Here is a 139,297-nt window from a genome sequence, read left to right as displayed (position 1 = left end):
GATGGTACACTTCGTATATATCCTTGAAGTCTAGCCACAGCACTTTCTCGCCTTCGCCGTGAAAATCTATCGGTTTTACCTTCAGGCCGAGCATCTCCCTCGAGTCGGCGGATGCCATCATGTACCATTGACGGAATGCGTACATCTTTGTTGATAGCTTCCGTACCAATGAAGGCTTTACTAGAGGTTTGCCTAGCTCATAAGGCCATCTCGGCTCAGGGGGCGGTGCAATTGGCGTCTCAACTTGCCCTAGGCATTCATCAAGTCCCAAACCTGTTTCTTGCATGAACTTCAATACTTCTGCTTGTTGATGCAAGGTCATTGCTTTTACCCGTTGAGCGTCTTTTTTTGATAAATGGCTGAGGTCGGGGATAGCACCGCTGGAAGATGACTTTCCTTTCCTTTTATCCTTTTCATCAGCCTTTACTAAAGCCCGTTCATAGTTTGATAAGAGTGGTATCCTTTTCTTGGCTCCTTCTTCCATCCTGATAAAAAAGTTTAAATCTCTTCGATTTACTGGCAGTGGCTCCATCTCCCTTGCTTTTTTTTCTTCGGCTTGTTTCTTGAACCACTCACTGGCCTCTCGTTGGATTTCTACCCACTGTTCCGCATGAGACATTGCCTCCCAACGTTCCTTACGAGTCACTTCAAGCTCCTTTATTTTCTTCTTTCTCTGTCTTTGCTTGGGAGGCAGTGCTCGTGACTTCTTTAGTGGTGGTGCAGGTTTCTTCATGGGGGCCGCTCTTGGTGCCGGCGACGGTGATCGGGGAGGGGTGTTGTTATTGTCGTTGTCGCTCCTACCACTAGGATGTGGTGGAGATGGAGACCTTGATATAGATGGAAGGGACGGTCCTGGAGCAGGTTGTGCAGGAGATGACGGTCTCGAGGTATGAGGAGAAGGTCACTGCTGGGGATCTACGGGGAGCGGTCTTGAGCTCTGAGGAGATGGCTCCATGCCGGGAATAATGATGTAGCGTTTTCGCCATAGAATGATCCCATGAAGCGCATCTGCCAGTGTCTTTTCCCCGTCGCCTCCCGAAAGGTCGAGCTCTAGACCTTCATATTGGCTAACAACTATTTGCTCTACGCGGACGTTGGCGTAGCCAGGTGGAATCTCCATGCCATGACTGCTCTACCCCGCCAGGGTTGCTAACGCACTCCCATATGCTACCTGTACATATAGCAGAAGTAAACAAGTTGAACTCCGATCTCGAGGCGTGGATCAATTGACAAGATTGCATAAATATTATGTATAAGTATACCTTAATAGTGAGGTTGCCGACCGGCGCATGCAGCTCACATGAGGTGCGTTGTGTGATGGCATCCACGGGAAACTGTTGCTCCTCCACGGGTAACCTGGGCGTCTGCACATCGGGGACCCCTGTAGAAGCACAACTGCTCAAGAGACATTGAGAAGGGCTGGCGTTGTTAGGATTCGGCAATGCTCCAGATTGGACCAACTCCGCAACTGCGTGGGCCACTCGACGATTGATTTCCTCCATCATTTTTTGTTCTTGTGCCTGCACTTTGGATTCTAGCATCTGCCGCCAGCTCTCCTCGATCTGTTCCTTTCTTCGCTTCTGGCTTCTGTACGAGGTGCTGTCGCCTCGGAAAGCAAACTTCCACGGAATGACCACGAACCCTCGGCAACGTCCTGGGTGCTCCGGATTACCGAGGGCCAATGTGAGCTCATCATTTTCTCGGTCCACCTTCAACCTCCCAGCCTTAGAATCTTCAATGTTCTTCACAAGATGTTCGGCCTTCTCACGTATTGTGTCATTGAAAATCAACGTCCCATCCTCTTGGCTTAGGGAGCCTCCATGAGTGTAGTACCAATTTTTTTGATCATTCGGGCCATTCAATAGTTGCAGGTACGATTCCCCGTTCGATCAGATCTTGTTCCATCTTCCTCCACTTGGGAATTGTTGAGCCATACCCACCTCGCCCCAGATGATGATGGTAGCCCTTCTGACTAGCATTTGTTGTGTTGGTCATTATCTTTTTCACACCGTCTTCACTCCTCTTATATTCAACAAATGCATCCCAGTGGTCCCTCAACTTTGGCCACGCGTTGAAGTCTGGAGTTCGGCCCTTCTTAATGTAGGGGTATCCACCATCTTCTTGAATGTCTGGAATTGTGTAGCCATCTTCTTAAGCGTCCACGCTTTCACATCCTTCTCAATATATCCTTCAGGGAATGTGAAATGTCTCTTGACGTCTTCCCACAGCATATTCTTTTCTGTCTCCGGGAGGGCGTATGAATTAGTGCTTCTGCCCTTCCATTCTCTGATGCTGATAGGCACGTTGTCCCGGACGATTGCGCCGATCTAACTCACGTACTTCTTTGCTACTTTCTCGGGAGCAACCGGCCTACCGTCTTCTGTCACTTCCGTGATGACAAGCCTCCCTTCCATCACCTTTGTACGACCTCGGGTCTTCTGCTCTTGCGTCGATCCAGAGGGCTAACAGTTCAAGATTCATTAATTAGTACATAGTAGTAACGGTGGCGTGAAACAATATAAGAATCGTTATATATATATCTCGCCGGAACCTTCCGCCACGGCAAGGTGTTGCTGGGGCTCTTGCTCTGCATTCCCATCGGTGGACATGTTGAGGAACATGTCCGCCTGGGTGCCCTCTTCATCCGTGTACGATAGTGGAAGGTTGTCGCCACTACCATCACCAGCGATTATCTGCTCCATGATATACCTTGCGGTCTCATCGTCTGCCATTTCAACTATTGATTGAAACATATATGGAATCATACATGACAGTCATAGAAATCGCCTTAGTTATATGTACATAAGGGTATATACATGAAATCATAAAATAACATGAATCCCACAAAGTCCGGAATATTTATACAAATTTCTACAAATTAGTAGTACTTTGTGACGAATTTCTAGCAATAACATGAATTTTTACGATTTTCTAGCAATAACATGAATTTTTACGATTTTCTAACAATAACTTGAATTTTGTACGAGTTTCTAGCAATAACATGAATTTGTACGAATTTCTAGCAATAACATGAATTTTGTACGAATTTCTAGCAATTACATGAATTTTTATGATTTTCTAGCAATAACATGAATCTGCGGAGGCCGGGACGGCGGAACGGCGGAGGCGGGGACGGAGTGAGGTGGCCACAGCAACGATTAATTTCTACCAAATTTCTACTAATTTGTCCATATTTATTGGAATTTCTAGCAATAACATGAATTTGCGATGGAGGCTGAAGGGCGGAGGCGGGGACGGAACCATGGACGGTGCCTAGGTTGGGACGGCAGCGGTCAGGGCGGCGGGACGGCGGAGGCGGGGACGGAACCACGACAAAACACGATTCATTTCTAACCTAGGCGGAGCGACGAACCTTATTACTAGTAATTACAACTAATTTACACTAATTTGATTTTCTAACACATATACAAAAATCTATTGAATTTCTACCTAATTACTACTCCTTTCTATTTATTTTCTAACTTAAAAAAAGGCCCTTGCTGACGCAAGCCGGTGGGCTTGCGTCATCAAGGCGGTACTCCCGGCGCTAGTGCCGACCGGCACAGCGGACCTCTCGCGCGTGGTCGACGGTGGCCGGGGCGACGAGGTGGCTAGGGTGGCGGGATGGCGGCGGCCGGGGCGGCGGGACGGCGGAGGTGACGACGGAGCAAAGGCGCACGGGATGGCGGAGGCGGGACGGCGACGAGGCGGCGACGAGGGGCAACGAGGCGGCGACCCGGGGTGATGAGGCGGCGACGAGGGACGACGAGGCAGCAACGAGGATGGAGGCGGCGACAAGGCCCGTGATGGAGCTGGTGGCCGGCGGCGACGAGGTAGGGGCCGGGCGCGACGGAGGAGGATCGAGGCGGGCCGGCCGGGGCGATGGAGGAGGAAGATGTCTGGGCGCGGTCGGCGGCGGGATGACGACAGCCGGGGCAATGGGGGATGACGGCTGCGACGGCCGGTGAGGGAGGCGGACGGGCGGCGACAGAGCAGAGCGCGCGCGGGACTTGGTGAAAATTTTGCTAAGTGTAACTGGCATGGGGGTAAAAGGGGCTACAATGCCTTTTAACCCCCCCTTTATCCCGATTCGTAATGGCACCCCGGGACTAAAGGGCCTTTTGTCCCGGGTCCCACCACCAACCGGGATAAAAGCTCCCCCTTTTATCCCGGTTGGTGATGGGACCCGGGACAAAAGGGTGCGTCCGCCAGGTGGGGCTAGGAGCCTACCATTTTATCCCGGGTGCCACCACCAACCGGGATAAAAGGGGGGGCTTTTATCCCGGTTACAGTTGGCAACCGGGATAAAAGGGTACGTCCAGGCGGGAGACGAAAAGTACCCTTTTATCCCAGTTGCAGTTTGCAGCCGGGATAAAAGGGGGGCCTTTTGTCCCGGTTGCTGTTGGCACCCGGGACAAAAGGTCTTTTTCCTAGTTTTCTTCTCCCGCGTGTTTTTTGGAAATGGATTTTATTTCAGGATGAAAAATAAAAACCTTCACATATTTTGTATATGCAAAAATATATATAATTAGCGAGTAAATTGACAATAAGTATGATTTAGTCATTAATTCTATACCAGTTCATTTAGCCTCTAAAATATTTATTTTACTGCATCGCTGAATCAAGAAATTATTCAATTAAATAATTTCAATGCGCAGAAAAATCCATGTATGTATGTGGTTAACATTGTTCATGTTTATCTAAAAAATCTTCACCTAACAAATTTAAGAACACATGAAATCATACACAGGGTAAATTAAAAATTGTATCAATTAATACACAAAGGTCATGTAAATTTAGCGCATTACAATACAACGTTGTAAAATTTCTTCTTCACGAAAGTTCCTTGATCATGATCGCGGTGTAAGTACGGAGCCTCTTCTTTGGATAGCAGGATGCTTGGATCAACTTTAACGGCGAATGGAGGCATGCCATCAAACTGATCATAATCATCTGATTGGTCTGTTTTATCCTCGACTCCCACGATTTTTCTTTTACCTGGAAGAACTATGTGGCACTTTGGCTCCCATGTCTCTTCTGGATTTCTCTTGGGTTTGCTACACATGTCCTTCACATAGAACACCTGATGCACATCATTGGCAAGTACGAATGGGTCATCACTGTATCCAGTCTTGCTTAGATCTACTATTGTCATTCCGTACTGATCTTTGGTTTTGGCAGTTAGCTTCACCCAATTGCAAAGAAATAGAGGGATGTATAGCGGTCCGTATTCGAGTCCCCATATCTCCTGTATGAAACCATAATACGACTCCTTGCTATTATTTCTGTCCATGGTATCTATGCGGATACCACTATTCTGGTTCGTGCTTTTCTGGTCCTGGGCTCTCGTGTAAAATGTATAACCATTTATCTCATAGCCTTGGAATTTGACGATTGTGCTAGCAGGTCCCCTGGCTAACCAGGCAAGCTGTGGGTGAATCTCAGAGTTACCCATAACTTGTTGGCACAACCAGGAGGGAAAAGTTTCCATGTGATGACGGGTAAGCCAAGCATCGGATTTGGTCGGGGTTTTGGAAACTACCATCTGCCTGTGCTGCTCGATATACGAAGACACAAAGGATGACTGTTGTGGAACAGTATAATGTGCCTTATCGAACAAATCAGTATCATTGCTAAAACTTGATTTCCTTCCAAGGGTGCCCATTCCTCGGAGCCTCCCCTCGTGGCGTGAAGTTGGAACCCCAATCGAGTCAATTGAATCAATAAAATCAACACAAAACTTGATCACCTCCTCTGTTCCATATCCCTTGGCGATGCTTCCTTCTGGACGGGCACGATTAAGAACATAGTTTTTTAGGACTGCCATGAACCTCTCGAAAGGCCACATATTGTGCAGGTATATAGGTCCGAGAATACCAATCTCTTTTACTAGGTGAACCAGTAAGTGCTTCATAATATTGAAGAAGGATGGTGGAAATAACAACTCAAAACTGACAAGACATTGCACCACATCGTTCTGTAGCTTTAATAGCTTGGATGGATCGATTGCCTTCTGCGAAATCGCATTGAGAAACGCGCATAGCTTTACGAGCGGCAACCGGACATTTTCTAGTAGAACACCCCTCAGTGCAACCGGAAGCAACTGGGTCATCAACATGTGGCAGTCATGAGCCTTGAGATTTGTAAACTTCTTTTTGTTTCATATTTACTATTCCCTTTATATTCAAGGAGTACCCAAACGGGACCTTCATACTATTCAAGCATTCAAACATGCTATCCTTCTCTTCCTTGCTGAGAGTGTAACTGGCAGGACGTAAGTAGTGCTGTCCATTATCTCTCTTTTCCGGATGTAGGTCATCTCGTTACCCCATGGCTTTCAGGTCCTGTCGTGCTTTCAATGTATCTTTTGAGGTCCCATAAACACCCATGAAGCCTAGCACATTCACGCAAAGATTCTTCGTCAGGTGCATCACGTCTATTGTGTTGTGAACCTCTAGGATTTCCCAATAAGGTAGCTTCCAAAATATTGACTTTTTCTTCCACATGGGTGCATGTCTGTTATCGTCGTTCGGAACAGGTTGGCTACCAAGACCCTTCCAAAGACTACATTTACATCCTTGATCATCTTGAAGACACGCTTTCCATTATGGTGTGCAGGTTTTTTACGATGGTCTGGCGCCCCTTTGAAATGCATCCCGCTCTTTCTCAGCTGGTGGTGAGCAGGGAGAAATCGATGATGACCCATATAGACGACCTTCTTACAATGCTTCAAATACATGCTGTCTGTGTCGTTTAAACAGTGGGTGCATGCCCGATATCCCTTATTTGTCTATCCTGAAAGGTTACTCCATGCAGGCCAATCATTGATGGTTACAAACAACAATGCTCGTAGATTAAAGATCTCTTGCCTATTCTCATCCCACACACGTACACCTTCTTCCTTCTAGATCTGTAAAAGGTCATCAACCAACGGTCTTAGGTACACGTCAATGTCGTTGCCGGGTTGTTTTAGGCCTTGGATAAGCGCCGGCATCATAATGAACTTCCGCTTCATGCACAACCAAGGAGGAAGGTTGAACATACAAAGGGTCATAGGCCAAGTACTATGGCCACTACTCAACTCACCGAATGGATTGAATCCATCAGTACTTAAACCAAACTTTATGTTCCTTGCTTCACTTTCAAAATCTGGGAATGCTCTATCAATGGATCTCCACTGTGCCCCATCTGCGGGGTGTCTCAGCATCTCATCTTCCTTACGGTCTTCTTTGTGCCATCGCATCAACTTAGCATTCGCCTTGTTCCTGAACAAGCGCTTCAAGCGTGGTATTATAGGGAAATACCACATCACCTTCGCGGGAACTCTCTTCTTGGGAGACTGCCCCTCGACATCACCAGGATCATCTTGCCTGATCTTATACCGCAGGGCTTCGCAGACGGGACAAGTATCCAATTTCTCGTATTCATCACCACGATAGAGGATACAGTCATTAGGGCATGCGTGTATCTTCTGAACATCCAATCCGAGAGGGCAAATAATCCGTTTAGCTTCATATGTTGTGGACGGTAATTCATTATTCTTGGGGAGAATCTTCTTGACAATGTTCAACATCCCCTGAAATGCCTTGTCGGACACACCATTTTTTGCCTTCCATTGCACAAATTCTAGTGTCGTACCTAGTTTTTTATGGCCCTGCTGGCAACCTGGGTACAACAATTTTTGGTGATCATCTATCATGCGCTGCAACTTTGCTGCTTCCTTCTCAGTTTCGCAATCTCTGTATGCATCTCGTATCACCTGACCAAGGTCATCAGTAGGGCTATTTTCTGCAAACTCATCTTCATCAGCTTCGCCCATTGTAGTACCTGCAAAAGCTTGGCCTGCAACCCAGTCCGGAATGGTGTCATCTTCCTCCTCCTCCTCGCCATCTTCCATTACAACCCCTAGTTCACCGTGCTTGGTCCAAACCAAATAGTTAGGCATGAAACCGTATTTAAACAAGTGGCTGTGAATAGTCCCCCAGGAATCCTTTGAATACTCCTTCTTGTTATTGCATTGGAAGCATGGACAACATACGAACCCATTCTCTGGCTTGTTCGCTTTGGCCACTTCGAGAAAATAATGCAAGCCATCAATAAACACCTTGCTCCGTCTGTTTGCATTATACATCCATTGCCGATCCATCTGCATCGTAGTACGCATAAAAATGGATTACACTTGACAATGGATTACGCGTGAAAATTGATTAAAGATCCAAACAACATGGTACAATACAACAACATGAAGATCCAAATACACATATTTAAATTAAAGATGCAAACAACATGATACAATACAACAAGCCATCCACTGTTTATTATCTAGGAGGACTTTAAGCATCCTTGGACGGTGAAGACGAAGGTTCCGCTGAACCAGCCTCATCCTTAGGTTTATTTGTGGCGCCTGAAACGGTAGTACTAAGTGGACGTGAAACACCCGGGACTGAGGGTGGAGCATAACGACCACCAAAAGGAGGTTCCTGACCCGCGGCAACAACTTCTTCATGACGTTGCTGCAAATAATGAAGCATTGCTTTTTCCAGCGCGCTCTTTTTCTTCGGCTTATGCTGAGGGCCAACTATGATTTTCCCCTTGCCGAAATAGGAACCACGATCGCCCCCACCATCGCCACTTCCTCCAGTAGTAGAAGCCATCTATGTACAAAAATTATTACCTTAACACTGCATAAGTTGTTGAACTTGAAGACCGTGATCATCTCGCGAGCATGTCCTCAATTGGGCGGCACCGCACTTTGTCATGAAAGAGGTTCAATTCTACGGAAAAGGGGACACGGTCACGATGTCTGTATCCGCTCTTTCTCGTAGAATCGAACCTACTTCTTGACATACGTTGCTGCTCGGCGGAGAACATCCTCGGAGAGATGAACATGGTATGCAAGTTCAACAAGTATGGATTTGAAAAACCTTATTGAATTTGATAAGTTCAACAAGTAGCAGAAGTCATCTATGTACAAAAATTCTTTCCTTACCACTGCAGAAGTTGTTGAACTTGAAGACCGTGATCATCTCACGAGCATGTTCTCAACTGGGCGGCATCGCACTTCGTCATGAAAGAGGTTAGATACTACAGAAAAGGGGATACGGTCACGATGTCCGTATCCACTCTTTCTCGTAGAATCGAACCTCCTTCTTGACATACGTTGCTGCTCGGCGGAGAACATCATCGCAGAGATGAACACGGTATGCAAGTTCAACAAGTATGGATTTGAAAAACCATATTGAATTTGATAAGATAAACCGTCTAGACAAGGTAGCATCATTGTTAAACCACTGCAAGAATGCATACTATATATGACACATCAATCTCCCTCACATTCTAGCTCAAAATACCTCTCCATTTTCTACTTCATCACATTCTAGCAAATAATCTTTCCATCTCCAAAGCATAAATCAAAGCATAACACAAGGATGAAGTAGCAAACCTTCACAACACTTGTGTTGGCTGAGTGAAATTTCCACGAAAATGAGGGAAAAAAACTTCGGGCAGCACCTCCCTTGCTTCGGCACCACCGGAGAGTAGGTAAAGCTCAGCTCTGTCTGTCAATGTGCTGGACTGGCTCGGGCTGGAGGAGGAAGAAAGTCCTCTTTCTTGGTATATAATGGGGATGAGTTTTTATCCCGGTTAAAAACTCCAACCGAGACAAAAAGGAACACCTTTTGTCCCGGTTGAAGGTTTAGTCCCGGTTGGAAGCTCCAACCGGGACAAAAGGGACACCCTTTTATCCCGGTTGGAAGCTCCAACCGGGACTAAACTTTTTATCCCGGTTGGAACCTCCAACGGGGATAAAAGGGTTCACCTTTTATCCCGGTTGGAGCCTCCAACCGGGATAAAATGGTGCCGCCACCGACAGCCCGCGACTAGCCATTGCAACCGGGACTAACTCTCCTCTCCATTTTTGCCTACCGTGGCGCACCCCCTTTTATCCCGGGCCAACTTTAAACTGGGACAAAAGGGGGGTGCATCGAAAGCCAATTCTCTACTAGTGGACGCTGCCAGGACCTCGCGTGAGGTGGCCGCCATATTCAGTGAAGATTGGCACTCTCGCATCATCACGTTCCTTGAAGAGCAGTACACCCCCGATGACCATACGGAGATGCACTGTCTGCAACAATGGTGCCACAACTACCAGCTCGTGGACAGAACCCTCTACAAGGCTAGTGCGTGCGCTCCCCTTCTACGATGCATCCCAAGGGAGGAGGGGTGACAGATGCTAGAAGAAATGCACGGCGGCCCTTTCGGAGGGCTTTCGGCGTCTAGGGCCCTTGTCGAGAAGCTCTTTTGGCAAGGATTCTACTAGCCCACTGCGCTTCAGGACACCCAAGAAATAGTCAGACATTGTGACTGTAACAACCCTAGGTTAATTAAACCTGGATTAAGCCTAAATAAAGCAATTAGCAGCTAATTAAACAAGTCAAAGGTCAACTTTTGCCCCTAAGGAGCTTAAAAGGGTGATTAGTCCATAATTTAAATTTTATTTAAGAACATGAAATTTTTTCCAACTAAGAGTTGTTAAAATCATCATTTCTAACAACTTTTATTATAAGCATTTTGTTTGAAATTGAGCAGAAGAGATTCAAAAACTCAGATTTAAAATCAGTGGCTTTTCAAATCACTCAAAATTCTAAGTGCCGAAAGGCGTGAAAATCCCCAACTTTGAAGCCCTGTTCTCACAATTTCTAATATGAACACAAGTCAAGCCTTACATAAAGGTTTTAGTGCTACAAGCCCTTAACAACTTTGCTTATTGGAGTTAGGTCAAAATCTGCACAAAAGGCTTTCAAAAATGAGGTCAAACATAGCCAGTTTGGTCAATGCGAGCAGCTCGGCTGAAATGTTTCTAAGTCTGAAAACTTCAGTTTTTGATGAACTTTGATGTGATTTATCTCTAAATTCGTTTGAAATCTGGGCAAAAATCTTTAGTAAAGTTTGAACACAGTTGTTAGGATAACAATTTTTGTAAAGGGAGCCAACGTGGTTTAGTTCAAAAATCGCGCGCAATATGGCCCCAAAGTCTAGCCCTGCAACTGTCCCACGAATCCCGCACGCCAGAGCATACGTGCCAGCCTGCCGCACGCCACTCCATGGCCACCCACTGGACCTCCTCTCGTCGCCAATCTGTGGCCCGGTGCTGCGTTGACCTTAGCCTCGATGCTGTGGCATCCTTATCTCCTCGCCCGGCCACAAACGACCCCTCCCCAAGCCTTCTGCTCCCCCAAACCGAAGTTCTCCCCATTGTTTCTCTCCCAAACTCTTCATGTTCTCCGGCAAAATCCAGCCACCTCCCTCCGTCCCCCTTCGATTCCTCGCAGCCACGACCCCCTCGAGCCATCCCGCATCCGTTTTGCCACTTCCGGGCCGCTCTCCTACGCCGGAAAGGCACCCCACCGGCGAGCATCTGACCGCCCCCAACTGTTGCCGTGAAAACTCCTGGAAGACCTTGCTACGCCCCCTCCTTGCCACCTAGATCAATGGTAAGCCTCCTGACCTTGCTGCACCACCCCTCTCCTCTCCCCCAAGCCATGCCTTGCCTTTCCCCCGCTGGCCCCTAGGGCCATGGACGGCAAGTTTGAACCGTGTGCCTGTTTCTGTGCTTTTGTGTGTGGGAGATCTGTGTGGGGGAAGAAGAAGGAAGTGTAGGGGGTTATGGGTGAAATCCAGGGACTTTTGCACAATTAACCCGTAGATCCAGGGGCTAAATTGCAAGTTTGCCTCGGTTTTCTTTATTTCCTAGATTAAAAAAGGCTGAAACTTTGGAAATTCGTAGTAAATCGTAGAAAAATCGTAAAATAGAAAATGAAGATGTTTTGGAATCCTTGTGAGTATAATTATGCATTAGAGTCATAATATGATATGTGTTAGTAAAAAGTTTCTGATGTTTTTATTTATTCTTTCAAAGTACTTGTAGAAATCCTTTTAAGTTGGTTAGATGTATATTTTGAGTTATAGAAGTCCAAAGATTGTGATTCCAGTTGTGTTAATCTTGTAATGACACTCTATAGCTAAGAAAAATATTGAACATGTTAGTTGTGTACTGTTTTTATCATGTTTTTGATTTAATAAGCAATTTTGGCTTGTTTTGCTTGTTATTTTCATATCTAAAGTTGTGGTGCTCCAATTTCTATGAAATTTTTATGGTAGTCTATAAATGATGCTCTTATGCTGTGGTAAAAATTGCATATTTATTGGTGCATGTATGACTTAGTTATTAATTTAACTTTTTTAATGCTTGTTATATGATTTATGAATATTAGAAGTGTCTAAAAATAGAAATATGGTTCCACTAACTTTGTATGATGTTGCTATACCATAATAAAATATTATATGGCTATATTTTTATAAGAAAAAATGATCTTTAGAATTATCTTTCTTTTACATGCTTTCTTGCAAGAGCAATTTATCTTTTTCATAGCAATCAAATTATAAAATCCGAGCATGTGAAATTTGTACAGTAGACATATTTTGATAGAATCTACCACTAATAAAAATATCAGCCCCAAACTAGTTGTTCTCATATAGCACTAAAAATAATATATATACATGTCATTCTATGGAAGTTAATGAAAGTTAATAACAAATAGGCATATTCCTAAGCCATGAGATGCTACTTTAATTAAACCAACCTTGTGGAATATAGTTGAGCTATATGAATGTTTGTTTGATCCCTTGAATGATATGTATGAAATCTCTGTTGGGAGAAACACGTGAAAACCAACAATATGCTACCTTTTGAAATTTGGCTGCATGTGTACTTTTGTGGTGCAAATATGTTTGTGATGCAAATGATATTTTCTGTAAATGTGGTAAATACAAAAGTTGTAGGTAACTTCATAATATATCTTGTGTTAAATTTTCATGACCATAAGCCTGACGGTTTAAAATCTATAGATTTTACAAGTTCATTGTCAGGTTTTGCGTGCTCTCTGTACAGGTCTGAATGATTGTATTGTTTGACTTAGCTAAGCTTTGAATTATATCTTGGAGATAATGGAAGAAGTGTAGTGATTTTCAGGAGCTTTTAGAATTGTTAAATATCACACCTTTTGGTAGCCTAAATCTCCAGTTATGACCTTGTGAAGTGGAATGGCAGAATATGTCCTAATCTGGACAAAGATATCTTCTTTGTGATGTTTCACGTGGTTAACTTTTGCTATTAGCTTGTGGTGTTTATAACAGAGTTATGCATGGTTTGCTAATCTTTCTAAAAAGTCTAGAACCACCTTGTTGCAAAAGCAAGACCTCAACTTATGGCTGTCTAAAGTTTAATGTCAGAATCTATCTAAGTTTGGATAGATTTGCTTCTTTGTATTATATAGTCTTGTTAACTATTGAATCATCTTGAGATGAAAATAGTAAAGTTATAGATAACTTAATAAGGTTTCTACCAAGTTAAGAATTATGGTTGGTGGATGTCTAGAACTTCATATATGCATCTCTGAAGTTCATGACAGTTTTCTATCCTTGTTTGTACAGATCTGCTCATTGGTGTGTTTCCACCTTGTTAATTGTTGAATTAGCTTTTGGTGTGACTAACAAAATTTTAGATAATTTCCTTAACTTTACAGAAAGTCTAGGTTCACCCTTGTTGGATGCTTATATCAGATCTGCTCATTGGTGTGTTTCCACCTTGTTAATTGTTGAATTAGCTTTGGTGTGACTAACAAAGTTTTAGATAATTTCCTTAACTTTACAGAAAGTCTAGGTTCACCCTTGTTGGATGCTTATATCTCTAGTTATGGTTAAAACAAGTGACTACTGTGCTGCTGTCCAGATACGGTGTATGTGCTTAAGTTATTAGCTTTAACTTGATGTTGCCTTGTGTGTTTGTTAGTTAGCTTATAACACTATTAGAGTTAACTTGATCTACCTGAGGATCTTATAAATGTGTTATATAATGGTTATCAAGCACTTAACTAATAATGATCATGTATACATGTTGCTACAAAATAACCTTGCTGCATAGTTTACTATAACCTTAGTGATGTTGGTGTGTGACTTTCTTGTGTATGAGTGGTTTAAAAACAAATGTAACATACTTTGATCACCTTCAACTTGCTGGTTATGTGATGCACTTATGTATGCCATGTTGATAAGCACCATCACCCTAGTTCTTGTATGATGCTATGCTTAATTAGCTCTTGACTATTAAATGCTTGCAATAGGTTGACTTGAGTTAACTAGTGTGCCATGCTTGTTATTCTTGCTATCTCTATGGAGACTTGAGTGATAGTTAGTTAAATAACTTGCTCTCTAAGTACTTATGTCTTGTGGTGTAACCTTGTGCTTGTCCTGAATACTTTTATGTAATGCATCTCATGTTACCATTCTTCATATTCATGCACTTGCATCTCATCTAGATATGCTAGATAAACCACATGAAGGACGTGATGATGGAACCGAACCCGAAGACGGTGTATGGTGGACCTATCCCGAAGATAGAACGGCTAAGCAAGTGCCAAGATGGGAGCTCGAGATGCTCGCCAAGCGAGTGTCGTCTAACAAACACTAACCTAGTGTTGGATTGGAGGCAAGCCTCGGAGCATGATTTCTTATCTTTAAATACTTGCAATACAATTGATTGCTTTGATTGCGCATTTACGTTCTAGGAGTTGATTGAAACCATAGATGCATGAATACTTCTCCAAGTGGGTGGAGGCAGAGCCTTTCACTGCAATGAAGTCCACCAACATCGTCAAATTCTTCTGGAAGAACATCGTCTGCCGACTCAGGGTACCATAGGAGGTCACGGTGGATAATGGAAAGCAGTTCGATTTTGAACGGTTTCGGAGCTACTGTTAAGACCTGGGCACGAAGGTCTGCTTTGCCTTGGTGTATCAGCCACAGTCCAGTAGGGCTTGCGAGTGCGACGACAACATCATCTTTGCAGCGATGAGCAAGCGCATCCTCGGTGAACCCAAAGGCGTGTAGGTTGATGAACTCCCGAACATCTAGTGGCCTCATCACACCTCCACCTCATGTCCTACCGGTTTCACACCATTCTAGCTTCTGTTTGAGGAAGAGGCCATGACTTTGGAGGAAGCATCACGCGGCTCCCTTCGGGTCCTGCAACAAGCCAAGGAGGGAGAGGAGGCGGCCGCAAAGGAACTACTAGAGGAAACACGTATCCAGGCCGTGGCCAACCTCGAGAAGTACCAGGTGGAGACGAGGACGTGGCATGACAAGAAGATACGAAACCGCATGTTTGCCAAAGAGAACTTGGTCCTACGTCGTCGGAGAAATTCTGACACCTTGGGCATGTTTGAAAGCAAGTAGGAAGGACCTTTTATCATCACTACAAGCAACCGCCCGAGAAGTTACTGCCTGACTTCCCCGGATGGAGAAGAGGACCCCCACTCATGGAATGCGGACCTCCTCATCCAGTACTACCCCTGAGCCCGACTAGAACAGGCAGGGTCTGTGCACGGCCTATCATCAGCCGGGGGGGGGGGGCAAGCGCCACCGCAAGTTTTTTGTTTTCTCCTTCTTAGCCGTAATTTGTTTTCGCTTGTTTTTTCCCCCATGTTCTCCTCATCCGCTAGCCGCATGAATAGCACGATGAGTCTCCCATCGTCCAGCTATCAACGACATCTTCTGGCCAGAGTAGGGAGGTCCCGGCAGGACACTGGTGTGTTGTAAGGACTACCTTCGCGATTGTGGCACCAATGAAGTGATTTCATCTCAACAGCGACACACCCTCTCCTTTCTGGAAGCGATGCTTTCCGACGAGTCGCACTGGGCAGCTAAGGGCTGAGGCCCTCGAGCACCGGCATAGCACCACAGGCCCGCTCCTTTCCAGAAGCGATGCTTTCCGATCAGTCACACTAGGCGGCTAAGGGCTAAGGCCCTCGAGCGCCGGCGTAGCACCGCACACCTGCTCCTTTCCGGAAGCGATGTTTTCGACGAGTCCTACTAGGTGGGTAAGGGATGAGGCCCCTGAGTGCCGGCGTAGCACCACATGTCCACTCCTTTCTAGAAGCGATGCTTTCTGACAAGTCACACTAGGTGGCTAAGTGCAGAGGCCCTCGAGCGCTGGTGTAGCACCACATGCTCGCTCCTTTCCGAAAGTGAAGCTTTCTGACGAGTCGCACTTGGTGGCCAAGGGCTGAGGCCCTCGAGCGTCGACGTAGCACCGCACACCCACTCCTTTCCAGAAGCAATGCTTTCCAACGAGTCACACTGGGCGGCTAAGGGTTGAGGCCTTCAAGCACTAAAGTAGCACCGCACGTCTACACCTTTCTGGAATTGATGCTTTCTGACGAGTTGCACTGGGCGGCTAAGGGCTAAGGCCCTCGAGCACCAGCGTAGTACCGCGCGCCCGCTCCTTTCCAAAAGTGATGCTTCCTGACAAGTCCTACTGGGTGGCTAAGGGCAGAGGCCCCTGAGCACCGGCGTAGCACCACACGCCCGCTCCTTTCCGGAAGCGATGCTTTCTGACGAGTCACACTGGGCGGCTAAGTGCAGAGGCCCTCGAGCACCGGTGTAGAACTGCACACCCGCTTCTTTTTAGAAGCGATGCTTTCCGACGAGTCGCACTAGCCAGCTGAGGGCTGAGGCCCTCGAGCGCCAGCGTAGCACCGCACGCCTGCTCCTTTCTAGAAGCAATGCCTTACAGCAAGGACCATGGGCCGCTCCGGGGCCGTAGCCCCCGAGCTGTATTTTCACCTGCCTCTATGCTACTGGATGTCTGTTGCAACCAAAAGCAATGCCTTTCGATATAACGAGACTCCTGTTCAACCGGAGGCGTTGCCCTCCCGGGAACAGTCGACACAGCAAATGGAAACAGGCCACAAAAACATATCGGTGCCATTTCGGGATCATTCTTTACAAACAATACCAAGCGAGACTAACAGTTTTGGAGCCACATCACGCGAGACAATCACTAGCCTAGGTCACCACGATTAAGGTAGTCTAAGAAACTATGGCGGATGCGACTACGTGCACGCAATGGACCGGGGCATAGATCGCCCTCCGAAAGCCTGACAACGCAAAGGGCAACACACCGGTCGTGATGAGGACGCCCCAGTAGCAACGCGTGGTCTGAGGTCCACTGAGAAAGCCTCCCGAGCAGCTCGTTGGGATGCCACCGCATCAACGATGTTGGAAGGAGCTCCGCTCCCAAAAACTTCCTCCGCTGCCAAGCACCTAGCAAGGGCAGTGTCCAGCTCTACTTGTGGGTCCACCTCGCAAGCAACGTGCTCTGACCAGCCCCTAGATGATGATGACATGACAGGCGACTCGACAGTTGCTTGTTTCCCCTTCTCTGCACCTGAGAAGCATCCAGGGCGAGGACTCTTGGAGGCAACAGGATCACGTGCCTCCTTGGTAAATACATGGTCAACAATTATTGTAAGCTAGAAAATCCTCCAGGCTCCCTACCAATTCTAAGGAAGGGGGAACGGGGACTGCTCCCCACCTCTTGGCTCCCCGCCATGGTGCAGCATAGTCTTGAAAGCAACCTAGGAGGATTTCTGGGTAGAGAGACAAAAAAAAGAAGAAAAACACAAACATAGATTTTTATTTAAACTTGGGAAAAATTGTTACACCTCCAAATCGGAAGGATGGCTGATGGAAGAACTCCCTCCTTTATGAAGGGGGACAAAGATGCACTCTCAACTTCCCTAGGAGTAGGGATGTTCTGGGTGTTGCCCCCCCAGATGGAGAAGCTGCAAGAGAAGCTGAAGAATCTAAGCCCCCTGAAGGGGGGAGGGGTAGCTCAGGTAGCCAATTGGGCTTCAGTCGATCAGACAGGCAGCCGCGCTCCTCAATGAAGTTGAAAAAGTCCCTCTCGGGATGCCTCTGGTAGCCAAACACATGGCCTTGCCTCTCCAACCAGTCCAACTAATCATGAAGAAAGGAGCCTTAGGCCAAGATCCCGCTGAAGAGAAGGGCTTCCAGAAAGACTTCCGGAAGGGGTGCGACACTAATCCCAGAGCGGCCAGGAAACCCCCATTTGGAATGGGGCGCCTTGGTGGGTGGGGGGGGAGGGGGCAGGCCTCTCATAGTGGGAGCCTTCCAATCTTGTCTCACAGGTTGAAAAGGGAAAAGGGGGAACCCCCGGTAACTGATAATGAGATCCCGAACAGACCCAAACATCATTTCCATTAATCAAAAGGTTTCCATTACATCACAAAAGTTTTCTCTACAAGCGAAAGGGCTCGCGGAGCAAAAGAAACTAGCAAAAGATGGGCCCAGGGCACCTAAGCCTCGAGGCGCAGGCTAGGGAAGAGTTCAAACCTGGGGATCGCTTTGAAGGCTCTCGTTCCTCGCCGTGCCCTCAGCTCTACTGGGGCTCTCCCTCGCATTGTCCATCGAAACAGCGCAAGCTTTGGTCACCGCCAGGGTGCGAGCTAGGACAGGACCACGGTCCAGCCAGTAACCTAGAAGGTTGTGGACGTGGACTTTACGGCCCGGATCTATTCCACGAACACCGCTACATTGCTGGGGATGTCCCGTATCTTCTTGTGCGCTCGAAGGTGGTCGCACCCGGCCAGGTGGAGCACCAGGAAGGCCCCCCTCTAGGAGGTCTGGGCGCACACGTTGGTGAAGCCCTCAGCAGTTGGGGCAATAGCCCTGATCCCTCGATGAAGCCAGCCCACGCTCTCCGAGAGATCTTCACGGGGATGGGTTGGGGGATCGACGTCGATGCCCTGCACGGGGAGGTGTTGGTGTAGGACGGCCCCGGAATGGACTCCAACGCAACCGTTCGTGAGTTATCCTTCAACAGGGGCGAGGCTTCCCCTGACAAAGTGCCTTTAGCGAGTGTCTCCCGTAATTTCCTTTCTACGAACTGAAAATAAAAACAAGCTACCAAAGATAAATGTGAAATAATAAATGCAAGTAACATTCATTGACTTCAGACCATCCGTCCCGTCAGTTATAGTGGCACTTCTATTTATAGGGAGATCAACCGCCACAAAGTACAAATACAAAATACCATTACCCAATGGCTAGATTCGAGAAATATTCTAGGGTACAATGGGGAATACGGCCTTTGTACAGACTCTTCCAGCTGGCTCCTCGTAGGGCTCCTTCATCCCACGTGGCAGCCACCGTGGTCTTCCGACGCATGCCTAGCTTCTTCGAAGGTAGAAGGGCCCTTCGTCGGGTCACTCCTATAATTCCTTTCGGGGATAAGCCAAGACATTGACAAAGCACACAAACCCCTCATGGATTCATGAAGGTAAGCCCTCCATCATCGTGTTCCGAAGGACTCCTGGTACGCCTAAGAGACCTTGATCCACGCATTCTTCTTTATTGCACCCAAAATTCACCACAAAGCAAAACGAGACATCAACATTAATTCCTGAGGGACTTCTCCCTTCGAAGTGGGTTCTGAAGGTGGTTTCCCCAATAGTAGCCCCTCGTGAGATAGGGCCATATCTTTCCTTGATGGGCCGAAATTGCTATCTTAAAAATCATCGTGCAACCATCCTTTGGAACTCCTCAAGGTCAGCCCAAGCGGGATTTTACTTGATTGCCCTTTTTTATTTATTCTTTCAAATATTTGAAAGAGTTCATTAATATTTTGTTCAATTGTTTTTACATCCTTTTGTCCCTGTTACTGTTTCTCTTCCGGTTAGCCTATAAATACCCCTTGCGGGCCCCCAACTTTTTACTTTATTGCTATCGCTTTCATTGCTGGAGGTTCGAAGCCCCCTTCATCCGTTGTACTGGTAATTTACATAGATCTTAGTTCAGTATTTCCTCGAGGCTTCATGTATTGCCTCTTATGGCTCCAAAACGAAAGCGTCCGTCAGGTGTTGAAGAGGAAGACAATGCAACACCTAAGACCATCATCTTCAGTGGAGCCAATATAAACTTGAAAGCATTGTTCTGTTAAAGACAAGAGGATGGTCATCTCAGCCAGGGCTCCTGGTTCCGAGGTTATTCCTCAACCTGAGGACAACAAGGTTGTCATTTTCTGGGACCTTCTTGTTGCTGGGACCTGAGGACAACCTCTGGTTTCTGCCAAAGGGTTTGCTGCTGCCCACAAGGTCCACCACCAACCCAAGTATCTTTTAGAGGATGAAGGTGGTGTTGTTATTGAAAAAGAGGCTCAATTTGGATGTCTCAACTTTGTTTATCGCACTGGTCTAGTGTCCCCTGTAGCTGCCTATCGTAACAAGTGACCTAATGATTGGCTCCAACATCATGAAGTGGAGGCACAAGATAATGGCGAGCCTCATCATCTTGTTACCAAGACAATTCCTGCCCTGCACAAAGAGTACAAGGTTGATCTTACTCTGTGCTCTAAAGGGGACAAATTTATCTCTATGCTTCGTCTGTTTGCTCACAAGTATAGCACTCACGACATTGTTGAAGAGTATCGTATGGTTAGTGTGTGGCCCATCTGAGGCGGTTGGGAGATCCCTAAGTCTGATTGGGCCAAAGTCGATGGCCCTATGCTTGGTCCTGATCGGACCAAGTTCTTCAGATTCACCCAAGAAAGTGAGTTTTGCCATTTACACTCCGGCTTTAATTCCCTTTGGTGATGCTTTGTTGCTTATCTATTCCTTCCTCATTTTTTTTTCAGAGATAAATGCCGTCAAGGCTGAGGAATAAGGTGATTTCATTTTTGGGTGGAGTCACCTTCGGAATGCAAGGAAGTGTAGGAAAAGCTTGGTGGATCTTGGAGGAACCATATTTTTTCCTTCTTTAAGATTGATGCTCCTGTCTGCGAGGCGACGAAGAAGAATATTTTGTATTTTGAGTAGAAAGCTCAGAAGCAGGCAGCTAAGCTTGCGGTAGGTAAAGGTGGAGAGGCTTTGAAGCCTATCCCATCCGTGGTCCAAGAGAAACCCGAGACTACGAAGCACCTTGAGCTTACGAAGAAAGGTTGCAGCCCTAGCTCGAAAGCATCTCGTGTGCCCAGGAATGCTCGTACTGATGAGCCCATGCTCAAGGGGAGTGATGGTGAAGAAGCTGGGCGTTCAAGTCTTTCTCGTCCTGGCGATGCTGCTATTCTCGCCCAGCCTCTTCATCAAGTTCATCCTCCTACTCCGCCAGCTGGTGCTAGGGCATCCTCTCCTATAGAGTCTCTCCTCGTTCTGCTAAGCCCCCTCCAACCAGAGAGCGACGAGGAAGAAGAAGTGAGTATTGACTCCTCTATTGCTGAACAAGTTCCCTCTAAATCTGTTGATCTTAGCCCTCATGTCGTGGAGAAGGAAACTGCTACTTCTTCGTAGTCATCTACTTCATCATCAACTTCTAGGACTCGACATTCTGCTACTCCATCGACGGCTGCTTGTGGTAGTCATGATCCTGAAAGCAGTGGCATCTTCGTTACCCCAGAAGACCCAAAGGAGGCTGCCCTTCGTATCAACACTCCTAATGATGCTAAACTTATCAAGGGCCACATCGTTGACTTTTTGTCCCTTCGGAGCAGTGGACACGACAGGAAATTTCTTTCCGAAGCCGATGATAGTTTTTGCTTTCCCCATGAAGAAGACAGGTTTGGCAATCTTGATTTGGGGATGATGGTGGAGGCTTGCAGGGATCTCGCTCTTAAGAGTTTTGTTGCTGCTCGATGCATCCCTTGCAAAATTGCCAAAGAAAAGGAAGATGCAACCTTGTCTAATGAGGTTGCCGCGCTCCAAGATCGCATTGCTGAATTGGAATCTCAGTTGGCTTCGGAGGAAACCCTCAACGAGCGGCTGTCAGCTGATAAAGTTAAAGCCAACGAAGAAGTTTCCAAAGCTCAAGACGGGATCAAAACTCTTGGTGGGCAGCTTAGCCGTGCCCTCTCATCTTGTGATGCCATGAAGAAGAATATTGAGGTGCTGATGAAGGATTTAACAGAAAGAACAGGAGACCTTGAGAAATCGCAAAAGGATTTCTCTAAGTACCGCACTTGTGATGTCAGGGGCATCGAGGGTTTGCGTGACAACATAATTCGATCCCTCAAATTCTTTAATCAGACTCCCCCCTTGTTCAGCTTTGGATCTTGCTTCGTTCTTCAATTTTATGATTGGGTTAGCATCTATGCCGAATTGTTGTGCAAAACTAGGAAGATGTACAACGCTCCCGTAGGTGTCCGAGCCCTTGCACATTCTATGTGTTCACTGTTTCTTGTGGATGCCCCTTCGTCAAAAAAGTTGCTCAGTAAGAATGATGTTCGTGTTCTTGGCAAAGCGTCCCATTTGTGGCCCTCGGACACGGAGCTTTCTCCCGAGCACATGCCTGTTCTTCCAAAAAATATCTCGAAGAACTTCATGATGAATTTCTTCAAGACGAGGGGTGGTCAACTGACTCGTGAAGAAATTGAGCATCTTTCTAATCAGGTTCACTTCGTCATGTTATTAACTAGATTTCTCTATTGTCCTTCGTATTCTTATATTCTTATATATTTTGTTTGTGTAGCTCCGGCCTCATCTCTAGGTAGATCTTTCTGCCCACCTTCTAGCGAAACATGCTGAATGTGTTGGTTCTTCATCCTCCAAAGGGCTTGAAGATAATTGGATTCAGTCGCTTCATGTTTCTGAGAAAGCGGCTGCGCTGCCCGAGCCAATGTCTACTGATGTGGCCACGGCTACTATGCCTTCGTTATGTGATGCCTAAGAAGTTCCCAAGTCTGTGTAGCCCCATCATCGGATGTTTTGAACTCTAACATGGCTCTATATGGCTCCATCGACTCCTTCTGCCGTGCCAGCTGCCCCTTTGGAGGACGTTCCGAAGCTTGCCGAAGTTGACCCTTCATTTGCTGCTTCTGCCATTGCTTCGGGTGGAGCTTCTATTGTTGTTGAGCCCCATCCAGAGGTGTGAAGCTTTTCGAGTCTTGAGAGTGTCTTCTGAACAAGTTTTGTGTAAGGACATGTAACTAACTTAAGCTAGTTCCTGCAAAGGTCCCCTCATCGGATCCTGCGCAGGTTACTGAAGGTGTGGTTCTTGTCATGCTACATTACGATAACTACTTTATGTCTTCTGGCATTTGGGAAAAATTTCACGCTCACCATCCTAATGTTTCCATTGACGATTTCTAGTCTTACAATTCGTAAATATGAAGAGCATAACTCCGAGGCCAAATCGTTTTTCTCTCAATTTTGTAATGACCCCGTTAAGCATTCTAACACCCTTCATTACACTCTGCTACACGCGCCATGTGGCGCATAGAGAAGATTGCCTCGGATCCCTTTATTAGTGTTGGATCTAAACCCCTGTGCTTTATCCTTTTGTCTTGCCACCTCTTCGTTTCTTCCTGGTAATGCTTGAGGTTTTCTGATGCCTGCATTCTGACTTCATCGATATTGTCGACCGACACTCCGAAGTCCTCGTGCGTTGACTCTTGCTCTGTTCTCCAGGAGCCCAACTTCAATTCCTTTGGAGTCATTGCTTCCTCTCCATATAGAATTTTGAATGGAGAGAACTGAGTTGCCCTTGATTCATTCATATTATGAGACCAAATAACCCTCGGCAGCTCATCCACCCATTTTCCCCTTGGGAGATGTGTTATGTTCTTTTTGATGCCAACAAATATGATTCCATTTGCTCTATCCACAGCCCCATTCGATTGTGGGTGATATACCGACACAAAACACAGCTTCATACCCAGGTGGTGAAAGAACTCTTTGAAGTTTGAACTATTGAATCGCTTCCCATTGTTGACTGTTATCTTGTAAGGCACTCCAAAGCGACATACGATGTTCTGCCAAAAGATTCTGGAGATAATGTTCTGCACTGGTTTTTGCCTCAATCCACTTAGAGAAATACTCCACTGCTACGATGGTGTAGGATAGATTTCCCTGTGTAGTAGGCAATGGCCCCATTATGTCGATGCCCCATCGTGCCAAGGGCCAAATCAGAGGTATCAACTATATCTCATTTGCCATGAACTTGTTGTACGGTGCATGCCGCTAGCAGTTGTTACAACTTCGGACTACTTCGTGCACATCTGCTACTGCCGAAGGCTAATAAAACCTTGCTTGAAAGCTTTGCTGACTAGTGCTCTTGTGCCAACATGATGTGAACATATTCCACTGTGTATTTCTTGTAACAACTCTTTTCCTTGGTCAATGGCAATGCATTTTAACAACGGACCACACACTCCCTTTCTATACAAGTTTTCCCCCGTCATGCAATAATTTCTTGCCCGAAGTGCTAATCTTTTTCCACCCTTTTCATCCTCCAGTTCATAGTATCCATTCAGGAATGCGATGATGGGTGCTTTCCAATCTTCGCTGTGTATAGCATTCATGAACTTGACAGGTGGTTCATTTGTGTTTATTGACTTGTGTGACGAAGTCTCATAGAACACATCCAGAGGTAATGGGTCTTTCGTTGCCGCTGCTTTTGCAATGATGTTAGCCTCTTTGTTATAGCCTCTTGGCAAACTTTTCACTGTGAATATGAGAAAGTATTTTTGCATGCTTCGGGCAGCTTTGAGATACCGTGCCATATTCGGGTTCTTTGCTTTGTAAGACTTGTCTGCATGTCCGGATATCAACTCTGAGTCTGCTAGGATCACAACCCTTCAAGCACCCACTGCCCTCTCCTTCCAAAGGGCCAAAAGCAACCCTTTGTACTCTGCTACATTGTTGGTGCAATTGTCACAATTTACTCTCAATGCGTATCTTAGCTTGATGCCCGATGGTGACTTCAAAATTGCCAAGGCCGCTATTCCTGCATGACAGTAGGCTCCATCACATTAGACCTCCCACACTGGATTGGTGATTGTGCCTTCATTCTATGACGATTCTGGTGTCTGGTCTGTGATGAAGTATGCCAATACTTGCAATTTTATGGTACACCTCGGAACAACTTCCCCATTCTTCCTGTTGATTCTTTGTTCTCAAGCATGTCCTGAAGAGGGTACGAGGTTGGCACTATTATGTTGTGACTTTGGAAAGAATGCCGAAGCTTGCACTTTGCCATGATCACTATGTAGGCCATTTTCTCCATTTCTATGTAAAGTAGCTTTAAGCCACTCAGGGCTTCGGACACATAATAGATGGGCAGTTGCGTTAATTTGTCTTCTACTAACACTGCATTGAGAGCTGTATCAGTTGCCGCAATGTACAATAATAATTCTGCCTTCGGAGAGGGACTTGTCATGATGGCAAGCTTCTTCAGATAATCTCTCAATTCTTCAAAAGCTTTCTACTGCTCCGGACCCCATTGAAAACTGCTATTTGTTCTGAGGACCCTTAAAAATGGTAAGCTTCTTTCTGCTACTTTTGAGATGAATCTGTTGAGCGATGCTATCCGGCCTATCAAGTTTTGTACTTCTTTCCTGGACCTCTGAGGGTGCATTCTACAGATTGCTTTGATTTTTCTAGGTTTGCCTGAATGCTTCACTTGGATACCATACAACCTAGCAGTTTTCCCTTTCGTACTCCAAAGATGCATTTTTCTGGGTTGAGCTCTAACCCATACCTTCTCATATTGGAGAATGTCTCCCGAAGGTCAGTAATATGGTCAGTGTCTTTGAGGCTCATGATTACAATGTCATTTACATACGCCGAAGCATTCCTATTCAATTGTGTTTTGAGGATTATCTTCATCATTCTATTGAAAGTTGGGCCTGCATTCCTGAGCCCCTCGGGCATGCAAATGAAGCAAAATATTCCGAAGGGTGTGGTGAAACCAGTTTTTCCTTCGTCTGATCGCTGCATCCACACCCGATGGTATCCTTAGAAACAATCCAGCAGACTTAACATTTCATAGCCTGCCGCTTGATCAATTAGTATGTCAATTCTTGGCAATGGATAGGGGTCCTTCGGGCCAGCCTTGTTAAGCTCTGTGAAACCGATACACATTCTCATCTTGCCATTCTTTTCGGCACCATGACTACATTTTTGACCAAGATTGGGTATTGAACTTCTCTTATTATGCCCGCATCTAACAACTTTTGGACCTTCGCCTCTGCTGCCCTTTGTCTGTCATCAGACATTGGCCTTTGTCTTTGAATTCAGGGCTAGACCTTCAGATCTGTGTTCAGTTGGTGCTCAATCATGCTCCTGTCAACTCCCTTAAGGTCACTGGAGGACCAAGCAAATACAACTTGATTGTTTCTCAAAAATTATGAGAGGCACTTTTCTTCTTCATCTTCCATTTCCTTCCCAATAGTTATTGTTCTGTCCAGGACATCTTCGCATTATGGGACTATTTTCATATGGTCTAAGGCTTCCATTCTTTCTTGCTTGGCATGCTTCATCGATTCCCTCATCTGCTTTTCAGCTTATTTCTCTGCCTTGGAGGCCTGCTCTTCATCTTGCCCTTCGTTAATGACATGGACCTATCTGTTCAAGTTTGATGTGTTTCTTTCTGCTTTTCATGCATCATCTGGATTCCCATATATACAGAGCACTCCGACTGCCATTGGTATCTTCATCAGTAGGTACCCTTGGTGAATCACTGCCGTGAACTTGTTTGTTTTATTCCTACTGAAGATGGCATTGTATGGGCAATCGAAACCAGTGACATCAAATGTGATGACATCTATCCTCATCATTGGTCCTGTTCCGAAGGTAACATTGACATTGACTTTGCCAAGTGCCTCGATTCTTTTGTTTTCGAAGCCATACAATGGATGGTCTGCTTTCTGCAGGTCTTGCATTGTGAATTTCATGTTTGTGAAACACTTCCATGTAAAAATGTCTGCCGAGTTTCCATTGTCTACGAGGATACGACCCACATCGTTTTTGCAGAAGTATACTATGTTTTTTCCGATGTTCTCTCCAATGACGAGGGGGTCATTGTGAGGATAATGCTACAATCTAACATCTGCTGCTATGAAAAAGATTGAATATGTGCCCATGGAAAATGGAAATACTTCCTTGAACATATATGGTTTACCCCTCGGTGATATTCTTGTCTCTGTTTCTTGCTTATGGGTATTCGCTCATTCGATCCTCCGGAGATGACATTGATTATGTTTACCATTTTGAGGGGTCCTCCTTGTTCTAAAGGTCCTTCATGGCTGGAAGTTTGCACTTCTGCTTTTGGCTTTGCTGGCAGATGGTAGTTGATAGGATCAAAACCTAGCACCGATGTGTTCTTCGTCCAGGTTTGAGTGAACACCGGATGGTGTGTTAGCAGTGGTAGGGGCAGTGGTGGTGGTGGTGGTGGTGGCAACTATGGCGTAGATGGCTGAAATACTTGTTGCATCATATAAGGCTGCATCTTGTAGGGGTGAGATGAGTATATGAAGGGTTTCAGAGCTTGGATTTGCCCGGCTGCCGCAACGTGATTTACTGTGCTTCCTACCAAGACACCTTTCTGCTCATCCTCGTATTCCTTCTTATTTTGTATACCGGGGGCACACTGATGCGTGTGGTGCCCTTTGTTTGTGCCATGAAGCCAACAATAATACGTCTCTTGCTGGCCTCTGCCTCCTCTACCTCCTCGTCCTCCTCTATTGTTTCTTTCGCCCCTTCGGTTGAAGTTGAAATTTTGACTAAGCCCTTCGTTTTGCCCCTTGGAGACATTGTTGAATGGCCTTCCTTGCTGTTTAGGGGCCTCATTTTGCTAAGGCTTCGGCTGTCCCCACTGATTCTGCGTTTGTATCTACTTCTGGGTGATGAGGTTATCAATTCTCCACCTCCGTCCCTTGTCTATTTTGCAGTATTCTTGCATCACTTCGAATAGTTCCTGGACAGTGTCTAGCCGCTACCTATCCAAATGGCCTTGGTAGGGTCCTACCTTCATGCCTCCTATTGTGACATCAATTATGCTGTCCTCAGACACCCTTGGAGCCCTAGCTTTCATTCTGACGACTCTGTGCATGTGCCCTTGCAAAGTTTCCTTTTTCCCCCTGGATACAAGTGTGGACAAAGTCATTTGAATTGAGCTCCTCCATCTGCATTCCCTTGAAACTAGACAATAACCTGTTTCAAAGCTGGAACCAAGAAGATATCTGCCTTGCAAAGTTTCCTTTTCCCCCTGGATACAAGTGTGGATGGAGTCATTTGAATTGAGCTCCTCCATCTACATTCCCTTGAAACTGGACAATAACCTGTTTTGAAGCTGGAACTAAGAAGATATCTGCCCCGTCGGGATGTTTGTATACCAATATTGTGAGGGTCCTTTCAAAGCCATAAGGAAGACCTTTGCTTTTGTTGTGTGATCACCTCCATTGGATTTGATGGCTGCTTCATATTTCATGAGAAACTCCTTTGGGTCAGATTCATCATCGTATTGCGAAAGGGTTATTGCATTAAACCTTGGAGGCCATGGGGTTTCCTCCATCTCAAGGGACAACAGAGTAGTCAAAGCGTTTACAAACCTGTCCTGTGCCCTTGTCTCCGCCCTCGCCTGATGAAGCATTGGTTGCACTCCATAAGCATTATTATTCTGCTGGAGGTCGTTCAGTCTACATTGCATTTCTTGTATGGTCTGCCACAATTGAGCCTCGGAGGATGGTTCTGAAGGTTCCACCTCCTCATATTGTATTGCTTCGGTGAGCTGCCTCTTCTTATTTGCAATCTGATTTTGGAGGATTTTGTATCTTTGCTATGCTTGCCTTAGTTTTTCTTCTTCTGCATTGGATGCAGCTAGCGCTTAACCCTTTGACTGCCTTGTATGCCCTTGAGAAGTTGACGGGCGAGCCACTGCGGCTTGCTGCGTTCTTGCTGCCACCTTAGTCACCGCAGCTTCAATTCTCCTTAGTGCCGCAATGTCCTCAGATGCGACTCCCAAACTCTCCTGGCCTACTTCCAGTTCGCCGTCTACTATGTGCTCTACCTCTACTTCCTCGCTCCTCTCCAGCGTCCGGGTGAGTGATGATGGCTCCTTCATCTGTCGGCCCTGTCGGTACCTTCTTCTTTGATGGAGCAATGTGGTCATGAGGCTACCACGAGGTGGGTGCCAAAAATGTTGGTGTAGGACGGCCTCGGAATGGACTCCATCACAATTGTTTCTGAGTTATCCTTCAGCAGGGGCTAGGCTTCCCCTGACAAAGTGCCTTTAGCGAGTGTCTGCCCTTTATTTCCTTTCTACAGACCGAAAATAAAAATGAGCTACGAAAGATAAATGCGAAACAATAAATGCAAGTAACATTCATTGACTTCGGACCAGCCATCCCGTTAGTTACAATGGTGCCTCTATTTATAGGGAGATCAACCGCCATAAAGTATAGTTACAAAATACCGTTACCTAACGGCTAGATTTGAGGAATATTCCGGGGTACAATGGGGAATACGGCCTTCATATGGACTCTTCTAGCTGCTCCTCGTACGGCTCCTTCATCCCAAGTGGCGGCCATCGTGGTCTTCCGACGTGTGCCTGGCTTCTTCGGAGGTCGAAGGGCCCTCTGTCGGGTCGCTCCTGTTCTTCCTTTCAGGGATAAGCCAAGACATCGACGAAGCGCACAAACCCCTCATGGAGTCCTGACGATAAGTGATGAGGACATCACATGCTCGGATACAACCATATTGGCATCTTTTGACTCCGAGGTGAAGCAATTCTTTATCATAATTATATGTGATACATTTGATGAATTGATGCTGCACCATGATGTGTATTCGTTGTCAATTTCAGAAATACATACATGGATCAAAAATAGTGTTAAACACACATGGAAGGCATGGAGGACCAAAGAAGTAGATTGGGGGCCAAGTCTAAGTATTCCCAACGTCCTCCACCAGGCCACCACGTCACTTTTGGCCCAAGGAAAGAAAGAGATCCAATCCAACACGTTTTGGTGCTGGATTCGGACTACAGTTCTGGCCCAACTTGCAACGACCGCCACGACCTCATTCGGACTCCGTTTTGGGCGTTCAAGTACTCCTTGGAATCCTTATGAAGTCTATTTTCATATGGATCCGGACTCATGTCCATATCTATTCTGAGACGGCCGCAATCATCGAAATACTACCGAGAGGTTTTCTGTCCACAGGTGCTGCGTCGCCCTATTTTGGCCCGATGGGCCGTGTATCAAGTTGGGTCCATTAGGGACGTGTCCTAGGGTTGGAGCACGACCCCAACACCCCCCTGGTCATCCTCCTAGGTATTAATAAGGATTAGAGCCGCCACGAACAGATTGGATTTTGTTTAGATCAAGTTTAGCTCTCGCTACTTGCCTGTAAGCGCGCGTGCTGGATCAGCCGCCCGTCTTGCTGTCTTCGAAACCCCACCGTATCGAGATTGAGTTGGAAACCTTCATCTTCATCTAGTAAATTCAGTACTTGTTATACTTGTTCTTGCTAGTTCTTCGATTGCTTGCAGGACGAGTGCCCTAGTGGCCGGGTGACGCGCTCCACAAGATCGCGACAGCCATTGGAGGTGGTGTATCGGTTGCTAAGGCGCAGCTTGGAAGGCTGTAGTCGGGCCGTGAACGTCGTCTCCATCCAACAATCGAGTTATCCACGCCTCTCTCATCGAAAGATCGGGAATCAACCCTAGCGGGTTCATATCAATAAGCCCTCCATCATCGTGTTCTGAAGGACCACTCGTACGCCAAAGAGACCTTCGTCCACGCCTTCTTCTTTACTGCACCCAAAATTCACCACAAAGCAAAACAAGATGTCAAGATTAATTCTAGAGGGACTTCAACCTTCGAAGTGGGTTCCAAAAGTGGTTTCCCCAATAGGAGGGTGGCCCTCATATCCTCCACAGCTTTCCACGCGGCCGAAGCCCCCTGGTGGAGCTGAGTAGCCACTGTGGAAGCTTGGAGCTCGGCATCTTCCTGGGCCTTCCTCTCTATCCCCAAGTTTTCCCACACCACATCCTGGTCCTTCTCCACCTACATGGTGCAAGCTGAGGCCTCCTTCTCCACTTTGCGGGCCTCCTCCAGTGTGGCCTCCAGCTCGCGCACACGGGCTTCGGAGGCACTCTCTCAAGTGGAGGACGCTGCTGAGGTTTCTTGGGCCAACACGGCAACCTGGACAAGGGTAAGACCTCGCCTGAAGTTAGGAGGAAATTCGAGGCAATGCTGAAAAGTGACAAGGGGAAAGAGGGGGGAAGCACATCTGCACTCCCAGAGCAATGAGCGCTTCGTGCGCCGCCTCGGCGGAGTGCTCCCGGCACTACTAGAAATAGTAGCTTCCATGACATTTTGCGCGTGCTGTTCTAAAACTTCATCATTGAACATGCCACATCTATGATGAAAATCTCAGGTTCATCATAGATTGTCGGCGGGAGCCCTCGACCGCTATGGAATTATGACGAAAAAACACGCGTCATAAAACAACATGTCATATCATCACAAAACGGTGCATCACAAACATCTTGTATATGTGATGCCAGCGACTCGTCATTGAACTGGTGGGCCTGATGTAGCATTGGGCCCATAGGTCCACTTGTGATGCCAGAGTGTCTACGTGGCTACCACGTGTAGGGATGAGGACCTGCCAGTCCACGTGTCAGGGTTGTGGGTCAAATATGTTAACACGGGGTCCACTTGAGAGGTGGACTCGGTCATCCACGTGTACGAGTGCGGGCCCAGAAAGCCGACGTGGCTAACACGTGTAACTGTAGGTCCCGGTTGACTGGTCCAACATGTCTACCTGGCAGCCACGTGTGGTGACTGGGACCAAACAGTCCACGTGTCAGGGGTGTGGGTCAAATATGTCAACGTGGGGTCCACTGGATAGGTGGGACCCAGTCATCCATGTGTACGAGTGTGGGCCAGTAGGCCGATGTGGCTACCACGTGTAAATGCTGGTCATGTCGGGTGGGTCCCAGCGGTCCACGTGTACGCGCAGTGGGTGTAGAAGGTAGTCCTGGCAGCCATGTGTAGATATGGGGTCTGCTTGCCCAGTCTAGCGTGTCGACATCGTGGCCACGTGTGATGATGGAGCCCGCAGATAATAAGGCCTCAGCCTATTTCAAAGGTAGGCCCGAGATGAAATTGCTGTGGAGCCACTCCAGGTTTGAGTGAGCCAACGGATCCACTTGATCCGGCCCAGGAAGGGAAGCAGGCTGACATTGAATAACAGGTCTGCTAAAGAGCCCTAAAAAGGGAGCAAAAATTTTGCTGCCGCACGGGTTCGAACACGGACCAAAGGTGGTGCAGTAGATGCTATCAACCACATCTCTACTTAAGTGTTTTCTATTAACTACACACTTGCATTCTTTTTGAGCAAAATACTCACACGGGTGCGACGGTTCCAATTCCCGTGCACACTCACCGAGATGTGGCGCCACCTTAATTGTGAATGGAGAGGCCGGCGGTCGGCAACAGTTCCAAGAGGGGTTTTCAATAATTCCTCCTCGCCGTCATCGCCAGTTCCCACTCCAGTTCGCAGAGGGGATTTCAAGAACTCCTCGTCTCGTCGTCCTCACCATTTCCCAAAAGAGGGGTTTTAAGAACTCTTACTGTAACCCCCGCTTGGTGCCCTCTACCGCCCCCCTTTGATCATCATACGTTGGGCCGTTCTGCCTCTCCAGCACCCCGGCTCGCCACCGTCAACACGCTGCAACTCCATGTTGAAGGTATGCCCTAGAGGCAATAATAGAGATGATGATATTACATTGCCCTAGTGCCGCCGCTCGCCCTGTCACTAGCGAGCGCAGAACAGCGGCTTGCCGGGGCACGTTACTGGCAAGGCGGAAAAAGGAGCTATCTCTGCTGGAGCAGTGGTTGGCGAGGGCGGTATCGTCGTGGAGTTCGCGCGTGGGTGGCGCTACTGTGTGGGGGGGGAAGATAGAAAAGCCGGAAGGCATCAGGGCACGCAGTTGGGGATCCGGGTGAGGTGATGGGTGCGGGATGCGAGGTAGTCTGGCGTGGCAGCGGCAAATCCTCTGTCGCGATGGTGACAGGGCGCCTTGGCGCGGCCGGCGAGGGTGCGAGCGAGACGAGGCGAGGCGGAAAGGACTGCAGTGTTTGAGGTATACCCTAGAGGCAATCATAGAGATGATGATATTCCATTTGTATCCATGATTTATATTGTGTTCCTTGAATATCCATTAAAGGCTACTTGAATTGATTTGCAATTATGTGAATTGTATGTGAAACTCTTTACTTGTATGGTTATTCTAAAGTTATCCCTAGTCGGAGTTCATGTGAGGACACACATGAATATTAGCTAGCACATGTATTAGTTGATGACTATGTTTCACAAGTCATGGACATGGAGATGTCGAACTAATAATGTGGGCACATGTGGAGACATGTGCTAGGACTGACCCAACACGAGAAGTAGTTCTCTCTTTACACAACATATATGCTTTGTCCTTAGACCTGAGATTGTTGCATGTACTCAAGAAGTAGTTCAATGTGTCTAAGGCCTTTGTGGAGAGCAAGCTAGTAGAAGGCGCAGCAGTAGGACCACACGTAATCAAGATGGCTGGTTACACTCAACGGTTGGAGAAGTTGGGCTTCCCACTGGGCCAAGAGTTGGCCACTGATTTCATTCTTTCGTCTCTTCTGCTTAGCTATGGGCACTTCATCTCGAACTACCATATGCATGGGACGGAGAAGGGTCTGAATGAGCTGTGTGGCATGCATAAAACAGAAGAGGCTGACATCAAGAAAAGCGCTAGTAGCAGCCATGTGATGGCTATACAGAACAAGCCTAGCTTTAAGAAGAAGGGCAATTCTTGGAAGAAGAAGGGCAAGGCTGGAATGTCCAAGCCAAACCCAGCGCCCAAGGTTAAAGCTGGACCTGGACCTGCTCCAGACAAAGAGTGCTTTTCCTGTCATGAACTTGGTCACTGGAAAAGAAATTGGAAGCAGTACCTAGCTTCGTTGAAGAATGGCGGAAGTAAGAGTACTTCCACCTCAGGTACGCTTGTTATTAATGTTATAGACAACATATTTCTCGCTGATATAATTATTAATTCTTGGGTATTTGATACCGGATCGGTTGCTCATATTTGCAATTCGATGCAGGGAATGATAAGAAGTAGAAGCGTGGAAAGAGGAGAAGTTGATTTCGGCATGGGCAATACTGCAAGAGTTGCTGCGTTGACCGTCGGGACGATGCAACTCCACCTCCCGTCAGGATTTATTATGGAGTTGAATAATTGTTATTTCGTTCCTAGTTTAAGTCGAAACATTTTGTCTCCTTCATTCTTGATGAAGGATGGTTATTCATTTGCGAGTGAAAACAATGGTTGTGTGATCTCTAAGAATGATATGTTTATGACTTTTGCACCCATTGTGAATGGATTGTTTGTTTTAAATCTTGATCGTTCACCTGTTTGTAACGTAAGTGCTAAAAGGCCTCAGCCTAATGATTTGAGTCCTACCTACTTGTGGCATTGTCATTTGGGTCATATAAGTGAAAAACGCATGAAGAAGCTCTATTCTCATGGACTTCTAACTTCGTTTGATTTTGAATCATAGGAGACATGTGAGGCTTGCTTGCTAGGCAAGATGACCAAGACACCTTTCACAGGTTTTCCTGAGAGAGCAGTAGACTTGTTGGAACTCGTACATAGCGATGTATGCGGACCAATGAGCACGACGACTAGAGGAGGATTCCAATACTTCATAACTTTCACTGATGATTTTAGTAGATATGGCTATGTCTACTTGATGAGGCACAAGTCTGAAACCTTTGAAAAGTTGAAGGAAATTCAGAATGAAGTTGAAAATCAGCGTGGCAAGAAAATTAAGGCCTTACAATCTGATCGTGAAGGCGAGTATTTGAGCCACGAGTTTAGCAATCATCTAAAGAGTTGCGGAATTGTTCCACAACTTATGCCACCTGGAACACCTCAGAGAAATGGTGTATCCGAGCGATGTAATCGAACTTTGTTAGACATGGTTCGATCAATGATGAGCCAGTCGGACCTACTGTTGTCATTTTGGGGATACGCTCTAGAAACAGCAGCTTTCACACTTAATAGGGTACCATGTAAATCCGTAGTTAAGACACCATATGAGATGTGGACTGTAAAGGTTCCCAGTTTGTCTTTTCTAAAGATTTGGGGATGTGAAGTGTTTGTCAAGCGACTTCAGTCGGACAAGATCACACCCTAGTCGGATAAGTGCATTTTTGTGGGATATCCAAAGGAAACTTTGGGATATTATTTCTACAGTCGGTCAGAGGGCAAAGTGTTTGTCGCTCGAAACGGGATTTTCCTAGAGAAAGAGTTTCTCAAAGGAGAAAGGAGTGGAAAGACAGTGCATCTTGAAGAAGTTCAAGATGAGCCGATTGGGCAAGAATCAATGAGTAATGCTAATATAGCAGAACAAGTTGAGATACCCTTGTCAAGAGAAGCACCGCCACAACCACGAAGGTCGGCAAGGCTTCGCGAAATGCGGGAAATATTATTGTTGGACAATGATAAGCCTGCGACATATGTAGAAGCAATGATGGACCCAGACTCCGATAAATGGCAGAGTGCCATGCAATCCGAAATAGAGTCCATGGGAGACAATCAAGTTTGGAGCTTGGTTGACCCGCCTGATGGTGTTAAAGCCATAGAGTGCAAGTGGATCTATAAGACGAAAAAGGACATGGATGGAAATGTTCACATCTATAAAGCACCACTTGTCGCAAAAGGTTTTTGACAAGTTCAAGGAGTTGACTACGACGAGACCTTCTCGCCCGTAGTGATGCTTAAGTCCATTCGGATTATTCTAGCTATAGCTGAATATTTCGATTATGAGATATGGCAGATGAATGTCAAGATAGCTTTCCTGAATTGAAACCTAGCTGAGGACGTGTATATGATACAACCTGAGGGTTTTGTCAATCCAAAAAATGCTGGAAAGGTATGCAAGCTTCAGAGATGCATTTATGGATTGAAGCAAGCATCTAGGAGTTGGAACATTCGTTTTGATGAAGTGGTCAAAGGGTTTGACTTCACCAAGAATGAAGAAGAGTCTTGTGTTTACAAGAAAGTTAGTGGGAGCTCTATAGTATTTCTAATCTTATATGTGGATGACATATTGCTGATTGGAAATAACATTCCTATGCTTGAGTCCGTAAAAACTTCACTGAAAAATAGTTTTTCGATGAAGGACTTAGGGGAAGCGGCATATATTCTAGGCATTAAGATCTATAGAGATAGATCGAGAAGGCTTATAGGATTAAGCCAAGATACTTACATTGACAAAGTGTTGAAGCGGTTCAGCATGGAAGAGGCAAAGAAAGGGTTCTTGCCTATGTCACATGGCACACATCTCAGCAAGACTCAGTGTCCTTCGACTGCTGATGAGCGGGATCGCATGAGTAGAGTGCCATATGCCTCAGCTATTGGATCTATCATGTATGCAATGATAAGTACTCGCCCAAATGTTTCATATGCGTTAAGTATGACAAGCAGACACCAGTCTGATCCAGGTGAGAGTCACTAGACAGCACTGAAAAACATTCTTAAGTACTTGAGAAGGACTAAAGATATGTTCCTCGTCTATGGAGGTGAGGAGGAGCTCGTTGTAACAGGTTACACCGATGCTAGTTTCCAAACCGACAGAGATGATTCAAAGTCACAATTAGGATTTGTGTTCACGCTAAATGGTGGTGCTGTTAGTTGGAAGAGTTCCAAGCAGGAGACGGTGGCCGATTCTACGACAGAAGCCGAGTACATCGCGGCTTCGGAAGCCGCGAAGGAGGGTGTTTGGATAAGGAATTTTCTCATTGAGCTTGGTGTGTTCCCGAATGCGTCCAGCCCATTGAATCTCTACTGTGATAACAATGGGGCAATTGCGCAAGCAAAGGAGCCAAGGAACCACCAGAAGAACAAACACGTAATGCGGCGATTTTATCTCATTCGAGACTTCGTTAACCGGGGTAAGATCAAGATATGCAAAATACACACGGATCTAAACATTTCTGATCCGTTGACAAAACCACTCCCGCAGGCTAAGCATGATGCGCATGTAAGAGCTATGGGTATTAGGTACCTTCTAGATTGACTCTAGTGCAAGTGGGAGACTGTTGGAGGTATGCCCTAGAGGCAATCATAGAGATGATGATATTCGATTTGTATCCATGATTTATATCGTGTTCCTTGAATATCCATTAAAGGCTACTTGAATTGATTTGCAATTATGTGAATTGTATGTGAAACTCTTTACTTGTATGGTTATTCTAAAGTTGTCCCTAGTCAGAGTTCATGTGAGGACATACATGAATATTAGACTAGCACATGTATTAGTTGATGACTATGTTTCACAAGTCATGGACATGGAGATGTTGAACTAATAATGTGGGCACATGTGGAGACATGTGCTAGGACTGACCTAACACAAGAAGTAGTTCTATCTTTACACAACAAGTACGCTTTGTCCTTAGACCTGAGATTGTCGCATGTACTCGAGATGTGAATCGACTCACTTAGGGGCTATCAAACGCTACGCCATAACAGGGGCTACGCCGTAACAAGGTAGTTATAAAGGTAGCTTTCAGGTTTGTCAGGAAGCATACTATGAGGCATGGTCAATCAAGATGGGATTTGCCCCTCTCTGATTGAGAGTGATATCTCTGGGCCCCTTGAATGATCAGATCCGAAAATGCATGGCCATGCTACGTACGGTTAAGAGTTAACCTACAAAGGGATTCCAAATCACAGGATTGAGGAAGAGCAGTCGGCTTGAAGCTAGACCAAATATCATGAGGCAAAGAGAATAGCATGTATATAATGTTGTGATGGTTCATTTGATATGATCTTTGTGTGTGTATAGGAGTTGGCACGTCTTGCTAGAGGTCGCTACCGACTATTGGGCCGAGTAGGAGTACTCGGGCCATGTCTATACGTATCCGAACCCATAGGGTCACACACTTAAGGGGCTGGAAGCCCAATTCGGATGTGATCCGAGTTGGATTAGGTTTAGAAGTACTAATGGGCCTCGGACCCAGAGGCCCGTTAGGAACCTCTATAAATAAAGGGGTAGGGCCACCCTAGGGTTTACACCTTTTTGGCGAAACACATCTGCCGTGCCTCCCACGCCCTTGCTTGTTGCAACTTGCGGATCTAGCAGTCCGGCTTGCGATGCTTCCTCCCTGCATGTGTGGATACCTTGGAGGTGTTGCGCCTACAGCACTTGGACGAGCCACCGACGAGCCACGACAAGCCGCCGACGAGGGCGATCTTGCTGCACGTGGACGAGCTGCTGAGGAGCTGCTGGACGTCGACGTGATCGACTACGTACGACTATGCTGATTGACTTCGCTGCATCGATGCGAATCTACATCTTCCGCACCAGTGCATCGAGTGGTAATCCCGTGATCCTTATACAGCAGTTTTCCTTGTTTACGCGGTAGAAAATTTTTGATTTGTACTAGCGTAGCCTACCTCGTATCCCAACATGCAGGGGCTTCCGCGCGCGATTGGGAAGGAAGCGCGCTGATCTATCTTGTCGCGGCCGGCGACTGGGTGAGGCGGCGCTCGTCAAGGAGGTCGACCCACGCGGCGGAGAGGCTCTGAAGCGAGGCGCATGCTGGCTCTGTCACGTCTGACTCGAGAGATCCGGGGGATCTGGTTGTGGGTCCACCATCCAGTTTCTGGCTCTCCCACAGCTCTAAGATTTTGGAGGAACACTAGTTTCGGGACTTAGAGAAGAGCTGCCGTTTACCGGGTTGGTGCGGTTTTTGGGTTTTCAGGGGTCAGGATGATGGAGACTGCAGATTTGGGATTTGTCTTAAAATCAACTTGGTTAATTTAACCAAGGTCGTTACAGCCTACCTCCCCTAAAAAGAATCTCGTCCCGAGATTCAGATGTAAGGGCAACCAGTGGGGATGTGCGGTTCTTACCTTCTTGGCTGAAAAGAAAACCTTTGAAGTGCTTGTTCAGATACTCCTCTGTTTCCCAGGTTGCTTCCTCCTCTATGTGGTTGCTCCATCGTATCTTGTACATTTTCACAACTTGCCGTCGGGTGCATCTTTCCTTACGGTCGAGGACTTTGGTCGGGTACTCGGCGTAGGTCAGGTCGGGCTCGATTTGAAGTTGCTCCTGTTTCAAGACCTCAGTTGGGACTTGGACATATTTCTTCAGTTGGGAGACATGGAAAACATCATGAATGGCCGAGAGCTGCTCGGGTAGTTGGATCCGGTAAGCAACAGGTCCACAAATTTCCACAATCTCATAAGGGCCAATGTAACAGGGTGCCAATTTCCCTTTTACTCCGAATCGTTGCACTCCTTTGGTCGGGGAGACTCGAAGATATACGTGATCACCAAGGTTAACCGCAGGGGTCTCCTTCTCCTGTTGGAGTAACTCTTTTATCAAGATTGGGTTGCCTTGAGATTTGCCTGAGGGTGCCTTTGGTTGGGCTTTCCAACCTGCTTTTGCTTTTGCAAAAGCCAAAAGCCAACCAAAGGGCCTAAAAGCTCTACGTGCTTTTGCCCAAAAGCTACTTTTGCTCTAGTACAAAATCAAAAGCACCTTCCCCCCTGCTTTCAAGTGCTTTTGGGGGTAAAAAATTACCCACCTGCCACTGATTATGAAGGTAACGATTCGTTTTTTGCCCCATCTATTTCTCCCGACGCGTCCGTCTGCTCCTCCCCGTCGCCGGCCCGTTGCCGCACCCCGCCGCCCGTCGCCGCCGGACGCTTGTCCGCCGGCCCACCATCCGCCGCCCTCGGTCGCCGGTCCGCTTCCCGCCGACCCGCCGCCCTCGGCCGCCCGCCCCACCCCCGCCCTCGGACGGCCGCTGCCCGACGACCCCGACCGCCGCCGCCCGACGCCCGTCGCCCCAGGTCGCCGGCTGCTGGCCAGCCGTCCGCCATCCGCCGGCCCGCCATCCGCCTCCCTCGGTCGTCGGCCCGCCTCCCGGCGCCCCCAGCCGCCCGCCACACCCCGTCCCCCGAACGGCCGTCGGCCCGATGCCCCCGGCCGCCCGCCACACCCTGCCCCCCGGACGGCTGCCGCCCGACGACCCCGGCCGCCGCACCCCGCTGCCCGTCGCCCCCGGTTGCCGGCCGCCGGCCAGCCAGCCGCTACTCCCTGCTCATCCATGTTGAAGGATGGCATCCTTGTATAGAACTTTTGATGTATATTTCTTACACAACCTACAGTTTCACAGCTCCTCTAACCAAACGGTCTTCTGCTTTTCCCACGGCTGCTTTCTCACAGCTGCTTTTCCACAGCCCACAGCTCACAGCAGCTTTTCCAAAAGCCACAGCCCAACCAAACACACCCTGAATCACCTTAACTTGTGCTTCAGCTTCTACTACTAGATCAGGATCGTAGGTTTGTCTTTCTCCAACTTGTGACCAACTCAATGGCGTCCGACAACTCCGACCATATAAGGCTTCAAACGGTGCCATCTTCAAGCTAGCCTGGTAGCTGTTATTGTAGGAGAATTCTGTCAACGGTAGGCACTTATCCCAATTCTTGTCATAATGGATGACACAACCTCGTAGCATATCTTCAAGGATCTGATTTACTCTCTCGGTCTGACCATCGGTTTGCGGGTGATAGGTTGAGCTACGAATGAGCTTGGTGCCAAGTGATGCTTGTAGCTGTTCCCAAAAATGCGCTACAAACTGAACACCTCGATCAGATATGATCGTCCTAGGCACACCGTGCAGAGAAACAATGCGGTCAAGATACAGCTCTGCATATTTCTTGGCCGAGTAGGTGGTGTGAACAGGAAGAAAGTGGGCAGACTTGGTGAGGCGGTCCACGATAACCCAAATGGAGTCATGTCGCTGAGATGTAGGGGGCAGTCCAACAATGAAATCCATGCTGATGTCTTCCTATTTCCAGGATGGGATAGGTAGCGGTTGCAGGGTACCTGCTACCTTCAAATGGCTGGCCTTGACATGTTGGCAGGTGTCACATTCTGAGACATAGCGTGCAATTTCTGGCTTCATTCCACTCCAGCAAAAAGTTTGACGGAGATTATGGTACATCTTATTGCTGCCAGGATGGATGGAGAACTTGGAGAGATGAGCTTCATCTAGGAGTTGATTCTTAAGAGTGGGGTCGGATGGGACAACAAGTCGGTTCCCATATTACACTCTCCCATTCTTATCATGTCGGAATTGCTTGTACCCTTCATCCTTCCATGAAATCTTCCTTTTAATTCGCTTTATTTACTCGTCCTCTAACTGTGCCGACCCAATTTGGTCCTCCAAAGCAGACTCAAGGGAAATATGACCGAGGGTTCCATGGGAAATAACTTCCAAACTAAGTTTTCCATCTCATGACATAGAGTTTCTGTGAAGTTGATTACCGACAAGCAATTGCAATGTTTCTTGCGGCTGAGAGCGTCTGCTACTACGTTGGCCTTGCCGGGGTGATAATGTACTTCCAAATCATAATCCTTAATCAACTCCAACCATCTTCTTTGGTGCATGTTGAGGTCAGCTTGAGTGAAGATGTACTTGAGGCTCTTGTGATCGGTGTAGATGTTGCAGTGGGTGCCCATCAGATAGTGTCTCCATATCTTTAAGGCATGAATCACTGCTGCTAACTCAAGATCATGGGTCGGATAGTTCAGCTCATGCGGTCACAACGCGCGCGAGGCATAGGCAATGACTCATTTGTCTTGCATAAGAACACACCCAAGTCCAGTGCCAGAGGCGTCACAGTACACGTCAAACGGCCTGGAAGGGTCGGGTTGAGCTAAAACTAGGGCAGAAGTCAGCAGGCGTTTCAAGGTGTGGAAAGCTTCTTCGTACTTGTGGCTCCACACAAACTTGACTTCCTTTCTCAGTAGCTCGGTCATCGGCTTAGCTATCTTTGAGAAATCTGGAATGAAACGCCGATAGTAGCCTGCTAGTCCAAGAAAACTGCAGATTTGCTGAACCGAAGTGGGTGTCTTCCAGTCCATGACCTCCTGTACCTTGCTGGGGTACACTGCTATGCCGTTCCGAGAGATTGTGTGTCCCAAGAACTTGACACTCTCCAACCAGAATTCACACTTGGAGAACTTGGCATAAAGCTGATGATCCCTCAACCGCTGAAGAACCACATGAAGATGCTCGGCATGTTCTTCTTCGTTCTTCGAGTATACTAGAATATCATCAATGAACACCACCACAAACTTGTCCAGCTCGGGCATGAACACCGAATTCATGAGATATATGAAATAAGCGGGTGCATTGGTGAGTCTAAAGGACATAACCAGGTACTCGTAGAGTCCATATCTTGTGGAGAAAGCAGTTTTAGGAATGTCACAGGGTCAGATCTTGATTTGGTGATAATCGGAACGAAGATCAATCTTGGAGAACACTCTAGCTCCAGCTAATTGGTCAAACAGAACATCAATGCGGGGAAGGGGATACTTGTTCTTGATAGTCACCGCATTGAGGGGTCGGTAGTCCACACACATGCGTAGACTTTCATCCTTCTTCTTCACAAACAGGGCTGGGCAACCCCAGGGTGAAGTGCTGGGTCGGATATAACCTTTCTCCAACAGGTCATGCAATTGGGTTTTCAACTCGGCCAGCTCGGCGGGTGGCATCCGATAGGGTCCTTTTGATATTGGGGCGGTGCCTGGCTGTAGTTCAATGGCAAACTTGATATCCCTATCTGGCGGCATGCCGGGCAAGTCATCCGGAAACACATCGGGGTACTCGCGGACAACAGGAAGGTCTTCTATCCGGGGCTTTTGTTACAGGATACGCACAAGGATTTGCGTACTCAGGGTGGGTCAAGTGTAGGGTAGAGTTGCCATGCAAAGGTGAGTTTATGTGGAGAGCTCGGGCTGATACGTCCAGAACCACCTGGTGTCGGGTCATCCAATCCATCCCCAAGATGATATCTATCCCTTCTAGATCAAGGATGATGAGATTTTCCCTAAAAAGAATCTAGCCTAACTGGATAGGCACAAGGTTAACTATCTTGTCTGAAGCTATTTTCCCTCCCGGGGTGGAGATCATATATGACCCTTTTGTGTGACCAACGCTTTACATCTCTCACCAGTCTTATTCCCGATGAAGCTATGGGATGCTCCCGAATCAAACAAAACAATAACAGTTTGATTATGGACAAGGAAGGTACCCGTCATCACTGGCGCACCTTCGGGGAGCTCGGTTAGGCTGGTGTAGTTGAGCCGACCCTAGCGAACATGCACCTTGGGCTTTCTTCCCCTATTGGCTGTGAGGTTTTGGCTGGGCAGCTGGTTCTTGTTTCTGGGGCAGTCCTTGGCAAAGTGCCCTTCATTGCCGCAGGTGAAGTAGCGGTTAACGTTTATAGGGCGTAGCGGCGGTGATAAGGTCGGCCAGGGCGCCTGTGGGTGGAAATCGGGGAAACGAGGTGCTGCCGATGGTGGAGGGCGAGCAACCCATCGTCCCAACTGATGTGGCCTGTGGGGCGTCTGAGGGGAAACCATTTTGAATCTCCGAGCGGGTGGGCTCGACGATGCCATTGAGGCCTTCCGCTTCTGGTCGGCCTTGAGGGCCTGCATACAGTCCTCTTGAGAGATGGCCAGATTCACCAGCTCATTATAGGTATCCACCTTGATAGGGTTCAACCTCTCCTTGAGCTCCAGGCTTAAACCTCTGCGGAACCTATCCCTCTTCTTTTCGTCGGTATCCGCGTGATAGCCGACGTAGCGGCACAGGTCGTTGAAAGCTTGCGCGTAGTGCAGAACGTCGTGGCATCCCTGGGTAAGAGCCAGGAACTCGTTGAGTTTAGGCTCTAGGAGACCTTCTAGAATATGGTGCCCTTTGAAGGCGGTCTTGAACTCATTCCAACTGACAACATGGTCAGCCGGCAACATGGCGTGGTAGTGGTCCCACCAAAGCTGGGGGAAACCATGCAGTTGTTGAGCTGTGAACCGGGCCTTGTTCTGGTCGGGGCACGGGGCGGTGAGGAGTTCGAATTTTGATTCGATTGTGCGAACCCATGCATTGGCGTCGAGAGGGTCCTCTGTCTTGTGGAAGGTCGGGGGCTGCGTGCCCAAAAAGTCTTCATAACGAGCAACCTGAGGTTGCTGATAAGCCCTCCCTCCATGGGACTGTTGATGTTGCCCTTGGGTAATGTGCCTCAGCATCTCAGTTTGAGCCACCAAGATGGCTTCCAGCGAAGGTGGGGGCGGAGGTAGGGGAAGGTCCTGCCTCTGCTCACTGCCACTAGGCACAGAGCCGGATCGGGTGCAGTGTGCCATCTGCAAGAGTCATCGTTCCATTAGTTCCCTAATCCCAGAAGTATTCCAATCAGGCAGCAACGTATGTGTTGAATCCTTAAATGCGACTCTTGCCGATAGTGCAACACAACAACATATCTTTATTAAGGAGGTGTACACCTCTCCTTGCCATCCTAGTGTTGGAGGTATGCCCTAGAGGCAATCATAGAGATGATGATATTTCATTTGTATCCATGATTTATATTGTGTTCCTTGAATATCCATTAAAGGCTACTTGAATTGATTTGCAATTATGTGAATTGTGTGTGAAACTCTTTACTTGTATAGTTATTCCAAAGTTGTCCCTAGTCGGAGTTCATGTGAGGACACACATGAATATTAGACTAGCACATGTATTAGTTGATGACTATGTTTCACAAGTCATGGACATGGAGATGTTGAACTAATAATGTGGGCACATGTGGAGACATGTGCTAGGACTGACCCAACACGAGAAGTAGTTCTCTCTTGAAACAACATATACGCTTTGTCCTTAGACCTGAGATTGTCGCATGTATTCAAGATGTGGATCGACCTACTTAGGGGGCTATCAAACGCTACGCCGTAATAGGGTAGTTATAAAGGTAGCTTTCGGGTTTGTCAAGAAGCATGCTATGAGACATGGTCAATCAAGATGGGATTTGCCCCTCTCTGATTGAGAGTGATATCTCTGGGCCCCTCGAGTGATCGGATCCTAAAATGGATGGCCATGCTAGGAGTACTTGAACGCCCAAAACGGAGTCTGGATGAGGTCATGGCGGCCGTTGCAAGTTGACATAGAGCTGAAGTCCGAATCCAGCCCCAAAACGTATGGGATTGGAACTCTTTCTTTCCTTTGTCCAAAAGTGACGTAGTGGCCTGGTGGAGGACGTTGGGAATACTTGGACTTGGCCCCCAATCTACTTCTTTGGTCCTCCATACCTTCCATGTGTGTTTAACACTATTTTTAATCCATGTATGTATTTCTGAAATTTACAACGAACACACATCATGGTGCAACATCAATTCATCAAATGTATCAAATACAATCATGGTAAAGAATTATTTCACCTGTGAATCAAAATTTACTAATGTGGTTGTATCCGAACAGGTGATGTCCTCATCACTGATATGAACCCGCTAGGGTTGATTCCCGATCTTTCGATGAGAGGGGTGTGGATAACTCGATTGGTGTATGGAGATGACGTTCACGGCCCGACTACAGCCTTCCAAGCTGCTCTTAGCAACCGATACACCACATCCAATGGCTGCCGCGATCTTGTGGAGCGCGTCACCCGACCACTAGGGCACTCGTCCTGCAAGTAATCGAAGAACAAGTAGAAAAAGCAACTCAATTGCAAATATGGAGATGGAAACCAATCTGAACTTACAAAATTGGGGTTCTGAATCGAGTAGAACGGATGGTCTAGTCGACACACGCGTCTACAAGGAAGTAGCAATGGCTAAACTTTCAACAAAACAAAACCCAATCTGTTTGTGGTGGATCTAGTCCTTATTAATACCTAGGAGGATGACCAGGAGGGTGTTGGGGTCGTGCTCCAATCCTAGGACATGTCCCTAATGGACCCAACTTGATACACGGCCCATTAGGCCAAAATAAGGCGACACAACACCTCTAGATAGAAAACCTCTCGGTAGTATTTTGATGATTGCGGCCGCCTCAGAATAGATATGAATATGAGTCCAGATCCATATGAAAATAAACTTCATAAGGATTCCAAGGTGTACTTGAACTCCCAAAACGGAGTCCGGATGAGGTCATGGCAGCCGTTGCAAGTTGACACACAGTTGCAGTCCGAATCCAGCCCCAAAATATGTTGGATTGGAACTCTTTCTTTCCTTGGTCCAAAAGTTATGTGGTGGCCTGGTGGAGGACATTGGGAATACTTAGACTTGGCTCCCAATATACTTCTTTGGTCCTCCATACCTTCCATGTGTGTTACTATTTTTAATCCATGTATGTATTTCTGAAATTGACAACGAACACATATCATGGTGCAACATCAATTCATCAAATGTATCAAATACAATCATGGTAAAGAATTATTTCACCTATGAATCAAAATTTATTAATGTGGTTGTATCCGAACAGGTGATGTCCTCATCAGCATCGCCACAAGATATTCCTGCATCTTTCTTTAAAGACTGCAATAAGTGAAGCCTGAAGACAACATCTTTCTTTAAAGACTGCAATAAATGAAGCCTGAAGACTGGAGAATGTTTTTGGAGTAACTCTGCAAGGGATGCTAAAAATATTTTGGTCGTAGGATAATTTAAATCGGTCAAGAAATGTGTCATTCTCAACTTTGTAAATAGCTACTACTGGTCTTACCGTTCCTGTCCCATTGGCAATACGCATTGGTATTTTGGTACGCAATTGAAGCGCTTTTGTACAAATGTCACTACAACCAAATCAGTAGTACTGTCTGCACATTTCACTGAATTAATGCTCTGGAAGCACTGACGAACCATGTGCCATATGTTATCTGAAAGGCAGTGAACGTAGAGAAGGGCATTGGATAATGTAATTATGTGCCCACCCGAAGATACAATTGGCCTAAGTGCTATTTTGCATTAGCTCAATAAGAATGAAAAAAATGGTGTTGCAAACTCGGAATTACAACATGCAGGCAAACAATTGACTTTTAAAAGCAAAGTGTCCATTCAAACATTTTCAACAAAAATGGCGTCACCTAATGACTAGGATATCCAAACTCCAAAGGACAACAAGCAGGGAACAACTGACATTTGATGGTAAAGTGTTCATTCTCGACAAACATGACGTCACCTGTTTGTCCATTTTCTCACCACACTAGCCAACCTAACAAGTCAAGAAGATTGTGCCGTATCACGCTGCAAGAAGGGTACCTGATATGAAATTCATGAAGTTTTCTTGTGATAGCTTATCTACTTCTTTAATTTTTCCTTGTGCAAAAATTTGAGAAGGAGAAGAAGAAAAATGATATAGCACTATGAAACATGAATCGGGAATAAGAAGATAATTATTTTAGAGAGAGTAAAGACCCGTGCGTTGCACGGGCAATTCTATCAGTGAAGTCTATTTTAATATGGATTCAGATTCATGTCTATATCTTTCCTGAGGTGGCCGCAATAATCAAATTACTACTAGGAGGTTTTTCTGTCAAAGGTGTTGCGTCGCCGTATTTTGGCCCGATGGGCCTTGTATTAAGTCGGGTCTAATAAGGATATGTCCTAGGGTTGGAACACGACACCAGGACCCCCTGGTCGTCCTCCTAGGTATTAATAAGGATTAGAGCCACCACAAATAGAGGAGATTTTGTTTTGTTGAAAGTTTAGCCATTGTTACTCCTTGCAGATGCATGTGTCGATTAGACCATCCGTTCTACTCGATTCAGAGCCCCAACTTTGTGATTTTAGATTTGTTTCTATCTCCATATTTGCAATTGAGTTGCTTGTTCTACTTGTTCTTACTTGTTCCTCGATTGCTTGTAGGAATTACCCTAGTGGTTTGGTTGATCATGCTCCACAAGATTGCAGCGACCATTAGAGGTGTTGTATCGGTTGCTAAAGCGCAGCATCCTTGCATGGTTGTAGTCGGGCCATGAACGTCATCTCATCCCCTCGTCAAAAGATCAGGATTTAACTCAACGGATTCATATCAAGGATGGTTTACTCCAACCCACTTTGCTGCCCCTGTCACGATTCAGTTTGGGTCACTGCCACCAGTTGTCATCTTCTACTACATCGGCAACATCTACATTCACCCGAGTCAAGAGCCAGCTCAGTTCAAGCCAAGGTACTAAATAGCGGCGGTAGTGGCCGCAGTAGTGGTAGCGGCCTATTGCCGCTATCACTACTAGGTAGCGGTCGGGCTGTTGCGGTTTGGAACTTTGCGGCCGCAATTGCGCTATAGCGGGCCGCAATAGCGCTGGTAGCAGGCTGTAATAGCGTGGAAAAAAAATCCTAATAGCCCAACCCACCCACACAGACTCCACCAGTGCACCCTCATCGGCCATTCGGGCTCGCCATCCAGAACACGCCGCCACCATCCGTGTTGGTTGCCTGCTGCCACCCTTCGCCGGTGCCGCCGCCTTTCACCAGCGCTGCTGATTCACATACTCGAGCTCCTCCTGGTCCTCATGGACCTTCGCCGTCTTACACTCTTAATTTAAGCATGTGAAACATCAGTTGTTTGTATGCAATTAAATATCTATTTATACTTATTATTCATGATATATATATATATATATAATTAAAATTATGTGAGATTATTAGGTGCCGTTATTGGAACTTATTGTCCGCAGTATCGCCCGCTATCCACAATTCGCTACCTCGACGTCCATCTGCTACCAACCCACTATTCGCTATTTATTAGCTTGGTTCAAACTGATGGAGTCTAAGAAGGATCATTAGCGTGTAACCTCAAGAGCCAAGAAGCAGCGTCATGCCCTTATGATTGAGGCCCGCGGCTTGTTGAAGCGCTCTGTCATGGTTGAGGCAAAGGGGAATATTGGGTCTGCTCAACAACTTTGCAAGAGCGCGAACAAATCCCACCAGTGTGCAACTTCTCTATATGTTTCTCCTCTTGAAGTTGAGCTAAATTTTTCTCTCCCTCCTATGCAGCATGTTGAAGTGCAGCTACTAGAAGCATTGAACATGATCCTTAACGTTGGCAAAGATATTGGGCTAGACAAGCTTATCATGCTATCCAATACCGCATGTACAACAAGAGGTGGAGACAAGTTGTAAACTCGAACAACAGATTTGCTCCGGAATTGCTCAAACCATATTCACAGAAGAGGATTGATTGGTCACTTGAGGCACCTGAACTTTCTAGGAAAGTGTTTCTACACCCAAGTATCTCATCTTCTCCGTACAGTTTGTTCCCGGATGCGTCCAGCATTTTTAGTCCCGGTCATTTTTGGACCCGGGACTAAAAGGCCTTTAGTCCCAGGTCAAATGGCCACCGACGACGGGAGCTTTAGTCCCAGTTGATAATATCAACCGAGACTAAAGAGCCCCCTTTACTCCCGGTTATAATGGCTAGTGGGACGAGGGAATCTAGTGGAGCATTTAGTCCGGGACTAAAGGGGGGCCTTTAGTCCCGGTTGGTGGCTCCAACCACGACTAAAAGATCCCTTTTCACATAGCCCCCTCTCTCTCTTCACCTTATTTTCTCCTCCTCTCCCTTTCTCTCTTATCTCGCGTAGGCAGCGCTCTTCTTCCTTATCTTCTCTCCTCCTCCTCTCCCTTTCTTCCAGGCGGGCGGGCGGGCGGCTGGCGCGGGTGGGGCACGCCGGCGCGGGCGGGTGAGCAGCAGCCCGCGGGAGCGGCGGGTGGCACGGGTAGGCGGGTGGCGTGGGCAGGCCGGCGTGAGCGGCGGGGTGAGGGCGGGGCACGCGGTGGCCAGGACCACCTCCCGCGGCCGGCCTGCTAGGGGCGACGGGGCGCCAGCGGCCGTGACCAAGGCCATGGAGTGGCGCACAGCCTACAATAGGAGCACGGCAGTGGGGGCACGAGCGGTCCGCGACCCACTTTTATTTTTATTTTTTGTTAGAATCTTTTTGTTCCGGTTGGTGTTACCAACTAGGACTAAACGAGATATTTAGTTAAAGGTGAAATACCCGGAACTAAAGATGGGACCTTTAGTCCCGGTTGGATTTTGGAGACCTAGGTGTGTCTTCAACCGGGATTAAAATCCAGTTTTGCACCAGTGTGGGTATATGAACCCACCAGTGTGGGTATGTGAACCCGACAAGATTAAATACTTGTATGCCTCACCATGCTGAAACAATATTGCAAGCGTCGTTCACGAAAGGTGTCAATTCTTCCCGGCCCTACCGTTGTTATGGAAGCCAACAACAGCTACCATATTCCACACACTATGGTGCCATGTCTCCACGTCAATGCAGAGGATGGCCCATTCTCTACCTATCCCCATGATCAAGCTGTGGTGACACTCAATGGGCAAGCAATATCTCAAGAGCAACCACTACCTCAGGAGGCAGAGCCACAGCAAAACACTGGGGGCATGTCCTATTTGTTAGGACCATCCCCTAACTTCACAGATGAAGAGGCAAACTGGGTACCACCGCCGGTTACTCAAGAATTATCATATGCTTCTGATGAGGAAATTCAAGTAGACCCAACAAGCAGCAAGAGTAGTTTTAGCCTACCAAAAGACACCCTCTATGATAAGGTTATAAAGGCTAAGTTCATGGAATCTGAAATTTCCATAGGGAACTCCAATGTAGCCCTTGTTCATTGATTAGCATAGTAAAACGATCGTATCTTTTCACTTGTAGCTCCATTTCTAGTGATTCTTGCGCTCACAAGTTTGTGGCGACAAGTGTTATCTGTTACAGCATGTTTCATACTATTTTTACCATGTTTGGTGTATTATTCTTATTTATTTCTTGTATGCTTGTCGTATGTTGCGTTTAGACGACATGCCGTTCGAGAACCTGCAAGACTATGAGTTTGAAGAGCCTGAGCTGTAGGAAGAAGTCAAGTGTCCTTATGCACCTTGATTTACCTATGAGTTGTCACTAAATATGAATATCACTGTTTTTATGCTTTCATTAGATGTCAATATGCTAGGACCCATGTAGGAAGTTCACTAGTACTCTTCATGACTTAATTCCTTGAAGTCTTAGTTCAACCGTGTATATGTAGTTGATGCTTAGTCTGTTCAACAAGGGCTGGGTTATGTAATTTAATATTGATTAATAAACTATGCAACTCGAAGGTTCGGGTAATCTTTATAGCAATATGGAACTTTAGGCTGACTCAGGCAAACGTGAATTTGCTAGATGTATTTGTTTGTGAGATGGTGGTTGCTTGAGTTGGACTTAAAAATTAAGTTATGGAGCGACCTCCCGCAAATACCCGTACAACCACGAGTCTAAGTGGGCTATGATCTTAGGGTGTTTGGTTCTTTAGAAGGTCAAATTTCTGTCACATTGAATGTTTAAATACTAATTAGAAGTATTAAACATAAATTAATTACAAAACCAATTGCACAGATGTAGACTAATTTGCGAGACGAATCTATTAAGCCTAATTAGTCCATGATTTGACAATTTGATGCTACAGTAACCATTTGCTAATGATGGATTAATTAAGCTTAATAGATTCGTCTCGTGAATTAGTCTCCATCTATATAATTAATTTTATAATTAGCTCATGTTTAGTCCTCATAATTAGCATATGAATATTCAATGTGACACGAACTAGACTTTAGTCCATGGAAGACACCCCGTAGTACCTTGGGTAATCCAGTGTTCCAAGTTGAGCAGGTTTGGGAGTACGCGTCACCTCAAAAAGAAATGTGCGGCCAACATAGGGCCCGAGGGTCAATGCACCCCGGAGAACGGATGGAAAAGCCTCGGAAGTGCATGTTTGAAATATTTGTTTTCTGTTTTAAAGGCAATGTCCATCCTGCTATGCCGAGATCAGAAGTGATTCCAAAACTTCAGACCACCTCGATGTAATTTTCCTGAAATGAATTTAACTTCCTATTTTCAAAATGGGTACCCCTGCATAAGGTGATGGAATCTATGATTCCGCAGAATCCTCACAGGCCATAAATCTTTCTGCTTCATCGCTGATCGAACTACGCATTTGTAAAACTAAGGTCAAATTGTTCTCAATTTGCGAGTAAAAAGCTATCTCTTTCATCCAAATAAAAATGTTCCAACTGTTATTCCATATTGTACATAATAGGATTATAGGAATGTCATTTACAGTCATTTCCGATCACTAGGCACCCCTATATTTAGCAAAAAGGGGAAAAGAAACCGCATAATAACGATGGCGCGCTACCGTCTCTTCCCTTCCCATCATAATAATCAGAGAACAACAACAAATAAATACATTCGCATATAGGCCAGTGAGGGAGTGAGTCCCTCCCGGTAGTATCACACAAGATTTTGCCGGAGCAGTGGCTGCACCTCACCACCGGAGTCAGCAGCATTCCCGTCCTGTGCCTTCCATAAGTTAATGAAGAAGCCATCCTGCTTTAGACGCTGCTGCTCTGACTTGGGAGTCGAAATGGAATCGGCCGAGTCCCCTGATGCCTGTGATGCCAGCTTCAATGCACTTGAAGATGAATTATGCACATGCTGTAGGCATACTTGCATGGCATCATGCACTCGCACGAAGCACCACCCATCACCTATCAAGTCAATGATGCCTGATCTAGACAGCAGCAGGTGCACCTGCCGGTTTGGGTTCGCTATGGCAATCTGCAACAAAATAAGGCTCCTAGGGTTTGAAATACTGCTTTTGCACACATTTACTGGTTTTTCAGTGCAACAGTTAAGTGTGCCCATGAGAAGAACCTGAATATGACGTGCTTTGTATTCTTGGTGCAAGTCTTTAAGAGCTTGAACAGCACTCGAGTCAACATATGTAACAGCTGCATGACCAAAACCTTTTATCATTTTAACAAGTGATCCAGGAAACCAAATAAAAGCTCATCAGTTTCTTTTCGAAAGGATCACAACCGAGGAGAACAATTTGTTGCCAACAGCAATGTTTCACGAGCCTCTTGTAAGCAATGCAATAGAAAATAGAAGTCTTACGGGACATCTCAAGGATCACAAAATAGACCCTTCCAACGTCAAGTCCCCTGTTTGAATTTGGAAGATTGAGCTCATACTCACGCAACCTGACATAGGATTACAATTACCAGAAGAGCTTGCATTATATTGTAACAAAGAACATTTAATAGCAGAAATGATGAAAACAGACCAATAAATTTACCTGTCTTTGATGTAGCTAATGTTGGCAAAGTAGATGGGTGCATCAATTCGAATTACTACTATCCCATTATATGTATAAGCCTCAGGATACTGTAACGTATTCCTGTATACAGTGGTACCAGGTAAACGGCCCAACACAGCTGTACAAGGACCATGAAAACATGGATCAGCCCCAACCAGAGTTAAAAATCTTTAACACAGTTACAGAAAGAACAGTGAAGATTACAATGTATTAAATATTTCAAACCAATATCTGTTCTCCCAGTACCATCAGGACTCAGGTAGTGGCCTACTTTAGCAAAATTTGAAACTTTGAATATATTTTGTGTTTGCAAGATTTGCAGAACACCTCAGGGAATTGTGAATCAGATTGCCGCTGATAGAATTTGTACTGGTACTGGTAGTAGAATCTGGTTCTTGAGACTTGGGGGAAGGGGAGAGGGAGAGGTGTGCAAATGGATGGCCAGCTGGAAATGATGGGTGAACGGGAAGAGTCTTCACATAAAAGTAGGCTGGCAGCACAGCAAGAGGACAGGGTGTTGGCACAATTGCACCTCTGTTTCTGTTGTTGCTTGTAGACCATGGTTACTGTTGTATTCCTGTGACATTGGCCAGCGTGATGGCATGAGGGTAGTCAATGACAAGAGCTGGAGGCACCTGGGAAATTATGTTGGGTGGGCCGGTGGGCTACCTAGCTGCTTACGAGTCATGACTCATCTTTTCCTTTATTAATATTCGGTAGCTTCCTGTATGTGTTAGGTCTAGCGATCTTCTTTGGTCTTTTCGCTTCTTTTCCACGGTTTGTTCACTTGTTTCTTTATTATATACACTGAAATGTTTAGGCTGTCCCAATTCCAATTTGCGAATTGATGAGATGCACCCCTTAACTCTTACTTTTAAAAGGTTGCAAATGTAAGACTAAACCCTGAATCTAACGATCCATGATCCAGGGAACTACGACACTATTTAGCTGACTGCAACCAGCTCTCCTACCTATATGTGGATTTGCCGACTCATGGATCACAAAGGCCAATGAGAATCCAACCTACAAAGGAAAATGTTAAAGTTAAAAAGATGTTGCTTTCATGTCAAATTTGACAAATCCGTGATCAGTTTAAAACAGATAGCTTTCGACTTACACCAACAAGGACGCCAATCTCAATGCCAAAAATCAATGTTGTGATAAATGTGATTGCCCATAAAAAGAAATCCTTCTTATCAATACCCCACAGAAAGATGGCCTCTTCATAATCTACCTGAATGTTATTAGTACACCAATATCCATGAGAAATGATATGCAACGTTTAACCACAAAAATGAATTAAAAACAGCACGGAACAGAAACTAAGACATTAAGAATTACTAAGATCACATTTTATATAACAAAAATAAAGGTATAACAAATAGTGAAATCATAACTTTATATCTTTCCAAATTGCAATCTAGTGCCACAGCAGGCATCAATACAGCAGTAATATCTGTTTCAATCATTGTATGTGATAAGTATGGCGGTAAAATGCCCTTACCAGGCCCGTAACAGCAGAAATCACAATTGCAGCCAATGCACACTGGGGAAAAAATTGAGATCAAATTAGCATAAAAGTGTACTCTGGTTTACATTATTTATTTATCACAGTAAACCCAAATTTACATTTATCTGGAACACACAGGAGAGGAGAGTTGTGTATCATTGCATCAAGAGAGAGAAAAAGGCCAAAATAGGCATGTGCAACCTTTTTCTCGAACACGCAGAAGAGCTGCGTATCTTTGTATTAAGAGAGAAAGAAAGATCCAATTACAGGAGACATCATCTCACCTTGGATCAGAGTGAGATGTGAGGTCTGAACTTAAAAGGATCTTACAGCTTAAACCAAAAATGCAGAAGTCAAACCTAAACTCAAAGTTATGAACATTTACACTACACGGCTGTGAAGTGGGTGCTGTAGTGGTACTATAGCAACAATATATCTATTCATGAGGTATTAGAACCCACTTGTGTGCCCCTAGTAAGAACTTTTAGCTTCTGTTTAGGGTCGCCGGTGGGGGAGGGGGTGCGGCTAGGGCAGATGGGACGCGGGGAGGGAGAGATTGGGGGCAATGGAATTGCTTTCTTCCTTGAATTCCAATGCGTACATCTCCCTCAATTATATAAGGACTCTATTATTTGCAGCCTAAGATGGCTCGGATTGGATTCCTTATAGATAGGACCCATCCCTTCCTAATCCGACGCTTGTGATCGAGCCATCACCACCGGCGTCGCCACCTTTTCAGGCCTTGGTGCTATCAATGCTGCTGGTCCTCGTCTGCCTGCGTCTATTGCAGTAAGCTCGTGGACACCATTGTCGATGTTTCTGAAGGAAGACGCATTTGCGCTGTATGGCTGCACCATCTACCATCGCCATCTAGCCGGCGTGCCGTTGAACTTTTCGGCAAGAAGCTGCTAATTTGTGCATTTGTGCGCCTACGTTGACGCTTTGGACCCTCCACGGTTTCAACCAAAACCACCTCGACCTCGGCTACTTCAGCACTAAGGGGCTACTCATTCGACCGCGAGGGGATGTCTCCACTGTTCTCCAATCTGTCTGTTCGTGTTGCTACCGCTATGATTGGGTGGAGATGTTAGAGTACATTTGGTAGTATAGGAAATATCTCAGGTAGGCTTCTAATGAGGACATTCCTAGCATTCACTCATCTTCACATGAAACTCCACTTGATATAGCTGGTCCAATTACAAGAAGTAGAGCTAAACAATTGGAGAAGGAAATTCATTCTCAGGTGAACGCTAACCTTATGTTTAATAATCAGTTTATGTTGAATGAGCCTATGCTTTTGAGTTCTTGTTCCAATGTCCTTAGGAATGATGGAGTGTATGAACCAGCATGGGATGAAGATAGATTCAAGCCTCTGGACATTTGAACCAAGAAGCCTATGGTGTGCATGAATAAAATGGTGGTTCATCACCTTTGCATGGGAATGCAACCAGAAGCTAGATGACTGACACATGGTACAAATTCCAAGCATCACCGTGGACAGAATACAAGGAGTTAGACGGTGTTATATATGTGGATGGAAGCGTCTTCAAGTCTATTTTCCACTCCATCAAACGGCTCATTATTTGGACTTCCCAATAAAGAGTTATGCTCATTTTAGTAACTGCTGCCAGAAGCTGAAAGACGCGCGAACCAGCCACGAAATCCACTAGTGCATGCGCATGCTGCCATTTACTCCAAGCTGAACGCCCCTATCTCTATATGTAACTTGTACTAGACAATGAAAGGTCAGATCTTGATTGACTAAATTCAGAATACACAAACTCGTGGAGTTTTGTTTATGCGTGAGTCTTGAGAGGCTTGCAACACTTGTTCTTTCGATTCCTGAGGGAGTTGTAGAACGCCGAACTGCGGTTCATCCAGTTCGTGCCTTCACGTCTTAGGGCGTGATTGCGTGGGCTGTTTCGTCGGTACGTGGAAGGGTGATTGTCTCGGTAGTTCGTCGCGTGGACAGCCTCGTGGTGCACTGCCTCTTCACCAGGTCACGCAGCGACAAGTTATCAAGTTCGGGGATCCTACGAGAAGATCGGGCCACACAACTTGCTACACGCGTTGCATAGGCGTGTGCATATCATCTGGTAACAGAGCCTCCGTTTCCTCAGTAGGATTGTTCTTATTTTTGGTAGGATAGAGTTCATATACCTACTGTCCACTAATAGCCAAAAAGAAAACCTACAGCCCAAATTCATACGTGCTACTGATTTTGTAGTTTGCTTTATCGAGTTTTAATCCTTTAAGACTTGTCTAGTTGCTGAATTTTTTTTCCCACATCGTTCTAGTTGTTATCATTGTTCTAATCATCAAATCGCTTGCTGCATGTACCCACCCATCCCACCCTTGTTCTGATCGTCATTGCTTGCTGCATATAAAAAAAAAAAAACAAACCCACCCGTCCCACCCTTGTTTTCTACCCACCACAAATTCCCCACCCGAGTTTCTTGTTTTTGTGCTGCGCCATCCATCTTAATTGATCCTTATGCGCCCCTTTAGTTGAAAGTTGTGCTGCGTTTGTCACAAAGGTTAAAAGAAAAGATGTATATGGGTCAAAAGAAGGACTGAAAACAACGAGTTCTTGTTTAAAAAAAAGAAAGAAAAGAAATAAAAGAGAATTGTGTTCAGCACAGCAAAAGGGGTTTGGGCAACAACAAGTTTTGGTTGGTGCAACCAGTTCATCTATCCACTTCCTCCATCTTGTTCCTTTCTTTGTGCATCTTTTCCTTTATATTCAGCAACTTAGACATGTGTTCTTGGATTATTATTCGGTTTTGCATCACTACATTTCAGCGCATTCCACTTACATATTACCCCACCAAGCTCCACTTAAAAGCACCGTGAGTTGTTGCACCGGCGTCGCTGTTACAATCACTCTTCCACTACAGATTGCAGCCACGGTTCTTGCTCTTTTCAGGGAGAGAAAGAACTTGTTTTGTAAGTGGTGAGGGAGTGATTCCACATATTCATTGTCCTATTATTTTTTTGTCTCCTTGTTACTAACATGGCTGGTAATGAAGACTCTTTTTCCCATACTGTTTCTGCTCAAGAGCTTCAGGAGGTGCGTGAACAAATGCGTCAATTGATGCAAGGAATGCACCAACTTCAGCAATCCATTCAGCAACAGCGTGGGGAACCTCCACCTCATGATAATGAGGATGATGATCACCATGGTGGTGGTGGTGCTGGTGGCCGTGGCCGAGGATTTGCTGCTGGTTTTGATAACTTTGCAGGTGGCCGTGGCCGAGAATTTGCTGCTGGTTTTGGTCGTGCACGACGTGTTCCCGTTGGTGATCCTACTAATTTTGATGCTGAAACGCTTTCAAATTATAGTGCTGAACATGGAGGTGCTCCTTATGGTCGCCGTGGTGGATATGATGATCATGGTGGTGACAACTTTGGCCGTTTTGGAGCCCGTGGTCGTTATGGTGATCACCGTCGGCGTCATCATGAACGACATCACAATGATGATGGTTTGAGCAAGGTTAAAGTGTCCATTCCTCCATTCAGCGGCAAGGAGGATGCTGATGATTATTTTGAATGGGAAACCAAAGTGGAGCAAATATTTGATTTGTATGAATACCCTGCTGAAAAGAAGGCAAAGCTTGCAGCTATTGAGTTCAAAGGCTATGCCATAACTTGGTGGAATCAGATCCGTACTGAATATCATAGAGTTGGGCATGACCGTATAACTTGGGAAGACATGAAGAGGGAAATGAGACGTCGTTTTGTTCCTGCATATTATTCTCGTGATCTACATTTGAAGCTGAAACGTCTTGTGCAAGGTACTCGCAGTGTTGATGAATATTTTCAGGAATTGGAAATGTGCTTACTTCGTACAGGGATAACTGAGGATGAGGAATCAACTATGGCTAGGTTTTTGGTTGGTCTCAATAAGCCCATTGCTGATAAGGTGGATATGACCAATTACACAACTCTCACAGAATTGGTTCATTTTGCAAAGAGGGCTGAAAGGCAACTTGCTATGTCTTACAAACATAATGCTTCCTTTTCTCCTAAAAATTCTACTTCATGGCCTCAATCACAGCAGCAAGGAGCTGCGACGTCCAAATCTTCCTTTCGTGGAGATACTAGATCTGCTTCAACTTCTTCCAAACAATTGGATGTGAAAGGTAAAGCTGTTAATTCAAATCACTCCAATTCTTCTTCTAAAGCCACCCAACGCAAGACAAGCAAGATTGAATGTTTTAAGTGTGGTGGTCATGGTCATAAACAAGCTGAATGTCCCAATCGGCGTACCATTATTGCACTTGCTGATGGTTCTTATGATTCTCAAAGTGAAGAGGATGAAGAGTTTAACAATGTATTTGCAGACCTAAATCTTGATACTTGTGAGTATTCAGCTGAGGATGGTACATTTGAGCTAGGTCTGAATTGTTTAGCCATTCAAACTATTCCAACTTTTGCTCACAATGACATGTTACAAGATGTTATTTCTCCATCTTTTGATGAGATTACTAGTGCTGATTTTGATGAGTTGCTTGCTGATTTTCCTGATTTGGAGCCTTCTACAATGAATACACCATCTCTTTCTTTGGTGGTTAGGAGAGTTCTTTCCACTCAGTTTGTTGCTGCTGAACAAGGACAACGCCATAATTTGTTTCAGTCCCGATGCAAAGTGAAAGGACAGGTGTGCCGTTTCATCATAGATGGTGGGAGCTGCAATAATATTGTTAGTGCTTTGCTTGTTGAGAAGCTTGGTTTGCAGCCACGTCGCCATCCACATCCATACCATATGCAATGGTTGAATAATTCCGGGACAGTTAAGATTTCAGCCATGATTCATTTGTCATTTTCCATCGGTGATTATCATGGAGAGGTTGATTGTGATATTGTCCCCATGCAAGCATGCCATTTGCTGCTTGGTCGGCCCTGGCAATTTGATGTGGATTCGGTGCATTTTGGACGGTCTAACAAATACACTTTCATTGCCAATGACAAAAAGGTGGTTCTTGTTCCTTTATCTCCAGAGGAGATACATGCTTCAGATGTGGCTCGCATGAAAAGAGAAGAATCTGAGAAAAGAAAATTGAGTGAGGCCCCCAACACTAGTAAGGGAGAGACTCCTACGCCATCCAGCCATATAAAGCCTCATTCCACTTCAAAACATCTACGCCAAAATGAGTGCTTATTTGTGAGCAGGAGTGCTTTGAGAGAAGTGAAGAACACCACAGCCCCATTCTTTGTGCTCTTGCACAAGGAGGTCCTACTTTCAACTACCGATTTACCTTCATCGCTGCCTAGTGTTGTTCTTGATCTCTTACAAGACTTCAAAGATGTTTTTCCCGATGAGGTACCAGCTGGACTTCCTCCACTTCGCGGAATTGAGCATCAAATTGATTTGGTACCAGGTGCTTCTCTTCCAAATCGTCCAGCCTACCGCACCAATCCCGAAGAGACAAAGGAAATTCAGCAACAGGTAAAAGAGCTTTTGGACAAAGGGTATGTTCGTGAATCCTTATCACCATGTGCTGTTCCTGTTTTGTTAGTTCCAAAGAAAGATGGCTCTTGGCGTATGTGTGTTGATTGTCGTGCTATCAATGCTATAACTGTTCGATATCGACATCCCATTCCAAGGCTTGATGACATGTTAGATGAACTGAGTGGTTCAACTATTTTCACCAAGATTGATTTACGTAGTGGTTATCATCAAATTCGAATGAAAATAGGTGATGAATGGAAAACAGCATTTAAAACTAAATTTGGTCTCTATGAATGGCTTGTGATGCCCCTTGGTTTGACGAATGCTCCTTCAACTTTTATGCGTTTGATGAATCATGTGTTAAGAGCTTTCATTGGCAAATTTGTTGTTGTTTATTTTGATGATATCCTGATCTATAGCAAATCATTTGATGAACACCTTGATCATATCCGTCAAGTTCTTTCTGTTTTGAGAGATGACAAATTGTATGGAAACATTGCTAAGTGCACATTTTGCACAGACCATGTTGTTTTTCTTGGATTTGTTGTTTCTGCAGATGGAATTCAAGTTGATGAAGAAAAGATTAAAGCAATAAAGGATTGGCCTACACCTACAAATGTGAGTCAAGTTAGAAGTTTTCATGGTCTTGCAGGTTTTTACAGGCATTTTGTTAAAGATTTCAGCACCATCGCTGCACCCCTCAACAATTTGACAAAGAAGGATGTTCCATTCAAGTGGGGTGATGAACAAGATCAAGCCTTCAATGAGCTGAAAGCAAAGCTTTGTGAAGCAACGCTGCTACAACTTCCTGATTTTTGTAAGACATTTGAGATCGAATGTGATGCAAGTGGTATTGGCATAGGAGGTGTACTACTTCAAGAAGGTAAACCTGTTGCCTACTTTTCTGAAAAGTTGAATGGTCCACATCTGAATTATTCTGTCTATGATAAAGAGCTTTATGTCTTAGTTCGAGTTTTGGAAGTTTGGGAACATTATTTGATACCTAAAGAATTTGTCATACATTCTGATCATGAAGCTTTGAAATATCTGAAAAGTCAAGGCAAACTGAACCGTAGACATGCTAAATGGATTGAGTTCATTGAAACATTTCCCTATGTTGTAAAACATAAGCGTGGAAAAGATAACATTGTTGCCGATGCTCTATCACGGAGATGTGGTTTGGTTACACATTTAGATACAAAAGTGCTTGGTTTGGAATCCATTAAAACACTCTATGCAGCTGATTCTGATTTTAAAGAACCTTTCTCTCATTGCATTGCTGGAAAAGGCTGGGACAAGTATTATGTGCATGATGGTTTTTTATTTCGGACTAACAAACTATGCATTCCAGCCTGCTCGATTCGTCAAGTTCTTTTGCAGGAAGCACATGCTGGTGGCTTAGCTGGTCATTTTGGCATCAAAAAGACATTGGACATGCTCTCCGATCATTTCTTTTGGCCACATATGCGACGTGATGTCCAGCGACATGTTGCACGTTGCATAATCTGCTTGAAAGCTAAGTCCCGCCTTAATCCCCATGGTCTTTATACTCCATTACCAGTTCCAAATGTACCTTGGGAAGATATATCCATGGATTTTATTTTAGGGTTACCTCGGTCTCAGAGGGGGAGGGATTCTATCTTTGTTGTTGTTGACCGATTTTCTAAAATTGCACATTTTATTCCATGTCATAAGAACGACGATGCTTCACACGTTGCTGATTTGTTTTTCAGGGAGATCGTTCGTTTACATGGAGTGCCAAGGACTATTGTTTCAGATCGGGATACAAAATTTCTAAGCTATTTTTGGAAGACATTATGGGCTAAGCTTGGTACGAAGTTGTTATTTTCCACCACTTGTCATCCGCAAACCGATGGGCAAACTGAAGTTGTCAACCGTACCTTGTCCACCATGTTGCGTGCTGTGTTGAAAAAGAATTTGAAGCAGTGGGAAGACTGCCTTCCACATGTTGAATTTGCTTATAACAGGGCAGTCCATTCCACAACAAACTTTTGTCCATTTGAAATTGTTTATGGGTTTAAACCGCATATTCCCATGGATCTTTTGCCTTTACCATTGCAGGAACAAGTTAACATGGATGCATCAAAGAGATCAGACTTTATCAAGAAACTACATGATGAGACAAGGAAAAATATTGAGAAGAAATCAGCACAATATGCAAAGCAGGCGAACAAAGGTAAGAAGAAGGTTACATTCCAGCCGGGGGACCTTGTGTGGTTACATCTACGCAAGGATCGTTTTCCCCAACATCGCAAGACTAAGTTATCTCCTAGGGGTGATGGTCCGTTCAAGGTTCTCCAAAAGATAAATGATAATGCTTACAAAATTGAGCTGCCACCTGAATATTCCAATGTGAGTACAACATTCAATGTCAAAGACTTGCTTCCATTTGTTGGTGAGCTAGAGTCGAGGACGACTCCTTCTCAAGAGGGGGAGGCTAATGAGGACATTCCTAGCATTCACTCATCTTCACATGAAACTCCACTTGATATAGCTGGTCCAATTACAAGAAGTAGAGCTAAACAATTGGAGAAGGAAATTCATTCTCAGGTGAACGCTAACCTTATGTTTAATAATCAGTTTATGTTGAATGAGCCTATGCTTTTGAGTTCTTGTTCCAATGTCCTTAGGAATGATGGAGTGTATGAACCAGCATGGGATGAAGATAGATTCAAGCCTCTGGACATTTGAACCAAGAAGCCTATGGTGTGCATGAATAAAATGGTGGTTCATCACCTTTGCATGGGAATGCAACCAGAAGCTAGATGACTGACACATGGTACAAATTCCAAGCATCACCGTGGACAGAATACAAGGAGTTAGACGGTGTTATATATGTGGATGGAAGCGTCTTCAAGTCTATTTTCCACTCCATCAAACGGCTCATTATTTGGACTTCCCAATAAAGAGTTATGCTCATTTTAGTAACTGCTGCCAGAAGCTGAAAGACGCGCGAACCAGCCACGAAATCCACTAGTGCATGCGCATGCTGCCATTTACTCCAAGCTGAACGCCCCTATCTCTATATGTAACTTGTACTAGACAATGAAAGGTCAGATCTTGATTGACTAAATTCAGAATACACAAACTCGTGGAGTTTTGTTTATGCGTGAGTCTTGAGAGGCTTGCAACACTTGTTCTTTCGATTCCTGAGGGAGTTGTAGAACGCCGAACTGCGGTTCATCCAGTTCGTGCCTTCACGTCTATAGGGCGTGATTGCGTGGGCTGTTTCGTCGGTACGTGGAAGGGTGATTATCTCGGTAGTTCGTCGCGTGGACAGCCTCGTGGTGCACTGCCTCTTCACCAGGTCACGCAGCGACAAGTTATCAAGTTCGGGGATCCTACGAGAAGATCGGGCCACACAACTTGCTACACGCGTTGCATAGGCGTGTGCATATCAGCTTCTTGTCGCACAAGTCTTGTACGCCTATATTCTACCTTGAGGCTCAATGCAACCAACGATTCATATGCCATCTACCTTTCTTACAATGACTAAGAATCAACTTTCCAAAGATACGCGTCGGTGGACCCGGCAATGGCCAAGTGCTGCCCATTCCTAGGGCACTTGTTGGCGCGCCCCTGGCAGAGACGCCACCGCTCTAGCACGCCTGCCAGCCACCTCAGGCCCAGCAGGGCCCCCTGAGCCCATTACAGCTTCCTTGTCAATTGGATTTATGCCCTTATAGATATTTTCCATTTAATTGAGACAGTTATCACATAAGTCTAAGCATTGTCTATAAGGGTATGTCAATAGGTGATGGTTGAAGCTCCCAAATTGTGATGTGTCATTTGTGAACTCATGTTGATTTGAGAACGAGTATTTTTGACTTGTGATTTGCTGTTATCAAGTCAACTTGTGTACTTTTGTTCTTGTTGACCTATCAATGGAATTATGTACATTCAGATCTACGAAACAAGGCCTAGCTTGTTGCTATGTTAGCATTGGGCCATCTAGTGGGTGGGCACGGGTTGGATTTTTTTCGTTTCGTGTCCGACCACAGGTAGGCTCATTATTTTTTGTCAGGTTTTTTCAGCCCGACCCGAACCTGACCTTGACCTGACGTTTGATCAGTTATGTTGTCCATTAGGGATGATGCATATATAGTCCTCGTGGGCCATGTGGGCATATAGTATACATGGGCTTTGATATGCTTAACAAGAATGCCCTCCTAAAGTAACGCCTTCAGAGATGGTGGCTGAGTATCGCGCATGTCATGCTGCTCGTGGTCATGGTACAGCACCTACTCCTAAAGGCTCCGTGCCTGTTGCTGCCGCTTCACCTGTTAGTGCTCCATCTTCATCTTGGGTGCTTGATTCAGGGGCCTCTTTTCATATGATATCTGACAGATCCCAGCTACGCTTTGCTTTGCTGATGGTGCTTGTATTCAGATAGCGATGGTACATCTTGCTATATCACTCATGAGGGTTCTCGTTGCACATCTCATTTTTATGTGCCTGATGTCTCTTTTGTATCCAATTGTCTATGAACCTTCTTTAAGTTGGTCAACTAACCGATCACAATTGTTTTGTTAGATTTGATGACTCATCGTGCCTTATTCAGGATCGTCGAACCCGAACTATGATTGGGACTAGCCATATCCATAGAGGATCCCCTAGCCTCTATGTTCTCAACACCCAATGTCTTCCTCAATCTTCCGCCCATGTGTCATCCGTCCGGCTTGTCCTTCGCCAAGTGACATCATCGTCTTAGTCATCTTTGTGGATCTCACTTGTCTACATTCATAAATAAAAGGTTGTTTAGGCCATACGTCCTTCGAGTCTAGCTTTCATTGTAAGGCTTGCAAGCTCAGAAAACATATTCAACTTCCATACTCTTTTAGTTCCTCATTTGGCTAGACCTTTTTGATCTTATTCATCATATGTATGGGGTCTGAACGGTCAAAAATGTTATGTCATTTTTATTGATGATCATTCTCGTTATACATGGATTTATTTCATGAAACATCTCTCCCAGTTGTGTTCCATTTACATGTCTTTCACTCACATTGTTCATACTCTCCTATTAGAATTTTTAATTCTAACTCTAGTGGTGAGTATTTATCTAATGTCTTCCGCCACTTTTGACCTCTGCGGGCACTGTTGTTTAACTGTCGTGTCCATGTGCTCATGCTCAAAATGGCATTGTTGAATGCAAACATCGCCATGCCGTAGAGACTACTCGAATGATTCTCATTTCCTCTTTTGTTCTTTTTCACTTATGGGGTGAAGCTATTTCTACTGCAATTTATCTCATCAATAGACAACTATCATCCAATCTATCTGGCCAATGTCCAGGTGAAGTGCTATTGGGTACTTCTCCTAGCTAGAATCATATTTGGGTTTTTTGGATGTATGTGTGCACCTTATGAGCGGACTAAGTTGACTGCCCAGTTGGATGAGTGTTTTTCTAGGGTATAGACCTGAGCATAAAGATTATCGGTGTTATGATCCTTCCTCTCTTCGCATACAAATCTCTCGTGATGTGAACTTTGTTGAGGATCATCCTTTCTTTTACAACCCTTCTACTCAACCTTCAATTGTCCAATAGAGTCCACATCGTTTCTGTCTTTCTCCTACTTCATCCATTGATGCTGTCACTACAACATCACCACTCGTTATATTAATTCCTGGCCCCACTCCTTCCATCACACCCACTCTTGTTGGGCCTTCACCTTCTACTCCAACTCCAGCCCAAGCTTCACCCTCACACAAGTATTCATTCCTCATCCCAAAGAGCTTCTGCCTAATCCGACCTCCTTATCCAGTCTTGACGCTCCTGTTATTGATGAATCTAACAATATTGATGAGTCAAGCTATTTCTGATGAGGCTGGTCTACATGCTATTTCTGATGAATCAAAGGCTGGTCCAGATATAATTTACAGGATATGCCACTATTGAGCTAGCTGACAAGTAAGGTTTTCCACATCTAAATGTTGTTTTCATGAGCCATCCACCTGTCAGGAAGCTTTTAATTTCCAAAATAGCAGTTTGCTATGTCTTGCTGCTCTTGGTCATACAAGCACGGGGGATATTGTTCTGTTACCATCACATGTAGTTCTCATTACATGCAAGTTGGTATTCAAAATTAAGACCAAGTCAGACAGTTCTATTGAGAGATATAAAGCTCGTCTTGTTGCCTAAGCTTTCCAACAAACTCAGGGACAAGCTTATGATAAGACTTTTGCTCCTGTTGCTCATATGACTACCGTCTGTACTCTGGTTGCAGTTAATGCTCCTTCAGGACATGTTTGTCGTCTTCGTCATGGTCTTTATGGTCTTAAACAAGCTCCTTTTGCTTGTTTTGATCTCTTTGTCTTTGTGACACGACCTGCTGGTTTTCACCTAGTCATCATGATTATGCTCTATTCATTCATCTCTCTCCACGTGGACGAAATTTACTTCTACTTTATGTTGATGATATGTAGATTACGAGAGATCTGTGGAACAAATTACTTATGTCAAAAAGCAGCTTGGTAAGAAATTTCATATGTTTGATTTGGGTCCTCTCAATTATTTCTTAGGATTGAAGTTTTGCATTCTGCAAGGGATATTATATTTCTCAGTTCAAACACATGATCTTATTGTTAGTTCTGGAATTACTGACAATAGGACGACTGTAATACCTATGGATCTTCACTTGCACTGATGGTACACTTCTTGAGGACCCCTCACAATAGAGGCATACTGTGGGCCACCTTGTTTATCTCACCGCTACAATACCTGATAGTGCCCACGTTTGAGAGTGCTTCTAATTCCGTTTATTTTACATCAGGGGAATTTCATCTCATTTTTTGTCCGATGCTCGTGACAGTCTGCTTCCGCTTCATGCTTACTAACAGATCGTCGTTCTGTCACAGGTTACCATATCCTTCTTGGCTCTTCTCTTACGTGGAAGTCCAAGAAGCAGGCAGCTGTATCTCGATCTAGTAGAGAGCTAGAACTTTGAGCACTTGCTACTTCCACTTCAGAGATGGTGTGGTTTCGATGGTTGTTAGCTGAATTTAGTATCTCTTGTGATGCCTCACACCTCTTCTCTGTGACAACATATTGCGAATGATCCTATGAAGCATGAGCTGACAAAGCATACTAGCGTTGATGCTCAAGAAGTATTTGCCCTCAGAACTGCCCGTGGCAGATTATTTCACTAAAGCACAAACTTAAGAGCAACATCAGCTTCACTTGCTCAAACTCAATGTCCCAGATCCTCCCCTTCCACCTTGAGCTTGGTGCTGGTGGGATGATGAGGACTATGCGGTACAAATGTTGCAAATGGTGATGGATGATGTTGAACACGATGTTTGTGTTTGATGACTGGCATGGTAGCTGTCATGTCGTTTGTTTTTTTACTTTGGTTTAGACCGCTTGTGTCTTAGTGATGCATAGGCTGGAAGTGGTCTTGGTTCGATTGTATCACCTTGAGGTATTGTTCCGAGATCGATAAACCTTCATTTGTTGAAAAAAAATTCCAAGCCGATGTTCTATCTACCCCGTCCAATACCCTAATCCTTTCAAGCAATGCTGTCTACTTCCGTATTGAAGTTATCTCGAAACATTAACAATACAAATGGCTAAAAGTGGGTTTCCACACCAAAAAAAACATAAAAGCATATGTTAAAAACACAGTACCATAATGACATATATCTATCTTACCTGAGGTATGTCAGTAAATAATGGTGTCATAAACAAGAGAGCGCTACCAATGATTATGCCCATTATGATTCCAGATAACCCAGTTTTTGCCCCACTTTCATGATTCACAGCTGATCTAGAAAAAGAGCCTGCATGGACAGCCAGCAATATTAGCTTTGCAAAGTTTTGCTCTAGCAGCTAAAACACGATATTCATATCAAGAAGAGAACTGGGTTATTTCTCATTATATATTATTAAAAATATTTTACCTGTGGCAGGATATGCAGAGAAGAATGAACCACAGATATTTGCTATACCCAGACCAAATAACTGTGCCAAAGAAAACACGAATGAAACATTTATATATTGAGAGGGAGGAAAGGTGTATTTCTAAATACAAAAGCACATATAGTTCCATATAATTCTGTAAACCAAATTTGTTATTTCAACCATGGTAAATTTCTGAATCATAAGAGCACCTTTCAGATAGCAGTTGAGTTTGTGCAGTATTCTAAGATTTCATATGCTATGAAATAAAGAGACCTAAGTTTCTGTAGTTACCAGTTAGCACAGCTGTCTATTGTAGTTTTCTTTCTGTTTCGTGGCATGTCTGTATTGTAGTGCTCCGGTGTGTGTGTGGGGGGTGTTCTTTGTACTCGGGGGTCTGCCCTGGACTCATGTATTCCTTTTCTTTCTATCTTAAATGAAATGACACGCAACTCTCCTGCGTAGTTTGAGAAAAAAGGACAGCTGTGTGTCACACTAGCTCAAACATAATATACTTTGGTGTCAAATTGTTATTGTTAAATTTGAAGTGCTCAATATGTGATTAATAGAAGCTTAAGTGATCAAGAAGATACATAGACAGCTAGATAATATTTTGTTCATTCTTTATTGGCATATTAAATGTTGCAGCCTACGAAGTTAAATCTTTCTATAGATTTGTTTCGTTAACTCTTGTATTTACTCGATAAGGAAAGAATACATGGATCAGAGTTGACTGCCCTTGATTACGAAGACGTAGCTTCAGCTATTGAAAAGGAGTCACTAGACGCCATAGACTCAAGTTTTTTTCATCCTGGAAGTCCTTGCTGCAACTAGAAACTAAGAATGACCAGGCATTTGAAATAGCAAGAGGAACTCGGAGATTGCGCACAGATATAGTAGACGTCTTCTTTGGGGACCCACTGTGTCCACGGCAAAGGAGGAGTCTGAGGTGGACTGCAACAAGGACATTCTTTTAGGACCTTGCCGTGCTCACTGCTGGACCTGCCGGTGACCCCTCTGGCTGCTTCCACAGACTTGGCAGATGAGGTATAGGAGCAATGAGCCATGTATCTCGTAGATGCTTCACTGGGCTCGTCATAGAGAACATAAGACCCATTGTCAAATCCAGGGATCACTGACTGCACTCTTGGAGATGGTCGGTGCTCAACCTGAACAACAGGTTCAACATGGCCGCTTATATAACGCTGATGCAGTTCATAGCTACAAGTTTGTTGAGCCTCACAAAGATGCCAATGGCAAGGGCCATGTTGATAGCAACAGAGGTAGTGAGGGCGGCGCGCGCGCGGTGGAGGAGAGGCAGCACAGGACCATCCACAGCAGGGCCTCCCCTGGCATGAGTGCACTCGGATCTGGGAACCAAGGGAGGAGCCGGCAACGTGGTTCAGACTTGATGGAGAACACGGTGATGGTCACCGCAAAACAGGTGCTTGGACAGCTAGGGTGGATTGAACCGTGGGCTGACCCCGCCATGGCACTGTTGAGCACGGCCTTGTCGCGCCACAGGTCCTTGCGCCTAAGGTGGAACAGTAGCAACATGGCGCTGCAGAGTGACTCCCAATAGAGGAAGTAGGGGAGCAGGGGCAGGTAGTCAGCGCGAAAGGGAATGGAGATGGCATCACAGTCATCCAGGACCGGGCCAACGTCTGGGAGGTGGCTATGCAGACCCTAGGAGAAGCCGTGGCCCTTGTGGTCGATGGCCGCGACCACGACACTGACTGCTTTGAGGTGGATGACCGTGAGTTGAACCATTCGGGTGGACTCAGCCCATGAAGCCGTGCATGGCAGCGATGCCGCCGAGCACCGATGGAGGTAGGGCTGAGGCTCCATGGATTCTCCAAAGGAATAGCAGCAGGATGAAGAATAGAAGAACTAGATTAAGGCAAATTGGGCACCCAGACGTGGACCAGCACATCGAAGTCATGGAGATTTTGGGGAACCGGCACATAGGGCTACAATCCACTTGGGGAAACTTTATTTATGCTCTAACAGGTACTAAAACTAGTAGATCTATAAGATTGGTGTTGCTTAGGGAATTGCTGTTTAGGTCTCTTGCCTCAGGTACTTAGACCAGTAGTGCAGACCTGGTCGTTTTCGTCGCTGTAATCTTTATTTGGCACTTCTGTAGTCTAGTCCTATGTGTGGGTGTGCTGGGTGTGTTTTGTGGGGCTTAGACACTTTCTTTTTATTGTACCTTTTGTTCATGGTTTTTCTTCTTATTAATGAAATGGTACGCAGCTGTCTTGCGTGTTGGAGAAAAAAATAAGGTTGGAGGGATTCCCTGCTCCTCACTGCTGGCGAGGATGCCGGAGGGGCCAGGAGGAGGCGAGGGAACGTTGGAACCCTAGGGCGGAGAGCTGAAGAGGGGAGCGGCCCACAAACAAAAAATCTTTTTATAGTTGTACATTGACTGCTCCTGCAGAAAAGCTTTAGTTCACTAGTTATTGAAAGTAATATGGCTCAGGAATAATAGATTGATTATGGAGAGCCTAGGCTCGTGTACATATATAGGCAAGGATGACCTAGGGTTTGGAAAACAATACCAACCGACAGTGATCCTTGCCTAATCCAATATCCATCTATACATCCCCTGAAGGGGGAGGCGCACGGCCAAAGGGGCCGGCACAGCCTACCACCCATGGCCCATAGGGCCGACCTATACAGCAGTCTAACAGTTATTACCTCAAGTTGTGCATGGAAATTTCATTGTTTAGTTATATAACATGAAGTGATACAAAGAAAACTGCATATGTGATAACAATGCTCATCAGCCTCTATCAACAAACACTAATTAGGCTAGTCAATGATAATGGCTTGCCTCTTTGTTGGAGTCCAACTCATACCCGTTCTTTGCCGCCAAAGCTTTAGCAATACCAACAGATTCCTGAAATTATATGGTCAATTGCTTAATATCCACTAAGGAAAGTTAAGGAAATTAGTTTTAAAAAAATTTCTTACCAAAATGGCAACACCAGTGATAAGTACTGCAGTTGGCATAAGCGACATTACATGCTCAAATCCTCGAGGAATTGAGAACTTGGGAAGACCTTGTGGTATTTCACCAACCTAAAATAGGAGAGACATAGAGTTACTTATGATGTAGTTATCCATCATAGTGTGGCGTATTTTGACATAAGCATGGTAATAAATTGAGTAATTTTTTATGTAACTATAATTATATGTCTAAACTAACAGAAAACTCCATAATTAAAACCATTTTTGAAGAAACTATTATATAATTACTGGACTCCATTGCACCATAAAACACCAGCTTTAACCATTGCTGTTATCTTTCACTGTATCTAAATAGTATGCTGCACCTACAGCAAAACATAACATTGAGGCACACTGTCTGATGGAACCATGGAATGCAAGATGATGCATTTGAAGGTTTTCTTACACTGCAAGTTGGGCATCCAAGTAACAATAATATGATGATAGGCAATTAAAATGTGTAGGTTTGTGAAACATTGTAGCACTAAATCTATAGTTCCTTGATATAGGATCATAAATCTATATTTTTTAAATAGTATGGGAAATATCTCTATTGTTCATAAAAGGTATTCTTATTTTTGACCAACTAAATCTTTTGATGGAAGATGTGAGCACAAGGGGGTCGGGGCATTCAGGTCCAGCTGAGTCACTGACAAGGTATTTTGCCTGTCATTCATTCTTTAAGGAACTAAGGATGCTAAGAAGTTAATTACAGCAAGGGGATCGGGGCATTAAGAAAAGTAGGGGTAGGACTGTTGAAATTGGATCAAAAGAGTATGCCTACGGCTTCACTGATATTCAGCAAACTAGCAGTAGATAAAGGGCCAAAACTTCCTGTATTTTTTTCCTTCCCTTCGCTGCCTAAGGTACTGGGTGTTAATCAGCAAATTTAGGCGGTGATCCCAGCAAGTAAAGAGACAATATGGAACCAATACAAATATTGATGGGTGAACTTGAGAGGTCAGGGAGCAAAAGTATGTCCTGCACATTAAGGGCCAAAGTGGTTGCTGACCATAAGAAAAATGAAAGAAATTGAGAAGTAGTCTGTAAAACCGACCCCCCACTCCCGTAACCCACACCTACAAACTACATAATGAAGCACGCAAGGTAGATGTTTTGTTGTTTTTTACTGTAGTATGTATACAAACAAGCATTTCTTTTCAGCTAAAATATCTTTTTTCTCGAACACGCAGGAGAGCTGCGTATCAATATATTAAGAAGAAACGGCTTTTAGGAAAACCCAGGATACAGCCAGGTTTTTATGGAAAAACCTGAGCAGAAAAACCAGAACACTTTACAAAAAACTGCTCACCCTTTTAATACAAAAGAAAAGACCAGACCCTACAAGACCACTGCTAAACTAAACTGTGGAAGGCACCATGGCAAGGAGATGAGAAACTCCTCTAGCCCCAGCCAGCTTCCACATGAGCAGCTCCTCCCGAAAAATTGACAGAACTCCATTAAGATTAGGAGAAATCCCATAAAAAACACAACAGTTTCGGTGATTCCAAACCAACCAGGCCCCAAGAATGATAATGGAGTTCAGACCCTTTTTAACTTGGCCTTCTACTCTACTACTTGCTGTCTCCCACCAATCATCGAAGGAATTGTTATCACATGTTTTCTTGAGAGGAAAGTAAGCTACAAGAGTGAAAAGAATAAGAGAATAAAAAATGACACATATTTAAAATTTGAATCAGATTATCTAGTGGCATATTGGCAAAAGACCCCCGTTGGTGAAATTTGTGGCAAGTGCATAAGGATTATTCTACAAGTATGTAAAAAAATCACAGAAGTACATGTCATGCGTGAACACATGAACTAATCCACACTGCAGATTAGACAAATATAAGGCAAACTATACATATTGGGCTCTTGAATGAGTAAGGTATGGTAATAAAACACATCATTGGCAGTTATAGGCCCAAAACATTACAGAATGTTGTTATCAGATTAAATTTGCAATTTGTTCTTGTAAAGACCATGCATGGTTTATATCTCCTAACCAAACTATAAATAAATAAACTGATGAGCTTGTCTCACCACTGATATGGCTGGTGGATGGAAAATTTTCACAAAAATCGTTCCAAGCACAACTGCTGTAAGAGGACCAGAAGCTCTTAGGAAACGCAATCTTTTATTAGATTTTCCCTGCAAGGTTTTAGGGTCACAAGCATGACATAAAAATAATTGAACAAAATATTTGGAGTCAAACAGTTAACTGAAAATTTCTATGATAAATAAAAAAAATAGAAACTTACTATATTTTTCATAGTTAGAAGAATCGTAAGAAAAGCTGATCCCATGACAAATGGAGGCCAGGAGAACTGCAAAAAGGAACTGCTTTGTTAAGATAGTGAATGTGTGTAAATTAAACATCAGAACTAATATAACAATCTGAAGGAAACAAATAATGCATTAATATTATTTGGCGATGTGACTAAGCAAGGTGGTACCGATGTAGTCTAAGCAATTTTTCGCAGTACTATTAGCCATACTGATAGCTGGCAATTAGGGACTAAAGCAATTGGTTTCACAATGGCGCAAAGGCAGTCTGGAGGCCCATAAAGTAAATGGTTTTATTGCTATTCGGTTTTTATTTTCCATCTAGAAACAAAAATGGATAGCGTTATACTACCTTCATCCTTAAATATATGACGTTTAGCACAAGCTAATTAGTTCAAAAATAAACTAGTTTGCTTGTCCTAATTGTCATATACTCCTTCCATCCAAAATTACTTGTCACCTCGGCTTTGTCCTAAGTCACTTGTCTAACTTTTACTAAGTTTATATAAAAAAGTACCAACATCTACAATATCATATTATTTTCATTAAATCTACAATGTAAGATATACTGATAGTGTATATGTTTAGCACTATGGAAACTTACATTTAGTCAAAGTTAGAGATGTTTGACTTAGGACAAAACTAAAGTGACAAGTAATTTGGGACTGAGGGAGTATTTAATAATGGCAAGAGTTTTGCCTTTCATAGTGAAGCATGGATAATAAAGGGTTTCTATAGTCTAATGAACTCTTAACCTACAGTTAATTTACCTTTTCAATTCCCTTCAAGCCACAATTTAATATCAACAATCCAATGCAATGCAAGACTGAGGGAAATGAAAAGGTAAAAAAAACTAAGAAGAGAACAGGGAAATAGAATATAGGCTGGCGTAAAGGCAATAAATAAAATCATAGACACACAAGGAAACCCACCTGACCAGCTCCTGCAATTATGCTCTCAATAAGTGGTATAATTTTGCTGCTTCTTGTGACATTGTAACCTATGAAGTACTTGATCTGGGATAAACCAATAACAATGGCTGAAGCTGTAGTGAACCCAGATATTACAGAATGGCTAATGAAACGAATAAGCCAACCAAGCCTGTATACAAAATAAAACATATGAAATGGTCATACATTCTCAGTGAGAATAAGCATATCAAGATGACATATTTGTTTTCCTAGCATAGGATGAAGTCATGCATTGCAACTACACGGAAAAGTATGACTTACGTTGATGTAATACTAGCTAGAATGGGGGCATTTTATCTCTCTCTAATTACAAAAAATATGTCTCTTTACTAAAAATAGAATGGTTCCTGTCTGAGTATAATTTTGAAAAGCAACTATTGATAGGTGAGTGTTGTGCTTGAGCACCATATAAGCAAATTTGGTAGACTGCTATTCAGCCTTGCAAAATATGCAGCTCCATTCTGCAGATATGGTGCTGACCAGCAAATTTTGTAGGCTGCTGATGTTCCTTGGAAGTTTACTCTTACTGAGAACATATCCTGTGTTACCACCCATTAGGGTGTTACCGTGTTACCAAATTCAAAATGCATGTCTACAGTGATCGAAAAATTCAGACAAAAATATGAATGGACAGCTCATGTCATCTTCAACCATCATGCAAAATTTGAGATGCTACGGAAACTCGTACAAGATGCAACAAAAATGTGAAATCTGCACATGAATAGTGCTAGTTGCAACTATTCTTCACAGACTCATAACCCACAACTGTTCATGTGCAGATTTCACTTTTTTGTTGCATCTGGTACAAGTTTCGGTTGCATCTCAAATTTTGCATGATGGTAGAAGATGACATGAGCTGTCCATTCATATTTTTGTTTGAATTTTTCGATCACTGTAGACATGCATTTTGAATTTGGTAACATGGTAACACCCTAATGGGTGGTAACATAGGAGATGCTCTCAAGGTAGTTGTGCTCATGTAAGAAATCGAATTGGCTTTGGCCTGCTGGTATCTAGGTCAGTAGCTGGCACCCAATCCTCAATCTTCGTACAACAACCAAGACCAGAAATAACGGACCAGCTGGACATGTAAGTGTTAAGTGTATAACTAATATTTTCCATAGCTCTCTACACCTATAATTTCACTCAATTTTTTAAAACAGTGAATCCTTTACCCGTCAAATGTTCCACATATTGCTGTTTTTCCTGATACAGACACCAGGTACTTTTCATAGCTATAGAACTATGCTATGGTGTTATCTGGTTGTGCCTATGCCTCGTGGTCCTTAGGACCTTGTTCCTGAGGGTCTTGTCTTTCAGTTGCACAAACGCAAACGGCGGGGTTAATAACCACACGAACAAATGCAATAGTGTTAACTGCAAATCTAGTGATAGGTAAACTAATTTTATCTTTAATTTTTGAAGATTATGCTGCACAGTAGATTTAACCTTGTACTTCTCGATGTAACAGTTCAGCTTTAAGCTTTGAGTAAACCAGGTGGTATGACTATATAGCTGTGCTTGACACCCCGAAAAGCAAAATAATAGTAATTGCAAATGCGTATGACTGCATGTAGCTCTTTTTCTTTTCTCAAATTCTTGTTTAATATGTTGTGGGTCCATCATAGACAGAAAAGGAGGAGCAAACAGGCAGACACTACAATAAAAAGCCAACTTATCTCCAGGAGATATTGTGTTGATATGGGAACTTAGTGCTCTGTTTCTACAATGACTGGGGATTAAAGTTTCTGTTAACATGTAGAGGGAGGAAACTAAAGTTTGTGTCTTCAAGTAGAGTAACCTACAGGCTACCTTCTGAGAAAATGCTGCTTTTGGATATGCTCTTTTTCCCCTTCAATGTAAGACTTCAGGTGCACTTTTTCTAAATTTACCAGGAATAGCACCGTAGCACTTTGGCCAAAACCATTGCAAAAGATAACATTATAAATAATGGAGATATTTAGCTAGAAGTTTAAAATGTTAAACTAGATTTTAAACTACTGACATTGGCAGTGCTCTATTGTTTAGAGCCTCAGACAATAAGCAATAGATGACTATTTTCATGTTTCCACCTTTGGAGTTCTGGAATTGTGGTACAAGGGTAAATCTGTATACATATTTCAAACATTCTTCTCTGTAAAGGTCAACATCAATGCTTGAAATTTCAAATGCTCTGACATGAAAAATAAACATGAGCTCCAAGTTTCCTGGGTAAACAGAATTACCTTAGCAAACCCATCATGCACTCCAATATCCCAACCATGAATGCCAGCAATATGGCTAATTCTGTGTACAGCTCACTAGATGAATTAACTATACCCCCAAGAACATTGGATACAAGCAGAGAAACAAGTGCTACTGGACCAACTGCTAGTTGTCGTGATGAGCCAAATATTGCATATACAAATAACGGAACAAAGCCTGTGTCTGTTCAGAAGAAATGAAAAAGATATGGTTTGCATTACCAACTGAGATCACTTGAGAACATAGAGGAAAATATGGAGAGGAGCTTTAAATATGGGAACACTTACAGAGCCCATAAATTGGGTGAAGGCCAGCCAGCTTTGCATATGACATTGCCTAGAGTATAGCACAAAAATTTTATGTTCTGATTTTTGGAGAAAAGGTAAAATGGAATGGAGGGTACACTAAAAAAATAACATATTTGTGTAAATGCTTTCTTTATTACTATTTAGTATGGAAATTTTGGCAATCAAGTCAAGTGAAAAATATGAAAGGACCATTTGTAGCAAGAACTGAGGAGACCGAATAAGTACAGATGATTCATCTAATGGGATGTTGCTTTGATTATCATAGGCCTTGGTTGTTTTATTGACCACATTTATGAAAATAAAAGATTATCGAATATTTGCAGTCTGCAACAGAAAACTAATAGACAATTTATCATTCTATTTAGAGGCTCAACAAAAGAAAAGGATGAACCCTATCGAAAGTTGCACCTAATCAAGCAGCAGCAGTACACGACCAAGAAACAATGACATGAAAAGACTGGACACAAGCAAACCATCCAAATTGTAGTCCTAAGGTTTAACAATGGGCCATTCAACTTGTCATTTAGGCAAGCTCGGTAATGTAGTAGAAAACAAATGTTTATCAAGAACAATGTTTATCTCAAAGCCACATGACAACATAAAGGCAAGGATCCATTAGTTATGCACCCAAATAACTCCATTAAGGTGCACTAACACATACTTAGAATAGCCTTTTACAACATTCTGTGACCACTTTGGCACAAACGGAAAACCAAACATACACTAGTATAAAGACAAGCAAAGGAGCAACCAATAAATTAAGGACTGAAGAACACACAACAAACTAGCTAGATGATCTTTCTAATACGCGATTATCCTAAAACTCTAATCTGTGTCGATTGCAAATAATTTGCGACTCTGCATCACTAACTATTGGAAGCTCATTCCTCCAAGGAGATACTCAATGCTCACCAAGCAACACAAAAATCTATCGTATGGCGGGTACCTGGGGCACAAGCATGACGCCAACGGTGATGCCCGCGGCGAGGTCGGCCTGGAGGTCCTCTTTCCATCTGTACTTCCGCATCCACGCCACGCACGGCAGGGCCGCCTCCGCCCATTCCAGTGGCCCCATGTCCCGAGCCCTTCCCACTGCCGCCCGCCACCAGGGCGGCGAGGAGGAGGAGATCGACCCAAAACCCGGTGGCTGCCGCAGCGGTATCACCCTCACCGGCCTTCCGCCTCCAGAAGCTGCTGTGGCTAGCTCGCCGGAGCTCCTTGACGCGTAAGACCTCTCCATTTGATTTGACGGTTCCACCCTTGTTCAATTTCAAAAGAATCAATTGAGTTTATGGCTTCAATTGCCCGCGGGGCGACGCGGGAGCCAGCAGCGAAGATGGCCGACGGACAACCGAGGTGGTGGTGAAGGGGAGGCGGGAGGCGGAAGCGAACGACGGCGGGGATTTTTTTTTTTTTTTGAGCACTGCTCTGCCACCCGAATTCCAACGGTGTGGGGGCGGCCTGCCGGCCTGGAATGGCTGTATCTGTACGTCTCCCCGAGCAGGAGAAGCGATTCGACGATGCTGATTGGACAACTCGTCCATGAGGTTGACCGCTGAGGCGTTGATGTAAAAGATAACTGCACGGAATACGCGAATCCGGGCATTGTCCTATAATTGTGATGTACCTGGACGGGATACGTGGACCAGTGCATTCCAGTGCTCGTGGTCGAAAAAAAAAACGTGTTTGGAGACCAGGTGTTAAACTTTAACAGTATCACATTAGATGTTTGATGCTAATTAGGAAAAAACTAAATATAAGCTAATTATAAAACTAATTGCAAAACTTCTGGACTAATTTGCGAAATAAATCTATTAAATTTAATTAATCCATCATTAGCAAATTGTTATTGTAGCACCACATTATCAAATCATGGACTAATAAGGCTTAATAGATTTGCCTCGCGAATTAGACTCCATCTGTGCAATTAGTTTTGTAATTAGCCTATGTTTAATACTCCTAATTAGTATCCAAACATCCGATGTGACAGGTATAAAACTTTAGCGGGTGCATCCAAACACTCCCTTATTGAGATTTTTGAGCGGCTTCTCCACCTTTATCTCGAGCTGCGCAATAAGGGTGTATTTGGTTTCGGGGTTCAAGTAGGTTGGAGCGGGTTCGACCCACGTTTAGTTAAAAAATAAAGTGGGTTGGGTCCATCCCTAAGGGGAATATTCCCCTAAAATGCAAGTCGAATACATCCGCCAAATCGAGCGGACGCACTCGACCCACATTGACATCGTTGCTCGTCCGTCCGTGTGTACGAACCCGTAGGCGAGTGGGAGCCAAGCTCCATTAGGGAGACCTTGTTGGAGGTATGCCCTAGAGGCAATCATAGAGATGATGATATTCCATTTGTATCCATGATTTGTATATTGTGTTCATTAAATATCCATTGAAGGCTACTTGAATTGATTTGCAATTATGTGAATTGTATGTGAAACTCTTTACTTGTATGGTTATTCTAAAGTTGTCCCTAGTCGGAGTTCATGTGAGGACACACATGAATATTAGACTAGCACATGTATTAGTTGATGACTATGTTTCACAAGTCATGGACATGGAGATGTTGAACTAATAATGTGGACACATGTGGAGACATGTGCTAGGACTGACCCAACACGAGAAGTAGTTCTCTCTTTAAACAACATATACGCTTTGTCCTTAGACCTGAGATTGTCGCATGTATTCTAGATGTGGATCGACCTACTTAGGGGCTATCAAACGCTACGCCGTAACAGGGTAGTTATAAAGGTAGCTTTCGGGTTTGTCAAGAAGCATGCTATGAGACATGGTCAATCAAGATGGGATTTGCCCCTCTCTGATTGAGAGTGATATCTCTGGGCCCCTCAAGTGATCGGATCCGAAAATGCATGGCCATGCTACGTACGGTTAAGAGTTAACCTACAAAGGGATTCCGAATCACAGGATCGAGAAAGAGCGGTCGGCTTGAAGCTAGACCAAATATCGTGAGGCAAAGGGAATAGCATGTATATTATGTTGTGATGGTTCGTCTGATATGATCTTCGTGTGCGTATAGGAGTTGGCACGTCTTGCTAGAGGCCGCTACCGACTATTGGGCCGAGTAGGAGTACTCGGGCCATGTCTATACGTATCCGAACCCATAGGGTCACACACTTAAGGGGCTGGAAGCCCAATTCGGATCAGATCCGAGTTGGATTAGGTTTAGAAGTACTAATGGGCCTCGGATCCAGAGGCCCGTCAGGAACCTCTATAAATAGAGGGGTGGGGGCGCCCTAGGGTTTACACCTTTTGGCGAAACACACCTGCCGCACCTCCCACACCCTCGTTGTTGCAACTCGCGGATCTAGCAGTCCGGCTTGCGACGCTTCCTCCCTGCACGTGTGGATACCTTGGAGGTGTTGCGCCTGCAGCACTTGGACGAGCCGTCGACGAGCCGCCGACGAGCCACGACGAGCGACGACGAGCCGCGGCACCGGAGGCGATCTTGCTGCACGTGGACGAGCTGCTGAGGAGCTGCTAGACGTGACGTGATCGACTACGTACGACTACGTTGATCGACTACGTACGACTACGTGATCATCTTCACTGCATCGACGCATATCTACATCTTCCGCACCAGTAGTGCGTCGAGTGGTAATCCTGTGATCCTTATACGGCAGTTCTTCCTGGTTATACGCGGTAGAAATTTTTGATTTGCGCTAGCGTAGCCTACCTCGTATCCCAACAGACCTGGCGGCGGCAAGAACCTGATGATGGCACCAGCGGCCCAACTCTACAGAGGTGGATCGACGCGGAGCAGGCGGCGACTAGGCAAGGTTGTGGCTAGGGAAGCTCCTCGCGGCGAGGCGCCTGAGCTCAGCCGATGGCAACCGGCAAGGTGATGGGCGAGGGAGCTCCTCGTGGCACGCGGTGGCGGAGGGCTAGGCGGCCCTAGGGAAGCCGACGAGGTGGTGGCGGAGGGCAGGGTTGGGCCGAGGCTGACGCAGAGGAGGGTGTCGACTCCAACGATGGAGGCTAGCGTCGCGGGGAGGCCGTCGGGGGAGGGAGGCGCCGCGGGGAGGAGGATGCGGGGTAGAAAGGCAAGCCCCAGAGCATAACTCTTACTTTCAAAACTTTCCAATGTTCTTAATTATGTATTTGTGCATTTACATTTTAGGAGTTGGATAAAACCATAGATGCATGATCTATAGCTTCCCATGGTTATACTAGTATGTGTAGTTCGTTAGCTCTACCATGCTAAATAAGTTCGGTAGAAATCGGGTGATTGCCTATCACTCGCTCGATATAGGACCTCTGGATACTTGTTTCTTTGTTATGGACAAATGGTTCGCATGGTAAAATGAGAGACCAGGCGGAGATGAGATTGGTTAAGAATATGACATATGGATTGAAAGTGTACCTCCGTCTGTGTCGGTTAAGGCTCGATCATTGTGGCACAGTTGATCAAGTTTTGAATAGTACTAATCACATGCTGGGAGTAAGAGGTAGTCGAAACCAGTAAACCTACATACCTTAATGTGCTCCGGTAGGTAAGAGCTGATACCGTCTTTTCCATTGGGTGCTAGTCAGAAACTCATGTCTGACCCGTCAAGCTATCAGTAGGACTAGTACTTAAGGGTTGCGGGGCAGGTCAAGTATTCAGCGCTCTCTAAGAGAACGGTTGCCACGTGCGGCTCGACAGGACGTGCATGTGTCATGTGATTAGGTTTTTCTTGCAAGGATTAAATCGAATCGATTTGCCGTACTTCTCAGATAAGAGATCCTCGATCTCTCTATCTCTTCGTATTAAAGAAGTGGAATACGAGGATGATGATTACTATGGCTTGTATAATTAATAATTGTTTTCCCATACTAAAGTGTTGTAGTTATGCAAACTTGGAAAATACTGAAGTGTTGTAGTTCTGCAAACTTAAAAAATATGGAAAGTAAGGATCCACTATTAGTAGCTTTTTGACAAAACAAACCTCAGAGCTAAAAGCCTTGCATGCTAGGAGTCGACTATATATATATACTATAGTCGGGTAAGTCTTGCTGAGTATTAGTATACTCAGGGTTGTTTTTGTGACCCTATTTCAGGAGGTGCCGCTTCTTTGTGATATCATATCGGTGGGCTCGATGTGATGTCTCTTCGTCGTCATTACCACTTTAGTGTTAGTTATCACTTTAGTGTTAGTTATCGATATTTGCGTTTCAAACTCTACTTCCGTTGTACCTTTGAAATCTTGTATTATTCATGTATTTGAACTCTTTTGTAAACTTTTGTATCATCCTTGTGTTGTGTTGTATGATTGTATCACTTATGTTTATGTAAAATCTGTCATGTTTGTACTATCTACGCTCACCTTTGCGTGAGATTGCTGGTATTTGTTTCCATCCGTATATAGGTGAATGCAGGCTGTTAAATTAAACCATTAACTTAATGAACCGGATGTGTTCAAATGATGGCTATTACACTTAATTACAGTTTTAATTTGGCGGTTCTACCACACCAAACAACCTAGAAATATATTTCAATAGTAAACCTTTTCCCAAAACCCCCTAGGATTACCATCCAAATTAAATATTAATTCACACCCCTACGAACTCGCCACCCTACTCAAACATCTCTAGATCATGAACTCTCCAAAAATATTCTATTTTCATGTCCAAACTAAGCCTACCCTTCAAACTCCATGCAAATTTGAAATCTCTTTCAAATTTGAATACAAAACCAATCCAAAAACCCCTTTAACCAAATATGGAAACCCACTATTCTCTTAATAGGCTACAACCTTGATTTCAGCCTGTTTGCACTCACAGCCCGGCTCGTTCCGCCTCCTACCCACGCTCACCCAATGGGACGCCTCTCTCTTGACCTAGCTCGCCTTGCCACGTGGCCCACTCCACTGCCAGCCCACGTGGCCTGTTCCCTCCCGTCCATGGCTAGCACCGCCACCGCCAAATCTCTCTTCGCTGTCACTGGCCTGCGCCCCTTCACTGCGCTCGCCACCGCAGCGCCGCCCCTCCCTGCACCGCAGTTCCAACGCTGAGGCTGCCCTGGCCACGTGTGCCCTTCCCCCTCCATCATGCGTGTACTCCCCTCTCCCTCCTCTCTCTGGCCACCCCGCCCTCGTCAGCATGACGTTGCGGCCATCACCGTCGTGCATCCCCTCTCACCCCTGCCACCCGTCTCACCCTATCCTCACCACATTTACTCCAGCGTAGTCCTCTCTCCCCCTTCACCTTCCTTCGCCGCCATGTAACGCTGCCAATCATTCTCTCCCTCCCATCCCTATCCTTCCCTGGCTACCATGCCGACCATCCCCCCTCCCTCGGCCAGCCTCATCCCCTCACCACACCAGTGTTGCAATGCTTGGCCGCCAAGCCAGGTCCTACGATGTGGCCGACTCCCACGTTGCCAGCTTGCCTATAAAAGGCAGCCACCCCACTCTTTTCCCTGACACCCCACCAAGCCGAGCTTGAGCTCCGACCCCTCCTCGCAGCCATGCCTTTCCCCTTCCCATTCTTTCCTCCAACCACCACCAGAAAAAACCCCGTGAGCTCCTCTCCATTTTGGAGCAAGCCCCGCCGCCAGAGGTGGCTGGAAATATTATTCCGATGCACGCCGGCGAGCCTCCGCAGCGGCAGCGATGGTGGGCACGGTGGCACCACCCGGCCCCGACGTGACCCACCCACACTGTTTCCTCTCCCGTCACTTCCTCCGTCTCCTCTCTCTACCCATAACCCCAATGAGTGGGCCCCCTGCTAATGCTGTCCTCTCCCCCATCCCCTTCCGTCCGTGAGCCTTCATGTGAGCAACACACCCAAGCCCCCCTTGTGGTCCACAAACCCGGACCACGGGTCCACCAAACAGTGAACCACGGGCCTCCTCCTACCCTGCCTGCGTAAAGCCCCCTCCTAGCTGAATAGGAACCCGCTAGGGTTGATTGCCAATCTTTCAATGAGAGAGGCGTGGGATAACTCGATTGGTGGATGGAGTCGACGTTCACGGCCCGACTACAACCTTCCAAGTTGCACCTTTGCAACTGATACACCACCTCCAATGGCTGTCGCGATCTTGTGGAGCGCGTCACCCGGCCACTAGGGCACTCATCCTACAAGCAGTCGAAGAACAAGCAAGAACAAGTATAACAAGTACTGAATTTACTAGATGAAAATGAAGGTTTCAAACTCAATCTCAAATAAGGTGGGGTTCTGATGACAATAATACAGGCAGCTGATCCAGCACGCGCTTACAAGCAAGTAGCAAGAGCTAAACTTGATCTAAATAAAACCCAACTGTTCTTGGTGGTGGCTAAGGGGTATATGAAGGTGGGAGGATGACCACCAGGATGTTGGGGTCGTGCTCCAACCCTAGGACGTGTACCTAATGGACCTGACTTGATACACGGCCCATTGGGCCAAATTAAAGTGACGCAGCACCTTTGGACAGAAAACCTATCGGTAGTAATTCGGTCAATGCGGCCGCCTTAGACTAGATATGGACTTAATTCTGGATCCATATAAAAATAGACTTCATAAAAAATCCGTGAAGTACTTGAACGCCCCAATCCGAGTTCGTATGCAACTGTGGTGACCATCACAAGTTGATGTTCTCCTAGAGTCCGAATCCAGCCTGCGCGAGTCCTTTTCCCTTTCGGTCTTCTCCCTGGTTCCTAACTAAAACAAGAGTGCACACGTCTCCATGTGTAACAACCTTGGTGCTTAAACGGTGTTTTAATCGTAAGAACAAGTCTATTGTGCTTAAGGAAGAACCTTGGCAACATCCAGGTTAGAGTCCCCTAGTTTGGTCAACTCAGCCTCCTTCAGCAATTCCGGCTAAGTCTGGAAATCAGCCCAATCTGGCACCTTAGGGCGGGTTTATCTTTTAAAAGTTGAGCAGAATATCAGAAAGTCCCTTTGTAAAAGTTGGAGAGCTAAGTTCCTACAACAACTTTGTTAATTGGACCTTAGTCCAATTCACCTCCGAAGCTTCCCAGATCTGCAGCTCAAATCAGCCCCGACTCCTGAAAACCAACCAAACCGCCGCTTTTTCTCTAAGTCCTGAGAACCGGCGTTCCTCCAAACCTTGGAGCTCTGAATTTCCAAATCCACCATGTTTTTGAACTCGATCAAATTACAAAAGTTGGGCCTTGGTCTGTGTACTACAACTCTTGTAAAGGGGGTTAATGTGGCGCAGTTTGGAAATCGGAAGATCAAGAGGCCGAGATCGGCCCGGCAAAGGATCTCGCAGATCCGTCAGCCAGACAGCGCTAGAGCGCGCGTGCGCCGCACTTAGAGCACCACCGCCGCGTGGCGTGACCTCGCTGATGAGCGCCGCCTCGCCTAGTCGCTGGCCGCGACAAGATGGATCGACGCGCCTTGCTCCCTAGTCGCGCGCGACAACGACCCGCGGTCCTCCGCTCTATCCCGTCTCGTCTCACCCGAGGCCTCGCCGACCGCGCCAGGCGCACTGCCCGCAGCTCCACCGTTGTCCCGGCCACTCTGCGACCGAAAACCTGCCGCTGCCGCGCCGGTACCGCCTCGCCGCCCGCACGTATCCGCCTCACCCGGATTCCTAGCCACGCGCCCCAATGCCTTCCGGCCCTCCCGTCACACCCCAGTCGTGCTGTCCGCGCGCACGCCCTGCGACGCTACCGTCTCCACCAACCGCCGCGCAGGCAGTGACAGCTCCTTCCCCCGCCTCGCCAGTAGCGTGTCCCGGTAGAGCCGCTAGTCCCGCGCATGCTCACGTCACACCGTTCGTCCTGTCACCTCACCTGCAGTGCCATTCCCTCCCTCCTGTCCGCCAATAGTGTCGCCGCCATCCATGGCCGTGACCACACATGCGCACAGACCTAGCAAATCTGCGTGCCCAGTAAACCCGCTTTGCCCTAGCCCTAAATTCTTGCTGCCCAACCAGGGCAAGATTGCGTCCGAGATCACCAATGGAGGCGCCGACCAATCGCCGCCGCGACAGAGCACTTCTTTCTCCTTCGATCTTATCCTCTCGCCCGCTCGAGCTCGTTCCTTCCTCCGAACACTTCCGCTCATCTATAAAAGGGTATCGAAGCCTCTTATTGGAGTTCCCTTCGCCACCACTCGCTTAAGTTCCGCCACCGCACACTCCTCTGCTTCGCGCTCAAGCGCCGCCGCCTGAGCTCGTCGTGGAGCTCTCCTTTTTGCCCAACCCTGTGCCTTGCCGACCCTACCAGCCGCTTCACCATCCTTTTGTGCAGCTCTAGAGCTTGCCTATTGTCCACAAGAAGCACCATCGCCGCCGAAACGCTGTCGTTCCCCGTTCCGCCTCGGCTTGTTTCTTCCCGACCCTGAGACCTCGTCAGTAGGACCAGAGGTGAGCTGCCGACCCGTTTCCAGCTCTTCCCAACCCTGAATCATCCACGGAAGCGACCGGACCCTGTACGCCTCGCCTGAGTGTTGTCCGTCTCGCCCGACTCGCCCGAGTGTTGTCCGCCTCGCCCGAGGGCTCGGTTGTGTCTTTTTCTTTTGACCGAGGGTACCTGTGTAAAATTTCGAGGACTTCTTTGTGTTAAATCTGAGGATACCGATACTGTTATTCCTTGAGTCTAAGGGTCAGATCGTAAGTTTTCCCCGATCCGACTCTTTTAACTCGAATGAAATCGACAGAAATTTGGAAGTTACATCTTAAATCGAGGAAAAATCAGAAAAATGTGAAATCACTTGGGTTGGAATCCTCTTTCTAAATAGAATCCAATAAAGTGGGTTCCGCACCTTTTTCCTGTAGTTTTTCCACAGTTTTGGGTTTAAATCCTTGCAAATACTGTTGAAATCCCCGTCTAAGTGTCTTATCCTTGCATTGCATTTCGTGTAGAGCTGAACCTCGCAGACGGAACCTACAAGCTTCGCTCAGTGCCCAAAGAAGAAGTCGTAGCTGAGCCACCGCCTGCAGGAGCTGAGCTCAAGCACGCCGAGGACCAGTTCGCTACCACCCCGCTTGAAGGCAAGCCCCGGAGCTTAACCCAATTTTTCTAAACTTGCGCATGCCTTCTGTCGTTATGTGTGTGCATTTATGTTTCAGAAGTTGATTGAAACCATAGATGCATGACTTAGTTTCCCTTTGACCTGAACACTAGTATGATAGGCTGAGTAGGTACCTTGCTAAACAGGACTCGGTAAAAGTCGAGTGATTTCCTGTCACTCGCGAGTTATAGGAGTTGATTGCTTTACTTATGCTACAACTATAAGGACGATGGACGGGGCAGAGCTCTGTGAACTATTTTGGTGGTCGGTGGATTGCCCCGTCTGTCTACATGAAATTGGTTTAAGGTCGAAAAGTGATGGTGTTCGTGATCAAGTGTTTGAAAGTACTAATCTCATACCTAGTATGGGATGGGGAAGCCTAGTACCTGATTGAACCAGCAAGTGTCTTATACCCCTGCTATCCTTGGAACATAGTTTTTCATGCTGCATCATGTGGGTGCAAGTGCAGTCATAGTACGGTAGAGACTGGAACTGTGGAGCGTTGCATGCCAAAGGCGGTTAGGACCTGACACGCGCCTGGGAATTGATGGGGACGGCTGACAAGTGAAGCGACCCTTCGTGGTGCGTGGATGTCGTGAGATTAGGTTCACCATGCATGGTTAAGAAATTTGAATCGATTCGTCTGCCTCTCACAGTTTGGGACTGCTTGATCGCTATGCTACACTGAGTAAGAATGAAAGCTGGTGATGATCTAATATGTTTCCCCTGCATTAATTGTTTGGAAACTATGCTTGTTTAGTATAGTTGCTAACTTAGATTGGTAATTGAACGTAGAACTTGTGGCTAAAATATTGAAAGTAAGGACCTCCTGTAGTCGCTTTTGGCAAAACAAACTCCAGAGCTAAAGAGCTTGCATGTCTAGGCGTTGGTGGATTAGTACCACCGATCGGCTAAGTCTTTTTGAGCGTAGTCGCTCAGCCTTGTTGTGGCATATCTTTTCAGGTGATGTTGGCGTCTCTGAGTTTGCTACAGGTGGCACTTGGCCTCCCCAGCTTCCTCTTGGGTGGACGGTCGAGTGGGATCCCTCCTCGGACGGCGAGGACAGGAACCATTGATGTCATGATCGGCCTCGTCATGACATCCGACATCGGCACTAGCCTTCGTTTGTTTATTTCCGCTGCTTAAGAACTCTGCAAACTATGTTTGAATTTCGAGCATGATGTTGTAATAAATTAATGTACTTGTTTAATTTGGATGATCTATTGTATTCTTTGGAACCACTCACCTTCGTGTGAGCTATGCTTTCTCGGTCCTGTGTAGTGGTTCATCGGATGAAATCCGACGGACCGCCGAGTTAACTTGATTAAAGCACATGATCGCGTGTCAGATGACTTAATTGTGTTTTAGCTAAGTTAATTAGGGCAGTTCCGCCACACCATGGTCTAAATAGGATGGACAGGAACTCAAGAGTGAACTTACTTGATGATTAAATTGACGAGCACGGACACGAGTAATAGGACCAGAAACTAGTACTTGTGTCAGCGTAGAAACTAGTACTCGTGTCGGCGTGGATGTATCCTTGGTGTTGATGTCCTCATCACTAGCACCGGCCTAAGATATTTGTTGTGCAAGCTCTCTAGCATCCGCTTCCATTTCGCTTGATCTTGCTCGGCTCCACCCTAGTGGTCAAAGAGAGTCCGTCAAGCAAGCTCTCTGGCTTCTATTCCACTTAATCTTGCCAAGAACGCTTATCGCCGCATTGAGACAGATCATTCGTTGTTCAAGCTTTTAAGTTCTACTCTTATCCTAGGACAAGGAAACTTGACCAGCTCCACTTGTCGTAGGGGTAAGCCTCGGGTGATGAGTACCGCCATGCAAGTCTTCTTTATCCTAGCCCTTGTCTCATTCCATAAACCCTAGTGACCCCCCAACTCTTAAGGATCTATCCAATCCTCTGGTCTATTCTGTCATGCAGCTGTTGTGCTGCCCAAGTTAAATCCCAGATATCATCTCAGCATAGCCGATATGTCATCCATCCTAAAACCCCAAATACTGACCACCCTAAGCCATAATGCTGCCCGTCTAAATCCCAATTATCATCCAAACCTAATCGTTATAATGCCCAACCAAAACCTTAAAACATAGCCCCACCTAGCCGTTATGCTGCCCGATCCAAACTTCATCATCATCTAAATCTAGCCGAAATACCGTAGACTGACACTGTCAACATCCCTAGGAAATTACCATTAATTTCCGAGGATGTTTCCTTAAAATCCCACCATCTGATTTGATTAATTATTTAACCTTTAGGGAATTCACCTATAGAAATCAGGTAATTCCCAGAATGCCATCCCTTTTCCTTTCATTCCATTTCTTAGGTATTTGACTGATGTATTGTTTTATTGATTGCTATTTTATACGTGTTTGCCAGCTGTTAGATGACCAGGCTCCACCCTAAAGCCGAGGATCCAGAAGGCGTGAAGCCAAAGACCCTAGTTGCCCTAGGAGACATTAAGGATTTTCAATGAAGGCAAGTCCTGACTCCTAGCTTATGCTTTGTCCTATTGAGTGTGGGAGTAATAATGTTGGTGTTTAGACCTGGCAACCTACCGAGGGGGATTGTCCGAGGTAGTGTTTAGTGCGTGGGGCTCGCTAAGATTAGGAACTCGAAGGTGAACTCGAACACACAATTTAGACAGGTTCAGGCTGCTAGATTGCGTAAGTCCCTTTTAACTTGGTCTTGAATCTGCAATCTTGAATCTTTATATGGAAGTGCGATGAAAGTCGCACTGCATATGGAGTAGCCCCTGAGCCTTAGGATGAATCGAAGAATCAAGTTGAGGGTCAATCTGCAATTTGCACCTCTTTTTCCTTAAAACCCAACAAAAAAACTTTTTAGCCGATGGGCACGTGGCACACAGCCCTCGAGCCGTTACACGACTAGTTTGGTGGGTATAAGGGTCAACCTCTCGTCAACGTGACCGTTTGTCAACAATAACCTTATCTCTTCCGAAATAATAGAAACTGCCAACTAGGTGCAAAATCTTTGGGCCCTTAAATTGGAATATTCTCTTTAATCCTGCTGCTATTATTGTCCTGCGGTTATAAATAACGGAGGAAAACATCCCTTCCGTTTCACCTATGTTGTCTGCTCATTCAACTTTCACACTGTAACCCTAGCACCACCACTGCCCGATCCTCGAGCCCTAGCACCGCCGTCCCTCCACCACTTATGATAGAGTCGGAGTGCCTGATCTTTCGGTGAGTGGAGATAAATTCGACTTGGTGGAAGTAGACCCTCACGATCCGACTACGACGAGCGAACCCGAAGCGCCAATGCAATCGCTAAACCAACTCCCGATGGTTACCAACCTCGCCGGTGCGAGATCAGCCTGATCACGAAGATCGATTCCTGTCCGCAATCGAAGAACGAACAAGAAAAAGAGGCGAGCAATCTAAATATCACTCGAAGGTGGAGTTCTGAATCACACAAGGACAGCGCGTATTTGCGCGTGTTCAAGAGTAGCTAAAGCTAGATGTAAAACAAAACCCGAGTCGTAAACAAAAAGGACTCCGACTAAATAAAGGGGGCGCAGCCCCTGGAGTCCGGAGGGGTCACGCACGCCCAACCCTAGGCCCCACCTGGGCTGCCCTGTTGGGCCATCTTCTTATTCCGATGGGCCTTCGTTCCTTAACACCATGATAAAGTTTAATTTTCTCGCACGGGCCCGAGTGATTGGCCCAACTGGATGATCAACTGTAGGTGCCTGAGGTGGAGGAGCAACTGGAGGCGCCTGAGGTGCTGCTGGTGTAGATGTACTCGTGGTGTCCTCATCATCCTCCCCTTCTTGAACTGAAGTCGTCCTCGACGGCAACTCCTCATCTTCGCCCACATATGGTTTCAAATCTGCAACATTAAAACTCGTGGAAACACCAAACTCCGCAGGCAGGTCAAGGATATAAGCATTATCATTAATCTTGGTTAGCACTTTAAAAGGACCAGCAGCACGTGGCATCAATTTAGAACGACGTAAAGTAGGAAAACGATCCTTTCTCAAATGCAACCAAACCAGATCACCCGGTGCAAAAGTAACATGTTTTCGCCCTTTACTACCCACAACCTGATATTTAGCATTAGCAGCAGCAATGTTTTGTTGAGTTTGCTCATGCAAGCTAATCATTTGATCAACATGTGCAACGGCATCTATGTGTGGGGCGTCCTCGGCATCAAGTGCAAACAAATCAATAGGCGCCCGAGGAATATAACCATAAATAACCTGAAAAGGACACATCTTTGTAGAAGAATGCGTTGCATGATTATAAGCAAACTCAACATGAGGCAAGCAATCTTCCCAACATTTCAAGTGTTTATCTAAAACAGCCCTAAGCAGAGTGGACAAGGTTCGATTAACCACCTCAGTTTGTCCATCAGTCTGAGGGTGACAAGTGGTGCTAAACAGCAATTTAATTCCCATTTTATTCCATAGTGATCTCCAAAAATGACTGAGAAACTTAGCATCACGATCAGAGACTATTGTATTTGGAATACCATGCAAATGAATAATCTCGCGAAAGAACAATTCAGCAACATTGCTAGCATCATCAGTCTTATGACAAGGTATAAAATGAGCCATTTTGGAGAAACGATCAACAACCACAAAAATACTGTCCCTCCCCTTCTTAGTTCTAGGCAATCCCAAAACAAAATCCATAGAAATATCAAGCCAAGGGGAAGTAGGAACAGGCAAAGGCATGTACAAACCATGGTTGTTCAATCGTGACTTAGCTTTCTGGCAAGTAGTGCAGCGTGCAACAAGGCGCTCAACATCAGCGCGCATCCGGGGCCAAAAGAAGTGGGCAGCCAGCACTTCATGCATCTTGTAGACGCCAAAGTGCCCCATGAGACCGCCTCCATGCGCTTCCTGTAATAACAAACGACGAACCGAGCTAGCTGGAACACACAGCTTGTTAGCGCGAAACAGGAACCCGTCCTGTATGTGAAATTTGCCCCATGGTTTGCCATGAATACAGTGGGCGAAAGCATCTTTAAAATCAGCATCATCCACATATTGATCCTTCACAGTTTGCAAGCCAAAGATTTTAAAATCTAACTGTCCTGTGGAGTAACAACATAGCCAAGAAACGAGACACGTTGTGTGCAAAACATGCATTTTTCGAGGTTAGCAAATAAATGGGCCGCACGCAACGCATCAAAAACAGCACGCAAATGTTCTAAATGCTCTTCCATAGACTTGTTGTAAATGAGGATATCATCAAAATAGACAACTACAAACAATCCTATGAAGGGCCTCAGGACTTCATTCATCAAACGCATAAATGTGCTGGGAGCATTTGTCAAACCAAACGGCATAACCAACCATTCATATAACCCAAATTTTGTTTTAAAAGCCGTTTTCCATTCATCACCTAATTTCATGCGAATCTGATGGTAGCCACTACGCAAATCAATCTTAGTGAAAATAATGGCACCACTAAGCTCATCTAGCATATCATCAAGGCGTGGTATAGGGTATCGGTAGCGAATGGTAATGCTATTAATAGCACGACAGTCTACACACATACGCCATGAGCCATCTTTCTTTGGAACAAGTAACACGGGAACGGAGCAAGGGCTAAGAGACTCACGAATATAACCCTTGTCAAGCAACGCCTGTACCTGGCGCTGGATTTCCTTCGTCTCATCCGGATTTGTACGGTACGGTGCGCGGTTCGGAAGCTGTGCGCCGGGAATAAGGTCGATCTGGTGCTCAATGCCACGAAGTGGTGGGAGTCCCGGTGGCAAATCTTTTGGAAAGACATCAGCGTACTCCTGCAAAATGTTAGCAACCGTAGGGGGAATATCCAAAGATGGTGCATCATCAAGTGAAACGAGCACACTAGAGCATATAAGGGCATAGCATGGCAAAGGAGCATCACGTAACTCATCAAAATCAGCACGTATGGCAAGCAAAATAGGAGCATTCAACTTGATTTCAAAATTAACAAATGGCGATGCATCAAGTTGTTTAGCAGTTTTAGCAGCTCTAGCAAGATCATCTTTAAGAATTTGTTCAGGTGTCATTGGATGTATAATTATTTTCTGACCCTTAAACATGAAAGAATAGTGATTTGAACGACCATGATGCAAGCTATCAGTATCATATTGCCAAGGTCGCCCAAGTAATAGAGAGCATGCTTCCATGGGAATAACATCACAATCGACAAAATCAGAATAAGCACCCATGGAGAAAGGAACACGGACTAATCGAGTAATTCTAATTTTCCCACCATCATTAAGCCATTGAATGTGATATGGATGTGGATGCTTACGAGTGGGTAAAGACAACTTTTCAACCAGCGTGGTACTCGCCAAATTGTTGCAGCTGCCGCTGTCGATGATGATGCGAATCGACCGCTCCTGCACAACGCCCTTGGTATGGAAAAGAGTGTGTCGCTGATTCTTCTCGGACGGGGCGACCTGTGTACTAAGAACACGTTGCACAACAAGACTTTCATACCTATCAGCGTCGCCCGGGTTGACATGTACCTCCATAGCTGCATGGTCAATGGCAAGCATCGCATGTCGAGTATCTTCAGAATCACTAGCGGAAGAGTACTCACCATCGTCACGAAGAAGCAAAGTGCGCTTGTTCGGACAGTCCCGAATCACGTGGCCAAATCCTTTGCAACGATGACACTAAATATCCCGTGTACGGCCTGTGGGAGGGGCGGCACCTGTGGAAGGGGCAGCGCTTGCAGGTTTGGCCGTTCGCTCGCGTGGTGTAGTGGTGGGCGTGGGTGGCACAGGGAGAGCGGGTGCGGAGTTGGATGTCGAGCTTCTTCCTGCAAAAGAGTTAGAATATGTCTTCGAGCGGCGTCCCTACACTTCACGTTCAGCTTTGCAAGCATATTCAAATAATGTTGTCATATCTGTGTAGTCCTTATAATCAAGTATATCCTGAATTTCGCGGTTCAAACCACCACGAAAACGTGCCATAGCAGCGTCATTTTCCTCCAATAACCCACAACGAATCATGCCTATTTGTAATTCCTGGAAATATTCCTCAACAGATTTGGAACCTTGCTGAAAACGTTGCATTTTATTAAGCAAATCTCGGGCATAATAAGAAGGCACAAATCTGTGGCGCATAGCAGTTTTTAATTGCTCCCAAGTGGTTGGAATGGTATTGGAATGTTTGTGTTTATATTCACGCCACCAAATTAAAGCAAAATCAGTAAATTCACTAATAGCAGCTTTAACTTGAGAATTAGCAAGAATATCATGGCATGAAAATTTCTGTTCAACTTCTAATTCCCAATCAAGATATGCAGCAGGATCATATTTGCCATTAAAAGGTGGAATTTTAAATTTAATCTTGGAAAAGGAATCATTACCGGGACGGCGTGGCACGCGGCGGGCACGGCCTCGGCGGTCGCCATCGTCCTGGTCCGAATCACCACCATAACCCTGCTGCAACTCTGCGACTGTTGTGTGCAATGCATCGAGTCTTGCCACAACTGAGTCGAGTGTAGCCTTAGCGGCCGTCTGTGCAAGGTCGAGCTGATCACACCGCTCGGTCGTCGAGGAGATCGTCGAGTCCAGCCGTTCATGAATCGTCTGAATGTCGGTGACAAGCCCTTCAACTTGTGCCCGTATGCCCTGCAGCTGGTTAGCCCCCGCGTCGACATCATCTGCCATGGTTAGCGCAAATACAAGAACCAAAGCAACGACAAAACAGGGGTGTAACGGCTCACAAGGCGCTCACACTAGTACTGTTATCAAATTCTTATCCGTTCTTACCACGCACACAGGGGCGAACTGCAACCAACCGGTGGAACTCGCGAAAGATTGGAGGAGCGATTGCCTGGAGAAACAAAATATGCTCGTCGTAGAACTATGTGGAGTTCTGGGAAGGCTGCACTCAAATGAAGGATTAGCACAATCAAACAATAATGCAAAGTTGAAATATAGTGCCAAACACGTAACAAGAGTTGCTGGTAAGAAGGGAAATCGAAAGAACAGAGGCAAAGGTGGAGAGGGCGCACCTCTTTTTTTCTTTTTCTTTGTTTTTGTTTTTTTTTCACAGAGGGTGCCCCAAAACTGATAATATGAACACAGTGGAACTCAAATAGCAAATTGTGGCACACACTTTTTCCGAAAGTACAGGGGTATTCCGGACCTCTCTCTCTCTCTCTAGAGTAAGGCGGACCTTAGAAAAAAGTACCAAGAAAGAGAGATACGGAGATGAAAAGCTGGCACGGAATGCGTGGGGGGGGGGAGTTGCCCCAGAGAGTCGTGACCCAGGGGGAGTCACGGCGCGCGCAAAGGGAGTTTCCACCGAAACAAAACCGGATCACCTTCCTTCTCCCTGTTGGATTCTTTTTTTTTTGCTTCTTTCCTTCGTTTTTTTTGCACTTTCCTTTTTTTGTGATTGCTTTCTATCTTTCTCTTTTTTTTTGGACAGGGAGGGGGCGATCGGAGGGGTGGGATGGCACGGCACGGTTGTCGCGAGGGGGAGCTGTGGGCGCGGCGTGGTAGGGTTGGCGAGCAGCGGAACGGTGGCGGCGGCGAAAACTAGGGTTAGAGGAAAAATGAGAAACAAGAGATTAAACACAAGTAACCAGCAACAATTGAACGAGTAGGCACACAAATTCAACAAAGACACTTATTGAAAGAATGTGCGAGGCTAAACGGTTGCTGGGACAAAGGATCTAACCTGAAAAAAATTTGTTTTGGTTTTTGTGGACTGTAGGAAGGGAAAAACACTCGGTAAAACTCACCGATCAACCTGGAAAGCTAATACCACTTGATAGAGTTGGAGTGCCCGATCTTTCGGTGAGTGGAGATAAATTCGACTTGGTGGAAGTAGACCCTCACGATCCGACTACGACGAGCGAACCCGAAGCGCCAATGCAATCGCTGAACCAACTCCCGATGGTTACCAACCTCGCCGGTGCGAGATCAGCCTGATCACGAAGATCGATTCCTGTCCGCAATCGAAGAACGAACAAGAAAAAGAGGCGAGCAATCTAAATATCACTCGAAGGTGGAGTTCTGAATCACACAAGGACAGCGCGTATTTGCACGTGTTCAAGAGTAGCTAAAGCTAGATGTAAAACAAAACCCGAGTCGTAAACAAAAAGGACTCCGACTAAATAAAGGGGGCGCAACCCCTGGAGTCCGGAGGGGTCATGCGCGCCCAACCCTAGGCGCCCCACCTGGGCTGCCCTGTTGGGCCATCTTCTTATTCCGATGGGCCTTCGTTCCTTAACACCATGATAAAGTTTAATTCTCTCGCACGGGCCCGAGTGATTGGCCCAACTGGATGATCAACTGTAGGCGTCTGAGGTGGAGGAGCAACTGGAGGCGCCTGAGGTGCTGCTGGTGTAGATGTACTCGTGGTGTCCTCATCAACTTAGCCCCGAGCGTATGCGAAGGAAGACCCTCGTGGCAACAAGGATGGGGAAGAAGGCAACTACATCCAAGGGGGTGTAAAGCGGGAAGAACACAGACAAGAAGAAAGAGATCCAACTGTTGGCTCCCAAGTATGGAAAGACTGACCAGACTGCCCCGCCATTCCCTGCGTGTGCTTGGAAGCGCTTGTCGCTGAAGGAAGAGGACATCAAGGTACTGGTGGCAGCCAAGCTCCTCCAGGAGAAAGATGTCATCAACTGGAGGTGTGCATTCAGCAACCCGTGGCTGCTGGAGACATATGTCAATGACATGGTAATCTTCTCTCATTTTATTGATCATGGATTAGCCTTGCCTGCCTCCGACTTCTTTCGCGGTCTCCTGGATTATTACAAGATCGAACTTGTGCAACTCAACCCCAACAGTATTTTGCATGCCGTGATCTTTGTTCATCTGTGCGAAGCATTCTTGGGGGTTCAGCCACATTTTCACCTTTTCAGCAAGTTTTTCCGTGTCAAGCCGCGGCCCAAGAGAGAACGTACTGAAGTAGTCGGAGGAGCTGGGATCTAGATGAGGGAGAAGGTCAAGGGCCCGTACTTGGAATATGAGTTGATTGACTCACATTCTGGGTGGAAGGAGAAGTGGTGCTACATCGGCAACTACGAGCCAAGCTCCTGAAGTTGACAGGCCACCACCCGACATGGAACAATAGGTGACTGGACAAGCCTTCCCACGGAGACTGCTTGTAGCTACCCAAGCTCCTAGAAGAATTGCCAAGCTCAAGCAACAAGGACTAACAGGAGTTGGGGTAGCCTTCAGCTTCATGAAGAGGCAAGTTCAACCCTGCAACTCCAGTGTACCTGGGGCTACGACTACTCGGGCCCCAATGACCCATCCAGGATGTCACCAGAAGATCTCAGCGTGGATGAAGTCATGGCGCAGTTGAGGTGCCTGTTTAAAAATGCAAGTGAGATCTCAACGATTGTGCGGGAGTTCTGTGCCGCCAACCCGCCAAGCAGTGTAAGTACTCGTGGTCGCAGCCCCCGAGTACTAATTTTGGAATTTTTTGACGTACCGACTTGTCAGCTCGTGCAGGAAGACATGCACTTGTACTGCTCCGCTCCTCCTCCCGGATCAAATGAATCTGAAGCTTCTCCTCGCTTACATACGGCTGCGAGTGTATAGATTGAAGTCGAGGAGGAAGAAGACAAAATTGAGTCCTTCAGCAGCTTCGACTCTGAAGCTGTGGAGGAATTCGTGCTCAAGGCCCGGCCATCTGACAAGGTTGGGTCGTCCTCCGGGTCATCAAAACATGAGGCTAAGGATGATCTGTAGGCTGGGCTAGCGCCACCGCCAAAGAAGAAGCGGACCGTTGCTTTGAAGCGTGCGGTGAAGAAGCCTCTCACCACCGAGGACGTGCTTCCACCGGTAATAACCTTCGAAGAAGGACAAGATCTTGAGGATCGAGTACTAGTAAGTGAATCCCTTACCACCATGTCTACTCAATATGGCATTCGTGGATTGCAGGTAGTCGGGGAGGTGACTTAGGTGGAGAGGATGACTACGGATGTCGTGCAACAGCAGCTACCAGCAATCGAGGAGGTCATAGAGATAGAAGACGACCCAGAGCCCCTCGTTACTAGGGCGAACACTACCAATGCACAAACTACTCGAGAGATGGAGGCAGCAATGAAGGCTAGCGAGGATCGCACTGCGACCCAACAAGCCGCACCAAAGAAGCGGTCTCCTACTATCAAGACAATGCGCTTGTCAGGGGAGCCCTCTTTGAAGCTGAGGAGATCCTCAAAGTAAATACTGGTACACTAATTTATTTACTTGTAGTGTGTCTTTTGACACTTGTCTTTTGTAGGAAATCTTCTAGCGTGGAGCTTGGAGGCTCAAATCCGAAGCCTGTGACTGATGGCAGTAGCCACTCGGTCCACGACGTCATCCCGGCTCCAACAAGTCTGCCGCCAGAGGAACAACCTGCGCCTGCAACAAGTCCAAGTGTGGTATCACTTGTAGCTGCATTAATGCAACATGTGATTTCTTCGCTGAATGATGCTTTAGTGCCAGCCCCCGAGCCACCAGTGCCTGAGACCGAGGTGGCGACTACCTCTGGCGCCATGGCTACTCTTGTAGCCCCCGAGCTGGAGGTAGAGACTGTAGTTGCGGTGGTGACTACCTTTGGTGTCGTGGCTACTCTTGTAGCCCGCGAGCCAGAGGTAGAAGCCGAAGCCATGGAGGAGCTAGAAGTGTTGGCCTCCATCCCACCTATTTTAGCTGGGCCCGTCGACTAGCCGTGCCTTGGTTCCGCTTGGCATGGCTGATGCTGAAGCGCACGAAGAGCCACGGATAGCTGAGGGAGTTAACCTTGAAGATATTCAGCTAATCGACGACCCACTCCTCAATGTAGAGTTGTATAGCTGGAGGTGGGAATGATGGAGATGTACCGCCATGTAGGCAAATATGCAGCGGTAAGCTTTTGATCCTATTGAGTCCTTAAGTTTGAAATTGGTACCCTATTGAGTCCTTAAGTTTGAAATTGGTACCCGTATCTTGACATGAATACTTGCTCTGTTTTGTAGGATGTAATCCAGCGCTCCCGTCGGAAGTCCTAGATGCTCCAGGGCTACGGGTGGAATTACTTAAAAAAAATGATCAACACATTAAGAGGTGGGACTGTGAAATGGTCCAGGCTACAAGTTAAACAGACACAGTAGGGTATAGAAATGATCCACACATTCATCGAGTGGAGTATACATAATTCAGAATTACTAAATTACTGAAATTACTGGGGTGTGCATATTACTAAAAACACAGGGCAATCTGTCTTACTCAATCCAATGTTAAAACATATATATAGTGCACGCAAAAAGAAGTACCAACAAAAATATGGGGATCGTGAAATTACTGAACATCAAATACTAATGACGAGAAAAATTACTGAAAAACTTCCTAAGAATGGTAAAATGGCACATTACTGAAATACTGAATGGCGAATGATCCATGTTTATAAGGAGAAACAAATACAAAAATAGTAAAATGGTATGAGCACTTCCTAAGAATTAGATTAGAAGAATATAAAAGAGTTTACATGTAGCTTGAAGTTAACGAGTACAATAGTTTTGCTATATCTACAGTACAGGGAGACAACTAGAGAAAACAAGCATGTCCATACAATGCTGTCTTCAATCTGGATGCCAATTTTCTCCTCCCCAAAATATTCCATCACACATCACACTAACAGTTTGCATGATCGAAAAACAACACTAGCGATTGCTAAAAGGCATAATAATCCAAATTACTGAGAGAAGAAGTTAAATTGATATATCTCCATATCAGTTACAACAGTTTAAATCTCTTTTAACAAAATACAAAGATATTCAGTAAAACTGGATCTCTGATCTCTAGGCTTGCAGATGCTTCAACTCCTCCAAGCTTTTTATTGACAGAAAGCAGTCCTATAGGCATATAACTGCATCTTCATGTGATTCTGAACATAGAGCAGATGGCATCAAGCTCCAACCTCCTCCAGATCAATGAATAAATAAACAAATTACTGATGAACAACAAAAAATATTGAAGCTAGATGTTGTTTAAAACATTATTGAGCATTACTGAACATTATTATTACTGCATAAATTACTGAACCTGAAATTACCAAAAGGCCAAAAATTACTAAACACTATATTATTGGCCTACTTGATTACAAAAGCTTAAATTACAGAATCCAAAATTACCAAAGACCTAAAATTACTGAATGCTGTACTGCTGGCTTACTTGATTACCCAAGCTTAAATTACTCTGAAATTATCTAGGACCAAAATATTGTCGAACATTATAATACTGACCTATTTTGCTTGGGTACACGTGAAGCCTAAAAATGAATGCTAAAATTACTGAAGCCTGAAAATGACATTCGGTAATGAACAGTGAAATTAAAATGAGGCTCAGTAATGAATGGTGAAACTACAGAAGCCTCAAAATGATGTTCAGTAATTTATGTTTTTTCAGGACCATCGATATCTCAATTTTTTTCAGTAGCCTAGATGATAATGGATCTTAGCTTCAATGGAGACGCTAGTAGTCTGGTAACAACAGAGCAAGCAAAGGAAGAGAATTCCCTGTATTGTGTGATTGCTAATCACTAAGATGAAGTAGCAAGACTGAAGATGCCCCTCACTGTCATAAAAATCCTGTAATAAAACGAGTCAAAGAATGCAATCAATTATCAAACAAAATATTTACTTACAAAAAAAATGCACAAAAGAAATGTACAAACTATGGTAATTGACACACAACTAGTGACAACACACTAATTCAATCTACCTGCATGCCAATTAGCGAAACAACCGAATGTTTGCTAAGCCTCGTTCAGTCGCGGAAAACAGAAAAAAATGATTAGGTGATACAAAAAATTCACTGCACACCACCAAATGCTACGAGAAAATGGCTAATCTATTCAAACTGGGGAAATCAGGGGATGAGCCGCTGTATAGATTCCAGCAATTGAATCACAAAATTTCTGCAGAGAATCCACAAAAATCAGAACGCTAGTGCATGGAGCTCGCGGATTCTACCTTGAAGGGAATTTTGTAGTTTGTTCTAGCTCACCAGAGTGCCCACGCATAGGCTCAGGGGGAGGGGGCTCTTCCACCCAGGGTCCGTCTCGCACCTACGCTGTGCAGAGCCGCCCGTCGTGAGGCCGCAGCACCCTGCCGACAACGTCTCGAGAGCTCCGTGCTCCGCTGCCGCCCGCGAATTGCAGCTGCCGCCGCCGCTCGGCAGTGCACGTGCGTGGGACGGTGGGAGGCTAGGAGAGAGGGGGGACTTGCGGCCCATCTGTGCCGCTCGCGACCCGCCAGTGCCGCGCCCAACCCGTAGCACCGGCACCGCTCCGGTGCTCCCGACTAGCAGCGCCGCCGCCGCCGCCCCTGAAACGCTCGGTCGAGAAAGGGTAAAGAAGAAACCGAACCGGAATATCTGGACTCTGAGGAGGATAGGTCAGGCGCGGTGAGATAACGGTTCGGGCGCGCGAGTGGGTAGGTGGACGTGTGCGGGTAGGTTTGCCTGGTTGGTTCGGTTTGGGTGCTGGGTGTAGAATAACGTGTGCGTCTAAATTCCGTACCCAACCCCCGTCCCCCTCCCCGCACCGTCACACGCGAGCGAACCCCGCAGACCGACCGTTCAGTTTTTTTTGACGGGCGGCGAACCTGTAGACCGGCCGTCCACCGCACACGCCATCTATTGGAACCGCACAGCAGCAGTTTTGACGACGGTGGGCTCCTCTCCATCGTCGTGCAGAGGGCGTGCGTCTTTGTCGAGTGCCTGCACCCCGGCGTGTACCTCCGCGCGGTCAAGTCCGGTCGCTACGAGAGCCGCGTCGATGAGGAGGGCTGCACCGCCACGGTGGATGTCGGCGAGCTCTACGCCGACGAGGAGCGGCGCTCCTATTCCTCGACGTGCCTAGAGTCGGCACCACCGTCGATGCCACCGAATTAGCGGAGACAACAAGAGCTGGTTTTCAGACGCCGACCAGAAGGACAGCTCACCAAGATGGAAGAAGTGCAGGGCATATTTGTTTTAGCTAATTTGCTTTAGCTAACACCAAGTGATTTTTTCCACGTATAATTTGAATACATCTTAGCTGACACATCTTGGCACTGGTCTTAAAAACAAGCACTTTATAATTTGAATACAAATATTTCGTGACAGACATATGGTATTAAATACAAACCTATTGCTTTTTGAATACAATGATTTTGTGATTGCCAGCTCATATTGAAATTATTGTGACACGACATGTCCAACATATAAGAACCTCCACTGAGAAATTTTGAGCATTCAACGGTTGAAGATCGCAAAATCGAAGTGCCCACGAGCATTGTACTGGGAAGGACTTCAGGAGGGTGCTCCACAGTCCACACGCCGAACAGGAGGATGGCATAGGACCTGATAGCGAAGCCTCGACAGGTCGACATATTACCCAAGATGGATGTAGATAAAGATAAGGACGAGCTGTTCTTAGCTTGCTGGCATGCTTGCTCATATCCTCCATCAGGCACGAGCACTTACATCTAAGATGCAGCAGCACATGTGCACCCAAATAAATCTGAAAAAGAAAAGCATATAAAATAATCAAAAACTCCATTGAGGATTAGTCAGACTTGTGATACTGAACAAGTAGATTATTTTAAAGCATAATGCTTAGCAGACTGCATATAAGACATATAAGCTGGTCCATTTGACATAACGAAATTAGAAAAGTTTCAGATATCATAAAGGTTTACGAATCACTGTGACATATAGTGAAAACTAGCTAACCTAAACTAAAATAAAAAAAATCAGCTTAAAATAAAATGGAGAAGACATGCACTTCCACGTACGAATCTTACAGCTGAAAATGGAGTAAGTAAACCTACTTTATATTATCCATTGTCCATTTTGCACTTCAGCTGGTCGGAAACACAAAACAGAGCATCAAGAATACCAGATCAAAAAAATGCATACTGTTCTTCCTGGAAAGCAAACTAATAAGTGCTTCTAGTTCAAAATAAAGCTTTGTGTGCTTCTATTAGCATATTTTCTAATTAGCACCTCAAATTAAAAATTAGAGAAAAATGATCGAATCGTCTCTAAAAATGACAGGAGCGTGGATGTGCATTACCAAGTGGCAAAATTTCACTGAATGATACTAGCATCGATCTGAATGGAGAATTCTACATTTTAGGGGTACATATGGTCCCATTCCGAATCTAATACTCAATCTAAAATCAGTTGCAATCTAGTGGCGTATTACAATAAGCTTAACTTGTGTAGTGAGCTCATAGTTCGCAACCATGTGAAAAAAACGGTTCAGTTTAATGCGGTGGCTTACATTATGCCTGTGCGGTTGGGTCGCCCATCGCGATAAGCTGTTGCAACCATGCTGACCACTGGTTGCTGCCGTGACCTTCACGTCATATGTCAGCAGCTTGACCGATCTCCTGCAGTCCAGCTGTAACTGAAAATGCAAATAAAACATGGTCATTTTAAATCTGCCAATATGATCATACAAAACTATAACACTTATGCATCCGAACTTTCTAGGTAAGAGTAGATTATGAACGAGCAAATGTGACAAAGATGAGCTTCCTAATATAAAGTACACATCTCTGAGCATATATGATCTGCACATTGAATCTTTGAACAATTATACATTGTCAGACTAATAGCATGCTCAAATTGTGGGGCTAAGATGCATCAGGCTCCAATTTACTGAGGACGACAAAAAAAAAAACTGAGTGCAACTATATATATCAAAGATACAAGTTAGTAATTAATTCATTGATAAATCGGCAAAGAGATACACGCTATTCGCCAAATAAATGTATCTCTCCGTCAAACACAACTTAATGACCAAAGCATGCCAGCCATCTTTCAATCAACAAATCAAGCAAACCAGCCGCTTGACAGCATGTCAGGACACTACAACAATGCCTGAAGCCATTCACCATTCAGAAGGTAGTCGGCACTACTTGTACCGTTTCCCGAGTTCGGTTTGCACCGCTATTCGCCATCCAACGGCTCACATCGCAAGCTGACGGGTAATAGTGTCCCAGACGGTGAATACTCGTTAAGTTGTTGCTTGAGCTGTAAAATAGCTCTTTTACTTGCTGTTAAATCTAGGAATCGTTATGTAATGGAAGGACTGGGTGAGCAGCCCTCGTGTCGTGAAGAACAAACCCTAGAATATGTTTTGGTTTAGCAGTAGCCTCTATGGTGCCGCCTCGGCGATTTCATCTGTATCTGAACTTCCTTATCAGTTAAGTGAATTTGCTACTACTAGTCTGAATTTCTTTGTTTGTTCATTGTTTTCCTTTGGCTCGGTCCCCTTTCTTCCTTCGATTTCTCTCTGAATTTCCCTGAGACCTGACAATTGGTATCAAGAGCCATCGGTTCTTGGCTTAATCCCACCCAGCCACCCATTCCACCCAAATCCTACCCAACCCACCCTTTCCACTCAAATCCCACCCATCCCACCCAGATTTAGACCAACACCCACTCTTTCCCTAAACAATCGGTGAATTTGCTTGGGCTAGGGTTGCAAGACAGTGTTCTTGTGTAAAATTTCGGAACCCTGAGTGAATTGTCACCGAGGAGGCGTTGGAGGAAGGTTGCTCTTTGACTTGGGTTTCAAGGCTTGTCCTTGTGTAAAATTCCTCGGTCAAATCTGCAACCTAGGCGGTGGTAGAACTGATTTGGGAGTCTAATTGGGGAGAGCCTTGGCTTGAACCGAACTCTCAATTTGGGTGACAATGGTGCTCAAAGAAAATAGTGGATCATCAAGCTTTGCTTCGGTGGAGGAAGTTGAGAAATTGAAGTCCACACTAGACTCCTTCATACTGAAACATGAGGAGCAAAACAAGGTTTTGGAGTCCTCTTTGGATAAGGTTTTGAGCAGCCTCAATACATTGGCCGGGTCATCTGGTACTGAAGACAAGGGTTCAGCTTTCAAGGACAATGCTATATCACCACCTCCAATTACCCTGGCCAACACGTCGGTTCACATGAGGAATGATTTGTCTCGGTTCCATCAACAAGTATATACTCCACCACCTGCAGTTACTGCTCAAGTCCATAATTTGCAGTCCACCCCTTGGTTTACTAAAGAACCCTCAGGAGAGGATGAGGATGAAGGAAATGCTGATTGTCCTTAGACAGCTAAGGAGTTGGAAGTATTTTACTTCCAGGCCAATGCTCCTTATGATACTGAACAGGAATAGATACAATATGAGGCTACCTTTTCCAAACAACTAGCCTAGCAAGATCATCACTATGGACAAGCTGTTCATTCTTTCAGACCATACACTCTCAGCAAACTGCTACTAGAAATTTGGCTTTCACTCAACAGCTGCAAGCACAACAAAAGTTACTAGCTAAAGGCCCAAAATTATCTTTCCCTGAATTTGATGGCTTGGATCCGATGGTTGGATAAGAAAGGTTGAGAAGTTCTTTGAACTGGTTGGGGTTCCCAATGGAAAAAGAGTGCAAATTGTTGTGATGTACATTATGGGCAAAACTGAATTTTGGTGGAGAAGCATTGGCTGTAATGCTCATAACATTCCCTAGCATCATTTCTGCATAATGATAACTGACAGGTTTAATGAAGAATCTTCTTATGAAGTGATTGCTATGTTTCATGGGCTAAAACATACAAGTACTGTTTCAGAGTATATCACTAAGTTTGAGGAATCGATGGGTTCAGTGAAAAGAGAAAATCCTTCTCTACAAGATTCCTATTTCATTACAAGTTTTGTCTCAGGATTACAAGAACCCATACAGCATCATTTATAGTGCCACAAACCATCTTCCTTAACTAATGCTTTTTGGTATGCCAGAAGGTTGGAGCAAACTCATCCTCAAGTTAAAAAGCACCAGCAATTCACTAGCACTTTTAAGCCCCCAAAAATCTGGACCAAGGATATTAAAGAAAAAGAGAATACAACAAACACTATTGCTGAATTAAGAGTAGCTGGCAAGTGTTTCAAGTGCAAAGAGGCCTGGGTGCCTGGCCATGCTAAGGTCTGTAAAGGAAAATAAATTTATTCAGTTATGATGGTGGAGACAAATGTGAAAGAAGAAATGACTTTAATTGAAGATGATGCGCATAGAGATGATGGAGAGTACCATGATGCTGAATCAATACCAACAGTTAAACTCTCAATGCATGCCTTAACTGGTACTTCATCCTTAGCCAGGACCTTCACACTCACAGTCAAGATTGGCACTACTTCTGCGATAGCACTTGTGGACAGTGGTAGTGATGTGTCTTTTATTAATGCAAAGTTTGCTCTAAAGAATAACCTGTCAATTTCCCAGATTGAGCCAGTCAAGGTAGCAGCTGCTAATAGTACTTAAATGCTCAGCACCGCTTGTACTGCTCGCTCTTATTCCATTCAAGGTCCTTCATTTAAATCTGATTTGAGACTGTTGGAAGTTCAAGGCTTTGATGTGGTTTTAGGAGCTGACTGGATTTACACTCACAGTCCAGTTGGTTTGGATTTAAAGAAGAGGGAATTTTCTATTACCAAGGATGGTAAAGCAACTGTCACATTTCAAGAGGAGAATGCTACTAGTAGCTGTCAGCTAATTAGCACCAGAAAGTTTGCAATTTACTGAAGAAAAAAGTTGTAGGAGCTGTGTTGGTGTTAACTAACAGCAAAGATCCAGTCACTAAAACTTCACCCTCCATACCAGATCAAATTCAAGAAGTGTTGGATGACTTTCAGGATGTATTTGCAGAGCCTTCCTCCTCAAATAATAGTGGATCATTCCATACCTCTGATTGATGCAACGAAAACAATTAATCAGAGACCATATAGGTTACCACACCATTAGAAAAATGCAATGGAGGAATTGATTCAAAACCTCATATAGGCTTACATGATAAGACCTAGTGTAAGCCCTTATTATTCTCCTGTGATCTTAGTCAAAAAGAAAGATGGCACTTGGAGGCTTTGTGTGGATTTTAGACAATTGAACTCCAATACAGTAAAAAACAAGTATCCAATTCCAATCATTGAAGACCTTTTGGATGAGTTATTTGGGGCTCAAATTTTCTCTAAAATTGACCTCAGGTCAGGTTATCATCAAATCAGAATGAATGAGGCAGACATTCACAAAACTGCATTAACCACTCATGTTGGTCATTTTGAGTATCTAGTCATGCCATTTGGACTCACAAATGCTCCAGCAACCTTTCAAACATTGATGAATACTATTTTAGCAGAATTCTTAAGAAAATTTTCCTTGGTCTTCTTTAATGACATATTGATTTACAGCACCTCCTTAGCAGACCATGTGGATCATCTGAAATATGTTTTAGTAGTGCTCAGGGAAAACAAATTGTATGCCAAACTCTCTAAATGTACTTTTGCTCAACCTGAAGTGGAATACTTGGCGCATGTGATTAACAAGGAGGGTGTGGCTACAGATCCTTCTATGATATCAATTATTCAAAATTGGCCACAACCAAAGTCTATCACTGAACTGAGGGCATTTTTGGGACTTACTGGCTATTACAGGAGGTTTATTCAAGGCTATGGTATTATCTACAGGCGATTGTTTGATGCACTGAAGAAAAATGCTTTTGAGTGGATTTCAAAGCAATCTCAAGCTTTTGAGCAACTTAAACATTTGATGTCCCACCCACCAGTCTTATCCCTCCCAGATTTCTCTCAACCTTTTATTTATGAGGCTGATGCAAGTGGCAATGGGATGGGGGCTGTAGTGATACAAAATGGGAAACCACTCTCTTTTCTCAGCAAAACGTTGGGTCCTAAAGGAGCAGCTCTATCAACATATGAAGAGGAAGCAATGGCAATTTTAGAGGCAATAAAAAAGTGGAAGCATTACTTTGCTAGCACATCTGTTATCATCAGGACATATCAGTAGAGTTTAAGGTACATTCATGAACAAAGGCTTGTAGAGGGAATTCAGCATAAATTACTAGTAAAACTGTTGGGGTATAATTACAAAATTGAGTATAAGAAAGGCAAGGAAAACAAAGCAACTGATGCTTTATTTAGAGTTGAGCTCAACACAACACTACATGCAATATTTGTCATCATACCAACCTGGATTGAGCAGGTGATAGATAGTTACAAGATTGACCCTTTCTGCCTTGAATTGATCACCAAATTGAGCTTAGACACCAATGCTATCCCCAACTATACATTAGCTAGTGGAGTATTGAGATACAAAGGTAGAGTACTGATTGGCCAGGATGAATCCTTGAGAAATTAATTATTGGAAAATTTCCATAAATCAGCCTTGGGAGGACATTCAGGTGAGAGGGCAACCTATCAGAGATTGAAAATGGTTTTCTATTGGCCTAAGCTTCACAAAGCTGTTAAGGATTCTGTCAAGTCTTGCCTAGTTTGCCAAAAGAACAAAAGTGAGAACACACCTTATCCTGGATTGCTTGAACAACTTCCTGTGCCTGAGATGGCCTGGACACATATGTCAACAGATTTCATTGAAGGCTTACCAAAATCCAATGGAGAAGATGTGATACTAGTGGTGGTTGATAGATTTACAAAGTATTCTCATTTTTTATCATTAAGCAACCCCTTCACAGTGTCATATGTCATTCCATTATTGACTGACAATGTCTTTAAGTTGCATGGACCACCACTAGTTATGGTGACTGACAGAGATAGAATCTTCACTAGTACTCTTTGGTAGTCTCTTTTCAAATCAATGGGCATTAAGTTGCATCTCAGTTCAGCTTACCATCCACAAACAGATGGACAAACAGAAAGGGTTAATCAATGTTTGGAAAATTACTTAAGATGCATGTGTTTCACAGCACCCAGTATAGGGATACGAGGTAGGCTACGCTAGCGCAAAACAAAAATTTTCTACCGTGTAAACCAGGAAAACTGCCGTATATGGATCACGGGATTATCACTCGCTGCACTGGTGCGGAAGATGTAGAATCGCGTCGGGGCAGCGAAGTTGATCAGCGTAGTCGAACACGTAGTCGATCACGTCGACGTTGAGCAGCTCCTCAGCAGCTCGTCCACGTACAGCGAGGTCCTCCTCGTGTCGCGGCTCATCGTGGCTCGTCGGTGGCTCGTCCAAGTGCTGCAGGTGCAACATCTCCAAGGTATCCACACGTGCAGGGAGGAAGCGTCGCAAGCTAGACTGCTAGGTCCGCGAGTTGCAACAGGGCGAGGGCATGGGAGGCGCGGCGGCTATGCTTTGGCCAAAAGGTGTGTTCAACCCTAGGGCGTCCCCACCCCTCTATTTATAGAGGTTCCTGATGGGCCTCTGGGTCTGAGGCCCATTAGTACTTCTAAACCTGATCCAACTCGGATCACATCCAAATTGGGCTTCCATCCCCTTAAGTGTGTGACCCTATGGGTTCAGATACGTATAGATATGGCCCGAGTACTCCTACTCGGCCCAATAGTCGGTAGCAGCCTCTAGCAAGACGTGCCAACTCCTATACGCACACGAAGATCATATCAGACGAACTGTCACAATATCATGTACATGCTATTCCCTTTGCCTCACGATATTTGGTCTAGCTTCAAGCCGACCGCTCTTTCTCGATCCTGTGATTCGGAATCCCTTTGTAGGTTAACTCTTAACCGTACGTAGCATGGCTATGAATTTCCGGATCCGATCACTCGAGGGGCCCAAAGATATCACTCTCAATCAGAGAAAGGCGAATCCCATCTTGATTGACCATGTCTCACAGTATGCTTCTTGACAAACCCGAAAGCTACCTTTTTAACTACCCTGTTACGGTGTAGCGTTTGATAGCCCCTAAGTAGGTCAATCCACATCTTGAGTACATGCGACAATCTCAGGTCTAAGGACAAAGCGTACTTTTTGTGTAAAGAGAGAACTACTTCTCGCATTGGGTCAGTCCTAGCACATGTCTCTACATACGCCTACATTATTAGTTTGACATCTCCATGTCCATGACTTGTGAAACATAGTCATCAACTAATACATGTACTAGTCTAATATTCATGTTTGTCCACACATGAACTCCGACTAGGGACAACTTTTAGAATAACCATACAAGTAAAGAGTTCCACATGCAATTCACATAATTGCAGATCAATTCAAGTAGGATTTAATGGATATTCAATGAACACAATATACAAATCATGGATACAATCAGATATCATCATCTCTATGATTGCCTCTAGGGCATACCTCCAAGACCCAGAAGATGGTTTTACTGGTTATCTTCAGCTGAATGGTGGTATAATACTTCATATCATATCTCTCTCAACATGACACCCTTTCAAGCATTATATGGATTTCCTCCTCCCATGGTGGCAGAAGTAATCTTGCCAGATCGTCCTAATGATAATGCCAGGGAGATTTTGCAAAACAGGCAAATGGCCAATCAGTTGATCATAGATAACCCGGTTAAAGCTCAAGCAAGAATCAAACACCAAGCTGATAAGCACAGATCTGAGAGAGAACTTGAAGTTGGTTCCATGGTCTATTTGAAGATTCAACCATATAGACACACTTCCTTAAGCTTACATAATTCCCTCAAACTACACTCTAAGTACTATGGACCATTCAGAGTGCTACAAAGAATTGGTAATACAACTTACAAGTTACTGTTGCAATCTACATCCAATTTTTCATGTCAGTCAACTCAAAAAGCATATTGGTCCTAAAGTGGTCCCATCTCCTGACTTACCACTGGTGGATGATAAAGGCAATATTGGACAGGGGTCTTATTTCCAGAAATCATGAACCGGTGGTACAATGGCTCATACATTGGTCTAATTTGCCATCCTCTGAAGCAACTTGGGAAGATGCATCTTTCATACGCAAGGTATTCCCTTCTTTTCATCCTTGAGGACAAGGATCTTCAGGTAGGGCAATTGTCAGGACACTATAGCAATGCCTGAAGCCATTCAGTAAGTCTGAAGCTATTCAGTTAAAGTCCATCGCCATTCAAAAGGTAGTCGGCGCTACTTGTACCATTTTGCCGAGTTCAGTTTGCACCGCTGATTCGCCATCCATCGGCTCACATCGCAAGCTAATGGGTAATAGTTTCCCAGACGGTGAATAGTCGTTAAGTTGTTGCTTGAGCTGTAAAATAGCTCTTTTACTTGTTGTTAAATCTAGGAATCATTATGTAATGGAAGGACTAGGTGAGCAGCCCTCATGTCATGAAGAACAAACCCTAGAATATGTTTTAGTTTAGCAGTAGCCTCTATGGCGCTGCCCCGGCGATTTCATCTATATCTAAACTTCCTTATCAGTTAAGTGAATTTGCTACTGATACTCTGATTTTCTATGTTTGTTCATTGTTTTCCTTTGGTTTGGTTCCTCTTTCTTCCTTCGATTTCTCTCTGAATTTCCCTAAGACATGACACAACATGATTGAAAATAAAACTTGTAAAATGAAAGAACAAGATGGACTTAGACTCTTTTATACCTGAAATTCCACAACTGCGTCTATGGATGCCACCACAGAATCTTGGTGTCGACTGCCGAACCTAGAGAGGAATGGGTGGGTGAGATCGATGGATAAGATGATGATCTTGAGATGAGCATCTGCGGGGATATTGTCGAGCAGAAACTCGACCAGCAAGTCATTGGAGACGGACAACGAGAGGAGGAAGGCTTGGAGGAGTGATCTGCCAAGGCGCACGAGCTCAGCCACAGGCAGGATAAATACGATGGCTAGCCACAGATAAAAAAGGCGACTCCATTGGAGGGTGCGGAAAAGATCAAATCAGGATCATTTCTTGCTAGGAATCGGCGAACTCGAAATTCAAATGGGGGTGGAGCTCACCGATGGCGAAGACCGGCGGAATCTATAGCAGCTTCGTTCTTCACGCAACAGAGTCCTTCCAATGCTGGATTGAAAACGATGATGTGTGGATGAATTGAGAACAACTTACACGCTGGCGGCGCTGGGGCGTGGGGAATCGGGTGGCCGAGGGCATGAGGGGCACCTTGCGCCGGCCGCGATGCGTCGCGGCTGGGGTTGGCACATCGCTGCCAGGGTCGGCAGAGCAAGGGCGGCGACTACGGAACCGACAATGCTAGGAACTAAACGGACCAAGGACACACGATCTAGATTAGTTTGGAAATGTGGGATCGACTGGGAAAAAAGGTGCCAAAAAAACCGAAAGAAAAAACCAGCAGAACGCGGTGCGAGCAACTCGATGGGAGAGGGCTCAGGTACGGAATAGCTTATTCCGTACCCAGGGCACCATATAGTATTACTATATATATATATATATATAAATTTTATGGATGATCATGAAAAACTTTACAGGCAAAAAAGATGTGCAACACAAGCAAAAAAAACTAGAGATAGTGCAGAGTCAACTCCACTAGCAAGTCCAAAGGGGGCACTGGTAGCACTAGCAATGGGAGGCGCCTAGCCGGAGCTCACTATCGGGGAGCTATGCATCCCAAACATCACTGATCTGCCTATGCATGAGCGATAAGGAATTAGACGTCCGTTCAAGATCAAGATTCCAACTATCGGGATGGTGCAGAGTTCAGCTTTGATTGGCAAGGAGGATGCCAATCTTCATCTACAAGCATTCCTGCAGCTATGCCACACCTTCAATGTGGAAGGAGTGAACAAAAATCAACTGAGGGCATGCACGTTTTTCCCTTTCTCTCTACACGGGAGAGCGCTACAATGGTTTCATTTTCTACCTGTAGACACAGTCCAGAATTGGGATGAGCTGATGAGAGCTTTCATGGAAGAACATTATTCTCCACCCAAGATACAAAATCTGAGGAACAAGATTGCTACATTTTCTCAGTATCCTACTGAGACAATTGTAGAAGCCTACGAGTGTTTCAATGACTATGTCCATGCAGTTCCACATCACAAGTTTCCAAAGGAGGATCAAGTCCAGAAGTTCTATCAAGGGCTGATAGCAGCATCAAGGACAATCATCGATGCATTAGCTGGAGGATCGATCATTGAGCTAACCCCAACTTAGGCTTTCAAAATGCTCAAGAAGGTGGCTGGTAACGAAGCATCGACATCATCTTGGCGCCTACTCCCAGTCCAGCCTACTGGGAATGTGCAAGGTGTGTTGCAGGTGGAGCATGAACAACTACATGAAGGGAAAATCAATTTGCTGATGAGGAGACTGGAGAAGATGGAAATGAACAAAGTAGAAGCACAAACTATAGACTTGAAGGCAGCTGAAGCAAGATCAATATGTGAAAAACGTGGCGAGTATGGCCATGTGTCATAAGAATTGTCCAGATGAAGCAAAATTGCTAGACTACATGAAGAAGGGGGAGTGGTTTCCACCATCCAACTTTCGCTATGGTTAGAAAAGGTCTCAATTCAATGCAAGGTCATCCATTCACAACACGGTGCCTCTACAAATTCAGCTGAAGGAGTTCATGGAAGAGTAAGGCAAGATCAACAAGAACACTGTCACTAAATTTAAGGTTATGGACAAGATACTGGAGAATATTGACAGCAAGGTGACATAGGTCGGAAGCTCGAACCACCAAGTGATGAATATGATTAAGATGTTGGAGACGCAAATGACACAAATAGCTGGGCATCTATCAAGCAATGAAGGGAAGCTGCTAGGACAACTGAAGAATCCAAAGATAGCTAAAGCAATTTAGACTCGCTCAGGAAAAGAAATAGAAGATCCAGAATGTCCAGCGGGAGCAAGGAAACCTAAACCAGCTGCTAAAGCAGAGATGTCCACAAAGGAGAAGACACCTACCCTAACTTTGGAGATTGTTATAGAAGAGCTAGAGTTTGAAATAATGGATCAAGATGACACTAAGATTCTGCCAGCAAAGTCAAGCCATCGTCTAGGTAAAACTAATGATCAATTTGAAAAGTTTGTTGAAGTTATGCGCAGGATGAACATAAATATGCCACCGCTGAATGCTCTACAAGTTCCAACTTACGCTCGATACTTCAAAGATATATTGGCGAACAAGCACGAGATCTCACAATCCACTGCAGATCACATCAAGATGGTAGAAGAGTGTAGTGCTGCGATCGCCAATCAAGCTCCTAAGAAGAAGAGAGACCATCTTATGCTTTTTTGGAATGCCTATGTTTGAAAGAGCATTATGTGACCTCGGCGCAAGTGTGAGCGTCATGCCAAAAGCTGTGTTCAAGACGATACACCTAGTAGAGCCAAAATCGACCGCTATGTGCCTGGAGTAGGCAAACAACACCCTTTGCTACCCTGAAGGTGTTGATGAAGATGTACCTATGAAGATCGGGAACCACTTCGTTCTAGTTGACTTTGTGATTCTCGAGATGGGAGAAGGAGTTAAATCCCCACTCATACTGGGAAAGCCGTTCCTGAAGACTACAAGAGCAAACACACGTGTTAGGAGGGGCGAGATCAAGTTGGACATAAATGGCACAATGAGCACATTCAAGTTTCGTCTACACTTTGAGGTATGCAACATGATTTCTAGAAAGTATATACCGCCACATCACTATGTCAAGCAAGAGGAGCAGAACAAGAAGGTAGAAGAAAAGAAGCCAGCTGATGTGGATATGACTCCTATAGATACACACATGATAAGAAAACATTTGGGGAGAGACATGGATAATGAGAAGATGACATGCTTAGATATGACCATTGTGCTAAAGATAAGGTGAGCTCATTCCTATGTCTTACTTTTAGTTATTTTGAGAATAGATTGCTACCTAAAGATATTATTATAATTAGGAACCATGGAGAGGATCGTAAAGTACTTTAAGAGAGGCATGGAGGTGGAGCGGACCAGCAAGGGACATCTAAGCCAAGTTTGAGGCCCAAACTGTATCAAGTTCGACTCCACCTCGGAGTGCAGGAGCAGTCCGCCTTGGAATTCACGCCTAGATCACATACGGAGTCTGTTTTTGACGTTCTATATATGTATAGAAAGCTGAGAAGATGCACTTTCCAGTGGCACCAGTCTCATATCAAAATTCCATCAGAGTCAATAGGAATCTTCAAAACAAGTGGACGTATAGAATCTGCCAGGGTGCTGCATCACCTTTTGTTGGGCCTCCGCCCTTGTAAGTTTGCTCGGGACTCCAAGTTGTTGTGCACCTCAACCAGGAGGAGAACACACCAAGGTTGCCCTAGGTCATCCTCCCTCTTGGCCTTCACCTCTTGGATCTATAAAACTCAGTAGCCGCCGCTCTAGACACCCGGGTTTTGCTTAGATTAATCTGTCTTTGAACAGTTCCCTGTTTATCAGTTTGTGAGACCCCAACTCGTGTGCTTCATATTATTAGCAATATTTGGATTGCATCTACCTTATTCTTGCTTGTGTTCTTCAATTCGCTAGCAGGGATTAGCCTTCGTGGTGAGGTCAATCGGGCTACGCACGGTTGATAACGAGAGGAGCAGTGGTGCTACGATTGCGGGATTCGGATTGTGCTAATCAGAAGCCGGATCGTGAGTGTTGTTTTTTCACCAAATCGAGAGTTACCCTTACCTGATGGAAGATTAGGCACCCTAGTTCCCATCACCAGCAAAAGTTGTTGCAATCGTCCAGAGAAAGGAAGAACGAAAACCTGTGAAGACCAAAAAGATAGCCAAGCCTAAGCCTGCACTAAAGCCCAAGATGATGCAGAAGTAGGCGCCTAAGGCTGCAGCACTAACACCGAGCACTGGTCCAAAGTGAAGACTTTTAGAGTTTAGTTATAGACTATAAACGAAGCGCTTTGCGGGAGGCAACCCCATCGTCGAGTCAAGAATAAGCTACTGGGAGGACAGCCCTGGAGTCATTTAAATTTTCAAGGAACAGTAAGTGGGTCACAGATTTTGCTATGTCATACCTGAGTCTACATAACCCCCCAACTTATCAAAGGTCGTCTACATTACCCCTCAACTATAAAATCGGGTTTTTAACTCCTTCACCCTTGCAAAACAATTTAAAACACCCCCTATGGTGGTTTTTAGTGGTGGTTTCGCCAAGCTGGCATGGAGGTGGACGTGGAGTGTCCGCTTGTACTTTCCATCATTTGTTGTTAGGTTGGTGTTAAGTGTTGCTAGATTTGGAAATTGATTTTTGCCCCTCGCCTGGCTTGCTTCAATTGAATGTATCGATGGCCACTGCTGGTGAAGCAGTGAGGTAGCCACCGGAGGGAGAGGGAAGAGCAAGGGGAGGAGCGGGTGCGGGTTGCATTACGCGAGGGAGAGTTAGAGTGAGCAACCGACCGGCCCTAGAAGTGACCACGTGGCAGTGGGGCTCCTTCGTTGTGCTCACAAGCCGAGCTCGCACCTCGCACGGCATCGGCTACTGCCTGGGCGAGGTGAGCTGGCCCTGCAACACTGATGCTCCATCTCGCAGCCATGGGCACCAGTCAGCCAAACCAGCCGCACAAATGTGCCGAGCGTCCTACTCCCTCCGTGGCAAAACCAAACCACCTAATCCGGGATGAGCAGCGTTCATATGGGCCTGGGTACCAAGCCATTGATGCGAATGGTTTTCTCCACCGGTTGCAAGAATAGTTTGCTCATGATTGCACCCATGGTGGCCATGTAGTCCAGGAGTGTCCTGTTGCCTTTCTACGTGTTCATGGACGACGTGTTGATGATAGTAGGCTAAGGCAAACGACCATGGAGAAAGGGGGAGACGAAGAAAGGGAATATGACCTACCCACTTACTAGCGAACCCATGCGTTATTAAGTCCATGTCAGTGTCATGGTCCACGTCATCATGCTAGCATTGCAAAACCACAGTTAATAACCATCCTAAGGGGTGTTTTAAATGGTTTTGCAAAGGTGGAGGGGTTAAAAATCTGGTTTTATAGTTGAGGGGGTGATATAGTCGACCTTCGATACAATGGGGAGTTATGTAGACTTTAAGTGGTACTTCGATCAGACCTGTAGAGAAGTGGATGGGAAAACACCATACACTCTAATGAGGAAGGGGGTGACCTCTATATATATGACCAATATGGCTTAGAGTACAAGGAATACATCAAGTGTACAAGGAAAGGATAAAGACATCCTAAAATACACATATACTTCCTAATACCCGCCCGCAGTCGAAGCAGGAGGATCACGAACGCACATTCTGGATGTAAACTTAGTAAATAAAGGAGTTGGCAGGCCCTTTGTCATGATGTCCGCAAACTGATGAGAGGATGGCACATGGAGGACCCCGGCGGGCCGTGAACCTTGCTCTGATACTAACTGATATGAACCCGCTAGTGTTGATTCCCGATCTTTCGATGAGATAGGCGTGGATAACTCAATTGGTGGAAGGAGGCGATGTTCACGGCCTGACTACAGCTTTCCAAGCTGCGCCTTAGCAACCGATACACCACCTCCAATGGCTGTCGCGATCTTGTGGAGCGTGTCACCCGACCACTAGGGCACTCGTCCTACAAGCAATCGAAGAACAAGCAAGAACAAGAAGAACAAGCAACTCAATTGCGAATATGGAGATGAAAACCAATCTGAAATCACAAAGTTGGGGTTCTGAATCGAGCAGAACGGATGGTCTAGTTGACACACGCATCTACAAGGAAGTAGCAATGGCTAAACTTTCAACAAAACAAAACCCAATCTGTTTGTGGCTGCTCTAATCCTTATTAATACCTAGGAGAACGACCAAGAGGGTGTTGGGGTCGTGCTCCAACCCTAGGACATGTCCCTAATGGACCCAACTTGATACACAGCCCATTGGGCCAAAATAAGGCGACGCAACACCTCAGGACAGAAAACCTCTCGGTAGTATTTCGGTGATTGCGGCTGCCTCAGAATAGATATGAATATGAGTCCAGATCCATATGAAAATAGACTTCATAAGGATTCCAAGGAGTACTTGAACGCCCAAAATGGGGTCCGGATTGGGGGGGAGGAGCCGGTCGGGGAGGTGCAGTAGAGGGTGGGTGACGATGGTGTAGCGGGAGGGCCACCTAGGGTTGCGCGGATTAGGGGGAAGGCGCAGGGAGAGGAGGCCCACGATCTAATCTTATGATACCATGTAGAGAAGTAGATGGGAAAACACCACACACCCATATGGGGGGGGTGACCTCTATATATATGGCCAATATGGCTTGGAGTACAAGGAATATATCAAGTGTACAAGGAAAGGATAATTACATCCTAAAATACACATATACTTCCTAATAAGATCATTTTTGGAGATTTATTTGCTCAGTCATTTTTATTCCTCTCTTTTCATAAACCAATGACATGAGTCATCCCAATTTTATTTGCTTCTTCTTGGAAATCCAGAACCAAAAATCCATATCCTATCAGACTGATCTACTCATCCATGATGATTGGTCTGATTTGTTTCTTTAAGCAAAAACACATGAGTAGCCCGCATTGTTCTAATCTTTGTACATTTTGACGCATGCTAGGACTCGCGTAAAAAGGATTTTGATTTGCCTTTGACTTGAAAAATAATCAGTTTTCCTAGATTTAGAATTTTTCTGAGCCACCTTAAATTTATTTCATTCAAAAACTCCTCTCTCATTTTTGGCAAATATTAGAACCTAAACCCATCAGCTTACGATTGGAATCAAAATTGCTTCATCTCAATTCATGAGAATGAACGATACTAGTGCAACCAAAATTAATATAGTCAGAAAACCTTTTGACTTACAATTGTTTGTGATGCTTTAAAACTCCTCGAAAATATAATTTAACTCATGGCTAGCTCTGAGTTAATTTTTATTTTTGAAATTCGAGGAGGAGTAAGCTTCTAAACATGATTTGGAGGGTTTATGAACTTCATTTGCAACTAATGGCTTGATTTGAGTTCACAAAAAATTATTGTGCCACTCCTACCTACCACCACTTGCAAAAAAAGAAACAAAGGTGTGGGTAGCCATGCATGTTTTTTGTGCAGGTTACATGATAACTTGGTAGAGTATTATTGAAAAAAGGACACCCCTATGACATAGGTGAGAATAATGAGCAAAATGACAACCATTTCATTCCAAAGGAGTGGATGAGAGAGTTTGGCTGGTACATTCTCGTGGAGCTGCTCAAAATGGGTACAATTATTACTATGGAGGCTTGTGGAGCAAGGGGACATGGAGATGATGGGAAAAGACACCAGGCCGATCGGCCTAGGCACCCATGCTAATTGGCCTTGCATGTTTTATGGCCTCCTGTTGCTCATCTTTTGCAGGAAAGTCTCTCACTACATTATTCATTCAATTCTCCACCAAAACCACCAAGAACACAAGCACAACACCTCTAAAAAATCTGTCCAAGCAATCACACACAAAAATGCTTCCATCCAAAAATTTCAGCAAGCCTACACTTCCTTGTTCTTGCTCTTGTATGTTTTTCATCAGCAAGAAACCCTGGTAGAGTGTTTGAATTTGGGTGCGTAGCAAGATGAAGGGCTTCACCAACCTCTTCTAAAGATCGAGCAGGTCACACTTGTCAGCCTCAGGATCATCTACACTGACCCATGCTTCGCGGTGACACTCAGTTTCTAAGTCACCGCAGAGCAACAATCGTGACACGGCGGTGCCTCGTGGTGATCGGATGCTGCTCGGTGGCATGAGAGATATGAGATGCACTTCCATGCGGTTTGTTGGACCATGTGGGACGACCGAAGCTCCACCCCAAGCTACTAGAAGAACAACACGCTCTCGCTAAGGTTTCACTCAGAAGCTATCCAAGTATGGCTTCATGATCAAGAGCAAAGAAGAAGAAGAAAGGTACAACAATATTGAAGGCTTGTGTTGAACCATGATTTTGATGATGACTTCCTATAGAAGATTGGGTTTCATAATGATATATATAGACTTATGGGAAACATTGGATGGGTCCCCATTTTGTTAATGTTCCAGGCAGTGTACAGAAGGAAATTGCAGTAGAGATGTTCATGACCATGAAGAAGGTCATGAGAAGAAATGAAGAAGGTGATGGGGAAGTGCGATGCCTGTCATTCTGGGTGAAGGATGAAGAGAAGATTGTAACTTATGAAGGTATTACAACTCTGCTGGGTTTTAATCATCAGGTCCTAGAATTAGGTTCATTTTAAACAAAACAAATCAAGGAATTTTGGGAGAAGATAGGAAAAAAAAGATAACCTGCTGAGGAAGAACATATGCAACCCTGTCATCTAAATATCCCACTTTTGGATGAGCCATCGTATCTTGGGCAAAATGAAGGAGACAGAAATAACTGATACAAAAATAAATTTGCTCTACTGTGCACTAGTGGGAACGCAAGTTATTGATCCCTCATATATGATGATTAACAGATGGCTAGCTGAGGCAACATCCAGGACTAGAGTTGTTGGGTCCGAGTGTTATCTCAAAATGATAGCATCATATTTGAAATCGTACATTGAGCGACTCCCAGAAGGAATACTAAAGGGAGGAAGTGGTGATGCAAGAACAATGAAGAAAGCCCATCTTATTGTTGGCGATGAAGAAAAGGGATATACAATTGGAGTAACTAATGTGAAGCTGCCAGACGCAATACTAAATTTACTTTTGATTGGCAAGACTAACTGGCACGAGGAGGGAATTATCATTCCCAGAAAGAAGAATTAAAGAGGAAAACGTATAACTAAAGCATCATCCTCGCAAGCTGAACAAGTTGAGGAAGAAGAAGATCTGCTACCTACCCCCAGCTCTGATTATTGGAGAGGTGAGTTCCAAAACGCACCAAGCTATGCAGCACCCCCAAAAGAATGGCACTAGTTGACCAACAGGACTGGCACGATGCGCCAGCACAGGCCTGGGTAGGGGGCCCATATGCACGACAGGAATATCAACAATCGGCAGGTCAACCGCCGCCATATGCCTATTATAGGTATCTACCGCCACCTTATCAGGGGAGGACACCACTAGTAACATTGGGGGTCTCAGTTCAGCCACTTGGCCTAGCCCGATAGAGGCGCACGCACCATTGGCACATACATGCGAAGGAACTTACAAGAAGCAGATGCCACCAAAGAGACTGTTGACATAATTGAAGATGCGAACATGAGCATCGTGTACCAGTTTGGACTGCAAGGAATTTGCTCTCCAAGGAATGAAAAGGAAAACGATAACTTCCTTTGTTATTTATAAACAACGCCGAACAGTATCTCCGATAATAGATCTATCAAATCTAAGGGGTCTAAGAAAATCTAAAATTTGATTGACAGTTGACCATTATTTCAAGATCTGGTACATTTTTTATCGAAAAAAGGACACATTGCTTATTTTTGACCCTTATGCCTAAAAAACTAGTCAGCTTATGGCTCGGAGGCTATGTGACATGTGTCCAAGAAGCTCAAATTTTTCTTAGAAGACAACAAAGGAAGCAAATTATATTTTTTGACCCTCAGCCTAATTCTTCGATTCAACCTAATTCTTAGAAATTAAAAAGATAAAGAATAGACATTCAAGATGATCAAGGCTGAACTTTGAAGATTTGATCCATAAAAGTACTCAAAGAGAACAAAACTACCCGGCAAGAAACTAAAAAGTAATCGGTGGTGTTGGCGCTAGAAATCGGTCAACCGAATCCCCAGCGTCTGACACACGACCCGGGAGAATCTGCTTAACTCCTGTTCGGGTGTTTGCCCTGGTGCGGTTCGCGCGGCGTGCCAGCCAATCTGACCTGTTGATTGGCAAGGAAGAATACGTGTCAAGTCCAGAAATCACGATCGGCTAAGTTTCCGATCTCGAGAAAGCTTATCAGCGAATTGGCCGATTTGCTGTAATAAAGAAATCGGCTATAGGGCAGCCGATCACTGTAGCCTTGTGGACAGAATACTACTAGGGTAATCGACACAATGCTATGATAACAACACTAGAAATAGATCTAATCGGTAATAGATGAATTTAATAGCAGAACGTGAAGAAAGCCGAAACTACCGATTCCTAGCTGGATAACTGGTGATAAAACTAGAAAAACAGGTAAAACCTATGATTCTAGTAAATATCGATAACTAGTGAATAAATCTAAACGAAACAACAGTGATACGCTCGAAGTTAAAGCTTAGAATCTACTCGGTAAACGGAACTTACAAGATCGGCCGGAGATCAAGTTGATGCAGCCCTGCCAACTCGCACGAACTCGTGAAAAAAGAAAGTATTTGGCGAAGTCGCCTGCTTGAAAGTAAGTACGAGGAAAAAATAGTTGGTTGTATTGATTTGTTGATGATTACAGATTTACAAAGGTTGCTATTTATAGCCCCGTACAGATGACTCCTTAACTGACTAGAATTCTATCCCTAATTCAAATAGAAAACGAATATTTACAAGCACGATTCGTGCTAGGTTGGTTATTATACGCTTCATGGGCTGATCTCCCCCTTATCCTTCTATTCCTTTCCAAGCCCATACAGGCCCAATTAACCCAACCTCCTAATCGGCCGATTCCTTATCGGCAAGAGGCAACCGATTGGGAACTCGGCACGCTCGACCCGAAGCGAGACAGAAGTCATCGGCCGATCTCGTACTGTAGCGCCATTCGGCCGATTCCCAACTGTGCTTCTCCGTTTCCCTCTCTTCTTGGCGCCGATTTCAGTAGTGACGAAATCTGGCGACAACACATGCCCCCCAGTTTCGAAGTAAAACATAGTCCTTTACTTCGAAATTCTTTACAACCTCCCCTCCGAAACGGCCGCAATGAAAATATCCTTCTGTTAAGCGGTGTTCCTGCTGATGATTGCAATCTTTTCAAAACGGGCGCCCACGACAACCACTACTCCCGAAAAACTCGAAACGCCGGCGCGGTAAAAATTCCATTTTTACCCTCCTTGCGGCACCCTTTAAATAGCGGTTCTCCCCGCACTTCATCTTCAAGCTCACGTCTCTCTTTCTCAGCGCGCGCCCTCTTCTTTCCTTAGCACCTTTCCCTTGCCGCCGAAGCTTTCTAGCGCCATCCTTCTGTTGCTTTTTACCTTCTCCTCCAATGGCGGCTCCTTCTGGCAGCTCTCCAACGCGCGACGTTTCGAAAGTAGCACCTCCGGCGGTGGTGGCAACGGCAGTTGCTCCATCAACAGAAGAAGGAGCTTCATCGGAGATCCCAATGGCGATCCCCATCACGGCCTCATCGTCCGCATCTGCACCGGCGACCACGCCGACTACACGGAACTTCATCCCAGAGGTTATTACCGAATCCTTCTTCTATCGGCAATGCATTTACTTTAGATCTGTTTCTTACCTTTTTACACCCCCCTTTCCTTTTTTAGGCGGTTAGGCATCGCATTACCATCCATGTCACGGGAAATCCCGGCCTTATTTGCCTCGGTCCTATGGGGAACCCAGATCCAATAGAGCTTATCAACTTAGAAACCCACAGGATCCCCTTCAAACAATCCGGCATGGACCTGGATCACTGGTTGGGTACTTTTAGGTCCTGGCCGAATGAAACCCCAGGTTGGAGGGAGTGGTACCAACGGGTAGCCGCGTCGAAGAGCATCTCATGGGACGAGCTCAAAATCGGCCAGTGTATCAACCTGTCTTTATCCCAGATGGAGAGAAATGAGCCGTTGGTAATAGCGGCTTCTTACTTTTGGTCTGATGCACTCAATGCTTTCTTATTTGGGCACGGACCTATGACCCCGACACTGGCCGATGTGGTTCTGTTGACCGGCCTTGACATTTCTTCCCCGGACACACCTTTCCACCTTTTAGCCGCAACGTCACATCGGCTGGACACAAGGGGAATCGGCGGGTGGAAAGGATTCATCAGATGTAATAAAAGGACTGGGTCTGTTGAGAATAGGGAGCACACGGCCTTCTTAATGATGTGGTTAGAAAAACACTTCTTTTGTGGGAGAGCCGCCGGCCCATCAACCAACACCCAGGCTTTAGCCGAAGCACTGTCCAGAGGAAACCGTGTCCCCCTTGGGAAACACTTGCTAGGGGCGGCGTACCACATGCTCCACCAAATCGGCATCAGACTATCCAAGGGAGAGCCGATCGGAAATCCAGGCGGACCCTGGTGGTTCATCAACCTATGGCTGAACCTCTATATGAGCGAGATCACTCAGCAGAGGGTGGACCGTATGATGTTCCCCAACATCGAATCGGCAGAAGATCCTACCGAACGTCGCCGATGCATGTCTTTTGGTGAAGCAGCATCGGCCTTTCCAGGTTGCACATATTCTGCTACAAAAGTAGCCGAGTACTTCCGATGCTTCTATAACGGCTTTAATGAAGATGCAACCGTTTGGTTTCCTTATCGGCGGGATGACCCAATCTTTGAAGTCCCAACCTGCTTCGACTCAATCACTGGCCGATTCGACGAAGAACTCAACGATGAATTAATTAAGCCAGGAATCTTGCCAGCCAACTTCTTCTGGGGAAAGATGCCCCCACGTATGAGTTCTACAACCCCTCTGTTGCAGGTCGTCAGTTCGGCATGGGTCAGCTGCCGATTCAAGTGTACTTTGCTGGCCGAGTCAAGTTTAGAGATGAGCTCACATCCGGTCTGGACTACAGTCGGGTACGAGACCGGATTCCGGACTCTAACACCATTGACCTGAACAACTGGATAGTAGCTCCCTTTGCTGTCCAGCCATTCAAACTCTGGTGGGCCAATTGGAAGCAATTCCTCTTCTGCAATTCGGCATCGGCATACTGCAACCTCCTAGATCCAGCCAACATCGACCCGAATGCCGAGGTATTTTCCTTAGCCGATTTTACTCCTCTTAACGCGACTGAGCACTAATGGTTTTACTATTTCTTCAGGCCGAAAATCGTACTCCTCCAACACACAGCCGAAGTGGTCGGCTAATAGAGAGTCATCATCCATACACCTCTTATCCTCTCATCGGCTATGATGCTCCGTCCGTGGACGTGATTGCTGGCCGATCGAAACAAGTTCAGAAGAGGATCGCCAAGAAGACCAGTCGCCGAGTCCAAGCCCGTATAGAATCAGCGGATCCTCCTATGCTCGTATTGCCAGAGACTCCGGCCGCGCCACCCCCTCAGGCCACCAAAGATGACGATACCCAAGTCGTCGCACAAGCTGGAGCAGCCGCCGCGTCATTGTTGTTGGAGGCCGTTCAGGTAAACCTAAGTTTTATTCCTCCCGATTGTTGTTCTGATATTAACCCCTCTTATCTTTAGACTGCACAGAGCACTCCCATGGACACACAACAATCGGCAGCAACCCAATCGGCCATCGACGCGCCCCCGCTTCCATCCGTTGAGGTACAGCACTATTTCACCGATTTTCCCTGGTATTTGCATAATATACTTATTCAACCCTCTGACACAGGTCATCGGCACATCAAGCGCTCCCCAACCACCGGCCTTTTCTTAGGGAGCTGGTCCAAGCACCGCGCCGATCATCGTGGAGTCTTCCTCTTCTGATGAACCCATGGCGCATGCCCCTGAGCAAGGCGTGACGGCTTCCCAAATGCAACATGAAGAAATTCGCTTCAAAGTGGTAAGTTATATTCCAGCTTTACTCAGCCGATTTGCTTCCACTCTCAGCCGATTTATTTTTCCTTTTTATTATTCCCAGGAACAAGACACCCCCGACAACAGCCTCTTATCTTTTGCGGTTGCCCTCTCCGACAATGAAGAAGTCGCTTCCCGCCAAGTCGCCTTGAGTTCCATCCCTGACGACGTCCGAGCCAAACTTGCTAGTATCCGATCCCTTCTTCAAGGGGACATCGGCTGATTAGTAGAAGATGCCTCACCGATTCGGCAGCTTTTCGGTGACGTCAGCGGACGAGTACCAGAAGAGGCGGAGGAAGCCTTGGCGCCGGCGGCATTCATCGAGTCTATGAGGATCCCGGTCTTCAGAGCCCTTCGTCACATGGCCGATCGCGCCAAGCTAGCCAAGACTCGTGAAGAGGAGGACGCCTTCAAACATCAAGCTCAAGAGGCGCACCAGCGTATCCATTTTCTGGAGGACTCCCGCCCAGGGATCATCGGTGAGATAGACCGCCTCAAACGTCGGAGGGCCGAGCTCGCCAAGGAAATGGAGCAAGTGACCAAGGCAATCAGTGCCAAAGAGAAAAGGCTCCAAGAACTCCCTTTTGTCATTGCCGATTTGAAACGGGAGAGGCGGCACTTGGCCCACGAGGCCCTAAAACTCCACCGTAGCGCATCAGAAGTCCCTGGATCAGCGGATGAAGACCAACGGGTTCTGGATTCTGCCGATCAGATCCGGCGTCAGGCGATCGCGGCTATCGATACCCTTCTGGGTAATCTGTAAAATACTGACTATTTCGTACGAACATTTAATAACTGCTTTGACCGTCCTTCGCGACGCCCTTTCTATTTATTGCCTTTCTTATTTCCGATGGGACGCGCCTTACCAAATTTCCACGCTCCTCTCTCTTATAAATGCCGGCCTAGACTCCCCCTTCCGAGAGCACCAACTTGGCTTTCGGCTTTATTCTTTCACCCCCCTCGTCGGTGCGGCTTTCTACCATGTCTTCGTCGGCTTCCTCCTCCTCTGTCAACCAGGTGAAACCTTGGCCTCAACTTCCCTTTCTCCTTTTAGATCTTAGGAAGAGGATGCCCCTTCTTAATCTTTCTTTGTTTCAGCCTCGGCGTCTTAGCCCTGAGCTCGAACGCGCCATTGAGCTCATACACTCTGAGGACCCATTGTCGTCAGAGGATAAGGACCTGATCAGGGCTCACCGTGACGAACTTCAAGATCACGTCACCGCGGAGGCCCGTGTGGTCTTGGAGTTTGTGGAGAGCAACGGTAGCCGGCGATCTTCAACCGACAGGAGTCATCCACTTCCTCCGCGAGTCGTCCTTGAAGACGCGGTGGCAGGAACTTCACGCCCGGCCATGGATCGGAGCCACCTTCTCCCACGTCAAATTGAAGCGGAGGCTTCAATGAAAGAATTAGAAGAAGAATACCTCCGTCTCATGATAGAGTTGGGTCGGACTGAGAGAGAACGCAAGAAACAAGCTGGTGAGGCTTCGGAGATGGACGAGGAGTACATCCGTCGTATGATAGAATTAGGCCGGGCTGAGAGGGAGCGCAAGAAGAAAAATAATTAGTTATTGTATTTTTTGTTCTAAGGGCGACTTGTGTTTTGTCGGCCGTGTAATCCATCGCCCGTACCGAATGAATACATTGGCCGATTTGGACGACTATGTGTTTGAACCGTTTTGTATCGGCTGTGTGCGATTGTATTACGGTCAATCCTTTATGCTCCGACCCATATACTGGGGTAGTATCTTTTTAAGTACCTTCCATTCAGAGCTCTAGTAAATTCTTCTCCTTCTATTGTTTCCAAAATGTAAGCATTCCCTGGAGCACATCTGCCAATTTTATACGGCTCTTCCCATGTAGGGGACCACTTTCCGAATTTAGGATCTTTCGACCCAATCAGCAATACTAACTTCCATACCAAGTCCCCAGGGGAGAATTGTTTGACTTTGACCTTTTTATCGTACCACCTAGCTACTTTCTTTTTGTTTTCTTCAATGCTTATCAGAGCTCTCAATCGTTGGCCAGCCAAATCATCAAGTTCCCTTTTCATAAGTGACGAGTAGTCATCGGCCGTTAACTGGTCCTGGAGCGAAATGCGCCTCGATCCCGCCCTTGATTCCCATGGAAGCACGGCATCGTGACCGTACACCAACTGATAGGGAGATAGCTTGGTGGCCCCATGACAAGCCATCCTGTACGCCCATAAGGCTTCAGTCAAACATAGATGCCACTTCTTTGGCTGTTCTTCGATTTTCCTTTTGATTAACTTGATTATCCCTTTGTTGGAGGATTCGGCCTGACCATTGGCTTGGGCGTAATACGGAGAAGAATTCAACAATTTGATCCCCATATCGGTTGTAAATTCCTTGAATTCCCCCGATGTGAACATTGTTCCTTGATCGGTCGTTATAGTCTGAGGAATGCCGAATCGGTAGACGATGTGATCCCTTACGAAGTCGGCCATGATAGCCGATGTCACGGCTCTTAACGGAATTGCCTCCACCCATTTAGTAAAGTAATCGGTAGCCACCAGAATAAACTTGTGCCCTTTACTTGATGGAGGGTAAATTTGGCCGATAAGGTCTATTCCCCATCCCCTGAACGGCCATGGCTTGATGATAGGATTCATGGCCGATGCGGGTGCACGCTGGACATTTCCGAACTTTTGACAATCCTGACAACCCTTATAATATTTGAAACAGTCTTCGAGGATCGTTGGCCAGTAGTACCCATTATTCCTGATCATCCATTTCATCTTATGGGCCGATTGGTGTGCTCCACATACCCCTTCATGGATTTCTCCCATTAGAGTCTTGGCCTCCTCTGTCCCAAGGCATTTGAGTAGAACACCGTCAACCGTTCGGTAGAACAGGTCGTCTTCGAGAAGTACGTATTTAGTAGCATGAAAACATACTCGTCGTTCCACCTTTTTAGACGGATCTTTCAGGTAGTCGGCAATTTCTTTTCGCCAGTCATCGGCCGCGAGTTCTAGAGCCATAGCGCCTAGAATTGGCCGATATCCAGATGCGTGCTGGGCGAGTTTGTTGGCACCCTCGTTGTGGTCCCTTGGGATGTGCTCGATTACTGCCGATCTAAATTCTTTTAAGAGCTGTAAGCAATCTTCGTAATAAATTCTTAATACGTCGTCTTTGCATTCGGACCTTCCGATCAGTTGATCCACAATAAGCATGGAATCTCCGAAGATTTCAACAGAATCGGCCTTGACTTCCCTTAATAGTTGTAGGCCCTTCAATACAGCTGGGTACTCCGCTTGATTGTTAGTAGCGGCGGCTTCTATCGGCAGAGAAAAATCATAGCTTGCCCCCCGAGGCGATATGAGAACGATGTCGATTCCTGATCCGACCCCACATGACGACCCATCGAAATACAGTGTCCAAGGTGCCGGCTCTACGAGGGCAATCTCCGGTCTGCAGTGTTGAGCGACGAAATCGGCCATGACCTGACCCTTGACGGCTTTTGCCGATTCATACCGCAGGTCGAACTCTGACAACCCTAAGATCCATTTGCCGATTCGTCCCTTCAAGATCGGCAGCGATAGCATGTATTTTACTATGTCGTCTTTGCATACGACCACGCATTCTGCCGACAGTAGATAGTGCCTGAGTTTGGTGCATGAGAAGTAAAGACATAGGCACAAACGCTCCACCGGAGGATATCTTGTTTCAGCGTCTAGAAGTCTTCTACTGACATAATAAATTACTCGTTCCTTGCCTTCGAACTCCTGGACTAGAGCCGACCCAATAGCTTTTTCATCGGCTGATAAGTATAGCTTAAACGGCTTACCAGTTTGAGGAGGAACCAATACTGGTGGCGAGACCAAGTATTGCTTGATATCTTCCAATGCTTTGCGCTGCTCCTCCCCCCATATAAATTCCTGGTCAGGCTTTAACTTCAACAGTGGTGTGAACGCCTGAATCCGCCCAGATAGATTAGATATGAATCTTCTGATGAAATTCACCTTGCCGATTAAAGACTGCAGTTCGGTTTTGTTCTGCGGGGCCACGACTTTGTTGATGGCCGCTATGGTCTTCCGATTGATCTCTATCCCTCATTCGTGCACCATGAATCCTAAGAACTGTCCGGCGGATACGCCGAAAGCACATTTATTGGGATTCATCTTAAGACCGTGTTTCTTGGTGCACTCTAGCACTCTTCGTAAATCGGCCAGATGTTCTTCGTGACCTTTGGACTTGACTACGACGTCATCGATGTAGATCTCTACCAGAATGCCAATGAGTTTGTGAAATATGTAATTCATGGCTCTCTGATACGTAGCGCCAGCGTTCTTCAAGCCAAAAGTCATCACCACCCACTCGAATAAGCCAAGGTGGCCTGGGCATCTGAAGGCCATTTTGGGTATGTCCTCTTCGGCCATAAGTATTTGATTGTACCCAGCGTTTCCGTCCATGAAGCTAATAATCTTGTGCCCCGCGGCAGCGTCAATCAGTACATCGGCCGTCGGCATGGGGTAACCATCCATCGGTGTGGCCTGATTAAGATTCCTGAAATCAACGCAAACGCGTAGCTTTCCATTCTTCTTGTACACTGGTACAATGTTGGAGATCCACTCGGCATAACAGCATTGCCGAATAAATTTTGCTTCGATTAGCCGAGTTATTTCAGCTTTTATGTCTGGTAGAATCTTAGGGTTGCAGCGCCGTGCAGGCTGTTGGTACGGCCGATACCCTAGTTTTATGGGTAGCCGATGTTCAACAATAGATCGATCTAAACCGGGCATCTCATGATACTCCCAAGCAAAACAATCCTTAAATTCTTTTAACAAATTTGTCCATTTACACTTGTATTCTGGGTCTAAATTTGCACTAATATAAGTCGGCCTTGGTTTGGTACCATCGCCTAAGTCTATCATCTCTAATGAATCAGCCGACGTGAACCCGTGCCCTAGCTTCCCATCTTCTCGGGCGAACTGATCCATCTATTCTGAGTCTTCGGAGCCGACTGCTCGGATCGGCTGTAGGCCAAAATCGGTGACCTTCAGGAAATCGGTCTCCCATACTCTGCTGGATATGCACTTGACGGTTTCGCAGCTCCACTGCTGCGTGTCGGCTGCCGCGATGCTGTATGCGGAATCGGCGTTGACTACCTTGATGTTGTTGCCGACCCATTGTACGAGACATTGATGCATTGTTGACGGGATACAGCAATTTGCGTGTATCCAATCCCGGCCGAGTAGCATGTTGTAGGATCCCTTGCCATTAATAATAAAGAAGGTGGTAGGAAGGGTCTTACTGCCGATGGTGAGGTCAACGCAGAGAGCGCCGTGAGCGTTTGACACGTTGCCCTCGAAGTCCTTGAGCATCATGTCCGTCTTGGTCAAGTTGTCATCGCTTTTTCCAATCTTCCGGAGCACGGCGTATGGCATGATGTTGACCGCAGCTCCTCCGTCTACCATCAGTCTAGTGAGGGGGCGGCCGTCAACATGCCCTTTAAGGAACAGCGCCTTCATGTGTTGTCGTTCGTCATCTTCGGGCTTCTCGAACGTGGCCATCATTGGCTTCAAAGCCAACTGTGCCGTCTGTTCTTCTATCGCCGATATATCCTGTTGATCGGTGGGAGTCATGAATTCAAACGGCAATATGAAAACCATGCCGATCTCGGCTACCGATTCGTCACCCGCCGATTCGTCGTCTCCTTTATCGTTTCTTTTGGGGCGCCACACCCGAGGCCTTCCTTCCTTCTTGTCCGTCGTGCTCTGTTGTTCCTCTTCTTGCTGTTCCCATTGGCGGAGACGTTTGATTCTTCGTTTTTGAGACTTGGTCAATCCATCGGGATACCACCTGGGGTTTATTGGTCTGCCCCCTTACTTGGCGCGTTCCCACCCTGGTTCGCGTCCTAACGGGTTTTCGTCTGTCACCCGAGCATCGGCCATCTCTTCGAGCCGGCTGTGAACGTTGGCCTTGTAATCTGACCGGTCATGCCGATCAGTCCTGCCCCCCTGCCTGTCATGGTGTCTATCTTCCGACCAATCATATCGATCACTCCTGCCCCCCAGCCGATCACGCAAAGGAGGGCGCTGGTCATCTTGGTTGCGCCAATTCCTGCTGATCGGTTCTGGCCTTCTGTCTCTGGAGCAAGACCTGTTGAACGGTCGATTGCCACGATATGGACCGTTGCATTCTAGGCAATTATTGGCCGAAGGTAGCCTGAGGTTGTTTTCCCAACAGTGGATGAAGAACGGGCACCTCCAGTGATCTTCGTGCCGTCGCATTGCTTCTTCCCGGGACCTTGAGCGTTCATGCTGACGTTGGTACTTCTGGAGCAGGAACTGGGAAGTAATGCGTGGCTCTTCCGATTCGCCATCGTCATCCTCCATCCGCCGCTTCCCCTTGACATCTTCAGGCGTAGCTTGATTTCTGGGGTCGACGGCGCCACTCTTTTTAGCCGATTCGGACGTCAGCACTTTTGTTTGGAGTGAATTCTTTCCCGTATCAACCATGTTGGTGGGGAAGGGGTGCTGGTCGATCTTCATTGGCTTGGCCGATTTTGTCGGCACTTCAAATTTAAGTCTGCCCTGCTCAATGGCCGACTGTATCTGTTGCCTGAAGATTTTGCACTCATTAGTATCATGGGATGTGGCATTGTGCCACTTGCAGTATTTCATCTTTTTTAGTTGTTCGGCAGGAGGTATTGTATGATACGGCGAGAGTTTAATTTGTCCTTCCTGGAGGAGAAGGTCGAAGATTTTATCGGCCTTCGTCGTGTCAAAACCGAACACCTCCGGCTCCTTTTTGCCGAATGGGCATGATATCGGCTTCTTTCCCTTGATCCACTCCGCAAGTCCAACTTCAACGTCTTCCTCGTCCTCTAACTCTTCCAGGAACGCCACTTTCTTCTGGAAATTCCTCCGTGGATCGAAGGAACGTACCTCCTGTCCAGACAATCGGTGGACGATCTGGCTCAAACTCTCGAACTCCTGTGAGGCGTATTTTTCTTTGATGTGGGGCAGAAGGCCTTGAAAGCTATATCGGCCAACTGCGTGTCGTTTAGAGCCAGGGAATAACACTTGTTCCTGATTTCCCGAAACCTCTGTACATACGAGGATATCGGCTCGTCACTTCTTTGCCTGAGGCTGGTCAAATCGGACAGTTTCATCTCATGCACCCCGGCGTAGAAGTATTTGTGGAACTGTCTTTCTAAATCGGCCCATGTGATAATCGAGTTTGGCGGCAATGTCGTGAACCACTGAAAGGCCGAACCAGACAAAGATGATGAGAACAACCGTACCCGTAGAGCATCCTGCGTAGCTGCCTCTCCGCATTGGATGATGAATCTGTTCACGTGCTCTACGGTCGAAGTGTCATCCATCCCTGAAAACTTGGTGAAGTCAGGAACTTTATACCGATGGGGAAACGGCAATAGGTCATATGTAGACGGGTATGGTGTCCTGTAGGTGTAAGTTTGTACTTTCGGCTTTAAGCCGAATTGTTCTTGAATCACCTCCGCGATACGTGTCGACCAATCTGGCTGTTGCTGGTGAACCGTTGGCTGAGGTATTGGCACGTGCTGGTAAACCGGAGGCGGAATAAACGGAGGCTGAGTGAAAGCAGGTGGCATCTGAGTGAAAGCCGGCTGCGTGTTAAAGGTCGGTTGTTTGAATGAGCCACTCGTTTCATCATATAGCATGAGCTCTGCTATCTTGTTGACCTCCGGAGCGACAGGCTGGTATGGCGGTACGGTCGGCCGAGTGGCCGCCTGGAAAGATGCCTGGAATGGAGGGCTTCCTTGACTGGCCGATTGATTCTGACCGGCCGTGGCTGAAGGTGCCCCCCAAGGTGATGGGCTAACTGGAGGGAATGGTGCAGAAGACAGTTGGATGGAGTTATACCCCATAGGAGCTGATGATGAGGAAGCACCTGAACCCCCGACAGAAAATTGGATTGGCTATGAAACCGAATTCGAATAATTCTGGTTTGGTGGAATCGGCTGAAAATATGCCGGTCCCCTGTATCCTTGAGGTATCCCACCAGCGAAGGAGTTGACAACGGCATTGTGCACCATATTTGAAAGTACCGGGGACTGATCAACGAAGGCGTGATAAATGGACTGTTGAATCATATCGGCCATTTTGGCCGAGTCCTCAGAAATCGTGATCTGGCGGGGAGCAGGGAACGGAGTCTTCTTGATAGTCTCCCCGCTTCTGGAGCGACTGAAAGACTGTAGGCAAACTTTCCGGAACTGTGCCGTATACTTATCCAGTTCTTCCTTCTGGTCGTCCTTCAGATTTGCTTCCGTCACCTCGATGACGTTATCTTCGGAGACTTCAGCAGCTTTCGACATGATGGCGGTTGTACTCGTCCCACTGGGCGTGCCAAAAGTGTGTTGGCGCTAGAAATCGGTCAACCGAATCCCCAGCGTCTGACACACGACCCGGGAGAATCTGCTTAACTCCTGTTCGGGTGTTTGCCCTGGTGCGGTTCGCGCCGCGTGCCAGCCAATCTGACCTGTTGATTGGCAAGGAAGAATACGTGTCAGGTCCAGAAATCACGATCGGCTAAGTTTCCGATCTCGAGAAAGCTTATCAGCGAATTGGCCGATTTGCTGTAATAAAGAAATCGGCTATAGGGCAGCCGATCACTGTAGCCTTGTGGACAGAATACTACTAGGGTAATCGACACAATGCTATGATAACAACACTAGAAATAGATCTAATCGGCAATAGATGAATTTAATAGCAGAACGTGAAGAAAGCCGAAACTACCGATTCCTAGCTGGATAACTGGTGATAAAACTAGAAAAACAGGTAAAACCTATGATTCTAGTAAATATCGATAACTAGTGAATAAATCTAAACGAAACAACAGCGATACGCCCGAAGTTAAAGCTTAGAATCTACTCGGTAAACGGAACTTACAAGATCGGCCGGAGATCAAGTTGATGCAGTCCTGCCAACTCGCACGAACTCGTGAAAAAAGAAAGTATTTGGCGAAGTCGCCTGCTTGAAAGTAAGTACGAGGAAAAAGTAGTTGGTTGTATTGATTTGTTGATGATTACAGATTTACAAAGGTGGCTATTTATAGCCCTGTACAGATGACTCCTTAACTGACTAGAATTCTATCCCTAATTCAAATAGAAAACGAATATTTACAAGCACGATTTGTGCTAGGTTGGTTATTATACGCTTCATGGGCTGATCTCCCCCTTATCCTTCTATTCCTTTCCAAGCCCATACAGGCCCAATTAACCCAACCTCCTAATCGGCCAATTCTTTATCCGCAAGAGGCAACCGATTGGGAACCCGGCACGCTCGACCCGAAGCGAGACAGAAGTCATCGGCCGATCTCGTACTGTAGCGCCATTCGGCCGATTCCCAACTGTGCTTCTCCGTTTCCCTCTCTTCTTGGCGCCGATTTCACTAGTGACGAAATCTGGCGTCAACAGGTGGCTACTACACTTGACTATGAAGTACTCAGGGGCTTGTCGGATATACATCCATGTGCCCAATAGTAGGGCATGGACTGTCCTAGATATGGGGTAGGACATAAATTGGTGTCTGACATGGAGACTACGGTGTATGACGGTTTAGTGGACCATGCTATAGATAGAACTAGTAGAGGATAAGAAAATTACTCGTTGTAATAAGTGTAGAACTCCTCTGGTCATAACCGACTAGTATTCTTGCAACAACAGACCTATAACCCTACCCGCGGATATGTAAGGCAAGGTATGGACCCCCTCCAAAACAATCCAATACACCCAATGCAATAAAATCCCAACAGGACGTAGGGTATTACACTATTGTTGGTATTTGTTAATGTTACGAATAAATTGGCAAGCGCATGGATATACCGTTGTAGCATTTCACCCGGAGAGTATTCAAGGTATCATTATTTATATTTTTCCCAAAGGATGGCATTGGTGTAAAAGCATTTATTGGATATGTTAGAGTATATTAGGCAACTCTGAATATGGTTAGTTTAGGATTAATTGTAATCTCGGGATAACCTTCATTCCTTATCTCTAGGAGAGGCTACTTGCCCTCCAAGCCATGTACTCCTATATAATCAGCTGAAGGGGCTCAAGCAATATATTCCACACATTATACATAATCTTTCATGGTATCACGAGTCTAGGTTACAAACCCTAGGTCTTTGGCTTCCGCTGCCATCGCGCCATCCCCGAGGAGATCAATCTCTGCCGAGGGCAGCGCCCTTGTAGGATGCGCGGCCGATCCCTCTGTTCCGCCGTGCCGATCGTGATCAAGCAGCAGGCATATCTATGCCACGGCGACCCCCCGGTGGCCGGTGTGCCTCCAGGCTGCGCCCGGTTGGTGGCCCTCGCGATGGTGGGTGCCTCTCTAGGCTGCAACGGCGAATGCCCGACCGCACGGGCGAGTGCCCCGACCGCGCGGGCCAGCCCTCTGACTGGCGCATCCGGCTGCCCCGACCGCTCCTGACCGCTCCGTCGGCACCTCCGACCGGCACATCCGACCGCTCCGACCATCATGGTCCCCGACCGCCTCGGTGGCGACGGGTGTCCCTCAGGCCACAGCGGCACCCGGCGGCGGCATGCGCCCTCCGACGAGAACCCGACTGCGTGGGCGAGCGCTCCAACCATGACGACGAGTGCCCGACCGCAACAGCGACTGCCCGACCACGTGGGTGAGTGCCCCGATCGGCGCATCCACTACCCTGACTGCTTCCTACCGCTCTGTCAGCACCTCCGACTAGCGCATCCGACCGCTCTGACTAGCATGGTCGGAGGTCAGACCGGTTCTCCATGGGCCTCTTCCTGCTGCTATTGTTTTTCTTTTTCCATCCTACCATCCCGTCATCGCTTCATCGTCGACACTCCCGATGATGAGGTTGTCGTTACGCCCTTAAAGCTGCAGCGGCACCGCTCGTGATCAAGCCATCCTTATCGGCAACGCCACCTTTTTAAGGCGGTAGCGCCACCCATGCTGCTGGTTCTTGTCACGCTAGCTCTCGGTTTGAGTCCGCACCTATTGCCACACGCTCGCGGACACCACCGCCTATGCTGCTAGAGGTAGATGCAATTGCGCTCTTTAGCTGCACCATCTACCATCACACTCGGCTCATCGTCCTGCTGACCCTGTCGACAAGAAGCTGTTGCTTTTGTGTATTCGAGCACCTTTGTTGACGCTTCGGACCTGCGCCCTCCTCCACAACTTCAATCACGTCCACCTCGACCTCGATACTTCGGCACTAAGGGGCTACCATCTGCTTGGCAAGCCTTTTCAGCTCCTATTCTAACCACAACATCTACGACACATCAACTGTTGCGACTGCGGGTGGGGGGGGGGGGAGTCATCTCTTTGGCTTATTCTCCAGTCTCATCGTTTGCGCGCTCCCATTGTGACTATGGGGGGATGTTAGAGTATATTAGGCAATTTCGGTTTTGGTTAGTTTAGGATTGATTGTAATCCTGGGATAACCTTCCTTATCTCTAGGAGAGGCTACGTGCCCTCCAAGCCATATACTCCTATATAATCAGCCCAAGGGTCTCAAGCAATATATCCCACGCATTATACATAATATTTCAGGATACATATCTAGGATCATATGAGGGTAATTTGACACACACACAACCAATATCAAGAATAAAAAATAAAATAATAAGCCTAAGGTTAGCGGGAGCAAGGCATACAAGAGGTCCTAGTGGAAAAGGGTCATAGAAGCACATGATTAGAACTACTTGTTGGTGTTTTATACTCGACAACCTATAGAGAGGTATCTTGAGGTAGTAGATTGGTTGGTTAGGGATCGTCGGACCTGGAACTCGAAGATAAAAGCGAGGACACAAGATATAGATTTATACAGGTTTGGTCCACCAGAGTAGTGTAATACCCTATGTCCTATTTGTAGTGTTGTATATTGCGCCCTGCACTTGGGTGTTGTTTGGTGTTGAGGATTTGGTCCTCTTGGTGGTTCTGCTGATCTAGGTTACAAGGAGGAGTCCTAGTAGGATTAAATGGTATGAGTCCTTGTAGGATTACAGGGGAATTCTAGTAGGAATCTGTCTTCTTCCTTCCTTGCGAGTATTGGGGATCTATCCTCGACACTAACTCTAGGCATACAACATTACGGGGAGAATATCCCTCCCTGGTCTGCCAGGGCAAGATATCTTTTAGAACTCCTACACCATACCCGAACGTGGGGGACTACAAGGGATGGACAGGGCTGTCACCACCTGCCGTCTACCCCTCATACTGTGGGGCACAGTCATATTCGATGGATCCCAATGCACCCGAGAACCACGCTCGTACACGTGAACCCTACTCTATCCCTCCTGGAAGCCCGACCATCATGATCAACGGGCATAGAACTAAAGCAAGCCCGATGGCACAATGAACCGATGCGGTAACATAGATTAAGCCTAAGCATATGAGTATAACTTAATAAAGCATAAGACATGGCATAGCATACTATGGAAATAGCATAACAACCATACTCGTTATAGATAGAATACTGACAATTTGAGTACAAAGCCATACCGAGAGCCAGAGGTTACGTCCCCAACCGACCCGAAGACTAGCTTAGCACTACAACAATTCAGCTCTAGCCTAGCTCCACTAGTCTAAGGATTACAAGAGTACTAGAGTGTGGCAAAACCACCCAAATTAACCCGGCTAAAGTGTGCTCAACATCGGCTTTAATGTGAATAGACACTTTAATCAAATTAAAATGGTAGTCTGTCGGGTTTCACCCGATGCAACCACGTGTCTCTGATCGAAACAAAGCATACTTGCACAAAGATGAGTCCAGAGATTACAACAATCTAGATAAATTTTTACAGGTCCCACATTTAGTTATTGCAACTCAACAGTTCAAAAGCATAAGTAGTGTTCAGAGTTCAAAAGCAGCGGAAAAACAATGATAAGTCTAACGTCGATACAAATACCATGGTGAAGCCTGCCATGATATTAGGCACCACGATCCTCGCCGATTGAGGACGGATCCCACTCAACCGTCCACCCTGAAGGGAGCTGAGATGGCAAAGTCACACTGGCAACCAAGTCATCAACAACAACACCTGAAAAACATAGCCACAAGCAAGGTTGAGTATACTAATACTCCGCAAGACTTACCCGTCAGGTGGTATCTAATCCACTAGCTCCTAGACATGCAAGACTTTTTGACTGAGGGGTTTGTTTTGCAAAAAGCTTCTAAAGTGGATCCTTAGTTTCAAGTTTTGACATCAAGTTCTAGTTGATTAACCGTTATAGGTAAGCACCTAGTCTAAGCAAGCATGGTAAAACAAGAAATTTAATCAAGCATCAATATTAATCATCATCCTTGTTCATCTTCTTACTCAATGTAGGAAAAGAGGTCAAGCAGTCCCAAACTATGAGAAGCAGATGATTCGAATTGAGTTTATTAACCTTGCAAGGCGGACCTAAACACACAACATATGCTACTGCCGCGACGGGTTTACATATATCTATGGTTCCCGTCAATTCGCGGTGCTTGTCCAGAGCCCACTTCCCTTGGATACAAGGCCCCGCCGGTCCCCGGAACAACGTTGTGTTGTGGTCGCACTTGTACCCACAAGATGCACCAAGTGAACCCAGTTCCAGAGAGAGCAGGGAAAAGGTCCACACCAGTTCAATCAGGTACTAGGCTTGCTGATTCCCTATACTCTCAACATGTGTTTAGTATGTTCAAAAACTTGACCAAGACTCCCACACATTTCAATCTTAGCAATTTTCCTCTAAACAGATGGGGCATCAACCATCTCTCAATAGAGTACCAAGCCCCGCCTGTCAACCTTATGATTCCAACATAAGTAAACAGGAAACTCCTATAGCTCGCGAGGGACAGGAAATCACTCGACTTTTATCGTGTCCCTATTTAACATAGCAACTACTCGACTTAATAAGCTAGTATTCAAATATAGGTACTAGGGAGCATGCAACTATGGTTTCAAGCAACTCCTATGAACTTAATGCGCAAACATAAGTAACATAAGTATTGCATAATTTGGAAACTAGGGTTATGCTTCGGGGCTTGCCTTCTTGCCCTAACTCAGCCTTGGGCTCTTCCAAACTTTGGTTCGGGCCTTGGTTTGCCTTGATCATGTTCAGCTCAGCGGGAGGGTGGCCTTCTTCTCGTTCCGAGCTGATCTCGTATGTTCCATCAGTGAGGTTAGCTTCTACACGAGATGCATATGTATAAGATTTCATTCACAAACTTTCATAATGTAGGTTTTATGTCTTTAATTATTGCACAAGCATAGGGTGTATTTTGGACCACATTTACTTGTTTACTTAAGATGCTCTTAATTTATCTTATCTCATGTGTTAACTTGTGAACTCTGGTGGTTGCAACTCCTACACATTGCTCAACTATTGTATCCAACATTACCCATTATGTTCATTTGTTCAACGACTTTAAAGAACCTTATTAAAAAAGGTGTTGGTTAACCTATGACCATTTCTTTTCACTAAGTGATCATTTTATAACTAAGTGATGAGGATTAAGAGGTCAAGTTGCTTGGTCATTAGTTTTGTCCGTCAACTCTCTTGATGTGTGCGCACCAGTACAGAAGGTTCTACAGTGAAGGAAGATGATATTTTGAAAGCCTATCAAGAATTCTTTCAAGTGGATCAAACAGTGCATGATTTTGAGTTTTGTACCAAGAGTTATGGCAATTTCATTGAAGGCTATGCAGGCTTTCA

At 45.7% G+C, this 139,297-nt stretch overlaps 1 protein-coding gene, 2 long non-coding RNA genes and 1 other non-coding gene across 6 annotated transcripts; 1 reads left to right on the top strand and 3 right to left on the bottom strand.

The window, feature by feature from the left end:
* Nucleotides 1-51,559: 51,559 nt before the first annotated feature.
* Nucleotides 51,560-77,850, bottom strand: LOC117846200 (sulfate transporter 4.1, chloroplastic). Of its 3 annotated transcripts, none has more exons than XM_034727322.2 (17): nt 77,342-77,848; nt 76,375-76,423; nt 76,069-76,270; nt 73,805-73,973; nt 72,848-72,913; nt 72,630-72,737; nt 70,551-70,658; nt 70,411-70,476; nt 67,577-67,637; nt 67,329-67,456; nt 54,199-54,240; nt 53,812-53,928; nt 53,666-53,717; nt 52,674-52,812; nt 52,493-52,578; nt 52,250-52,341; nt 51,560-52,153 (listed from the first exon to the last, which is right to left on the bottom strand). In XM_034727322.2, the coding sequence occupies exons 1-17, from the start codon at nt 77,633-77,635 to the stop codon at nt 51,827-51,829; spliced, it is 2,106 nt and encodes a 701-aa protein (XP_034583213.1). In that variant the 5' UTR covers nt 77,636-77,848; the 3' UTR covers nt 51,560-51,826. The 3 variants fall into 3 exon arrangements, with proteins under 3 accessions (XP_034583213.1, XP_034583214.1, XP_034583215.1); XM_034727323.2 differs by having other exon boundaries at nt 52,250-52,326; nt 77,342-77,847; XM_034727324.2 differs by lacking the exons at nt 67,329-67,456; nt 67,577-67,637 and having other exon boundaries at nt 77,342-77,850.
* Nucleotides 77,851-99,042: 21,192 nt separating this feature from the next.
* Nucleotides 99,043-100,802, bottom strand: LOC117846293 (uncharacterized). The gene is made up of 2 exons (XR_004638276.2): nt 100,067-100,802; nt 99,043-99,933 (listed from the first exon to the last, which is right to left on the bottom strand). It is a non-coding gene; the product is annotated as an uncharacterized lncRNA (long non-coding RNA).
* Nucleotides 100,803-103,207: 2,405 nt separating this feature from the next.
* LOC140222051 (uncharacterized) lies at nt 103,208-125,451 on the top strand. The gene is made up of 5 exons (XR_011897600.1): nt 103,208-123,834; nt 123,903-124,223; nt 124,284-124,367; nt 124,435-124,605; nt 124,684-125,451. It is a non-coding gene; the product is annotated as an uncharacterized lncRNA (long non-coding RNA).
* On the bottom strand, nt 112,021-112,127 carry LOC117846691 (small nucleolar RNA R71). The gene has a single exon (XR_004638416.1). It is a non-coding gene; the product is annotated as a small nucleolar RNA R71 (small nucleolar RNA).
* Nucleotides 125,452-139,297: the final 13,846 nt, after the last annotated feature.

This window comes from Setaria viridis, chromosome 2 (assembly GCF_005286985.2).
Source record: "Setaria viridis chromosome 2, Setaria_viridis_v4.0, whole genome shotgun sequence".
Lineage (NCBI taxonomy): Eukaryota > Viridiplantae > Streptophyta > Magnoliopsida > Poales > Poaceae > Setaria > Setaria viridis.
Note: the sequence above shows the minus strand (reverse complement) of the source record. Positions and strands in the feature narration are given on the sequence as shown.

What these genes read in the sequence shown, in the direction of transcription:
- LOC117846200 (XM_034727322.2), bottom strand. Translation starts at nt 77,635, where the DNA reads ATGGAGAGGTCTTACGCGTCAAGGAGCTCCGGCGAGCTAGCCACAGCA. An exon ending in TTCTAACTATGAAAAATATA is followed by an intron (nt 72,738 to 72,847) that starts GTAAGTTTCTAT and finishes AAAACCTTGCAG; the next exon opens with GGAAAATCTAATAAAAGATT. An exon ending in CTCTGCATATCCTGCCACAG is followed by an intron (nt 67,457 to 67,576) that starts GTAAAATATTTT and finishes CTGTCCATGCAG; the next exon opens with GCTCTTTTTCTAGATCAGCT.